We start from the raw sequence: 144,179 nt of genomic DNA on the forward strand, positions 1-144,179 counted from the left end.
AAAGATTTAAGCTTTATGCATTATGCATTATGCATTAATGATTTAATATATAAGCTTAATCGCATTAATGCATTGTGCATAATACATTAAGATTATCCATATATATAATACATAAGCTTATGTCTTATGCATTATGTTTAACGCATTATGCATAAGAACTCTTGGAGTTGCTCTTCTCCTCTTGGTGGACCAATTGATTGGTCGGGGGCTTCACTCTACTAATAGAGAATCAAGCCAAACTTGGAGGTAAAATCAAATTTTATGGTTTTTTCCAATTTATCTCAATGACTTTCTTCTTCTCAACCGCTCTCAAGCTTGAGAAGTTTTCTACATAATTATTTTAATTCAAATCAAGCTTTCCCGTAAAGTCTTAATGCTTAATTAAGAGAAAGTTAATCTTTATGCTTATTTGTAATGGTTTCTTTAAGTAAATCTCTCTCTCTAAAAGAATAGCCATCTTTATGGCTAAATCCCTTGAAAAAGGATGCTTCTCAATGATATTCTCTTAATTCAAAGCTAAACTCTAGGCTTGATAAGCTAGAGATTAAGAAAATGGCATTTTTATGATTTTATGTTAGCAAAATAATGGTTATTTCTTTTAGATTATTTATAAGTAGTTAAAAACTACTTTGATTGATTCTAAATGAGAAATAGATTATCCTATCAATTTGGGAAAAGAGAAATAATGGAATGAGCGTAATCTAGTGGGATAATCATAATTAAGTTTATGATTACGGTTAAAATTATGATTTAAATTCATAGTTTGATTTTAAGCATAAAAGAGGAACTACTATCATATTTTCATTACAAGCTTTTACTCTTTTAAGAAAAATTGGGAATTATCAGTAATAGTAGAGTGAAGCTATGGTAAATTTTTTATAAATAATACATATCTTATTTTTATACATAATGCTAAAAGAGGACTTCCTACCATATTCTAGGATTGAACATCCTATGCAAAAATAATGATTTTCATCATATTCATGAGAAATATTTTTTTTTGTAATTATGCATAATTAATTGATTATGAGAAAAGTGTAATTTTTGGTAAATTTATTGCAAAAAGAGGAATTCCCATGATATTTGAGATCCAGATAATTAAATGGTAAAAGAGAAATTTTTGGTAAATTTATTTTTATGCAAAAAGAGGAATTCCCATGATGATTGAGATCCAAGTAATTAAATGGTAAAAGAGGAATTTTTGGCATAATTCAAATTCTCGGTATTTATAAAAAGTGAAATTTTGAGCATTATTAATTTTATTGGAAAATATGGGTAGAATTGATTTTTGTAAATCCCATGAATCTTTTACTCGAAAAGAAGAATATTGAATATATTTTAATTGAGAAATTTGAGAAAGAATATGAAAATATCCATCGAGAAAACTTGGATAATTCTTATTTAGGAAAGGGAATCTAGAATCCCTACTAGGAGGATCGAGGATCTAATGAGTAAACGGAAGTTTAGAATTAGTTCTCATTAATGAAGCTGGTATGATGGGATGTGAATGGATGTGATGAGATGTAAGTGGATGTGATGAGATGTGAATGTGAAGTGATGATATCTAAATGGATGTGATGAGATGTGAATGGATGTGAATGTGATGTGATGATATCTGAATGGATGTGGTGAGATGCGATGAGATGTGAAGGTGACGTAATGAGATGGGAATGGATGTGACGTGATGTGAATGGATGTAATGTGGATCTAGGTGGATGTGAATGGATGTGATATGGATCTGGGTAGATGTGAATGGATGTGAATATGATATGATGAGATGTAAATGGATGTGAATGTGATGTGATGAGATGTGATGTGGATGGATGTGATGTGATGAGATGTGGATCTGAATGAATATGAATGGATGGATGTAATGTGAATGGATGGATGAGAGATGTAAGGTGGATAAAGGTGATGTGATGTGGATCTAGGTAGATGTGAATGGATGAGATGTGATGTGATGTGGATCTAGGTGGATGTGAATGGATGTGATGTGATGTGATGTGATGTGAATCGGGGTAGATGTGAATGGATGAGATGTGATGTGAATGGATGAGATGTGATGTGAATGGATGTGATGTGGATATGGGTAGATGTGAATGGATGAGATGTGATGAGATGTAATATGATGTAATTGGATGAGAATGGATGAAGACGATGGGAATACATATGACTGGATGTGGAATAAGAAATGTGAATTGATGTAGAAGAATGTGGAGTAGCAAGAAATGATGTGGAACAATGTGGAAAGATGAGAGTTTGTTAGAAACTGTATTTATGGCCTGTTTTCAAATGACTGTTTTATGTCACGAATGCTGGGGAAGCATTTTGACCATCTTGTGAATGAGGTCGTGGAGACCTAAGTGTTAAAGTTGCAACAGCTGAGACGACAGAGAGTCAACGGAGGACGTCTCACGTAGCAAGGTCGGCCGAGGTCTTGACCAGCCTCGGTTTGATTCAAATGGTGAGCTTCCGGTACGGTGGATGAGGGACCAAGGAAGCGGCCTATGAGTGAAGCGTTAGGTGACTTGCGAAGGAGCCTAGAGGGTGCTGACCATACGATGCTCGGGCTCTAGGTCACCAAAGATACCCACGCGTGCGTCAAGGAAGAAAATGGAAAAATGAATTGGAGTTGTTTTCTAAACTCAATCATGGATCTGGTTGATTGTCCTTGCTGGCCCCCTCAACAACGGATGAGTCCATGGCTCTTTTATATGGATCTGTTGGTTGATCTTGCAGATCTTCAATGGAGAGTCCATATGGATTTTCTTAAGTGAATATATTTTTGGGTACTATGAGCTAGGAACTATTGAAAAGGCCCCTGAGTGAGCAGGTGGTGAGCGTTCTGTGCCAATGATGCCATAGGTACACCGATGGAGGAATGTTGCAAAATCTCTAGGCCAAAATAGGTAGAAACAAGATCTTTTATTATTTTTAAAAGGGGATTGATTACAGGGGATACTTCTGCTATCGTAACTGCTCTGGCTGCTGCTGCAGATTGGGGCAAAATTCTTTCGCTTTGGTTACCCCAGTTCTGGGAGGGAGTTCTGAGATTACTCTAAACAGCGGCAGATGGTTGAGCTGGAGTCCTCCTGGGATTGCCCTGATTTTGGTGAGACGAAGGGGCTGGTCTCTGCACTCTGGGTCCTTGACTTCCCTGTCCTCTTGCCATGGCAAGAGTCGGGCAGTCTTTAAGTTGGTGACCGAAACTTTAACACCCAAAACACCTGTTCTCACTTCTAAGCTCATCCCTCTGAATCCTTGAAAGAGGTGGGGCTCCTGAGAAAGTGTTCTAAGGGAAGGGTCTTCCTTCACTTCTGAATCTCCTAGCATCTTGATTCTGATTAGGGCCTTGCTGCCTCTTTAGGGGTGGAAAGTTTGAAGCACTTCCCGGGATTTGGAACCTTTTAAAGTTTGAGGGTGCAGGCTTCGGCGAGATCTTAACAACAAATGTTTTGGCAAAGTCCTTTTCCATTCTGACAGCTTCTGCCAATTGAGACTGGTTTAGCATTTTTCACTAAAGTGTCCAATGGCTCATTCATCCCTCGAATGAATCTGGCCATCAGCTGCTCTTCATCCAAAAGTGGAGAATATTTGAGGAGAAGGGCAAATGCCTGATGGTATTCTTCAATCGTCTGGCTATTCTACTTCAATTCCAAGAGCTCATTCATAAAAATGATTAAAAGAGGATAAGACAATTATCAAGTACAAAAACTTACCACCATGACTATTTCAACTAGAAAAACTTACTAAGACTATTTCAAGCAGTATCTATTTGGCCAGTCTCATGAAGAGGATAATATCAAGAAAAAATCTATCAAAACTATCACAAGCAATAGCTATTAGACATCATAACTTTTCTAGGAAGCTCGGAGGACAGAACCTCTTCCTGCTGAGGTAAGCTTTAAGATTTGACCAAGTCTGGGTATTTCGGTCGAGACGGTTTGTCTCGCAATGGTTCCTCCATGCGACCCTGGCCGTTTCCACAATTTTCAATCTGGCAAGAGCCATCTTGCTCTTCTTGTTATAACCGATTACATAAAAATACTCTTCCATTGCCTCGATCCATTTTTCCATTACTTCTCCTAGCTGTTCCCCTTCACCCTTGAAGGGACCAGGTTGGGATCTATGCAAGGCTTTACGAACGTCCGGATCTAACTCTTCATCATCGATATAAGAGGATCCGACTGCCTACCACGGCCTGCGCGCCTCATGATTCTAACAAAACGATATTTTTGTCAACTTAACTTCGTCACATCAGTTAATTTTTGAGATTTATTTCTTAAATAAATAAATATTCCATCATAATTCCTGAAAACAAGATTCACTTTGATAATTTTATTAACCAATATTCACAACCATGAAAACAATTTGGAATCTTTTGCAAAACATCTTTTACTATCAAAAGTTTTTGATATATGCATAGAGCGTCTCGGCTCCAAAAGTCACCGCCTCAATCACGTACGCATAAAAAGGCGATAATGCGATGGAGCCATGCTATGATATACACGATTCATCACTGATAATGGCACTGTAATTCTTCTCCTAGAAATAAAGCAGCTAAGAAGTCTAAAAATACAACAAGAAATTCTAGAATTTTGAGGTGAGTGATTATAGAGTTGTACATAATGAATAACTCCTAGCCTTATCAAGATCATGGCTAGCGAGATATTTTGCCTGAGTCTCTGTCGTTGATTGGTATTGACACGATTACTTCGCCCTCCAGAGAACCACATATGCTGACGTCGCTCTACTGGATCAGGAAAGTATAGATCCTCAAAGTGACGAGCGAGTCTCACTCTGCTTCCTCAGGTTGTAGTGGAGTTGATAAGATTTTCGAAGGCAAAGGCGATCATATCCTGAATCTGGGAGAGTCCAGGAATGCTAGATAGATTTGGGGTATCCATCTAAAAATCCAGTTCAATTTATGAAGTTCATTTCAAACATAATCTTAACAAGTGAAAACATTATTTTCCATATTTACTTTAAAATTTTAGGCATTTTCTGCTGCTATTTTGTAAGTTTACAACAGCGCTGTGATACCAGCTGAGACCCCTCTGCCCCCTCCACGCACCGGATTCCCGGTTGCTAGCAGCGGAAGTAGCTTCCTCTTGCGCGGCAGGGTTTCCCACTCGGGGCCTCACCCTCGAATGTCTGGACACGAGACTAATCTGGTGGTAATTCCGAACCGAAACCGGGAAAATTTTCCTTTCCCGAAAAACGGGGACGATTCCACCTTTTTTATTTTCTTAAGGAATTTTCTAACGGGGTCAAGAGACTAAACTATCCTTCACCTGATTAAACCAGATAGAAGGAAAACTATCATTGACTTAGTTTGAAGAAATCAACGCCTTTTTCCTAACGGAAATCAGACACAACCGTTGATCTAATCATTTGAGGAAATCAACGCTTTTTTCCTAACCAAAGTCAAGCACAGCCATTGATCTACTCATTTGAGAAATTCTTCAGGTTTTTATTTTACTACTCGAATTCTAAGCGTATTCCTATTATTTCACTACTCGAATTCTAAGCATATTCCTATTATTTCAATTTGATTATTAAAACTCCACTGATTCCAGCCTAACCCCATCCGGCCCATGGGTTAACCCAGTGGAATCAGTAGAAAACCAGACAATTACTCACCCACCCATAATTGAATGCCTTTCTTAACTTTTGCTTTCGAATACAAATACGCACACACTCCTCTTTAAAACTTTAACATGTAAAATAATCCATTGACAAACAGTTATTGGTTACCGATGTCATAACTCAAAAATTCCATCCTGTCCCTTGTTTCTCAAAAAACAGTATCACTTTGGACTCTCTATTGAGACCAACTAGTCAGCAAACGAGATCCAGTAAAACAGATTGCAATAATGATTTTGTCCATCTACATATCTTCATGACATATGCATGGGTGTCATAGGCACCGCGAGCCTGTGCATCTCCTGGTGTCAGAACCCTCTAGGATCCCTTAGGTGTCATGGCACTTCACTCAGGGACCGCTACGTCAGCCCTCGCCCATCATATCGGAAGCGCACCATTTTTCAACCATACCGAGGCTGGTCAAGACGACCTGGGCAGGCTTTCCCACGTGAGCCATCCTTTGAACACTCCCCGCCAACTGTTGTAACCAAAATTCCCTTAGAAAAACATATACCAAATGCTCCCTCCAGCATTCTGGCGTAAGACAGTCCTTTAAGAAAACAAGGTTTCTATGCAAGTTTTTAGTTTGATTTTCTTTTAAATACAAGGAGTATTTCTTGAATCAGTATCCCCAAAACTTCTTGATTGGAATTCAGAACTTTATACCAGAATTCCTCGAATTCTATAACCTTGATCCACATATCAATTCGAAGGGCCTCAAACTTAGTTTCAGATTTGGTGGGAGTTTTGAGTGTATTTTTCTAAACTCGTCACACTTTCTTTCCTCGAAACTGACGAAAAAGTTTGGTTAGTCTGATTCAAGGTTCGAGTCGGATAAGATTTTTCCTAAACTATCTTTCTCGAAAAGGTTTGGTAATTTAGTTACTATTTTACAGAATTTCTTTCTTTGAATATTCACTTAACTGATTTCTAAATTAGTTACGAATTCCAATGAGGAATAAATTAATCATTTATCTGAATATTTTGATCTCGATAGATTTCTTGAATTTTCTTTTTTTACAATCCGTGTGAATATAAAACGATAGAAATTCCTCTCTTAGAGTATTTGATTATTCATTTATCAAATACTCATAGAATTTAAACATAGAATTTAAGAGAATTCTAATTTTGATATAAAAATTCTTTATGCATCTATTTATGCATAAAAATCAACTTCAATGGGAATAATAATTTTATTAAAAAAATCCTTTTATGCATCTATTTATGCATAAAATCAAATTTAATAGGAATAACACTTTTAAAATAAAAATAATTTCTTTATGCATCTATTTATACATAAAAATCAATTTTTTAAGAATAATGCTTTGTGATAAAAAAATTCCTTTATGCATCTTTCTATGTATAAAAATCAAATTTAATAAGAATAACACTTTTGTAATAAAACAAAATTTCTTTATGCATCTTTCTATGCATAGAAATCAATTTTAATAAGAATAACACTTTTGTAATAAAAATTTTTCCTTTATGCATCTTTCTATGTAAAAAAATAACACTTTGGTAATAAAAAAATTCCTTTATGTATCTTTCTATGCATAGAAATCAATTTTAATAAGAATAACACTTTTATAATTAAAAAAATTTATGCATCTTTCTATGCATAGAAATCAATTTTAATAAAAATAACACTTTTATAATAAAAGATTTCCTTTTTGCATCTTTCTATTCATAGAAACCAATTTTAATAAGAATAACACTTTTATAATTAAAAAAATCCTTTATGCATCTTTCTATATGCATAGAAATCAATTTTAATAAGAATAACACTTTTATAATTAAAAAAATCTTTTATGCATCTTTCTATGCATAGAAATCAATTTTAATAAGAATAACACTTTTATAATAAAAAATTTCCTTTATGCATCTTTCTATGCATAGAAATCAAATTTAATAATTAATATCAATGATATCCATGCATATTCATAGGTGAATATGTACATGGAGTAATTAGAATATTTCTTTTAGATGCAAAAATGGTGGGAATTACTCTTTTGGAATAGCATACAAATAAACTTTTTTTTTCACAAAATTCTGGAAAATTTTGCCATAACCTCCTTTGTATGGCTGACCATTTCTCATTTTTATCTTTCCTCACTTAACTTAATTAACCCAATTTAGAATTATAGAACTACAATCTACATAATTTTCTAAATTCAAGAGAGTAAACAATAAGAAGAGTTTAATTAATCACTTAGTTAATCTTTCTAGGATTAAGAAAGGTTGGAATGTAAAGAAAAGAATGGGGTGGCCTTTTCATCAAAGGCATAGCATTTGAATTTAATTCAATCATTTGCAAAACATAAAAATCAAGAAAACCATAGATTTTTCATTAAAATTTGTAAACAAAGTAAGAAAATTAGCTTACATGGAGCTTTTAAGCTCTCCTTTGGCTTGAGGGATTGAGGGTTCTACTCTTGTTTGAAGCAATAGTAGCCGCCAATTCACTTTGGAGAGGATAAGGCCAAAAATAGTTGAATTATTAAAAAAATTCAATGTAGATGGCTCGAGACAGGAGTAGAGTAGCAGTGCATAAACACCATTAAGCTTTCACAAAAGGGGGACGCTTCTATTTTAGGAAAAAGTGAGCCTCTAACCAAGCAAACAGGTTCTAGAATTTTACAGATCAATTTGGTCAATTTTTGACCAAATTGATTTTACAGATCAATTTTTGACCAATTTTTGACCATTTTTGGGTTAGTTCAGCTTACTTTTTGGATCTAGATTTGAAATAGGAGAGAGGAGAGATGAAAATATCTCATTTTATTGATTAAAAATTGGGGGTAATGATGAGAAAAAAGGCGCCTACTTCATGAGGGGAGATCCCCTACTTCATGAGGGGAGATCCCCACACTGAGGTGTCAAAATTCAGTTTTTTAATTCTTTTCTTTGGTCCTTAGTCCACTCTTCATCTTATGTGAGTATTTACTCATTTTTGGGGGGTTTTTCTTTTATTCTTCAATTTATCTCCTCCCTACATTTGGATTAATCTCATTGGCTTGTCAAACCTTTGTTTGGACCTTAATCTAAAATTTTCTAAAAACAGGGGCCCTTAGACTAAGGTCTTTTGTGCATATTATTATTTATTTCTAATGCACCTTAGGAATTTCTTTTTAAACTTCTATTTTGGGGAAATTTATTTTAATAAGAAGGGATATTTTTCCATCCAGAGATATCTAAAAACTCAATTACCTCTCTCTAGAACATTTTCTCTCTCTAGGCCAAAACAGGTAGACACAAGATCTTTTATTATTCTGAAAAGGGGATTGATTACAAGGGAAGAAACTGGACATCTTGAGGGGCTAGGTAGGAATCTTACAACATCATTTACAAAGTGCTTGCCTTAGTCACTAATTAGCTCAATCGGGCATCCAAACTGACTGATTATCATCTTATAGAGAAATATGGTAGTTGACTTGGTTGTGTTATCCTAGAGAGCACAAGCTTCTACCCACTTGGTGCTGTAATTTGTGGCTACTAGGATATACTTATTACCCATGAAGCGGGTTGGGGTGGCTTAAACGGGCCAACAAAGTTGAGGCCCCTTCTGGAAGAGTTCTAGTGGAAGGATCAAATTGTGTGGCATTCTGTCTCTATCCATCAGCCGACTGAGATGCTGGTATACGTCACACTACTTGGCCCATCTATAGCTGTCTCTGATTATAGTCGGTCCTCCAAAGACTTTCCTGGAGGATTTTCCTCCCGGTTTTTACTTCTCCAACGAAGTGTCCTCCACTAATTCCTTGATGAGCTTCTCTGAGGACAGCTTCCTATTCATGTGGCGAACTGCACCGCCAGAGGATTTGATCAATTCCCTTTTTGTATAACTGGTCAGCTATCACTTGGAAGGACCAGCTTGCGAATTTCAATCCACTTCTGCTAATCTCTAGGGAGGCTATCCTCCATCACACCTATGGCAATAAATGTTAGCATCTCATCATACCAAGTCTAGGGAATCGGGATGACTGTGTTAGCTATGAATAGCTTGGCATCGGGTAGGTCATCTACTACTCTAGTTGGGGCTTCTCTGGACTCCATCCGGGATAGGCAATCCACCCACTGTATGATTTGCACCCACAGTGTGCACTATTGTGGACTCGAATTCCTAAGTATTAGCATACACCTTGCCAGTTTGCCTACTACTAAACTCTTTTTATCCACCAGATACAGTAAGGCAAAGTGATCCACATGAAAGGTAAACTTATTACCCAACAAGGAGTGACAAATATTGGTGACTGAGTAGATCAGACCAAGGGCTTTCTTGTGTGTGGTTGAGTAGTTCCACTCATCATCGGCGGAGAGCCTTCGGCTGGCATAGTAGACTGGCTGAAACCAAGTTCACAAATTCCCCCTACCGTTGAGATAGACTGGCTGAATCCATCCAAGAAGGAGTACATCTCATGGCTGGCTACATCATCAAGTAAGGAATCTGTGAACGGTAGGGGGAAGGGATTAGAGATGATTACAGCATTCAGTTTCTAGTAATCCACACAAACCTGCAGCTTCTGGTTTTTCTTTGGAACAATCATAATCGGGGACAATCATGTCACCCGATCAATCGGATATATGAATTTGACTTGAAGCAGCTTGTTCAGTTCTTCTTCACCCTTTTTGGCATAGTTTGGATTCATCTGGTACCTCTATGTCAGATAGGGATGGCATCCTCCCTCAGATTAATCCTATGTTGGTAGAACCTTGGATCAATCTCTTTCATCTCGGTGTAGCTCCATCGAAACACATCTTTGAAGGACATGAGCAACACCCAGATTTCCTCCCGGAACTCAACATCCAACTTGGCACTGACCCGGACCATCTTTGGGTCATCAGTTCCTAGATTCATTTCCATCAACTCATCTTCCTTGACCCACTTGGAATGCTTGAGGTCCTTATCCAAAGCCTTTTCTGTTACAATGATCTATTATGTAGGCTCGGGTACTACCATCATTGGCCAGAGCCTCATAAAAATCTACAGCTTCATCCAGACTTTGCTTTGTGCTTTGCGGATCAGATTGATCCTTGGTGACTTTATTCTTGTGTGTGGAGGGCTTGGTTGGTATCTATCCATTATTCAGACTAGTCAACCTCAAATAGGCTGATCTAGTTTGCTTTTTGCTAGAGATACTCTTCCTCCTCATCGAGGTCCAAATGAGGAGGTCCAACCCTTCCAGCATGTTGACTCCCTCGGCTACTTTTGGCCGGAACGGTTTCTCCACCTTCCATCTACTGGCACGACAGAAATTCTTATTTTCTTCTTCCCACGCTAGATAGTAATCATATTCACATCCCAATCTTGCTTGATCCATGCTTGTCAGAGCCAGGGTCTACTGAGAAGCATCACATAAGCACCTTTGATATCCTCCATCCAAAGCACTATTACTACAATCTGGAAACTAAATTCGGATACTTCAAGTGTGAGCTCGCAAAATCAATCCGAGTGGCTGCACTCGCTGTTGATACACCATTTTGACAATGAATGTGCTCAACCTGAGCATTTGGCATGTTGCATCTGATAGGATGTTGACTCCGGAACCATCATCTAGCTGAACTTCTGCTATATTTTTAATCCTAACATACTACCTTGCACACAAGAGAGAGGGAGAGAAGAAGAGAAACAACATGCAAGGGTCGAGTTTGGAGATGGGCACTTAGCCAATCCTAATGAGGGTTAACTCCTTGATGTGAAGCCACTAGTTGCTCACTCCACCTCTACTTGTGTCACCTTAGTAGAGATTCAAGAGCTAGGTAGAGAGCAAGAAGGAGGGAGCTATGGAAATCTCAACCTTCACTCCATACCACATGCATGCAAGAGGGACATTGGTAGAGAGCAAAGAGAGTGGAGAAGAGAGGAGAGGCTAGATCATCACCATCCCTACAAGCACACACAACTAACAATCAAGCATGCAAGCAAGCATGCATCCTTGGAGCTATCGACCAAGCAAGATTTATATCACCTACTCAAACTCCGTTCTGTCAGGATGGTACCACCAGTTGAGTGGATTGAGTAGAGGGTTGACATCCTCGTGCTCAAGTGGTGGTGGTGGTGGTGGTGGTGGTGGAATTTTACCTTCTTCCAAGTGTGGGGGGAGGGGTGATGAGTCGGTGACAAGGGGGGAGGGGTAGTCGATGAAGAAGCTCCCATGGCGAGGTTGGCAACCAGTAGTGGTGGGGGCTTTGCTAAGGTTGAAGGGATATCTCAAAATGCGGTGTGCATTTCCAAATTCAAGGACAAAGAGGAAGGTGAGCTCAGGTGGGGTTAGTGAGGGAGGTGGGGTAGGAAAATGAATGGGGGAAGTTGTGAGTGGGGAGGGAATAGAGGCAGTGTTGAGGTACCAGATTAAGTTGGAGGTGGGGGTGGTGGCGGGACAGTTGGGTGCTAGTGCTTGGGTGAGAGGGGCTCGAGGGTAGAAGTTGATGTAGGGGAGATGAGGGTTGTGAGGGTGGAGGTGGCTGGGCTCCTTGGTTTTCATTTGCCTCCGTCACGTCTATCATTGTCATGGCCGTGAGCTTTGTCCTTTGAGTCTTCTGGGCCATGTGCTTTGAAAATTTCTTTTGCCTCTGTATCTTCCTCAATGGTGTGAAGTCCATCAAGAAGCCCACGTGTGAGTCATTGAATTGGATGATGCTCGTGGCTTCCATTACTTCCATCTATATATGGCACCGTTAGTAGAGGATAAGAAGCCTAGCTGTGGAGTAGGGGAAAGTTCGTCAAGAGAGAGAGTGGTATGCTACATCGACCATGTACCAACCCCTACTGTGGAGATGCTGAAGAGCATCAGTTGTCCTTTGTGAAGAGTAGGGGTATGGACACAAGCCTTCGGAGACTAAGAGGTTGATGAGATCATCTAGTTCTATTGGCTAGCCAAAGCATAGTAGGTGACACCAGCTGATCAGGGTGGCTTGGAGACAGTGAGTGGAGAGCTTGTGGAAAATTTGGGAGTGGGTAAAAGAGATGAGCCCTTGGAAGAAGAAGTGAGGTAGGAGGGCGATGCTGGAGAGGGGGAGCTTGGTGAGGATATAAGTATAGGTTGTACAGGATAGGGGCTCATCCAGAAAAATGTTGTGCTAGAGCAGGTTAAGTCGGACACTCCGGTAGTGGAGGTCAAGGAGCTAGAAGGGATTCTGTGGGGGGAGGGCAAGGAGGGCAAGCTCCTTGCTGTTTCCACATGAGCACATTCACCTTTCTTTATGTTGCACTAGAGGAAGGGGCAGATGGTGTCAGTGGTGGCTATGTTGCTCGTGCCTCAGCTGCATCTAGTTGGTCCTCCTTTTCACGGAGTGTCTCCTCCGAGACTTCTCGGTATCGTTGGAAGTCGAGCTGTGTTTTCCTAAGGGCTTCCTTCGTGGCATGAGCTCGATCCTGGGAGTCTCTGACAGTGATGGCCTGGCTAAAGAAAGGTCTTGGTGGGCCCTTTGTGCGGCTTCATGAGCTTGTTGGAGTTGATGCTAGAGCTCTATGGTGAGAGAGGAGAGTGCTTGCCTGAGCTGCTGCTCCTTCTCGTTGAGCATGTTCTGGAGCTAGAGGTTGTTGAGGTTCGTAGTGTATAAATCTTTTAAAATCTGCCTCTCTTGATCCTTTTCCAGTAACATGTCTCTTTGGGCCATGGCTGCCACCTCTTGTTATTAGCAATAAATGCAATCAATCATCTGTGTAATAAGCTCCAAGGCCATGTGAGATAATCCTAGTGCAAAGTTCGGTACTGCTCCATGGGCTACATGTACACTCTCAGCATATGCTTGACTTGATCTAAAGCTTCCTGACCTCACCCAAGCAAAGGGTCTCCAATGTGTTGACATGAGAAAAGTGAGGGGAGGAGGGACGCGAGGGGGGAAATCTGTGAAGCTATTTGGGGGCAGGGTTTCATAAAGATTTTGGTTAAAAAATTCTTATTTCTGTCTCTCCTCCTCTGTAGCCTTGCATCTGGCCTCTTCAACTTCCTGCTCCTCTTGTGTAGGGACTTGACTAGGCGGTGGGGGAACTAGTTGATGGTGCTTTGTAGGTGGTGGTTAGGGAGAGGATGGCGGCAGGGGCATGGAAATGGGCATTGCATCGAGCCCACTAAGATTTATGGCCTGGGGAAGATCCTCCTACCCGGCAACATGGTAAAGAACTTTAGTGAGGAGTGTGGCAGTAGCTGAAAGCTTTCCCTGTGGGTTGGAACAAACTACATGGAGCTCCTTGTGGAGGTATTCTACCCAATTCACAAGCTACCCTTGGTGTACCTTGGCCAATGTGGACATGTTGCATCTGCTAAACCTATATGTCCATCTTGTTGTCAAAAGAAACTGCATGGCATTACCAGCTCCGCCTATGTGATGTTGGCCCATTTGACCCCATCTTTGTTGGTTGCTCCCTCTATAGGTTCCCTTGGCCAACTTGGGGGCATTAGTTAGCCACACACTAGCCTGGTCTCCATATGCAGGGGAGCTAGAGGGTATCTATGATTAAATCCATGCTTAGTTGCACTCTCTGGGGCTGTCCCTCATTGTCGAGTACTTCACCTGTGTGTAGGTTTGCATCATATGTTTCTATAAAATATAGGCAGTTATATAGGTCCGGGAAGCCTGGCATTCCGAGCAAATAGGCATGGCAGTTTTAAGCAAATGATCATGACAGTGGGGTTTTGGTTTGGTACGGCCATGGCAGCAAGAGCTAGAACGGTCAAGGCACATTCAATACGTCCATAGAAGATTGGGTTTGTGTTTGGTATGATTGTGGCAACATAGAAGGGGAATGGTATGGACGTGGCACTTCCTTTGGGGGTTGGTATGGCTGGGGCAAGGTGAACAAAAGTTGGAATGGTTGTGGTAGTTGCAGCTAATGATGGAACAATCAGGGCATCTAGAATGTTGAATGGTGTGGCCATTGGCAAATCTGGTATGGTCATGGCAACATAGAAGGGGAATGGTACATTTGTGGCAAAGATGGAAAGGAATGGTATGGACATGGCATTTATGGTACGAGCGTGCCAATTAGATTATTGAAATGAACGACTGTGGGGCAGATGCAGGAGAGAATGGAACGACCATGGCAAATAGAGAGAATTTTTTTTTAAGGGCACCCTAAATCAGGTTTTGTACTAGCCTTAGGTCTTCGCCCAAGCCTGCCAAGTTAATTTATTTTACCTTGGTTGGACCATCATATTAGGTCCTTGGTTGTCCATTGTGGGACCTTTCGGCCGTCATATTGTACAAATCTGCAACCATCTGAAAGGTCTTGAAGTGTTGGGCACTTGTCTGGTCTCTTCAGCCCTAGCGGTTTCTTCTTCCACTAGCCTTTTGGATTTTTTTAATGCTAGCGCGCTAACTACTTATTGCATGCTCTAAATGCAGAGTGACAAATCTTCTCTAGTTCACGTTTGGGATCAATGGATTCTACTAGCTTTAGGTGTGGTCCTATGGACCAGAAGGGAGCTATTGGCAAACTCCTTTTTCCATATTTGGTTGAATTGGTCATGTGCTTCAACCGCCCTAACATATTTTAACCAATGAGTGTCAGAATTGCTAGGGAAAACATATCGTTTTGGCCCAAGGAATCCATCAGGCTCATGCATCTTGTGTGAGCGTATTTCCCATGATGGTTCCACTTTATGCTAAGCATGTATAGAGATGTGATCTCTTGCCCATCTATCATAGTAGCAAACCTTGTGCCGATGCACCTAGGAAGTATGTCTAGGGTGGCAAGGATATGCATCCAATTTTCAGAGTCTTCTGGCTCCAAAAGAGGTGCACATTCCTCACTATCCTTTTCATCACCTAGTGTCTTGTGGCACATTTGACACAGATGGACTATAGTGGATCTAGTTATTGTTATTGAGTCCTCTGAAAAAGGTCCGCCACTCATTGGATGTACCTTCCACATGTGTAGGTTGATATTTATTTTTTGATCTTTTCTTTGAATGTAGATTTGGTTGGTATCCCAATCGTAGATCATTTTGGATTCCCTCATAAATGGTCGACCAAGGATGCAGTCATAAGAAATGAGCTGATATCCAAAGTTTATCACCACAAAGGTGTGGTGGTAGGGTAGTTCCAAGGATCTTTATTTTCAAATCCTTTATTAGACCAATGGGTCTAGCTGTGGCTTCGTCAGTGAGTTTGACTAATAATGTGGTGTCATCCGTGGTGAGTGCTCCCCATTTTTCCCAACATTGTTTTGTAACAATGCTCACTTCTGCTCCTGTTGAAAAATAGGTAGAGGGAGAGGAGACACACACAGGTGCAAACCCTAATGTATATTGCAAACCCTAACCATAGAGGGAAGCCATCTCCCTTCTCACACAATGCATAAAGCCATAATCCATAATACACACAACACACTATGAGTTGTGTCCACACACATCTAACCCTAGCTAATGTCCACACACTATGACTAGCTGGACGCGGTCATTGATGTCTCACACATGTTCCTACCTAACATGCTAGCACATAGCATAGCTGGCACACAACACTGACATCGAGCTTGAATCTCAACAGCCCCTCTCAAGCTCATGATGTACTGCCATAGATGAAGATGTAGATGAGCTTGGGATATCAAAGCTCTCAACACTCCCCCTCAAGCTCATCCCATGTACTCCCAACATAGTACGGAAGTATTCAAACTTCTCCCTGCTAAGTGGCTTGGTAAAGATGTCATCCACCTGCTCATCAGTCTTCACATACTGTAGATCAATTGTACCATCTAGCACCTTCTCTGTGTGACAAAGTGATAATGGACCTCTATGTGTTTGGTCCGCGCATGAAACATTGGATTCTTTGCCAACTGTATACTGGTCATGTTGTCACAATGAATGATAACTTTGCCATCAATACGCTCACCCAAATCTACCAAGAGACTCTTTAACCATATTCCTTCACAAGTAGCAATGGATGCACCTCTATACTAGATAAAGCAACTGTAGGTTGCTTCTTGCTACTCCAACTCACCACGGCACTTCCAAGTGTAAAGGCATAACCACTAGTAGACCTCCTGTCATATGAGCTACCTGCCCAATCAGCATCTGTGTAGCCATGTATATCCAAGCCTTTACCACTCTCATAAAGAAGACCATAATGTGCAGTGGTCTTTACATATCGCATAATGCGTCTCACTGCATCCAAATGAGGTTTTCTAGGGCTCTGCATAAATTGGCTTACTAGCCCCACAACATAACTCAAATCCGGGCGTGTGATAGCCATGTAAATGAGACTACCAAACCATCTTTTTGTACATAGATGGATCATCCAACTCCTCACCAAAATCAGCCCGCAACTTCACATTCTGCTCCAAAGGTGTACTCATAGGCTTACACCCTATCATCCCATATTTTGCCAACATATCCAATGCATATTGGCGTTGCACTAACCATGTACCTGCATGGTCTTTGATCACTTCAATTCCAAGAAAGTATCTCAATTCACCCAAGTCTTTCATGTCAAACTGCCCACTCAATGCTTTCTTGACATGCATCACATCTGTACCATGATCACCTGTGATAATCAAGTCATCCACATAGATGACAAGTAAAACAATCCCATGATCTGTTTTCTTCACATAGAGTGAAGAATCTGCTGTAGAAACCTGAAATCCGAGGGAGATAAGATATCTGCTCTCATCTTATCACTCCAAGCACGAGGTGCTTGCTTCAAACCATATAATGCCTTTTTCAATCTGCATACATGAGTGGAATACTTTGGGTGTACATATCCTTCTAGCTGTGCCATATACACTTCTTCTTGTAGATCACCATTTAGGAATGCATTTTTCACATCCATTTGATGCATTTCCCAACCATTAGTTGTAGCCATAGCAATGACTGCTCTCACTGTTCCCATGTTTGCCACTGGACTAAATGTTTCATCATAGTCCAAGCCTTGGGTTTGTGCATAACCCTTAGCTACCAATCTTGCTTTATGTCGCTCAATGGAACCATCAGACTTGCATTTCACTTTGTAAACCCATTTACAACCAATGACATTTTTGTCTTATGGTGGTAATGCAACCAAATCCCATGTGTCATTATGAACCAATGCGTCCATCTCAACATCCATTGCTTTCTCCCATACATGCTTTCCAATAGCTTCTGTATAGCATGTAGGTTCCACATGCTTCACTAAAGACGTCATATATGCATAATGCATAGCAAAATCACGGTATGTCAACCTGTCAACTAGATATCTGACCCTTTGGGATCTTCGCAATGCATGCTGATCACTCTGAACACCTGTCACTCTAGCATGTGGTGGCACATATCTATCCTGCCTAGCACCAGGTGTGCGTAAAACAAGTATACCAAGTTCCTCATCCAAACTCTCTGAACTTGATGACTCATAACCTGTAATTCCAATTCCTTCAACCTTCTTCTTTTCTTTATCCACAACGTGATGCGAATCTCCCCCTGCCTCTAAATCCTCTTTGGGAATAGAAAGCCTGATTTTTGCCATTATCATCATGGCTAGTAGATGCATCCTGAAAAGAATCACTGAGTTTGATTTCCTCAACAAGCAAGAGTGAAACCAATTCATCAAAGTCTGGTAAACCTGTACTCCGAACCGAGATGGATGTATCAAAAGATTTATACTCCTTGACCACGCAAGGTAATGTCCACCAAATCATCATCAAGCATGGGGGCATTGATTGTTGCCAATGCATCTGCAAACTTCTTTATTTCTTGCACCACATAATCATGGATGCTCCTTCTATTCCACTTCACATTATGTATTTGTTATCGCAAAACAACTGAGACTTGCGAGCACTCGTGTCTGTATCAAACAACTTCACCAATGTATCCCATGCATCCTTGGGATTCTCAGCATCATGTATGTGTATGAGCATAGCATCTGAAATACATATAGACAGATAATGCAACACTTTGAATGCTCTTTCTGACCATTGCTTATGAGCTATAACCTGCTATTGTGTAGGTTGTCGGGGTAGTTCCGGCTCTGGCTCAACACCTGTAATGAGATTTCAAAAACCTTTTCCCTTCAGAAAACTTTTGATCCTGTACTTCCATGCCTGGAAGTTCTTCCTATCCAGCTTTTCACCAACAATCTATACTGGATTATCTGCCGACATATTGCTCAATGCAAATACACCTTCCGCACACGTCCAAATCTGTAAATGAGCCTTCCTCAGCTCAATCACACTCCAATGAGTGTTCCAGATACTCCAAAGTAGCCAACAAACTTCAACTTTGATGTAGAAAATCAACCTGTATGCATCCAAAAATGAATTGACTCACACAGTCCAAGATACCCTGATTTGATGCGCTTTCCAAGGCTCCAAATTACAATGTAGTGGTTCAATCAAGTGTGGGTAACTTGCATTGACACCTAAACAACCTCAATGTTGAGTATCAACACCATCCAACATGTGTACATATCAATTTTATCAAACCCCTTTCTCTGTTTTGGGAAAAACCAAAAAAACCAATAAAACCAGTAGTAATTTTGCTCTAATTTCTTCAATCTTTGTCCAAATTGAGCAACCAGACATTCATTAGTTTAGCAATGATGTCCACTAACTCCATGTAAAAGGAATTAGACCAGCGAGTAATTGATCGATTAATCACCCTCTGTTTCTCTGCAACCAGTAGATAGCCTGTTTAATCAGCTCATTTCCAGCTCCATAGATGATAATTGCTCAATCCAATCATATATCAACCTCCTTGGGTATGTGAATTACAAATTTGCAAAGCCAATTGTGGAATTAATCAAGTGAAAGAGTTGATTTGTGGCCTCCTCGCATCAAAAACCTGAAAATTCTGCCTTGTTTCTTTGTATGAGCTGCGCCGCCTACTCCTGAGGGCTTTTGAACTATTTGTAGTGCTAATTGATGATGTAAATAGGTACCCAACACACCTAGGCAAGTGTGAAATCCATAAATGCTTTGAATTTTGCCAAAAACTTGCTCCAAATGCATCAAAATTTGGCTTCCTTTTCTCTGTTTTGTGAGAGCTCAAAAACCAGTCAATTTCACACATTCAAATGCATCCAAATTGCTCCAAAATCAGTTTAGGGCTTGCATATGAGTTGCCAATACATTCCTCCTTGTCAAATACATGTGTCTTTACCAGATTTACATCTAAATCCACCATACATCACCGCTTCCAAGCTTTAATGGAAAGCTTTCAAAAACCAAAAATTTTCTTTGCTTTGGGCAACCCTAATTTGCTTTGTTGTTGCCTGAATCACCTGCAATCCGCTCAAGGATGTTTAGAATACCTTACCCGGTAGGCCAAGCTCTTAGATCTGATAGTAATCGGTGTGCTCCAAGCCTCACAGCATCAATGGCAAGCTTCACAGCTTCTTCTCCCTCTTCTCTCACTCACTCTCATAAACCCTAATAGGCAGCACAAGGCTCTGATACCATGTTGAAAAATAGGTAGAGGGAGAGGAGACACACACACAAGAGCAAACCCTAATGTATATTGCAAACCCTAACCATCGACGAGGGAAGCCATCTCCCTTCTCACACAATGCATAAAGCCATAATCCATAATACACACAACACACTATGAGTTGTGTCCACACACATCTAACCCTAGCTAATGTCCACACACTATGACCAGCTGGACGCGGTCATTTATGTCTCACACATGTTCCTACCTAACATGCCAGCACATAGCATAGCTGGCACACACTGACATCGAGCTTGAATCTCAACAGCTCCCCTGTCCAAGATTGCTGTGACCTAGAGGCCATCAAAGGTTATCGACAAAGCCACATTGAGTTAGTCACCTTCAAAGTATTTTCCAAGCTTATTTACTTGAAAAGTGGGGGTGCCAGTGATCTCGTGGGGTATAACCCACTTATCTTCCTCGGATTCATTAGAGATTATCTCCATGGTCTCTTGCATGCCTACCCCAAGACATCCCTCCATCCAATCCTTCATATCTTTCCATAAGCTTGGGATACCTTGAAGCAAGGTGCTAATAGGAATTTGGATCTGAGAAGAAAGGAAGGACAAGAGACTAGCAATATCTCTAGGAGCAAAGGCACTTCTATGAGGAAGATCACTTTGGCTTAATCTCAAGCTCTTATGTGTATACAAGATGTGGATGGCGATTTCTATGTTTGTTCTTTTAAGATGGTCATCCCCCAAATTTTTGAGATATTCGACTACCCTGTTTCCCTACTGGGGGTAGCTACTACAATGGGAGCTATCACTTTTGTTGGCCTATGTGGGGGTTACTAGGCTAGGAGCTCTTTACTAATATACCTGAGCCTCTTTAATGGATCTCATATTGGAGACAGAAGGGCATGGCTCAAGGTAGACGGTAGGAGGCTTATCTTCTATTTGTTCTTGGTAGTCCTAGATAATTCTAGGTGGTAGGAGGCTCATCTTCTATTTGTTCTTGGTAGTCCTAGACTAATTCTAGGTGGTAGGAGGCTCATCTTCTATTTTTTCTTGGTGTGGCAATCCTAGACTAATTCTTGAGCTGCCAAGAGTCTCTCCTTTTCCTCTATGGGGTTAGGGTATTTGGCAAGCTTTTTTGGGAGTTGGTTAGCGACAATCAATTCCTTGGCTCAGGCGCAGCATAGCAAATCTTCCTCTTCTAAATGTGGAAGTTGATGCATGTGTGGTCGTACCATTCTCTAAACCACTTTTGATAACTACCCGACTGTCTCCCTTGCTGATCTTCATGGTTTTCTTTCTTGAGCGTCTAGTTGCTCGTGCTTGTTCAAGGACATTTGCTTGACCCTAGTCTCATGAGGTGGATGCCTCTGCTGCAACATGAGGTGTGCCCCTTTGTGGTTATGGTGTTAAGAGGGACCATACGGATGAAGCTATCTCTCACACTGAGCAGGTTAAGGCTGGTGCTGAGATTAGCTTCACGAGCCTTCCTTGTTGATCGAGGTCTTAGCGGACAATCCTTATACATATGGTTGATTCCACAGGCAACACATAAAGGGGTTAAGGCGGGAGCCCCTACATAGGTACTTGTCATCCCTTTCTTGATAAGACACACAGCCACTTGGTGAGTTCCAACACAATGATAACATTGCATAGGTGATCATTTTGCCAATGTATTCATGTCTCGGCCCAGGGCATTGGGGTTGCTAAGTACAATGGGTACATTTGGTCACCCTCCATCACATAGTGGCTTAGAATTTGAGAGGGTGGACTCCTTGGCCCAAGGGGTTCATAGGTTAGAACTTCTAGAATTTCCCCCTCATCTCCTTCTTCAAAGATTTCTGCCAGGGTTAGCTGACGAACTGGTGTGATTTGTGGCAACAATGAGGGCTGAGGTGGGAGAACCGGGGGTGTGGTAAGGGTGTTTTAGGTACCCTAAGAATTCTTCTTTGAGTCACTTCTTGGCCTAGTTGAGGTGCATTGTGGAGAGCAGGTGTGTGCTGGCAAAGCCATCGGTTGCATGGGGTTTGCCAGCATGCAAGGCTTGAGGTAGAGCACGGGCTTGAGCAGCCCTTTTGCTGATAGCAGTTTGTGACTTCATGATTGCCTCGTCTTTGAACAGTGAGTCATGAAAACCGACAATGAGTCATGAGTTGTCGTTTGCAACAAGCTGTCTTGATTTTTCACTAGTCCTAAATATTGATTAATTTTACACTCTTTTAGAGATATTGAAGAGAAATGTTTTTAGAAATTTCACAAAATAAGCATGGTTTTAAACTTCTTTTGAAAAATGTTTTTAGAAAATTTACAAAATAAGCATGGTTTTAAACTTCTTTTGAAAAATGTTTTTAGAAATTTTACAAAATAAGCATGGTTTTAAACTTCTTAATTTAGAAAGGTGAAAAAAATTTCACTTTTCATGTCAAATAATAAAATGGAAAAAACAAGGTCAATACAAGATCTAATATTGTTTAAAACTACTAATAATTCACGCATGTCTATGTAATGTATAATACATTCTTAACTTAGAATTACAAAAATGTTCTTTTTTTCTCCAAAAAATTAACTAACTTCATCCCAATCATTGCACTTCATCTCATCATTGAATAAGAGCTTATATCTAATGATTGAATTAGAACTTATATTTGATGTTAAGTAGGTATATGGAATCCATGGCCATAGAAGAGGCTTATTGAAAGAAACGATTTCTCTAGATTCAGATAGAAAACCAACGATCCAAACCGTCAAATTTTAGACGGTAGTGAGTGCTAAAACTTATCAATTTACTTTATTTTGATCTAACAGTTCGATTTAGAGTTATCGTCTTTGCAAAAACACAGTTTTTAGTTTATAACAGTTAGATTTTGAGCCATGAAAATGACAACAGTTTGAAAAATTGATAAAAAATTGTATTCCAGAATCCACTTTGTTGACAAAATGAATTCTAGAATCCAAAATTTTGGACACACTAACGTTTCTATCATGAGAGTGAAATTTTCATCCGAGAAAAGAGAAATTTTGGTCCATAGTGAAAGAAATTTTCACTTTGATTGGACGAAAAATTTAGTCCATTGATGAAAACTTTCCGTCCAAAAATTCCGTTGATGAAAAATACCGTCGACGACAGGAAAAAAGTTCCATCGATGAAAATTTGGATTCTAGGATTTTGGAATCCAAATTTTCATTGACATATTGACTTTTCGTCGATGGAAAAAAAATTCCGTCGATGGAAATTTGGATTTCTTCGACGGAATTTTTTCCATTGATGAGTTTTTATTCGTTGACGTAATTTTTTAACGTAAATTTTTTCCATTGACAGACTAATTTTTCATCTAATAAAAGTAAAATTTTCGTTCATTATGGACCAAAATTTTTCTTTTTTTGGATGAAAATTTCGATGTCACGATAGAAACGTCAGTCGTCTCAATGGAATTTTGGATTTCAGTATTTACTTTGTCAACAAAGTAGATTTGGAATCAAAATTTCCACCACCAATTTTTTAAAATGACAACTCTTGTCATTTTCATGGCTCAAAATCTAACTGTTATAAACTGAAAACTGTGTTTTTACAAAGACTATAACTCTAAATTGAACTATTAGATCAAAATAAAGTAAACTGATAAATTATAGTCCTCACTACCATCTATTATATCATCAAAAAGAGAGTTGTTTTGCACCAATTTACAAAATATAGGTGCATGGAAGTGTGGAACTATTGTAAAAAACCCCTCTGAACATTTTGTTTCTTGTTTTTTGCTTTTTTTTTGGAATGGTACAACCGTACATTTGTGATGGTATGGGCGTACGCTTGAGAAGAGAACGGGCATATGTTTTAGAAGGGAATGGGTGTATGCTTCTCAGGGAGTAGATGGCACGGGCGTACGCTTCCTGAAGGACACGGGTGTGCACTTTTGGATGGAGAAGGTACGGGCATGGCAAGTTTGCCACACGGGCATGTTTCAGAAGGGAACAGGTGTATGCTTCTCAGGGAGTAGATGGCATGGGTGTACGCTTCCTAAAGGACATGGGAGTGCACTTTTGGATCGAGAAGGTATGGCCATGGCAAGTTTGCCACATGGACGTATGCTTTAGAGAAGTGAACTGGTACGGGCGTATGCTTTAGATAGGAGAACTGGTACGAACGTACGCTTTCTAAAGCAAAGGCAAAAGAGAAGGACACATGCATGTCATAACTGACACGGATGTGCTAAAAAAGATGAATACTTTGGAACGGGCATACGCTTTAGGAAGGAATGACCGTGGCACTATCATATTTCAAAGGATTTTCAAAGCATTTAAGGCTACAGCTCCGACTGTATTCCCTAACAGAGCAGTTTTACTACACCCACTTGGTCAAATGAAATTAAATGCAATTTATTCCTACTTAATTCAAATATTCCATTTTTAATGCTAACTACCACATTCAAGGCTCTATGTACAACTCTTTCCTTTGACCGACATTACACAAGTCATAAGCGCTCGGTCATCCTATGTCTCCTATATAATTAAGTACTTTGCGCGGTTACAAAAGATAACTTAGCATGAGCGTAGCCACGCTTGAAAAGTAATGTTAACCAGAGTGATTAACATATATCCACTCCGGCCAACTTGACCTGGATCATTGGGATGACTTCATCATAGATTGGGGCTTCCTTCGTCGTGGGGTGTTTGCCTTCTCGATATTTAGAACTTCCAGCAGCTTTGAGGGTTGCATCGTCTCTACCAGAGGCTTCTGGCACCCATTAGCTACTCCCTAAAACTTGGCACCAATGCGAAAAGTTGTTCCATCGACATGTGAATTGGCCACCACTTCAGATCTTTCCATAGATCTTACAACCGGTGTTTGGCTTCTATGAACCTACTCGGGGTGTCCACCCACTTCTGTGCTTCTGCACATCCTTTCGGCCTCAGTGTCTTCACACCTTGCATCGACCTCTACTTCTCCACTGGTGAGGACACTTTGCCTTCCTTCTTCGGGTTCATCTCTGGGAAACTAACTTGGGGTTCTAGCTGACAAATCGGCTTGAGCTTTTTTGGCTCCTTTTTTTGTGCGCCGCTCTGTCCTACTACTTTTCCACCCAATCGGACACTTCCATCCGGACTTTGTGTTGTTCCTGCCATAGGTGACCACTTTCTGCTTCCCCTTCTTATCCGAGGTCTGTTCTTGTCACCACACCATGGCTCATGATTCAGTCAATTTTGTGATTGACCGGACGACGTCTTACTCATCCAGGGCTTGGATCTCTACCTCATTCACTACTTTTGCCCTATGCTTCCTCTAGATTTCACACTTCTAGTGGCCTTGTTCATGGCAATAAAAGCATGTAAAGGCAGTCCTTTGAGCACCAACCACATCCATGGGAGGATAGTTCCCAAGCCATCGGGCTAGGCGGGCTGTACGACAACCACAACGGGAGCTTGGATCACTGGATGCAGAGGGGCTCTCCTACCCCCATTGTAGCAGCAAGCTTCAAGGTATGTGTGGCCGTTCTGCAAATGGTGCCCATTGTAGTAGCAAGCTTCAAGGTATGTGTGGCCGTTCTGCAAATGGTGCACCAGAGTTCATTCAAGCTGCACTCTTCAACTCCGTGTCCATGATTTCGACACCTCGCACACCAAGTGCCTGACCAGACGGTTGGAGTGGACTTTTAGTTGTCTTCCCTACCTTCTTACTCTTTGACCTAGCCTTGCAATCTTCCTCCTCCTCCTACAATTCTCACTTGCTCTGGAATCATCAGAATCATCCTCCTCGTCCAAAGATCTAGATGAGGACTTCTTGGACTTCCTTTTACTCTTGGACTTGCCTTTGCCTTTGCCTTTGAGGGAGCCTACCAGCACACACTCAGCTTTGAGAGCAGAATCAACTAGCTGCTCCAAAGTCATGGTGGCAAGATCAACACCAACTACTATCTGTTTGAGTTGCTTGCTGAGGCCCTTCATGAAATACGCATTGAGGATCTCCATCGCACAGGCCGATTGGATGCATCCAATCTATGGAGAAGCTTCCTAAATTTGGCGGCATAGTCCTCCACCATCAGGTTTTTCTGATTCATCCGGCATAGCTTATCAAGCACATGCACAAAAGTCTTGTCTTCCTTGAATCTTTGGAGGAAATCATCTCTGATGGAATCATAGGTGGGAAAGTGGGCGTACTCATTTTGAGCAACCCAGAGAGTGGCACTCTTCTGGAGTGTTGGGGAGGACGAAGGCTGCTTTTCTTTAGATTTTGATCAACTGGGCCTGGGACGTTCACGCGCCAAAGCACTATCAAACACAAGAATGTGAGCATCCACATCCTCCCCCAAGGATTTGCCTGAGAATTTAGGATACTTCATGGTTAGTCGTGCGCGACATGTTGTAGTTGAGTGGACAGGGCTGTGGGGATGGGGTGGTATGAACAGTGGTGGGGGTGGAGTGACCGGTTCTTTTTTTGATTGGGATTGGGATTCAAGTTCTTCATATTCAGCGTCGATGGGGTGTTCTTCAGGTCTGGCAAAAAGGAATTCCCGATCTTTGTCATGCGCCAAGTAGCGCCTTTCACGTGCTAACATGAAGGGGGCGGGTTTGACAACAAGGGAAATAGATTTAAACACCACGACGATCAGGCAATAAGCAAAATGGTACCAACAAGAAGTAGCAAAAAGCATCGTGGTCGCCAAAGTTTTGTCACATGGATTAATGCTTATCCCCGTGTAACCTGCTGAGAGTCTTTGCACGTAGCATAGGCAGATACGAACCCAACACAATACAAACACAGTCCACAACACAATCCACAGGCTACAAAAAACTACTTAATTGATTAACTAATGAGGGGTACGAAGACACCACAGACTTAACCGATAACTCTACTGTGACACGACTTTGGGGTTTGGACTTTGGTCACTTCTCAGAATCAAAACACACTTGTACGAAACCTCACAGCCTCCTCACCTCCCTTTCTCTCCCTAGATTAAGATAAAGATATACACATCAAAGGTGAGATCATAATTCATGGAAGGAAAGATGAAAGGCTCCGGAGAAGCAAGAATTTCTGCCAGTCTTGCAGCTCCAAACAAGAGGGCAATTCTTTGTTGGAAGAAAATCTTCCGACTCAGGATTATGTGAACGGAAACATACGGGGAATATTGGTAAGGTTCATTCGTTCGAATTGGGCGATTTGGACGGAACATATTAAAGAAAATGAATATAGCAATCACTTACAAAAGGATAAGACACATGGGGTTTGCCTTTTGATAAGAGATTAGGAGGAATTAATCATGATTAAGAAGAAATAATGGCCAAAACTCTATAAAAACAGAGATACACAGGGAATTACAGTTTTAAATCCATAAAGGCTGTATAAGAGAGGATTATATAGATGCGTAGATCTTGAAGAGAGCTTCGCGTCTATATAAAAACTTTCAAAAACGGGCAACCGAGTGAAAAGTTATGAGCATTTTACTACAAGACTATAAAACTACCAAAATTCTATAAAAACAGAGATACACAGAGAATTGCAGTTTTAAATCCATATAGGCTGTGCAAGAGAGGATTAGATATATGCGTAGAGCTTGAAGAGAGCTTCGCACCCATATAAAAACTTTCAAAAACGGACAACCGAGCAAAAAGTTATGAGCATTTTACTACAAGACTATAAAACTGCCAAAATTCGCCTAAAAATTAGCAACTTTGGGAGAAATTCTGATCATGAATGAAGTAAGGGATTAAGAAATTAGTTACATGAGTGGAAAGAGCATAGAAAGAGCTTCCTAGCCATATGATCAATTTAAGAAACCAACACCCGAGTGATGAGTAATTACCGATTGAAATTTGGGTATTGGACCACAAAAACTGCACTTCTCTCTCTTTGCATGAAACCTCAATTTTCACATAGCCTCTTGCCTTTCATCTCCTTCATGATTCAAGCTAGAGAGTAAGGATTAACATTGCTCAGCGGACAATCGTAAAGATTTACCTATGGTCCCCAAAGTCTTTCCACATGCTCATTACCACTAAAACCATTGGTACCTCCAAAGGAGGGCGGCAATAAGGCAAGGGCTACCTTGAGAAGTCACAGGCCCGCCAAGATAATAACTCCTTATCCCACTTATCATGAATCATCAAAAAGGTCCAAAATTGGGTTAAGCATGAGGAGCTAATGCTAAATGAGACATTCACATGTAAAGAGAGTGTTGAAATAAGGGTTTGAAAGATAAGAGAATGGCAATGACACAAAATGCTCAATTAAGGAGGCTCATTCCTTGATTTGAAAGGGAGAGGAGGACTCCTTTTATAGGTGGAGAATCACCCTCTCTTCCATTGTTACAAATTACAACATAAAAAACTTCAACCCTTCAGTGACATAAGGGTAGATGTCACCATCAATTGTCCTCTTAGGCTAAGTCTTCTATTATTGATTATTAAATTGAAGACTTTTTGACTTTGAGAGTGTGATGAGATAATAGCCAAGCCTAAGTGGCATGTAGGTGGAGATCCCACTTACACATGGTGGAATTCTCCTCTTCCATGTAGGCATTCTAGAAGAATCTTTCCCAATTATGCACCTACACACACTCCTCCACATGCCTTCCACACTCCCCAACTTGTAGCCTTATGGTGAATACCATATTAATAATACAATAAAAATCCATGTGAGCATGAAGGCCCACTTTTATTTTCCACATCACTAGCCTATCTACCACACCAAAGTATTTATCAAGCATACTTGTGGCATTTACAATGTGTGCACCCTAAATCAAGTAAAACCATTATATTTGAAGATACAATGCTGTTATCGGGGTAGCCACCAAGCCACCGTATCATTACGCCGTTATTCCATTGTGGGCGCCGCAATCTTCTTGGACAAGCTTCCAACTTATTACCATTGAGAAACCATCAAAATATGCTTAAAATTGACAATGAAAGATATCAATTTTTCACATCACATCTTTCTCCCCTAGCAGATCCTCCATGCTTGTCTGGGGGGTCTGCTGGCCATGGTGCTCGAGGGTAGAATATCTTTAGCTGGTACTCATTGGCAGGTCCGGGAACCTCTTGGCCACTTGCATCCTCTAGAAGATAGGTGTTATTTTTGAACTTTTGCTTTATCCTGAAGGGGCCTTCCCATCGTCGAAGAAGCTTCTTATCTAGCCGTTTCTCCACACGGCCATCATACCTCATGACTAAGCTTCCTTGCTTGAGTTCTGGTTTTTTCTTCTTCTTTGTGAGAGTGTCATGCCTTGCCTTGCGCCGTTGCTGTGCAGCCTCCAAATTTTGAAGTGCCTGAAGTCGCCTCTCATCCAAGATCTCCAGTTGTGCTAGGCGTGGGCATGTGTTTCTTCTTCATTATTCAAGCGTGCAAAAGATGTGCGAAGGCTTATGATTTCCAATTCTATTGGCAAAATAGCCACCACTCCATAAACTAACTGAAAAGGTGTGAAACCAAGAGAGAGTTTGTGAGTTGTCCTATAGGCCCATAGGACCTCTGGCAAATGCACATCCCACTTTCTCTTCATAGTATCCACCAGCTTAGACAAAGATCCACAAAGCAGCCCATTAGTTTTTTCTAAGTTAAACCATTACATTGGGGATAATAGGGAGTTGACATAGCATGCTTTATTTTTAATTTCTGCACCAAAGCTTCAATCAAGTCATTCCTGAAAGACCTCCCCCCATCCGTATGGATTTCTAATGGACACCCAAATCGGGCACATATGTATTCCTTGAGAAAAGATGCCACAGCCACTGCTTTATTATTGACCATTGCCTTTGCTTCTGCCCACCTTGTTGCATAATCTGTGGCCACCAATATGTAATACTTCCCATGTGAGGAACGAGGAAGTGGGCCCACAAAATCTAATCCCCACCTTTCAAATGGACCATATACTGGGATAGGGTTTAAGGGTCCGGGAACCAATTGCTTATGCCCATATGCCTGGCATACTTCACAGCTTCTGCACCACTCATGGACATCTTTGCTCAGTCGAGGCCAATAATACCCTGTGTTAAGGATCCTCCGAGTTGTGCTGGCTGAGGCAAAGTGACCTGAACATTCATGACATAATTCCATAATCCTTTTAGACTCCTCTAGGCTCACCACCCTCCTAAGAATCTTATCCTTACCTTGCTTGTAAAGAACATCCCCTAGAATTGTGTAAGGATGAGCTTTCCTGGTAAGCCTTTGCTTCTGATGAGGATTCAATCCAGGAGGGAAGTATCCTATATCTAAATAGTGTTGAACATCTTTTGCTTGGAGCTCAGGCCAACCTGTATCCATTAATGCAAGAGTAGCTATTTTGAAAGAAGCCAAGGTTTTAGTAGCCAATTCATCAGCCTTTTGATTATCCTTCCTGTTAACATGCACAAATTTACAAAACTCAAAAGCTTCTTTCAACTCCATTGCCCTTTAAGAGATTAGGACTCCTTGCCTTATACTCTCCTTTCATTTGTCGGATGACCAATTGTGAATCCCCTTTAACCTCTACCTCTTCAATTCCATCTTTTATGCAATCTTCTAATCCCCAAATTAATTCATTATACTCAGCCACATTATTTGATATAGCCTTTGGAAATTCCCTACCCTTGGCCCATACCTCTTTTCCTTCTGGATCGAATAAAACTATCCCCCCAGCCCCACATTGCCTGGAAGGGCTAAAGGCTCCATCAAAATGCATAGTGAAAGCAGTTGGTGGCGTTTCCAAATCTTCATATACCTCTTCCTTTGCTCCTGTTCCTTCTTCCTCTTCCTTCCTTGTAAGCAAGGTGAAGTGATTCCCGCTCACCCTCCTACACGTCAACCTTCTCGTCGTCCTCCTACCCAGCAAGAGCGTACTTGGTGTTTTCTGTAATAAAAGTGAAAGAGAATTCTTGAAGCTCGCAAATCCACTTTGCAAACTTCCCTCCTGCAGGATTGGGTTTGCGGACCAAGAATTGTAAAGAAGGTTGAGATGTGAGGAAGAAAAAAGGGCAAGGTAACAAGTATGACCTGAACTTCTTTACTGCAAAAACAAGAGACAAACCACCTTTCTCCATTTCACCATACCTCTCCTCGGCATCAGTGAGTTGTCGGCTTGCATAATACACTGGTTGCATACGCCCTTGCTCTCCCTTTTGCAAGAGTATAGCACCCACTAAATGTGATGAGGCACTTGGGTTCACATAAAAGTCCTCCCCCCACCTAGGAGGCTGCACACTTGGACTTTGACTCATGCATTCCTTGAGCAAACAAAAAGATTGAATTTGATCGAGCCCCCATTGGAAAGAAACATTCTTCTTTGTCAACAGATTTATAGGATACATCTTCTCAGAGAACATGTCAACAGATTTATAGGATACATCTTCTCAGAGAACATGTCAACAAAGCGTTGGTAGTACTTTGTTTTACCCAAAATCCTCCTTACCTCCCGTACATTGGTAGGTGGTGGGAGGGCCACAATTGCCTGCACCTTCTCAGGATCCATCTCTATGCCTTCTTCTGAGATAACATGTCCCAAGAGAACCACCTTCCTTCGTGCCAAGTGGTATTTTCCAGGATTAAGACACCCTTTTGCATCATCAATGCTTTTCAAGGCCAACCTCAACTTTTCCAAGTGATCCATGCGGCTTGAATAAATGCAAAAATCATCCAGAAAGACCCTTATAAACTTCCCCAAGTAAGGTGCAAATACCTGACTCATGAAGCGTTGAAAAGTTGTTGGTGCATTGGTCAAGCCAAATGGCATCACCCTATAGGCATACACTCCCCAAGGGGTGATAAATGAGGTTTTCCTTTGATCTTCTTCACAAGTCCAGATTTGGAAGTATCCAGAGTATCCATCACACACTAAATACAACTCATGACCTGCAACTCGATCCAAAATCTCATCCTGAAAGGGTAGAGGATAATAATCCCTGTTTGTGCATGCATTCAGAGGGCGAAAGTCCACACACACACGCCATTTTCCACCCTTTTTGGGAGTGACTACAACTGGGGAAATCCACTCTGAATTCTCTACTGGAAAAATAAATCCAGCTTCAAGCAAATTAGTTACCTCCTTCTTAAGCACCTCTGCTTGCACTACTCCCAAATGCCTTAGCCGCTATACCACTGGCTTACTTTGGGGCTTGAGATCAATCTTATGCTCTACTAGGGTAACTTGGCATACTTGTGAGTAGCTGTTTGCAAAAAGGTTAGGAAATCCATCCAACATTTTTAAGTAATTCTCCCTTTCAGTACCTGCTATGGACTCATCAAGAAGAAGTTCATTTTGTTGGTGAAGACTAGTGAGGTCCACATCTCCTTTCTTGCACATGGTTGAAGAAGCTTCCCCTTCCAAGGCTCCATTGTCTTCAGCATCCCCTCGATCCCTTCCTAGGGAAAGACCAAATGCAACTCCCTCCACCTCTCCTTCTAAGATGGAATCCTCGGAGCTACCACTTGTCTCTTCTTCATCGGATGACTCTGACTCTGAACTTTCGGAAGTTGAAGATTCACCTCTTACCACTTTCTTGCGATGACTCGTGATGTTGTAGTGGACCTTCTTATTCTCACCTTGTAGAATAAGATCACCTGTCTCCCACTTTTGAATCGCCTTCACTTGGTGAAGCCATGGCCTACCCAATATCAATGGGTAAGCCCTAGCATCACGCTTTGTAGGAATGACCTGAAAAGTTGTAGGCACAGAAATACCACATACATCCACTCCCAAATTCTTGACAATTCCTAAGGTTTTCACCCTAGTATTATCAGCAAGTTTGATGCGGTAGGGAGAGTTAGTAGAAGACAACTTTAAATCAGCATCTTTCATTGTTTTTTCACTCATGACATTGATTGATGCACCTCCATCAATGTATGCATTAGAGATTGTTTGCCCCTCAATGATGACATCAATCAACACAGGCACATCATCTCCTACATCAATATCCACCTTCTGAACCATAGGAGTCCCATTATCCCTCTTCTTCTTTTTCTTAGATTCCCTTGTGCTAGCCAGCTTACCCCATTCCTTTCTAAGCTTTGGAGAGAGTGCCAAAAGCTGCCCAAATATGATTTGTGCTGTTTTCTCCCTAAGATCTGTCAAGAGGTCATAACTAAGAGATCCTTGTCCAAGAGGAAAGTCAGATTGTCCAATTTTTCTCCTAGATGACGTCTTCTTCTTCTTATTTTTCTCCTCTTCTTCAGATTTATCTTCTTGTTCTTCTTCTTGACTCCTAGTTTTATGACCCCTTTTGCCATTAATGGCATCAATGTTTCCTCTTCTTCTTCTGAGCATGTTTCCTCTAAAAGTGCTAAACTTTTATCCTCACTTTTTCTCAACTTTGGACACTCAGTACGATAGTGCCCCTTCTCTTGACATTCATAGCATGTGACACTACTTCTATCCCTAGGTTTATCCTTAGCTCGTGGAACCCTAGGTGGCCTTGCATTGACTAAGTGTAACTTCAAATCAGCAAATTCTGCCATAAGTTGTGCAATGTTATGATCCAAGGATGGAGCTTGTACCTGAGATGTTGAGGCTATCTCTACTTGTGGTGGGGTTGGCACACTTGGAGAAGATTGGAATGTGGACTCAATATGAAGAGTGGCCTCCTTCTTCAAAGTAATACGAAGGGCCTCTTTAAAACTAGTGGGATCTTTGCTAAGAACTTTTCCATGCAAGCGGGGATCCAAAGCCCTGATAAACTTGCTCATCTTAAGGTGCTCCATTGCTAAAGAACTCTTTGAATCTTCCATAGAAGGTGAAGAAGAAGAAGCAACAACATGTAAAGCAACTTGTTGATATTTGATGAATAAGGCTTCATACCTCACTGAAAAGGCAGAAACTGACTCTCCTTCCTTTTAGAAAATTTGATCCGATTGCAATAGTAAAACGTTTGGCGACTCCACTATCCCAAATCTCTCCTTCATCAACCTTTCCCAATCATTCTTGGACTCCTCTGGCAAAGCCTCATGCCAAGTTAAGGCCACACCCTCCAAGAAATCTGGAAGTATTTCTGCCCTCTCCTTCATAGACCAACCCGTCAAGCGGCATGCTCGATTAAACTCTCGGAGATAACTCCCCGGGTCTTCTCCTTCCGATCCTCGGAACACCGGAATGTTGAACATCTTGCACCAAAAGATGAGTAGCAACAAGGAAAATTTACTTGTTTCAAAATAACTTTCCTTTAATCATGCAAGACCTTGAGGTTGAAATAGAATAATTCTAAGTAAAACCTGCCCGTCATCTCCACCAAAAGATGTGACACAACTTTGGGGTTTGGACTTTGGTCACTTCTCAGAATCAAAACACACTTGTATGAAACCTCACAGCCTCCTCACCTCCCTTTCTCTCCCTAGATTAAGATAAAGATATACACATCAAAGGTGAGATCATAATTCATGGAAGGAAAGATGAAAGGCTCCGGAGAAGCAAGAATTTCTGCCAGTCTTGCAGCTCCAAACAAGAGGGCAATTCTTTGTTGGAAGAAAATCTTCCGACTCAGGATTATGTGAACGAAAACATACGGGGAATATTGGTAAGGTTCATCCGTTCGAATTGGGTGATTTGGACGGAACATATTAAAGAAAATGAATATAGTAATCACTTACAAAAGGATAAGACACATGGGGTTTGCCTTTTGATAAGAGATTAGGAGAAATTAATCATGATTAAGAAGAAATAATGCCAAAACTCTATAAAAACAGAGATACACAGGGAATTGCAGTTTTAAATCCATAAAGGCTGTGCAAGAGAGGATTATATAGATGCGTAGAGCTTGAAGAGAGCTTCGCGTCTATATAAAAACTTTCAAAAACGGGCAACCGAGCGAAAAGTTATGAGCATTTTACTACAAGACTATAAAACTGCCAAAATTCTATAAAAATAGAGATACACAGAGAATTGCAGTTTTAAATCCATATAGGCTGTGCAAGAGAGGATTAGATATATGCGTAGATCTTGAAGAGAGCTTCGCACCCATATAAAAACTTTCAAAAACGGACAACCGAGCGCGGACAACCGAGCGAAAAGTTATGAGCATTTTACTACAAGACTATAAAACTGCTAAAAATTAGCAACTTTGGGAGAAATTCTGATCATCAATGAAGTAAGGGATTAAGAAATTAGTTACATGAGTGGAAAGAGCATAGAAAGAGCTTCCTAGCCATATGATCAATTTAAGAAACCAACACCCGAGTGATGAGTAATTACCGGTTGAAATTTGGTTATTGGACCACAAAAACTGCACTTCTCTCTCTTTGCATGAAACCTCAATTTTCACATAGCCTCTTGCCTTTCATCTCCTTCATGATTCAAGCTAGAGGGTAAGGGTTAACATTGCTCAGCGGACAATCGTAAAGATTTACCTATGGTCCCCAAAGTCTTTCCACATGCTCATTACCGCTAAAACCATTGGTACCTCCAAAGGAGGGCGGCAATAAGGCAAGGGCTACCTTGAGAAGTCACAGGCCCGCCAAGATAATAACTCCTTATCCCACTTATCATGAATCATCAAAGAGGTCCAAAATTGGGTTAAGCATGAGGAGCTAATGCTAAATGAGACATTCACATGTAAAGAGAGTGTTGAAATAAGGGTTTGAAAGATAAGAGAATGGCAATGACACAAAATGCTCAATTGAGGAGGCTCATTCCTTGATTTGAAAGGGAGAGGAGGGCTCCTTTTATAGGTGGAGAATCACCCTCTCTTCCATTGTTACAAATTACAACATAAAAAACTTCAACCCTTCAGTGACATAAGGGTAGATGTCACCATCAATTGTCCTCTTAGGCTAAGTCTTCTATTATTGATTATTAAATTGAAGACTTTTTGACTTTGAGAGTGTGATGAGATAATAGCCAAGCCTAAGTGGCATGTAGGTGGAGATCCCACTTACACATGGTGGAATTCTCCTCTTCCATGTAGGCATTCTAGAAGAATCTTTCCCAATTATGCACCTACACACACTCCTCCACATGCCTTCCACACTCCCCAACTTGTAGCCTTATGGTGAATACCATATTAATAATACAATAAAAATCCATGTGAGCATGAAGGCCCATTTTTATTTTCCACATCACTAGCCTATCTACCACACCAAAGTATTTATCAAGCATACTTGTGGCATTTACAATGTGTGCACCCTAAATCAAGTAAAACCATTATATTTGAAGATACAATGCTGTTATCGGGGTAGCCGCCAAGCCGCCGTATCATTACGCCGTTATTCCATTGTGGACACCGCAATCTTCTTGGACAAGCTTCCAACTTATTACCATTGAGAAACCATCAAAATATGCACAAAATTGACAATGAAAGATATCAATTTTTCACGTCACACTACTTCTGGACAACATAGATGAATGAAAATGAATATACAGAGACACAACTAGGAAGACACATATACAAAGAGAGAACAGAAGAACAGCATTGCTTTATTCCAAGCAGAAAATATGATACAAATGGCGGCCATTGTTGCATGACAAATTAAGATCAATGCAAGGATGCAACAAAAAAGACACTTAGGGCTCTTGTAAAGAATTCCAAGTTGTAGATGAATGTGGGAGAGGGCTTGACAATAATCCCACATGGGAACTTTTGGGAGTTCTAGAGTTTTTGTATAAAAGGTGGCCCATTTGAGAGCTAGAACACTCTTTGGTCATTTGGTTAAGAGACTCATAGAGAGAGCTTGCTCCATAGCTCCTTCTCATGTGCTCTCCCAAGGCTCTCCATCTCCATTCTTGCTTCAATCTTGTACTCTCTATTCTCTACATTTTAAATGATATGAGGTTATGGTCTACACACTTGCTAATCTAGATTTCTTAATGATGTTTTGATGCTAAAATCTGATTTGTGAATTGTAGAGTGCATGTGATGAAGCTTGTGCATGAAATGATGTGTAGTTGAGGCTTGTGTGATAGCTCTTTGCATGTTAGATTCTTTGCATAAGTTGCATTTTTGTGCTTAAGTGTAGCCTAATCTTGATGCTTTGATTATGTTAGATTGATTGCTTGAGTGTTGAAGAAGGATTGAGTAGGACTAGAAGTCATTAGTGTGTGGTTAACTAATCTTCTCCCATTCAGGATAGCCTCTATGCGCGAACCGGGTTACATTCATGGATTGACAAAGTGTGTGGGTTGGAGTGTAGCCTCCGCTATGCTATGATGTCCCAAACAGCCATCCTTGCAAAGTTTGGGATACATCCTTTTATCGTGCTTTGCTAGCAGTGTCTGTTGTACTGTGATACCCCGGTGATAAAGTGCATCGCCTGGGTGTTAATGAAGCACTGTTTCTTTAATAAAGTGCTCCATCTAAGATTCGCTCCATCTAAGATTCAGCTAGCCCTAACAATTGGCAGTGCTGACTTGCGGTTCTATAGCAAGGTGATTGTTGGCTACTACAACTTTGGCCCGCGGCATAGGCTGGGTGGCCTACGGCCAACACCTTTAGTAATCAATTTACACCCCTTCTTGAAATCCTCCACAAAATAGCCATGTCCATTAAACCTAACTTGCAACCCTTGTTCTACCATTTGTCCAACCAATGCTAGATTCTTTGTGATAGAGGGCACATACAACACTTCAAACATGCTCTTGACTTTGCCAACCATCATGCATCCTCAAAGGAACACTACCAACATTTGTCACCACATGACCTTGTACATCCATTGGCTTCATCTTCTTGAACCATTCACCATGATAGGCCGGCCATATGGTTAGATGCACCTAATTCATGTACCATGTTTCATCATTCTCAACATGAGAAGTCATTGTGCCCACTTCATGCTTCATTACAAATAAATGATTTGCACTCCCTTCATTGCTAGCAGACGTAAAGTTGCCATGTTGTGTTCTTCCTCCTCTCGAATCATTTTGTTTCTTGTGACAATGTCTCACGATATGTATAATCTTTCCACAATAATGACATTTAATCCCATTCATTTGTTGTTGTTAGCCTTGCCATAGTGACCTCTTCCTTGAGTATTTCCTCTCCCCCTTTGGGAATGAAGTCCATGACCACCTCATGCACCATACGAGGATTGAAAATTCTATTGTTGATGATGTTGTTATGGTGACCTATCTTGCCAACCACATCCACCACAACCTCTAGAAGCAAATCTCACCCTACCTTTAGAACCTCTGCAAGTAAAATGCTTGGTTCCTTGCAAGCTCATTATTTCTTGTTGATGCAACATTGATATTACCAAGACCCAACTTAATCTCTTCCACAATGAGCAAGGATACCAATTCATCAAAATCTATCATTCCTCCTCTCTGTACCAAAATAGAAGTATTAAAGGGCTTATATTGTTTGCCCAAACCACACAATGTAAGTGATACCAAATCATCACCAAAATGCCAAATACATGCCATGTTGTATAATGTTGCTCTAGCTCTACTAGCTCGATTTCACTAATTTTGGACAAATGAGTGAGAAATTAAGTGATTAGTGGCTCTATTTTGCTAATCACAATTAATAACTTGTTAATCCTCTATTAATCAGCTCATTTTTGCTTGCTGTAAGTTGTGTGAGGTTAATCAGTACAAGGATGCCCAAATGCTTCAAATGCACCTAGTACATGGTTTTCCAAGCATCAAACATGAGATTTTTTTGAGATATATAGCTTAATAGACTGTTTTAACCAATTTTCTATCCAAGGATTTTCACCGCCTACCTATAGGGTTTTTTGAAGTGTGGCATAGCTTAATAGTTCATCAAAAGGATTTTAGAGTTTGTGAACTTGATTGTAGATAGTACAAATGCTAGGTTTTGGTTGTAGAACCTCTCGAATGAGTTCCTCTTTTACAGTGAGTACTTCACTCAAGTGGGTTCAACCTTATTGGGAAAACACATAAATCTTTTCAAATCTTGAACAAAGTTGCTCATACATTTGCTAATATATCTCCAATGCTAGATACATCCCCATATCTGCTAATACATGTACTTCTCTTGCTTCACAGCTTCTATGGGGAAAGCTTGCAAAAACCTATTTTTCACTTGCTTTGGGCGGCCCACTCTTTGCCCAAACTATGTCAAATCACCTGCAATCTGCTCAAGGGTGTTTAGCTATTCTTACCCAATAGGCCAAGCTCTCAGATCTATTGGTTTAGTGTGCTCCAGAGCTTCTTCTTGCTCCACACAGCTTCAATGGAAACCTTCATAGCTTTTTTCTTCTTTCACTTCTCTTCACACACAAAACCCTAATAAGAGCATTCCCAGGCTGTGATATGACTATTGCTTTTATAATCAAGGAGTAAGATGTCGATTAAGCCTCAAGAAAACACCAATCACCTCTTAATGATGAGAATTATAGAGGGGACATATACTGGAGGAATCATACCCATTATCTAATGTAAGGACTATTCTAGAGCTACTAGATGGAGGAATCTAATGGAGATCCAAGCATTAGGATATTGATGTATGAGGCCCCAAGTAAGTCGCTCTACCCTCGGTTGATTCTTTCACTATGTAGTTGTATATAGAGGGTAGGGGTCTTATAGTATCACAATTTTTTCACTTCTCGTATCTTAAAGCACCCATAAACACAAACACTTGTAGCTAACCTTGTCTATGCCAACCCTCTATGTATGTTTCTAAATGGAGGGGCATGGCAAGGCACAAGCCTAGCCTATGGTACAACCCATTGCTAGACCTTTTAGGTACCTCCCTCAAGCTTTCATGCCTATATCCTCTACTTTAACTCTAATTCAACTCTAACAAAACTTCACCTAGAATAATGTATTCGTCAAGCAAAAGCCCCATCTCTAGGCATCATGCTATGAGATCCAGGCATAACACTATTGTGCCAAGATGCTCTAGACCTCTCCATCTACCCATGCCAATCATAGGGTGTGAACTGTGAAATCCCTTGCACCATAAAAGAGTGCAATTGTGGGGCTTTGCCCAGCCACACTTGGGAGCATAAAACAGCTCAACCAAGAAGCCAATATCCCATGACCTAGCTCACAATTGCATGGGCAAGGTGTCACACTCACCTTGTGAATACTTATGCTCGTGATTCTTGTAGGAGACGCTCTTGCCATGTAGCCGCACTCCAAAGCTCTTGCCATGTAGCCGCACTCCAAAGCTCCACTCCATTGCTGCCGCCATTGCCGTTGCACTCCAAAGGAAGCTTGACCCTCCTCATAGCTTACTTTCTCACACTCACTCTCTCACATGAAAGTAGGTAAGCACACATAAGAGCTCACATAAGCAAGCAAGCAATAGTATAAGATAGTAGATAGAGAAGAAGAGCACTCTACTAAATTAGCATAAAAGAATGAGTCATGAGGGTTACATTTTAGGTTTTGTAGGTGATCTCTAGGGTTCACACTCTTGGGCGCCCAAAGTTAAAAGTCTAGTCCTTGGGCTCATTTGGCCACTCTAGCTAGTGTAAACACCTACTATAAAGCTAGCACTCTCCACCTAAAATCTCGTGGTGTGCCTTTAATATAAAAGCAGCAAGCACACATGTAAAATATACAAAACATGGTTTTCAAGTGAATTCCACACATTTCAATGTCTGTGGCCCAAAGGTGGTGAAAATGATGTGGTGGTTGGCATCGACACCATAGAGGTCTCCAGCAAGGGTTAATATACCCCCTTCCTAATGTAGATTCCATCCTTGGAATATGTTGATGAAGATGTGAACTCCACACATTTCGGCGCCTGTGGCCCAAAGGTGGTGAAAATGATGTGGTGGTTGGCATCGACACCATAAAGGTCTCCGAAAAGGGTTAATATACCCCCCTTCTTGATGCAGGTTCCATCCTCATATGTGAGGTTGATGCTAGATGCATGTTGGTGTTGGAAATGTTGGAGGTCTTGGAAGGTTTGCAAGGTAGGATACAATGAGTAAGGTGATCTTGTAGAAAATAATTAAAATTTAAGCATAATACAAACACCTATCAAGCACAGTGAGGAAAGATTTTTGCAACTGGTCAATTTTTTCTAGTCAAGACAAGGGTAATATTAAGGTTGGTCCAATTTTGATCTAAACTAAGATGGAGCAAAAAGCATGCCTTGGGTTATGACCCTACTCTCTACACACTGTCACTTTAGGGAAACCATCTCTAGCTATTATCTAACCATCTCTAGCTATTATCTATTGATTATTACATGCGTTCGGCTTGATTCTTTTATTTTTTATTTTTTATTTAATAAGAAAATTAAAATATAAAAGTAGGACACCACCCTGCAAAGACATAAGAACCTTATATAAGAGTATCTAAGAACCGCTAAGTACCTCTACAGTGATGGTTTTTAAAAGCCCTTTATTGATAGGTTTTTAGCCACAAAGTCTCATCCCATGGAGATCAAGGCTAGAGTCCTAAGGCTCCATCATTAAGAGGCAAAAGTCCTACTGCACATGGTGATAGTATCTTCTTGGGATTTTTTGTGTTCTTGGGTTGTTTTTGTTTTTGGATTTTTATAAACTCTTTTACTTTCACAATTCATGTAAAATGCTCTATTCTAACTAAAGAGGGCACATCGAGTACTTAGCATACTTTAAAGTTAATCTTAGAAAGGATTGAACTAAGACCAAATCCTAAATGGTTATCCAAGTAATAAATAGAAAAGTGATAGACTAGTCATAAACGATACAAGCAAGCACTCAAACAAACACTAAATGGAGAATCATAAAAAATATTGAAATTGAAAACAATAGCAATAATTGAGGATGGGTACACCTCGATAAGTGGAAAAATTTGGTCCATATTGAGGTTGCACGTCCCCTATAAGTTATAAATCTGGATCTGGTCTACACGACTACACCTGAATAACCTATAAATCAAACTCATCAAGCAAGCTCATTATCAGATAACCATAGGTCGTAAGCATGCTCCGATTCAACATCAGTAGGTTGATTTTCCTCCCCTCACTTGGGTTTACCTTTAATATATATGTCTCCTCTAGTAGTCAAGGCAATGTTCTGAGTGCATCCTCACTATGATATGGCATGGGTGCTATAGGTAAGTGAGCCAAGTAGCTACCTCAAGTTAAGTTGTCTAGGAAATCACCCACCATGCTCTAGAAGGGACAAGGAGTCGGCAACATTATTTTATAGAATGATGGTGTAAGTCCATAAGTTCTTGCCCTCCTCCCCTACTCTACAAGATCTTCTTGTGCATTTCTTTCTTGATAGGGTCCTCCCAATGGGTAAAGTACGCTCACATCATTATCACATTGTGATGTCTCTCCCACCATGGACTACAAGAGTCCTATCCCATAGCACCTAAAACAAGTTCTATAATGCCAACATAAGTAGGACGTTGCATACAACATGCGACGCTCAACACACATAAAACATGGTCCAAGGGGATGAAACTATAGGTAGAATAGGTCCACAAAGGTGCCTCCACAACATCGCTCCCCTAGTGGTGCATAAAAATAGTGTGAGTGGGCTTGGAAAGGAGAAATACTTAGCTGCCCTTAATAGTACCATTCCAGACAATCCAGGTCCAGGATAGGGCCACTCATATTAATCCAAGTCCAGGATAGGGCCACTCATATCAATCCACAAAAAGTCCATGCTCACGGCCTGTAGTCACGATAGAGTCATACTTCATTCTCTTATTTGGACATGTGCTCTTTCTCATCATCTTTTTTTTAATAATTAGTCGGATTTTTGGTATGTGTATAAGTGCTATATTGTTGTACATGTTGGTGCAAGCTATATTGTCATGGGTTAGCTTTTTCCAACAAGGTCCCTCTTGATATTTACATGCACTTTGTTAGGGAGAAAAATGTGGAGGGTAAAAGTAATGATAGCATAAGTGCCCCCTTCTTGCTTTCTATTATGTGAGACCCCTCTGCCCCTCCACGCACCGGATTCCCGATTGCTAGCAGCAACGGAAGTAGCTTTCTCTTACGCGGGGGGCAGGGTTTCCCACTCGGGGCCTCGCCCTCGAATGTCTGGGCACGAGACTAATCTGTGGTCATTCCAAAACCAAAACCGAGAAAATTTCTCTTGCCCGAAAAACGGGGACGATTCCACCTTTTTGAATTTCTTAACAAATTTTCTAACGGGGTCAAGAGACTAAACTATCCTTCACCTAATTAAACCAGATAGAAGGAAAACTCACTAACTTAGTTTGAAAAAATCAACGCTTTTTCCTAACTAAAATCATGCACAGCCGTTGATCTAATCATCTGAGGAAATCAACGTTTTTTTCCTAACCGAAATCAGGCACAGCCGTTGATCTACTCATTTGAGAAATTCTTTAGGGTTTTATTTAACTACTCGAATTCTAAGCGTATTCCTATTATTTCAATTAATTTAATTATTAAAACTCCACTGATTCGAGCCTACCGGCCCATGGGTTAGCCACCACCCAACCACTAGAATCGATAGAACCAGACAATTACTCACCCACCCATAATTGAATGCCTTTCTTTAACTTTTGCTTTCGAATACAGATATGCACACACTCCTCTTTAAAACTTTAACATATAAAATAATCCATTGACAAAAACAGTTATTGGTTACAGATATCATAACTCAAAATTTCCATCCGGTCCCTTGTTTCTCAAAAAACAGTATCACTCTAGACTCTTTGTTGAGACCAGTTGGTCAGCACAACGAGATCCAGTAATAACAGGTTACAATAATCATTTCATCCATCATACATATCCTCCACGACATACGCATGGGTTTCCTAGGTACCGTGATCCCATGCATCGCCTGGTCAGAACCCTCTAGGATCCTCCTTAGGTGTCCTGGCACTTCACTCAAGGACCGCTTCGTTGGCCCTTGTCCATCGTACCGGAAGAGCACCATTTTAACCATACCGAGGTAGGCTTTGCCGCGTGTGAGCTGTCCTTTGAACACTTCCCGCCGCTGCCAGTTGCTGTTGCAACCGAACTTCCATTAGAAAAACATATACCAAATGCTCCCTCCACCATTATGGCATAAGACAGTCCTTAACAGGGTTTCTATGCAAGTTTTCAGTTTGATTTTATTTTGAATACAAGGAGTATTTCTTGAATCAGTATCCCCAAAACTTCTTGATCGATTCTGAATTTCATACTACGAGAATTCCTCAAATTCTATAATCTTGATCCACATACCAATTCGGAGGGTCTCAAACTTAGTTTCAGATTTGGCGGGAGTTTTGAGTGTACTTTTCTAAACTGGTCACATCTTCTTTCCTCGAAACTGATGAAAGAGTTTGGTCTTGGTCATAGTCTGATTCAAGGTTCGAGTCGGATAAGATTTTTCTTGAACTATCTTTCTCGAAAAGGTTTGATAATTCAGTTACTATTTTGCCGAATTTATTTCTTTGAATATACACTTAACTGATTTCTAAATTAGTTACGAATTCCAATGAGGAATAAATTAATCATTTATCTGAATATTTCAATCTTGATAGATTTCCTGAATTTTCTTTTTACAAACCGTGTGAATATAAGACGATAGAAATTTCTCTCTTAGAGTATGAATAAATTAATCATTTATCTGAATATTTTGATCTTGATAGATTTCTTGAATTTTATTTTTACAAACCGTGTGAATATAAGACGATAGAAATTTCTCTCTTAGAGTATTTAATTATTCATTTATCAAATATTCATAGAATTTAAACATAGAATTTAAGAGAATTCTAATTTTGACATAAAAATTCTTTATGCATCTATTTATGCATAAAAATCAACTTCAATGGGAATAACACTTTTATTAAAAAAATCCTTTTATGCATCTATTTATGCATAAAATCAAATTAAATAGGAATAACACTTTTAAAATAAAAAGAATTTCTTTATGCATCTATTTATGCATAAAAATCAATTTTTATAAGAATAATGCTTTTTTAATTTAAAAAATTCCTTTATGCATCTTTCTATGCATAAAAATTTAAATTTAATAGGAATAAGACTTTTATAATAAAAAATATCATTTATGCATCTTTTTGTGCATAAAAATTAATTTTAATAAGAATAACACTTTTGTAATAAAACAAATTCCTTTATGCATCTTTCTATGCATAAAAATCAATTTTAATAATAATAACACTTTTATAATAAAAAAATTTTCTTTATGCATCTTTCTATACATAAAAATCAAATTTAATAAGAATAACATTTTTGAAATTAAAAAAATTTCTTTATGCATCTTTCTATGCATAAAAATCAAATTTAATAAGAATAACACTTTTATAATTTAAAAAATTCCTTTATGCATCTTTCTATACATAGAAATAAAATTTAATAAGAATAACACTTGTATAATTAAAAAAATTCCTTTATGCATCTTTCTATGCATAAAAATCAAATTTAATGAGAATAACACTTTTATAATAAAAAAATTCCATTATGCATCTTTCTATGCATAGAAATTAAATTTAATAATTTATATCAGTGATATCCATGCATATTCATAGGTGAATATGTACATGGAGTAATTAGAATATTTCTTTTAGATGCAAAAATGCTGGGAATTACTCTTTTGGAATAACATAAAAAAAACTTTCTTTTCCATAAAATTCTCCTCCTTTGTATGGCTGACCATTTCTCATTTTTATCATTCTTTATTTAACTTAAATTAACCCAAATTAGATTCATAGAACTCTAATCTACATAATTTTCTAAATTCAAGAGAGTAAACAATAAGAAGAGTTTAATTAATCCCTTAGTTAATCTTTCTAAGCTATTAAGAAAGGCTGGAATGTAAAGAAGAGAAGGGGGTGGCCTTTTCCTCAAAGGCATAGCATTTGAATTTAATTCAAATTCAATCAACTGTAAACATAAAAATCAAGAAAACCATAGATTTAAAATTTATAAATAAGTAAGAAAATTAGCTTACATGGAGCTTGTAAGCTCTCCTTTGTCTTGAGGGATTGAGAGTTCTACTCTTGTTTAAAGCAAGAGTGGCCACCAATTCACTTTGGAGAGGATTAGGCCAAAAACAATTGAATTATTAAGAAATTCAATATAGATGGCTGAGGACAGAGGAGTAGAGTAACAGTGCATAAACACCATTAAGCTTTTACAAAGGGGGAGGCTTCTATTTATAGAAAAAAGTGAGCCTCTAACCAAGCAAATTGATTCTAGAATTTTTCAAATCAGTTTGGGTCAGTTCAACTTACTTTTTGGATCTAGTTTTGAACAGGAGAGAAGAGAGATGAAAATATCTCATTTTATTAATTAAAAATTGGGGGTAATGATGAGAAAAAAGGTGCCTACTTCATGAGGGGAGATCCCCACTACTCTGAGGTGTCAAAATTCAATTTTTTAATTTTTTTCTTTGGTCCTTAGTCCACTCTTCATCTTATGTGAGCATTTACTCATTTTGGGGAGGGGGGTTTCTTTTATTCTTCAATTTATCTCCTCCCTCCCTACATTTGGATTAATCTTATTAGTCCATAAGAACCTTAGTCCAAAATTTTCAAAAGGCTAAGGTCTTTTGTGCACATTATAATTTATTTCTAATGCACCTTAGGAATTTCTTTTTAAGCTTTTGTTTTGAGGGAATTTATTTTAATAAGAAGGGATATTTTCCATCCAAAGATATCTAAAAATGCTCACCATTTAAATCGAACCGAGGCTGGTCAAGACCTCGGCCGACCTTGCTATGCGAGACATCCTCCGTTGACTCTCCGTCAGCTGTTGCAACTTTATCAGCTAGGTCTCACGACCTCATTCACAAGACGGTCAAAATGCTTCCCTAGCATTCTTGACATAAAACATTCATTTAAAAATAGGTCATAAATACAATTTCTATAACGAACTCTCGTCTTTCCACATTAAACAACATTACTTAATCCACATTCATTTCATATAAATTCCCATTCTCATCCAATCACATTCATTTCATATAAATTCCCATTCTCATCCAATCACATTCATTTCATATAAATTCCCATTCTCATCCAATCACATCATTTTTCATCTCATCACTTCTTTCCTCAAATATTCTCATCAAATCTCATCCACTCGCATTTACCCATATCCACATCTCATCACATCACATTCATTCACATCTCATCCATTCAGACCACATCACATTCACTCATGTCACATCTCATTCAGACCACATCTTATTCAGACCACATCTTATTCAGACCACATCACATTCACTCACATCACATCTCATTCAGACCACATCACATTCATTCACAACACATCTCATTCAGACCACATCACATTCATTCACAACACATCTTATTCAGACCACATCACATTCATTCACATCTATCCCGATTCACATCCCATATCATTCATTCACATGACATCACATCCATTTACATCCCATACCATTCATTCTCATCCCAATTCACATGCCATCACATTCATTCACATCCCATATCATTCATTCACATCCTGATTCACAGGCTATCACATTCATTCACATCCCTTATCATTCATTCACATCCTGATTCAGAGGCTATCACATTCATTCACATCCCTTATCATTCATTTACATCCTGACTCACATGCCATCATATTCATTCACATCGCATATCATTCATTCACATCCCTTATCATTCATATCTATCCAATTTACCTCACATCTCATCGCCTCTATTCTCGTTCATTTTCATCACATTCACATCCACATATATTCTTCTACATACATATACACCCATACTTATCACATATACATCCACATCTATCCTTTCACCTACATCTACATCCATCCTTTCACATACATACATCCACATCCATTCTTTCACATACATCCACATCCATTCTTTCACATACATCCATTCTTTCACATACATACATCCACATCCATTCTTTCACATACATCCACATCCATCCTTTCACATACATCCACATCCATCCTTCACATACATCCACATCCATCCCATATCATTCACATACATCTTCATCCATCCCATATCATATCATTTACATCCTGATTCACATGACATCTCATCATTTCTATTCACATCACATCTATCCATCCATTCATTCACATTTATCTGATTCACATCACATCTATCCATCCATTCATTCTTTTGTAAAAATCAACTTCAGTGGGAATAACGCTTTTATAAAAATCCTCTATTTATGCATAAACTCAATTTTAAGGAAAATAAAACTTTCGAAATCAAAATAAATCCTTTATGCATCTTTCTATGCATAAAATAAAATTTAATGAGAATAACTCTTTTGAAATAAAAATAAATTCCTTTATGCATCTTTCTATGCATAAAATCAAAATTAATGAGAATAACTCTTTTGAAATAAAAATAAATTCCTTTATACATCTTTCTATGCATAAAATCAAAATTAATGAGAATAACTCCTTTGAAATAAAAATAAATTTCTTTAAGCATCTTTCTATGCATAAATCAAAATTAATGAGAATAACTCTTTTGAAATAAAAATAAAATCCTTTATGCATCTTTCTATGCATAGAAATTAATTCTAATGAAAATAACGCTTTTACAATAAAAATATTTCCAATATGCATCTTTCTATGCATAGAATGAAAATAACACTTTTGGAATACACAAACGGAGGGGATTACTCTTTTTGAATAACATAAAGGTAACTTATTTCCACAAAATTTAAGAAAATTTTACCATAACCTCCTTTGTATGGCTGTTTTTCAATTTTTACACTCTAAATCTACTTAGAATTTACCCCAAGATGAATTTAGCACGCTAATTTAATCAATTCCCATTTTTAAAGAGAAAACAATACGAAAATTTTAACTCTATTTATTTGATTACACATCTTGGAGGATAAAGAAGGGCTGAATTTAATGAAGAGAAGGGGGAAGCCTTTCCATCAAGGCATAACATCCAATTTCAATTTAAAAGAAGCAAGAAATCATAAAACCATAGAATAGAATTAGAAAAAAGTAGAATTTCTAACTTACATGGAGTTTTGTGAGCTATCCTTTGGCTTGAGGGATTGAGGGTTCTACTCTTGTTTGGATCAAGAGTGGCCACCAATTCTTTGTAGAGGAAATAGTCAAAAACAAGTGAATTATCAATGAATTGTATGGTGGATGAGGGACCAAGGAAGCAGCCTATGAGTGAAGCGCTAGGTGACCTACGAAGGATCCTAGAGGGTGCTGATCCTCAACGGATGAGTCCATGGCTCTTTTATATGGATCTGTTGGTTGATCTTGCTGATCTTCAATGGAGATTCCATTTTTATATGTGAATATATTGTCGGTTACTATGAGCTAGGAACTATCGAAAAGGCACTTGAGTGGACAGGTGGTGAGCATTCTGGTTGCCAATGATGCCATAGGTATACCGATGAAAAAATGATTTGGAAATAAGGATTTAACCAGAGATTTTGAGGATTATGATCAGTGACACCATGGTTTCATTAAATAATTATTTTTAAAGATAGTTGATTCTGTGAAAAAGGCAATTTCATATTGGGTGTGTAAGTAGTGTGACTAGTTTAAGTTTGCATGAATATCCGGCTAGGGGGCCTGGGAACTCTTTTCCCTGGTACCCGGGACAAAACCTAACCAAATTCCTAATTGGATCCCATCACTATAGTGGTTGGGCAGTTGGCTAACCCATGGGACTGGATGGGGCTAGGCTGGACTGATGGATCCCTAAATTGAGACTCAATTCTAATATGGTACGATAGATGAAGTAAATCCCAGACAAAAATTGTTCTATGGAAAAGAATCAACGGCTATGCCTCTCAATGAGGAAAAAAGCTTTGGTCTCTATAATCCAAGTGCAATCTTTTCCCTGATCTGACTATGGGACTTATGGGTTTGGTCAGATCAGTTCTGTTAGATAAGGCTTTTGACTACGTTAGAGAAAAGTTATCCTGGAGGAATCGCCCGTGCTTTCCGAGCAAGGGAAGTTTTTTCGGGTTTGGTTTTGGAAGAACCGATGGATTAGTCTCTTGTCCGGATATCCGTTGGTGGGTGAGGCCCCAAGTGTGGGACCCTGCCCCGCACAAGAAGTGCTACTTCCGTTGCTAGCACCCCTGAATTCGTTGCACGGTGGGGACAAGGATCTTACAGAATAGATGTGATGAGATGTGATGTCATGTGAATCAGGATGTAAATGAATGATATGGGATGTGAGTGGATGTATGTGCAAGAATGGATGTGATGTCATGTGAATCAGGATGTAAATGAATGATATGGCATGTGAGTGGATGTATGTGCAAGAATGGATGTGAGTATGTAAAAGAATGTGATGTGGATGTGTATGCAAAGGATGTGATATGATGAAAAATGATTTGATGTGACATGAACATATGTGGATGTGAAGTGATAGATATGAATGTATGAATAGATGTGACATGAATATATGTGGATGTGAAGTGATAGATATGAATGTATGAATAGATGTGGGTAGTCGTACAGGTGAATGATTGGATGGATGTTTATGAATGAGATATAGTGTGGATAGAAGTGATGTGATATAATGTGGATAGAATGTGATGTGATGAAAAATGATTTGATGTGACATGAATATATGTGGATGTGAAGTGATAGATATGAATGTATGAATAGATGTGGGTAGTCGGACAGGTGAACGATTGGATGGATGTGTATGAATGAGATATAGTGTGGATAGAAGTGATGTGATATAATGTGGATACAATGTATGTGATGGGATGGTTATGAGAATGTATGTGGTGGTATGAATGAACGAATGTGATGGTTATGAATGAATGAGATGTGATGGGTGTAAATGGATGTGATGTAATTGAATGTGATGGACGAGAATTGATGTGGTGTCATGTGAATTGTGATGTGCATGATTATGATGTGATGAGAAAGGGAATACAGATGAAATAAATGAGGAATGATGTGGAACAATGTGGAAAGACGAGAGTTCATTATAGAAATTGTATTTATGACATGTTTTTAAATGACTGTTTTATGTCAAGAATGCTAGGGAAGCATATTGACCGTCTTGTGATTGAGGTCATGGAGACCTAATTTGATAAAGTTACAACAGCTGACGGAGAGTCAATGGAGGACGTCTCGCTGATTGAGGTCATGGAGACCTAATTTGATAAAGTTACAACAGCTGACGGAGGACGTCTCGCGTAGCAAGGTCGGCTGTGGTCTTGACCAGCCTCGGTTCGATTAAAATGGTGAGCTTCCGGTACGGTGGATGAGGGACCAAGGAAGCGGCCTATGAGTGAAGCGCTAGGTCACCTGCGAAGAATCCTAGAGGGTGCTCACCATCATACGATGGTCGAGCTCTAGGGGTCGCCAAGACGATACCCACACATGCATCGAGGAAGATATTGGAACAAGGAGTAAGAGTTGTTTTTTGAATTCAGGCATGGGTCTAGTTGATTGACCTTGGTGGTCCTCAACGGATGATTCCATGGCTCTTTTATATGGATCCATTGGTTGATCTTACTGATCTTCAACGGAGATTCCATTTTGATATGTGAATATATTCTCAAGTACTATGAGCTAGGAACCATCGAAAAGGCCCCTAAGTGGACAGGTGGTGAGTGTTCTGGTTGATTCAGGCATGGGTCTAGTTGATTGACCTTGGTGGTCCTCAACGGATGATTCCATGGCTCTTTTATATAGATCCATTGGTTGATTTTGCTGATCTTCAACGGAGATTCCATTTTGATATGTGAATATATTCTCGAGTACTATGAGCTAGGAACCATCGAAAAGGCCCCTAAGTGGACAGGTGGTGAGTGTTCTGGTTGCCAATGATGCCATAGATACACCGATGAAAGAATGTTTGGAAATAAGGATTCAACCAGAGATTTTAAGGATTATGATCAGTGACACTATGATTTCATTAAATGAGTGTTTTCAAGACAGTTGAATCTGTGAAAAAGGCAATTTCATATTGGGTGTGTAAGTGGTGTGACTAGTTTTAAGTTTGCATGAATATCTGGCTAGGGGGCCTGGGAACTCTTTTCCTTGGTACTACCCAATACAAAACCTTACCAAATTCCTAATTGGATCCCATCACTACAGTGATTGGGCGGTTGGCTAACCAATGGGATTGGATGGGGCTCGATTGGACTGATGGATCCCTAATTTGAGACTCAATTCTGTTATGGTACGATAGATGAAGTAAATCCGGGACAAAATTTGTTCTATGGAAAAGAATCAACAGCTGTTTCTCTCAATGAGGAAAAAAGCATTGGTCTCTATGATCCAAGTGCAATCATTTTCCTAATCTGACTATGGGACTTACGTGTTTGGTCAGATCAGTTCAGTGAGTTAAGACTTTTGACTACGTTAGAGAAAAATTATCTTGGTGGCATCGCCCGTACTTTCCGGGCAAGGGAAGTTTTTTTCGGGTTCGGTTTTGGAAGAACCGATGGATTAGCCTCTTGTCCGGATATCCGTGTGGTGGTGGGCAAGGCCCCGAGTGTGGGACCCTGCCCCGCGTAAGAAGTGCTACTTCCACTACTAGCACCCTTGAATTCGTTGTGCGATGGGGACAGGGATCTTACAGCAGCAGCTGGTGTTAGAGCCAAATTGGCTAAAGTGGATCAACTGATGAGCCAAAAATGTCAAAAATTGATGAAGTAGCAGAAAAAGGTTAAAATTGTGTGATAAATTCCTGATTTGCTTGAGGCCTAGACATGAAGATATTTACCTTATAATTCCAAGGACCATGACTACTCGTATATACAGAGAGTATAACTCTGCAGCTCTTTACTGGCAGTATATACGAGTAAATCTAAGATCTTGAAATTATAAGCATAAATGCTATCCAGATGATGAATTCAAATGTGGTTGATATGATTTTAAAATTCTGGTTGAGAACTGATGAGTTGATTTGGATTCTGATTGAAAAATGATGATTCCTGAATTTTGGTTGAAATGTAATAAGCTGAACAAAAACCTCAGTGAGGATGAATGGGAAGAGTTCCTGTGATGATGTTCATAACTGGAATGACGTTAATGACTTCAGCAAATCACTATAAGATTAGTGGATTGTGCTGACAAATTGCTACTATTAACACTTGACCCAGTGGATCAAGTTAAGGGATGACAAATTAAAAATCTGTATAATTGAAATTCCCATAGAGGACTGTTCAGATGAACATTTTTGGTCTAATGGACCATTCTTGTGTTAAAGATATGAATGAGATGTTCTGAATGAATTGTTATCTGATAATGAGTTCTATATGAATATCTTTATCCCATGATTCTGTGAGGAACTGACCAATCTAAAGAACCCCAGAATTAGTTGAATCTAAAATCGGATTTGAATCATAAATAAAGGGACTTAACAAGAATTTTTGTATTGAGAGTATGGATCGAGGTCGACGTGGTAGAAATGATAACTCCCAACTCGATGAGGAAGAGCTCGACTTGGATGTTCGTAAAACTCTTCATAGATCGCAGCCTAGACCTTTCAAGGGTGAAGGGGAAAACTTGGGTGAGGCTGTGGAAAAGTGGATCGAAGCAATGGAAGAGTAATTCGATGTCACCGGGTACAATGAGGAGCAAAATGGCTCTTGCAAGACTGAAGATAGTAGAAACAGCCAGAGTGGCATGGAGAAACCACTGCGAGACAAAATGTCTGGAGCAGAATACTCAGACATGGAATGATCTCAAAATTTACCTAAGAATGAGGTTCTGTCCTCCCGGCTTTTTGGAAACAAAGATGAACGAATTCTTAGAGTTAACCCAGGGGAGCAGAACTATTGAATTATATCACCAAGCGTTCGCTCTCCTCCTCAAATTCTTGCCACCACTGGATGAAGAACAGCTGATGGCCAGGTTCATTTGGGGACTAAACAAACCTTTGAATATCTTGGTGAAGAATACCAAGCTAGTTTCCATGGCTGAAGCAGTGCAGATGGTGAAGGATTTCACCAAGGCCTTTGATGTCAAAGTCCCGCCGAAGCCAACACCATCACCTTTCAAAAGGTTTTTAATTCTAGAAGGTGATTCCAACCTTCCGCTGCCTAAAAGATATCAGGGCCAAGCCCAGGATATGGGAAGTTCCAGAATGGAAGAAATGTCCTTTTCCCAAAACTCAATCCCCTGGAATTCAATTTCAGAAGTTCCACCCTTGAACAAGGGAGTGAAATGCTATAACTGTCAAGGATTTGGACATCATAGTATGGATTGCCCAACACCTTTTGGATCAAGGTTTTTGGGGCAGGGAAATCAAGGATCAAGATTCCAGACTCCAGCTCCTTTCTTTCAAAGTAATCAGGTTTCTTTCTGCTAAAATCAAGAAAATCCCAAAGGTTGACCCTCTCACCAACCGTAGTCTCAATCCAAAGTAATGCAAGACCTTTGCCTCAGAATAGGGGAAGGCAAAGAGAGATATTTCCAAATCGATTGTCCACTTCTCCAAGGCAGTAACACAAAGTAATTGAAGAAGAAGATGATGATGAAAGAGATCATTCTTCACCTGCGAGATGAGGACATCTCGCATTTTTCAAGTGGGAGAGAATGTAAGATTCATCCCCAGCCCCTCAAGATGTCCAGTTTCTTCCCCTGTAATCAATCCCCTTTTTCATAATAATAAAAGATCTTGTTTCTACCTGTTTTGGCCTAGAGAGAGAAAATTTTCTAGAGAGAGATAGCTCAGTTTTTAGATATCTTTGGATGGAAAAATATCCCTTCTTATTAAACTAAACTCCACCCAAACAAAAGTTTAAAAAGAAGTTCCTAAGGTGCATTAGAAATAAATTATAATCTCCTCAAAAGGCCTTAGCCTAAGGGTCCAGATTTTCTAAAAATTTTAGATTAAGGTTCTGAGGGACCAATAAGATTAATCCAAATGTAGGGAGGAGATAAATTGAAGAAATAAAGAAAAACCCCCCAAAAATGAGTAAATACTCACATAAGATGAAGAGTGGACTAAGGACCAAGGAAAATAGTTAAAAATTTGATTTTTGACACCTCAAAATGGGGATTTTCCCTCATGAAAGAGGTGCCTTTTTTCTCATCATTCCTTTCCATTTTAAATCAATAAAATGAGATATTTCATCTCTCCTCTCTCCTAATTCAAGTCTAGTTCCAAAAAGTAAGCTGAACTGACCCAAAAATGGTCAAAAATTGACCAAACTGATCTAGAAAATTCTACAATCAGTTTGCTTGGTTTGAGGCTCACTTTTTCCTATAAATAGAAGCCTCCCCCTTTGTAAAAGCTTAATAGTGTTTATGCACTGTTACTCTACTCCTCCCCAGATTCAATTATAAAAGTGTTATTTTCATCAGATTCAATTTCCATGCATAAAAAGATGCATAATAGAAATATTTTTATTATAAAAGTGGTATTTTCATTAGATTCAATTTCTATGCATAGAAAGATGCATATTGGATATTTTTTATTATAAAAGTGTTATTTTCATTAGCTTCAATTTCTATGCATAGAAAGATGCATATTAATGACTAGAAGTTAAACATTGAAGCTCGATACTCATAAAACGTTGAATACTTATAGTTAGGCCTATTAAATGGTACACCTGCACAAGGCGTTCTTCTAAAACAAGTTCTTTGTGCATGGACACATATTGAACTAAGACTTCCTTTATTGTTCTCTTGTTCTTGCAATCTTTAACACATCCTTCCAAGAAGAAATGAACTCATTTCTTGAAGATGGCAACTTCATTTTCCTTCGTTTAAAGTAGAACCCAACTATCATAGTTTATTGTAATAGGTATCCAACAATAGGGTGCCCAAAGCATTCTTGCATAGACATGGTTAAAACAAAGAGAAAAACCCTAATGGTGTACATGAAAATACATTTGGGTTCTTATTTTCCTTTTTTGTCCATATGTTTAGTTTGGAGGGAAATCTAAAACATGATAACATGGAGAATCATTGCAGAAGCAGTTTTTGGATCGTGGGTGTATTTCCTATTGTTTATTTTTTATAGAGAATGCATTTTTATTATGTATGTAGTGAGGTGAAGTAGTGGTAATCGAGTAGCTTTTCAAAGCTGCATTCCTCACCCACTCTTGGTGTTCATTTTTCCTCATGTCGGGAATGCAAAGGCTTTTCTCTAGCCTCTTGTCTAGCCTTAGACTCTTGTTGACCTTCGGCATGGCTTTGTCTTTTGAGAGAGCATTGTGAGTTGGTGAGAGAGCTATGTGCAAGAAAGCAGTTGAGAGTATGCGCATTTTGGTTTCTTGTACTCTTTTTTGCGATGCTTTTTTTCCCTTCCTTTCTTGGGGCATTGTCATTTTCACTCACCCGCTTCTCAATGTAATTTGACTCCTGATTCTCATGTTATCCCTGCTGTCCTAGCATAAAGGCATTAAAGTTTGCTTGCCGTCTCCCCATCTTACCATTTCATGAGTCACATTCCTAGAAGAGCTTGTATTTTATATTTTGGTCTACCCATGCTTTCCTTCTCTTATACATAGCTTCTACAAAGCTTCTCCTAGTATCTTCTGCCATTATGGCACTTTTTGGTCTGTCCACCAATTGGTCTAGTCTATGTTTGCATAGATTAATTTGGGGAAAGCCTTTCTTGTACTATCACTCTCATGCTTGGTGTTGTACAAGGAACTCCATGGGAAGAACCATTGCTCTTCTAGCCCATAAACCAATTTATAAAATGGTGTCTACTCCTAATTCCAACCTTGTATGCTATTCATAACACTTATAGCATGGATTATAGATTCTAATATCAAATTTTACGATTCTCATTGATCTTTTTTAAAATTTTCAGGAGCATTGGATATTCTACTTGCCTATATTGTCCATTGGGTAGTATATTGTGGATTTATTTTATAAATGACTAATTGTCTAGTCATGAGCTCAAATGCCATTTAGATACCATGTAATTAAGAAAATTGGCCCCTTGATCACTTACCAGCTATACTAGACATCCAAACCTTGTTATGGTATTATTTTCATGTAAACCTTTTGTCATTGAATTGGCTAAATTATCTCTGACATCCTTTGCTTTCCACCCATTTTGTGCATTAGTCTATTGCAACCAAGACGTAGCAATTTCTTGTCCTTTAAGTAGCAAGATAGATTTTACTAATGAAATCTAATCCCCACTTCATGATGCTTCTTCATGATGCTTTAAGTGGTGGAATCAGATTGCATATTTTAGTATGGTTGGCCACTATAGGCCTGCTTACATTATCTTTTTGCATGTGATATCACCTCTAAAGTGATCGCCTACCTTCATGAGAATTAGAATCGCTTGTTGTGCTCATGATTAGGCACACATCTATAGGATTATTTGATCTATTCACATTTTATATAAAGATTCTGGTTTTTGTTGGCATTTTATTACATTTCTCGCTTCTCATCATGCTTTTAGGAAACATTTCGTGGTGCAAAAAGGTCAACATATTATAATAGCAATTTCCTTCATATTGTTTGATTGTTGCTATGATCTGATATACCAAATTATGTGTTCTCTAACTTCACAATCTAGATAGGAAGTCTACCATTGCATGTTTGCTTCTTGGGGTGTGTAGTAATGTGAAGTCAAACTCCATTAATCCAAGTGTTGGGATGAGATAAATCCAATGAATAAAAGAAAATACCCAAAAATGAGTAAATGCTCACATAAGATGAAGAGTTGACTGAGTACAAGGTTTATTAGTTAAAAATTATGAGATATTACTAAAAAAATGAGATATTTTGATGATGAATTTTTGACACCTTGGTAAGGAGGGGGAGACTTTTGAGCTAGGCGCCTATTTCACACGTGGATGAGTTTTTAATCCAAAAAAATGTGATATTTTTATCTCTCCTCTCTCTTGAATCAAACTAGATCAAAATGGGAGCTAAACTGGTCCAAATCTTGTCCAAATTGAGCCAAACTGAAGCTGGAAAATTCCTTCTCATTGATAAATTCGCAATTCAAAAATCAAACTCTATGCTAGTTAAGATAGAGGTTAAAGAAATGGCTTTTTAATGCTTATATGCTAATAAAATTATGATAAACTTATGATTTAATTCCATAACTTGGATTTAGGTCTAAATGATAGTTATTCTATCATAATAGTATTACAAAGTCTTATTCTTTCAAAATTTATTGAAAATTTATCAGTAATAGCAGAGCGGAGCTATGGCAAAATTTTTAGAAATTAATACATAAATCATTTTTATGCATATTGTGAAAAGAGGACTTCCTACCATATTCTAGGATTAGTCATCCTATGCTAAAAGAATAATTTTCATTACATTCATGGAAAACTAATTTTTAGTATTTATGCATAAATAATTAATTAGAGAAATGAGAAAATTTTGGTATTTCTATTTTTATACAAAAAGAGGAATTCCCATGATAATGGAGATCCATGTAATTAAATGGAAATAGAGAAAAATTGATATATTAAAATAATAAATATTTTTAAAAGAATTTTAGATAAATTTATTTCATGCATGAGAAAATTTAAATGATGAAAGAGGAATCCCCATGACATTTGGAATTCAATCATTTAAAAAGTAAAAGTGAAATTCTTGGCATATTTGAATTAATGGATATTTTTATTTAAATTTGAAGAGGAATTTAGATAAATTTAATTTATGCATGAGAAAAATTTAAATGATAAAAGAGGAATTCCCATGACATTTGGAATTCAATCATTTAAATGTAAAAAGAGGAATTCCCATGATGATTGAGATCCAAGAAGTTAAATGGAAAAAAGAGAAATTTTTAGCATAATTCAAATTATGAGTAGTTATCAAAAGTGGAATTTTGAGCATTATTGGGAAATATGGGTAGAATTGATTTTTGTAAAGCCCATGAATATTTTACTCAAAAGAAGAATATTGAATATATTTCACTTAAGAAATTTGAGAAAGAAAATGAGAATATCTGTTGAGAAAAAGTACCTTTAACTAGGCCAAGCAATTGGCAGAAATTTAAAAAAGTCCCATCGGTATCAAAAATAGAAAATGTTACTAAATGTGAATAGATGTGAATAAAGAGATGAGAATGAGATGTGAGGATATGTGAGGTGATGTAAATGGATGTGGATGTGAATAAAGAGATGAGAATGAGATGTGAGGATACGTGATAGGATGTGAGGTGATGTAAATGGATGTGAATGTGAATAAAGAGATGAGAATGAGATGTGAGGATACGTGAAAGGATGTGATGTGATGTAAATGGATGTGGATGTGAATAAAGAGATGAGAATGAGATGTGACGATATGTGATAGGATGTGATGTGATGTAAATGGATGTAGATATGGATGTGATAAGATGTGGTGTGATGCAAATGAATGTGGATGTGAATTTGATTAGATGTGATGTGATGTAAATGGATGTGGATGTGGATGAGATGTGATGTGATTTAAAGGGATGTGGATGTGATGAGATGTGGATAAAATGTGATGTGATGTGATGTGAATATATGTGGATGTGAATGTGAATGAATGGATGGATGTGGATAGACGTGCATGTGAATGACTAGATGGATGTGGATGAATGAGATGGAATGTGTATGGATGTGATGAGATATGGATGGATGTGGATGTGATGTAATGCGGATAGAATGTATATGATGGGATGGACAATGAATGTGATGGATGTGAATGAATGAGATGTGATGTGAATGGATGATATGTGATGTGAATCGGGATAGATGTGATGTGAATGGATGTGATGTGGATCGGGGTAGTTGTGAATGAATGGATGAGATGTGATGTGAATGGATGTGATGTGATGTGATGTGGATATGGGTAGATGAGAATGGATGAAGGATGATGGGAATACATATAATTGGTTGTGGATTAAGCAATGTGAATTGACGTAGAAGAAAGTGGAATAACGAGAAATGATGTGGAACAATGTGGAAAGATGAGAGTTCATTAGAAACTATCATAACCTATTTTTTAAATGACTGTAAGTTTATGTCAAGAATGCTGGGGAAGCATTTTGACCATCTTGTGAATAAGGTCATAGAGACCTAAGTGATAAAGTTGCAACAGCTGACGAAGAGTCAACAGAGGATGTCTCGCATAGCAAGTTCGGCCGAGGTCTTGACCAGCCTCGATTCGATTTAAATGGCGAGCTTACAGTACGATGGATGAGGGACCAAGGAAGTGGCCTATGAGTGAAGCGCTAGGTGACTTGCGAAGGATCTTAGAGGGTGCTGACCATACGGTGCTACGTCGAAGATACCCACATGTGCGTCGAGGAAGAAAATGGAACAAGGTGTTAGAGTTGTTTTCTGAACTCGGGCATGGATCTAGTTGATTGACCTTGCTGGTCCTCAACGGATGAGTCCATGGCTCTTTTATATGGATCTGTTGGTTGATCTTGCTGATCTTCAATGGAGAGTCCATATGGATTTTTATAAGTGAATATATTTTTGGGTACTATGAGCTAGAAATTATTGAAAAGACCCCTGAGTGGTGGTGCGTTCTGGTTGCCAATGATGCCATAGGTACACCGATGAAAGAATGATTGGAAATTAGAATTCAACCGGATATTTTGGAGGATTATGATTAGTGATACTATGGTTTCATTAAAAGATTGTTTTAAAGACAACTGAATATGTGAAATAGGCAATTTCATATTGGGTGTGTAAGTGGTGTGACTATCTTGAAGTTTGCATGAAGCGTCGGCTAGGGGGCCTGGGAGCCAAATTCCTAAATAGATCCTATCACTATAGTGGTTGGCTAACCCATGGGATCGAGGCTAGACTGATGGATCCCTAAAATGAGAATCAATTCTGTTATGTTACGATAGATGAAGTAAATCCCGGATAGTCCTTGTTCTATGGAAAAGAATCAACGGTTGTGCCTCTTGATGAGGAAAAAAGCGTTGGTCTCTATGATCCAAGTGCAAGTCTCTTCCTTGATCTGACTATGTGACTTACTAGTTCAGTTAGATCAGTTTGGTTAGTTAAGGCTCTTGACTACGTTAGAATAAAAATATCCTGGAGGAATTGCCCGTGCTTTCTAGGCAAGGGAAGTTTTTTTCCGGGTTCGGTTTTGGAACAAGCCGAGGGATTAGTCTCTTGTCCGGATATCCGTGGGCGAGGCCCCAAGTGAGAGGCTCTGCCCTGAGCAAGAAGTGCTACTTCCACTGCTAGCACCCCCGAATTCGTTGCGCGGAGGGTGTAGGGATCTTTCACAACATTCGTTTCTTGTAGCTCACACAAACTCTTATCTTCAAATTTTTCTTTGAAACTATTACTATTGGTGATATCCATGTGGCTTTATCAATTTGATAGATGAATTAGACCTTACGTAGTTTTTCAAATTCCTTCTTTACTTGCTTTTACATAGTTGGGGTTCATTATGTAACTGTCGGTGTCTAGACTAGACCTAGCACTTGCATGGTTCCACACCACCTAGTCAGCTCCGAAGGAGATGCAGCTAATACAATTGTGCCCAACACGACGATAAGTTAACGCTAACGTGCTACGCCACTGATCCTACATGGAGTTAGTTATGATAGTGCCAAGGTGAGATCTTACATCTACTGAGATCATGTGCTTAGCTCCTGACTCTGTTTCTAGATAGGAGTCACTTCTGAACAGAAATGACCTTAGACCTGGACTCTAGTTTAGGAGACATGTTTAAACAAAAAACATTGATGCAATGTAGAAACCATATAGAATTACACATTATGAAGAACTACACCAATAATCAGTGTATATTAGAGTCAAGACTTAACTCAAAGTACAATGCACTAGTCCACAGTTGACACTCCCTATAGTGTTTCTTTTTCCTTTCATCTTGGGGACGACCTCATCGGCAAGATTTGGTTACAAGGTTGTTACAAGAAAGTTGTTGCTCAATGGATACACAATGGATACACAAGACGATAAGGCTGGGTACCAGCTGGTGTTTGGATAACCCCCAACACTTTGCGATCATGGTTGTACCTGGGCACTAAATGCCTGATACTTGGTAATGGAAATCTCATACAAGAACAAACACTAACACAAAGACATTCCCTTTAGCAGAAAATCATAACAGTAAAACGGAATACAAAACATCATATACAAATCCGCTAACACACAATAACCCTGAACAGATGATCAGAATTTTTTTCATGTCATAATCATGTAAGAGATTACATTCCGCTTCTTCATCTTCTGCAATTCTCAATATCCGTTCTGCGCCTTCCCCTGATCAACTAACTACATCCCTTCATATCTATCACTTCTCATGAATTCCTAAGCAACTACCCAAAAGGATCATTCACATACATAGAATTCGGATATTCCAACTTAGGTAAAGTTAACCCCTAACACATGGCACAGCCCGGTGGTTGGGTTTTCGAGAAAACCCGACTCGGACCCATAAATCCCTGATCAAACCATCCATTGTCTTTACATTGCTTCAAAAAGAAAACACAACTGCAAACTGAAAGCAAAATCCTACTAAACTGGAAATCCTAAAACACTAGAAAAGCACATAAATTACTGAGGTAACACCACCGGCTCCAACAGCTTCAGCGGATCATCTTTAGGCTTTGAATCTTCCACCGGCTCCAGATTGACTACTGGAACAGCAATCTGATCAGGCAGTATATCCTGTGACACCATCTGAATGACTTCAGCCTGGCCAACTGCTTCCTTTTCAACCTCCGACATAATCTCCACAGTTTGTCCATGATCCCCCACAGTAACCTGCTCTGTATCCAACTGTCCCTCATTAGGCAACTCCATAAAACACATGGATTGAACTTGCTTCTCAATCTCCAACAATTTCAACATCAAAGCATCCTTTTCAGACTGTAAACCTGCTACTTGATCCAACAATATCTGTTCAGATTCAGAAATGAAAGCTCCACTTAAAGTATTAAATGGCTTCATCACCCAGGCTTCAATCCGATCGCGGATACCTTGCCACAGCTTGACTCCCACCTCAGTTAAGCTCCGCCTAATCACTGCTAAATCAGACTCTGAAACTAACACTCCCTCCACATCTTCATTACTCTGAGATAACATCTGTCTTTCAATAGCCAACAATGGTTGAATACGTTGGGCTAACATCTGATTCTCCACCTGCAAACCCACATTTTGCTCAGACAATACAGCCAACTCCATATGCATCTTCTCCTGCAATTGAGATGTCCATTCTTTAAACAATCCCAACGACATCTTTGTCTTCACCAAATTTCTCTGACACTCTGCTACCTGGTCTTTCTCTTTAACCACTGCCTCCTGAGCCTGAACTAACAACATCTTAGTTTTCACTAACTCTTCCTCCTGATGCTTGACTTTAAGCTGATAAGTAGCTTCCGATCTCGACTGCTCCTGGATTACCCGAACCTGGTGTTTCCAATCTGCAATACTACTCTCCTGCTTCCGAACATACTCTTGGACCTTAGTCAAAGACCAGAGCACATCCTGCAACTCTCCCCCACAAATAGATCCACTCAAAACACTCTGTTCTGCTTCCTTGGCTACGACTAAAACGGAGTCCCACTGATTTGACTTAACAGGAGTAAAATCCATCGTCTGAACCGCAGATTTGATCGCAGATGAATCCACATCCAATTTTCTTTTCTTGCTAAAAGTGAATTTCTTACCCACTGAAACTAGTGATGGATCAGTACCAACAGACTCTGTGGCCTGATGCAACAAATCCAGCCCTTTCGGAACATCTGGGGAAACCAACACCTCCTTGGCTTCGGAGCGAGTATAGCCTGCTTCCACCAAATCCCGAAACACATGCATCTTGTCAGGCTGATGCTCAAACCCCAATGGAGAATCCACTGCCCCCTCCGGGACAACGTCAACTTGACCCGGTCCTTCATGACCACCATGCACACCCCCAGAAAAACCTGGTTGAGGCGGCAAAAGAGGCAATTTGCTGGCAGACATAATAGGAGCCTTCTCAAACAAAGGTGCTAAGAACGCCGACAGCCGAGAAGTCACTTGAGACTTCCTCTTATCAGTGATTTCCACCTCCTGCAGGATCCTAGTGTACACCAAAGAAGCCCAACTAACTTTCCCCCCCTTCTCAGCATACAGCAAAGGTGCAAAATTGTCTTTTGACATGTATTCCAATTTAATTACCTGACAAATTCGCTCAAGGTACCATCTTAAGTGTTGACGATGGGGTTCAGCGACATTCTTCACCATGTAATAGGCTCGAGACCCCTGTGGAAGCCCAAATTCCTTCCTCATGGCCACATCCGAACACTTTGCCACAGCCACAGTTTCTTCATAATGGAGATGAAACACTTCTGCTATCAATTGAGGAGTCAAACCCACAGTCGCAGAGAGGTAACCATTCCTCTTACGAATCACCTCCTGCATCTTGGCATAAACATTTTCCCGCCATCTGTCCCACGGCAAAGATGCAAACTCCCATAACCCAATGGTCTGCAACCACTGAGTAGTCACCTCCTCTGACAGATCCAGATGAACAGAAAAATCCAAGAAAGGATCCATTAACGCCTGCAAAGTAGTAGCTTCCAACCCCCCTACCTCAGCAGACAGCGCATCCTCAGGCTCGAAATCTTCATCAGCCTCTACAGACGCACGGACAGAAAGCTCCTTACTGGCGGGTTACTGACGCAGTCGCCGGGGAGAAGAGCGCTCCACAGGAACCACCTTAAGCGGCATCGAACGCCCCATCTCAGCCCCAGCGCTTGACGCAGGGAATTCAGCTTTGCTAAGCACTCTGCGTTATTCATGCAAAAAGACTCCTCAAAGCATGCCAAAATTGAAATGTGCATGAAAAGACCCCCACACGTGGTGATATAAAACACAACGTCACCCAGTCGGCCAAATCTACCACACATGCCCGACTTTCCATCAGTATCCTCCACTTGTACACTAGCGGACATTCCCAAATTTTCGAACACAGCCCCACTTACACCTTCGCCTGATTTGCCCACTGGTGCGGATATTCCTCCGTCTGCTAAAACTCCGACCTCTGCGGATACTCCGACCCCACTGGTGGCTGACCCACAAACTTCTTCAGTCGGAATCCATTAATCGGTTTCTCGACCAGAGTCCCAAACATATCAGCAAGTCGGAAAGTACCCTGACCACAATCCTCCATGATTTTGTACGGCCCTATGTACCTCAGCTTTAATTTACCCGGATGAGGACCAAGCTTCGAATTATACAACAAAACCCAATCCCCAACCTGAAAAAATTTGAATTTGATCTGCCTACTTACCCAAGCCTTCCTCCTTTGCTGAATCACCTCTGTGATATACCCACTAACAATCCGATCCTCTTCGAGCTGATACAGCATCCGCTGTCGGAACTGAACAGATTCTTCCGGTGATAACCGATCAGCAATAGCCACCCGCAAACTAGGAACTACATATTCCATCGGAACCACCGCCTCCAAGCCATACACCAGCTTGAAGGGTGTCAGACCTGTAGTGACTTTAAAAGCTGTACGGAATGACCATAGAGCAGAATCAAGCTTCACATCCCAGTCATCCCTATTCTCTGCTCTACTGTCTTCTTCAAAATCTTCACCAAGATCTTGTTGGAACTCTCTGCTTGACCATTGGCTTGAGGATGATAGGCAGTAGACTTTTTATGCATAATCAAATGAGTCTTGGTCAACTCCGCAATGACAGCATTGAGAAAATGAGTACCCCGATCACTAACCAATTCCACTGGGCACCCAAACCTGGTCATAATGTTGTGATACAGAAACCTAGCCACACTCTTAGCGGTATTATCTTTCAAGGCAACAGCTTCCACCCACTTCGTACAATAATCAGTAGCCACCAAAATATAACGACAACCTGTCCGCTTGGACTTAGGCTTGATTGGCCCAACAAAATCCAAACCCCACTTCTGAAAAGGATCTAAGGGCAGAATCGGATTATCCGCCATGCGGTCTGAAGCTCCAGGCTGCCCCAACTGTTGACATACCAAGCAACTCCGAGCATGATTGTGCGCATCCTTCAGCACGGTAGGCCACCAAAGCCCAGATTGAAGAATCTTCTTACCTGTAATGTCTCCAGAAAAATGCCCACCTGCAATTCCACCATGAGCCTCTTGCAGAACTGCTGATTGCTCAAATTCTGGGACACAGCGACGGATAATCTGATCTATCCCTCTCTTGTACAGAGCACCTGCAATTACTAAAAAAGGTTTACTCCTGAGTGCCAGCTTTCTCCGTTGATCAGTGGAAAATTCCACTGGCATGGTGCCATCTGTCAAGAAACTCAACATCTGATCACACCAAGAATCCAATATCGCCACAGTAGCTGAAAACAAAACCGAATCAGGGAAGTGATCATCCACCCCTACAGCTACTTCCCCAATCTCCAACCTACTCAGATAATCCGCTATAGCATGCTCCTTTCCCGGGGTATGTATGATCAGAAAGTCAAACTCCTGGAGTAGAAGCATCCACCTAGCTAACCTACCCGTCAAGTGTGGTTTCTTTACCAAATACAATAAGGCCTGATGATCTACATGGAAAACCACCTTATTGCTCAACAGATAGTGCCGGAACTTGTGAAGAGAATACACCATCGCCAAAGCTTCCCTCTCCGTGTGACGGTATAATTCCTTTCAGCACTTGTCAACATCCTGCTAGCATAGTACATTGGTCGAAACCAGCCCTTAATCTTCTCCTGCATGAGGATAGCCCCTATGGCAATGTCCGAAGCATCTACAAAAACATGAAACGGTAACCCCCAATCAGGAGGTTGCACTATCGGTGCCACCACCAACATCTTCTTCAGAATTTGAAATGCCTTTTCTTGAACTGGAGACCACACAAAATCCACTCCCTTCTTGGTCAAATGAGTAAGGGGTGCACACACATCTGAAAGATATCTCAAAAACCTACTATGCCACTTAACCTGCCCCAAAAACCTGCTGGTCTCCTTGAGAGTACTTGGTGCGGAAGCCTTCTGAATGGCCTCAATCTTCTTAGCATCAATCAAGATGCCTTCCCGGGACACCACATGGCCCAAGAGAATCCCACGCCTTACTGCAATAGCACATTTGAAGGGATTAAGAGTAATGCGGAACATCCGACAGCGCTCCAAACAGAGCCTCAGGTGCTGTAAGTGCAAAGCCATTTTACCAAAGACACTAAAATCATCAAGAAAGGCTCGCATAAAATCCAACAAATATGGCTCAAATGCCTTCTGAGCCACAAATGAAAATGATGGTGGGCCATTCTTTAATCCAAAGCTCATCACCGTGTAAGCAAATGCTCCCCACTCAGTGATAAAGGCCGTCTTATCCACATCCTCTGGTGCCATCCTTATCTGATTATACCCTGAGAAACCATCCAAAAAACTATACATCTCATGACCAGCCACAGCATCAAGGAGGGTATCACAGAACGGTAACGGTAACGGAAACGGGTCAGTAATTGTGGCAGCATTCAACTTCTTGTAGTCCACACACACCCTGATCTTGCCATTCTTCTTTGGCACGACCACAATGGGAGACAGCCAAGTCACCTCATTGACCTGCTTGATAAACCCTACCCGTAATAGCTTATCCAGCTCCTCCTTGACCTCCTTGGCAAAATTAGGATTCATTCGATACCGCTGTTGGATGACAGGAACAGCATCATTCTTCAAATTGATGCGGTGCTGATGTAAAGCTGGATCAATGCCCTTCATATCAGAATACTCCCAGGCAAATACATCTCGAAACTCCACTAACAGCTGCTGCAAGTCCTCCTTAAATTGACCTTCAACATACATACTGACTCGGACCACCTTGGGATCGGATGCAATACCTAAATTCATGTCCTGTAATTCATCTTCCTCCACCCTGATGGACTTCTGTAAACGCCGTTCATACTGCTGTTCAGCTGCTATAATGGCTTCCTGCTCGGTTATTACAGAATGCACCTGCTGAGCCTTGGCAGCTAAAGCTTCTTCCACAGCCCGCTGAAAAGTCTGGCCTTCCATGACCTGGCCTGGTACCACCTGGATCTCCTGCTCGGGCACCACACTGTCTTCAGTCGGAACATCCGATGATTGTTCCAAACCCTCGACACTCTGCGGAACTGCCGATACAGGGTGTCCAGTATGCTGATATCTGGTGACAATAGCTTCCACATCTACATCAAAGACCGGTACTACCGTTGGATTTGCTTGCATGTATGCCTCCTCCTCATCTTCACCTACATCACTTGCCAAATGAATGCCCTGAGCACATAAAGGCTTCTGCCCCTGCTTCAAGAGAACTTTGGATAACATGGACAAGCGAGTTGTCTTCTTGCCCTGCCTGATCACCACAGTATTATCCTCCCAATCCTGCTTGACTCGGGCAATTTTAAACCAGGGGCGGCCTAGCAACATGGCATAGGCAGACCCGCTATCCTGCATCCGGAGCACCACAAAATTCACAAGAAACGACAGACCACCCACCTTAATAGATTGATTCTTGAGAATCCCCAAAGGTTGAAGTCGCCTCTGATCTGCCATCCTCACTTGAAAAGGTGTTGGTGCTAACGCTCCCAACTTCATACGGAGGTAAACGGTCTCCGATAGAATATTGACTCCGGAACCCCCATCCAGTAAAACCTCTTCAAAATTGTGCCCGTGGAATACCACTTTAATCACTGGGACTTTAAAATCCACATCTGCGGACTCAGCTTGAGAAACTCCCACAAACGGGGCTTGATCCTCCACCATCTTTGCTGGAACTGGCTCCTGCAGCTTCCCCAACAGCTGTTCCCGAAAAGCCGGTACCATGCTTAACAGCTGATCCAAGGAAATCTGAATAGGCGCATGCATTAGTGCATCAAAAAGATCCCCAGAACCTGGTACTGTTTCAGTTACCTTAGGGACTGGATCCGAATGGACCACCTCAGTCTTTCCTGGAAGGGAATCACAAGGTGGCTGGACTGGAATCGGTTCCTCCGACAACTGTGCCTTTAGCAGTGGCTCCATCGGTTCCACCGGGAGCTGCTTCTGCTGGAGTTTCTGAACCTGACTGGAAACTTTTCTACAAACCACCTCCTGGTCCTCCCAACTGATAGGTCCCTTACCCTTTGCACGGGTAACAGCCAAAGTATCCACTAAATCTTGCCCCTTACAATCCCCAACGAGCATACCCGTGGAGCAGTCACCGAGCCAGCAAGAAGCCCGAGGGTTAGTGCTAACACACTGCGCATCAACAGAGCTAGAAGCTGTCAGCACTTGGAACTGCTGCGGCACACCCTGAAGATGTGAAACCCCCGTGCTAGCCCCCGCTGCTTTAGCTCCCACCATCTCTATCAGGATGGCATTTGCTTGAGCTGGAGGTCTCTGCTGCTGCTGCTGGTCCTGGGGAGGTCCCTGACCCCGATTCCCCTCATTGAATCAAATGACAGGTCTCCCTCTTTCCTCCCTATGCTTACACCATAATTCACAGGCCGGACCAATTCGATGCCCGTCTTTTCCACAGTAATCACACAGTGGCACACCCTGAGGTCCCTTATGAAACCCTTGCTGCCCCTGCCAATTAGGTCTTGGAGCATATGGTCTTAGAGGCCTATTATAGGGAACATGCGAAACGGTCGGAACCACCGGATTAGCCTGCAACTTGCTGAGGTGGTGCTCTCTGAACCACATTGGGTGGCACCTTGCCTCTGTAGTTGGGGTTGTACCAACAGGCACCCGTAAGATGGCCTTCCTTCTCACAGATATGGCAGTACTGTTTCTCCTTGGGCAAGACTGCTGCATACCCTAAGGCTTTAAGTTTGTGAAGAAGCTTTTTCTCCTTCTCCGCCCTAACCTATTTCTCTTTATCTTTTTTCTGCTTAGCCTTCCGTGAGGCCTTTTTCTTCTCACTATGCTTCTCATCCTCTGATTCATCAGATGAGCATGCCGACTCGGCCTCACTATCCGAGCCTGACTCAGTCGAACTATCCGACTCTGAGTCATCCTGCTTCCTGCCCTTCCGTTTGCCCGTCTGAATGCCCAGTCGCTTTTCCACCCGAGAAGCAGCTGTCACGAGGTTGTCAAAGCCGCCGGCAATATCCACATTTGCGACAGCACTCTTCAAGTTCCGCCGCAATCCTTTGACAAAATAACTGGCAAGCATTTCATCCGAGGGTCTTTCATTACCCTGCAGTCTGGCAGCCAATCCCCGAAACTTCTGAGCATAATCTTCCACTAACAGATGCTTCTGTTCCATGGCCTTGATCTTTTTGACGATATCAGTAGGAGTTTTCTCCTTCCGAAACCGGGCCAAAAACGCATCCTTCAAAGCATTGAAATCTGCAAAGTGGGCCAAGCCATATTGGCTAAACTAACTCATTGCTACCCCCTCCAGGGTTGCGGCAAACTGCTGCAATTTCACCGGATCTCCAAAATGGGCAGGGTACCCACTGGCTTGCCATCGGGTCTCGAATTGAGCCACGTGACAGTCTGGGTCTTCCTTAGGCTTTGCCTTAAATTTGGCAGCCTTAACCGTTGGATTGGGTGGTGGTGCAGCCATGTTCACAACTCCTGGTAGTGGATTAGCTGGTGGCGGATTTTTCAATGGATCAAATTGCAACCGTCTCTGACTCCGAACAGGCGGTCTGGACAGAAATAGGGCACCAACAAATTGATGCAAATGCCGCCGGGCTTGTTCCGGGCTAACGACATTCTGCCCCGGCCTTTCTGCAAGTGGTGTTGTATGCTCGACAGCGTCAGCCTCGTCCACGCCGGCCTGCGCCGATTGGCCCTCAATTACGCCAGCAGAAACCGACGTAACTGCCCCACAGGTAGCACTTCCGCAGCATCACTGCTTCCACTGCTAGAAGCGTCCGACCTGTCATATCTGCGCTTCCTGGCGTGTGCCCTCGTGAAATGAATGGGACTAGTGTGCCCCTCCCTATCTGACATTCATGCGAGACACAAACAGCACAGCACAACACAATCCCATACCCAACAAATACAAGACAATGCTGAGTATGCGAACACCGGAGGATCGCCAATGTGTACCTGGGCACTAAATGCCTGATACTTGGTAATGGAAATCTCATACAAGAACAAACACTAACACAAAGACATTCCCTTTAGCAGAAAATCATAACAGTAAAACGGAATACAAAACATCATATAGCAAATCCGCTAACACACAATAACCCTGAACAGATGATCAGAATTTTTTTCATGTCATAATCATGTAAGGGATTACATTCCGCTTCTTCATCTTCTGCAATTCTCAATATCCGTTCTGCGCCTTCCCCTGATCAACTAACTACATCCCTTCATATCTATCACTTCTCATGAATTTCTAAGCAACTACCCAAAAGGATCATTCACATACATAGAATTCGGATATTCCAACTTAGGTAAAGTTAACCCCTAACAATGGTGGTGGACGATGTGTTAGTAGCGAAGCCCACATGACTTCCTATCATTGTCCTCTAGGCTGCCTCCCTCTTTTGAAAATTCAAAACTTCATTTCTGGAATTCGGATCTGATTCCTAAGGCCTATTCCAGCCCCCTTCTTCCGATCCTTCTTTTGTGGGGCAAGGCCCCCACCAGAGACAAATTTAATTGGTTTATCCTCGGCATACCTGGGCTCGTAAGCCCTCTTCCTATTGCTTACTCCTGCATGGCCAACTCTCGTCCTTTCATCTTGCCTTTGAAACTATACTTCAACGGGCTTGGAGTAGGGGTACTTTTTCCTGGCCCTTTCCATTACCTTGATGGCCATCTCCACAGAAAAAGCATGTGGCTCAGTGAGCTCTAGGAGGATGGCGGAGTTCTCGTATACTGTCTGCTTAGGCTCTCTTGAACTGCTTCTTCCCCCTTGACTCCACTTCCACCCATAGGGTGGTCTGCCTGTTCGTTTTTAGACTGGGTCTTATTCTTTCTCTTTCTGCTAGGAGACTCCATTGGCAAGGGGCATTGTCAGTCCTTGATGCATGAGTGGTTGCCTCCTCACCTGGGTTCGCCGAGTCATGAGATCCCACCGCTTCCTCAAACAGCCCACGATCCGGATGAGGGGATTCTCCTATGTGCTGACTCCCCTGCCTACTGTGCGAGCTGCACTGGCCTTGTTTCTCCATACTCTCATTCAATTGGTTCATGAAATGTGTGATTTCATTCCAGTTGGATGGTTGTATGGCTCTCATTTATTTAGCTACCTGAATTAAACTCCTCGTGTGTTTGAGGGTTGTCTCCTTACAGAATTCCTTGCTTCTTTTCCCCTTCTCTTCTTGAAGCCTTTGCTACATCTCTTCCTTCTCCATCTTCTCTCTTTTCGCCCACTTCGGGTTCAAGTCTTCGATCATCTTTTCTTTATTTCGCACTTCTGTGGCATGAGCCTTCCTCATGGCTTCTACTTTCTCATTTCTTCTCTTGAGCTTGACCTTGGATGACTTTAATTCTTCTGTGTGTGCTCTTTTCAAGTCATCCAAATGCTCTAGTCTCTTCTTTAGATCGGCATGAGCTTTGTCAGAGTGACATTCAACTCATTAACCATCATTTTTCCCCTTTTTCTCTTGTCACCCTTGATGTAGCTATTCCGGCTTCCTTCTTGAGGGCTTTGATTGTCTCCCCATCTTGTCTTTGCTGCTCCTTATATTCCTCCACTAGCCCTTTGTATTCCTCAATCTAGGCCCTTAGGATGGCTTCATCGCTGGCCCTTTCTTCTAACTTTTTAGTGGCCACCCATGCATGCTCTTGCAACTCATCATTGGGGATTATGTCCATAGACGTTCCTTTGCAGATCACCAGCTCCTTCCCTTTCCCCTCCGAGTGCTTTGTTGGTCTCTTACTGCTCCCCTTTAAGAGTGTGAAAGCGATTTTTCCATGCCTCCACCTCCTCTACTTTCAGCTACTCAATTTGTGATTGCAACTCTTTTTCCTTAGCGACCATGTCCCCTTTTCTTTTCACTTCCAGGTCTTTTTGGCTGTCTTTAGCGGTTGCCACTGCTCCTATTAGTTGCATTCTTGTTGGCTCTTTATAATCCAGATTTTCGATCCCTCCGTCCAAATTCCTATCTAGAGGGGAGCTATTTGTTTGTAGGTCAATGTGGGGGCTTGCATGGCCATTGTTAACTTTCTCAAATATTCCCGCCACACCTCCATTAAGTCTTTTATGGCATGGTTCTCCCATTCCTCCATTTTCTCTGCCTCCCAGCTCATAGACCTCGAGGAACTCTTTGGCACCTAGAACCGCCAGTCAGGCTTCATCCTAGACCAACTCCATTTTATCCTTATCCACCCTGGCCTGCACTCCTCTTATGATCCTTAAGTGCTCTTCTCTGATTGCATTCACCTAGCCTTCAGCCCTTGCTTGGCTTGCAATAGCCTTCAGCCCTTGCTTGGCTTTCAATAGCCCTGTCCACCTCCTCTTGTAGCTGCCTGTTTTGTTTGTTCTTTCCAGGGCTTCCCTCAGTATGGCCATTCCCTATTTTGTTTCTTCATCTGCCCTCTAGAGCCTTGTTGTCTTTGCATTTCCTCCATATACGGCGTGCTTTCATTGTTCTTCTTCTTAGCTCATGCGGTGCTTGTTGACTTCTCAATTCTTGGATAGTGGCCTCCTTTTGCATGACTTCCTCTTGTAGCGTAGTTATCTCCTTGGCCCCATTCATCATACACCTTTGCAGATAATTGAGTCTCCCCTATACCCATCCTGCGTTTATTTTTTTGGGAAAAATGGCAAGAAAGGGTTTAGAGGGCTCTGCTTGTGATTGCTTGAGGTGGATGGGCTTTGTCACCATGATCCCCTTTTGTTCTTGTCCCAGGTGTAGAGGTCTTGTGGTGGTAGGGTGGTACTTTCCTGTTGTATATCTGAAGGCATTGATTTGAGGGGGCTTCCTACTGTTGTTCCTTGAGCTTGTGTGAGAGGATGGACTTTCCAATTCCGATGAAGTCCTCCTTGAGTTCTTGCTGCTCTTCTCTTCTGCTCTCGTCTTTCCTTTCTTCCTCTTCTTCTTTTCTCCATCTTTTTTCCAAACTCAAATGCCCTCTTCCTTCTGGACAGTGTCTTTCCTGAGATCCCCTCTTCCTAGGCACTTTCAGCAGTTTCTTCTTTGTTCTCTATGCTCTTTTTCTGGCATGCTTTCTCCTTCTTTGAATTTTCTTCTTGTCCAGCTCCTGCCTATGTCTTAAACAATGTTGTTATTTAGGGGCCAATTTCCATCCTAGTGTTCGGGCAACTGACTTTTCCAATCTAATCCTTGATATTATTGTACAAGACCTTTGCCCATGCCACTTTTTTTGTGCTTCTGCTTCTTTCACCAGTCCGTATGCCTTCCTAGACATGCAGTACGACTTATGGGTGAGATTGATAATCTCCACCACCACGAAGCGCATACGCTTCTGTCGTTCCTAGTCTGGTGTCCCTGTGATTTTGAGTTTCTTTGCCTTGCCTTCTAGAGGGCCGAAATCCTTTATGAGGTCCTCATCCTTTGTTGCCTTGCCTTTGCCTTTGCCTTGCCTTCTACAGGGCCGAAATCCTTTATGAGGTCCTCATCCTTTGTTGCCTTGACTTCACCCTCACCTTCTACCAAAAGCCACATAGAGGGGATTAAAGGCCTTCTTCTCACCCAACAGGAGTCTGATGGTATCTATTTTTTGCAGTTGCTCTATCTACTCTGCTACCTTGTAATTCAACTGCTTGGAGATCCTCCCAGGGTAGCTCCACAAACTCCTTGAGTCCCATCCTTTCCATCCACCATTGTGTATGCTTGTTGACCTCCTTGTACAGTGTGGATGACAAGGGCTCAAACTCCAGCACCATGTCTTCTTCTTCTTTAATAAAGCTGGGGATGCTTATAAGAAAGCGGAAAAGCAAGTAGGGTTTAGCGATTGTACCCACTAAATCCATCCAAGAAAGAATACGTTTCATGCCCCACTACTGCATTCAGCAAAGAATCAATGAAAGGCAATGGGAATGGGTTGGATATAGTGGAAGCATTCAGCTTGCGGTAGTCAATGCACACCCTAAGATTCCCATTCTTTTTTGGAACAATGACGACAACCATTTTGACCGATCCACAAGATAGATGAACCCCACCTTTAATAATTTGTTAATCTCTTATTTCACCTATTTGGCATAGTTTGGGTTCATCATGTATCTACTCTGCTTGATTGGGGTTGCATCTTCTTTCAGGTTAATTCTATGCTGGTAGAAACTAGGATCAATCCCCTTCATGTTAGAATAGTTCCAAAGCAAAGACATCATCCTTGTAGGAATTAAGCAATTTGAGGAGCCTCCCTCTGAGTTCCTAATTTAGTTTAGCACTAATCCTGACTATTTTGTGTTTCTAATCATCCCCTAGGTTCACCTCCTCAAGCTCATCTTCTCGCACTTTGATATTCCTTTCGTGAGCTCGGATTCCTTGTATTTTAGAGCCACCATGGATTTTTCATGTTCTTCCTATAGCTTTTCCACATTTTCCTGAGTGTCTTTTTTCTCTTTACTCATTGACTATCACCTCAAGATGAGCTACCAAGACCTCTGGGTCATACCTTTGCACAATCTGTTCTATGTCTACTTCAAACAAGGAAAATAGATCTGGATTCTCTTTCAATATCTTCTCTTCTTCATCATCTTCTACCCCTTCTAGGTAGTTAAGGCCTTCTGCATGCATTTGTCAGTTTCACGGGCTTAGCCTATCTCTTCCTACCACTGAGATGTAGACCTTCTTTTTGCCTCTTCTGATCGTGATCTTATCTGTCTCCCAGTTATGATTTATTCTTCCACTTCGAAGCCAAGGCCTTCCTAGGAGCATGGGATATGCACCTGCTATCTTGGTCATCTTGAGAATAATGAACACAAAAGTGAAGCTACATCCTGCCACCTCTATCTATTCTCCCCTGATTATCCCAGCAGGTCAGCAGACCCTAGCCATGTGAATCTGGAACAAAGCAGGCTCCTACATGTCAGTGATCTGTAGCTTTTTGGTCAAGCTTTTTAATATTATGTTTACCCCTAACCCTCCATCCAGAATGAATCTTGTCACTGTCTCACCTAACCCTCCATCCAGAATGAATCTTGTCACTGTCTCACCTTGGATTTTGATGTGGTTACTTCCGGAATATTATGTTTACCCCTAACCCTCCATCCAGAATGAATCTTGTCACTGTCTCACCTTGGATTTTGATGTGGTTACTTCCGGAATAGAGGTATCATAGTCCTAAACAGTTTTCACATTTTTGCATTTTGCCGTTGGGTTTTTCGGTCCTGTAAAGGCATGTGCGCCAGTTTTTCATTTGGTATTATGGCGTGTAGCAAATTCTATCTATAGTTGGGAATGAGGTTTAGCATTTGATCCAAAGTGATATTCAATTTCATCTTGCTGAGATCCTCCTGTAAGTCATATTCTTTACTATTTTTCTTATCATCTGTTGGCATGCCTTGAATTCTATGCATCCTTCTTTCTCTCTCCTTTTCTTCTCCTTCATGTCCCTGAATTCCTCTTGTCAGTATTCCTCTCTAGATTCCTTCCAGATGTCCTTCCCTTTCTTCTCCTTCATGTCCCTGAATTCCTCTTGTCAGTATTCCTCTCTAGATTCCTTCCAGATGTCCTTCCCTTTCTTCTTCTGTCAAGACGCTTATGTTGTTCTGGGTTGTGTCCTTGGCCCCAGTTGTCACTTCAGCACATGGCCTCCAGTTGCCCTCTTGTTTGCAAACCAGCTTCTTTCTTGCTTCAATCTCTTCTCCCTTCTTGATTAGGTTTATCTTGTTCATATTTCCTTTAGAATTTCCGAGGCGTGGGCTTTCCTATATGTTCCTTACCATTCCTTGTGCACTTTGCCACTAGTTTGGTGATCACAGATTGTCTACTGTGTTGCCCACTGCTCTGGCTTCTGTCTCTGTTCTAGTTCATCATTCCTACCTATCGGCAACTTGACAAGTCCATGTGATCTTGTCATAGCCATCACTTCTAGTGGATTTTCCTTTCCTACCCCATGGTCTATTTTTACCATATTCATGGCCACATCATTTCCTGTTGTGTTTGCCTCCCTTGGTGTCCTTGTCTCTCCTGCAATTCGACTGGTGGTGCTGAAATATAGGGTAGTCATTCTTCTTGTGCCCTAGAACAGTGCAATAGAAGCAAGCTCCCCTTGGATTGAATCTTCCACCTCCTCTTCTATATGGTATGTTGATTTGAGGTCCTGTGGGCAACTTGGTTAACACCAAGAGCTTGTTGCTGCTGCTTTTCCACTATCCTTGGGTTTGTATTCCGTAAGTTATAGTAACATGTCTCTGCTGAGTGATTGTCTCTTCCACAAATGGTGCAAACTTGTTGTGTGCCTCTTAACTGCTATTGGCACTCCTCTTTCGAGTGTTCTTGATTGTTTCACCTCGTGCACCAGACATTTGGTCTAAGTCCGGATCCTATGTGTCCTCCTTGGCTGGCCCTTGGTTCTTCCTGAACTTTCTCTGCTTGCTTCTTGACTTTCTTTTTCTAGGGCTTCCGCTCTTTGGCACATCCGACTCCTAACTAGATTTTGACTCTGAAGTATCTTCTCAGGAATTAGATTCTGAGGTTCTTCCTCTTGTCCTTCTTTTTCTTCTTGGAGTCTTTGTTTGTTTGCTTGAGGACTCCTTCAACTCTGGCGGCTCCTGCCAGCCTCTTGTTTGAAGATCATGGTTTCCAAGTTGTATGAGGGCTACTACCATCTAGAGCTTCTCCCTCAGTCCTCTCACAAACCAGTGGCTCAGTGTGGCTGGAGTAGGACGGTCGAGCTGGTCCAGGTGCATCAACGTTGCTTTGAATTCGACCGCGTATTCTACTGTTGGCCTCTTTTTCTGTGTCATCCTCTATAGCTTTTCTAGCACTTCTATTATGGTCTTGTCATTCTTAAATCTTCTCAAGAAATCCTTATTCAGCTCCTCAAATGTTTGGAAGTGCTCTAGTTTGTACTGGGCATACTAGTTGGTGGCTTTGCTATACCCAATGTTGTAGCAAAATACTCTATCTTTTGCCCCAATGGAGCTTTGTTTGCCTGGAACATGGTTTCAAAGGCAAAAATGTGGGCGTTCGGGTACTTAAGAGCCCACAGCTACTAGTTCTTCCCCTTCCTGAGCTTCCTGCCTCTTGTTTGGTGGTTCTTGACGGTCTTTTTATTGATTCCTTGGTGGTTTCAGAATCAATCTCTCATGTTACTATGGAATCCTATCTGGTTCCTGATGATCTTTTTCTTGATTCCTTAGTTGTTCCAGAATTAGTCTTTCTAGCTGTTGTTGAATCCCATTAGCTAATCTTCTTGGTTAGCGTAGTTGACGGTGCGAAGGTGCATCTTGTTCTATGGCTTCCACGTGTCTATGGCGGTACCGCCTTTCCCTATTGGAGCTTCCTTCGTTCTCCATTGCTCTTATGATTCTCTATTTAGCATTCCTAACACTAGTGTGTGCTTTCTTTTTAGGCCTCTTTTGACTACTTTATTCTTGTCACTATGCAGGGCTTAACCTATACTAGCCCCTATATCTCTAATCCCCTTCTTGGCATACCGTTCCCGAGAGCCGGATCGCCATAAGTGTCGATGTCTGGTTTAGACCGACACTTTCATGGTTCCACACCACCACCTAAGACAAATTTAGGAATTTTGGGAATTATTCAAGTCCCATTTCTTATAGGATTGGTTGGAAACTTGGTATTTTTGTGTAGTTTGAGCTAACATCTATTTGTTGGTGCACTCTTTGTGCCAATAGATTATATCTTGACACAACTATTTGGCGTATTTGTTTGTAGTTGTATAGATACATACGTGACACTAAACTTAATTGAGATTATACAACACCTTTCATATGAAGAAGATAATGTTAAATACTATCTCCACTTTGAGACATTGAAGTAAAAACATGGGGTTTATTTAATTTTGCCAAAAGAATTCTAAATATCATTATAAAAAGGAACCTTAGAAAGGAGAGATCTCTAAAGGGTGTGGTGTTAGAAACAACAAAAAAAGTAAATCTCAATGACAGTAATAATATGCTAAGTTTACGATTGATCCACAGATAAAAACCCATCTTAGACACTATATCAAGATTATAAATCATGATATATATGCTCAAATTTGAGAGACATTGAAGTAAAAAAATGGGATGATAATGCCAAAGAACACTTGTTACATTCAATGAGATTGTTACATTCAAGTTTACAATTTATCCGAAGACAAAAACCCTTCGTCAAGATAATAATTGAGTACAAATTGTATCTCAAACATAGTGTTTTCTCATGTATTGCTCCAATACATACAAAGTTTCTCTATCATAAGCTGCTTCATTTACTAAAGTGTTGCAAGTATACTCCCGTTTGTTCTTTGCATAAATCCAACCAAGTAACCATGCGCTGATTGTTGTCTCCAAAAAACTTTGAAGCTCCTCTATATTTTGATTCCACATCTTTGGAAAAATCAAGTAGGTTCCGGGCATATTCCACATTACATTGTAGAGGGTATCATCAAAAATTAGTGTGTTATTTCCATCCAGGTCATGAAAAATTCTCCATGCTACATCTAAGTTTTTGTGGTATACAAATCGATATCCAATAAGAAGATCCGTCTTTTGACATGCTGCATGCCCTGCTATACGACCTTAAACTTTTGATGGTGCCGAGGAAAGCACAACTCAAGAATGCATCGAGTCCTTTGTAGTCTATTAGTACTCCAGATCCATACCTCAAACCATTGCATACAAAAATCAAGGAAAGTGAATGCATCTTTGTGAATCAAATGCCAAACACTTGTATTCTCTTCCACAAGATGCATATGTTTGGCCCAGTCTGGACATACATCACCATGTTGCATCTCAATGGTCTTAAGTAAAACACCATTGAGTTCAAGTATCAATATTCTTCTTTGTTTCCTTATTGTATCTGGGAGTGGTGGAACTCTTTTTCCTCTAGGTACATAAGTCACCAATGATTGGTGCCACCTCAATAGTAAGTTTTCTGTACACTTGAAATCAAAGCTATATGCTTCAACATATCCTGTTGAAAACAAAATGTTTGGTTAATGTACATTCAAAATTTTGAATAAATATATTATGTGCCAACAACATAAATTCATCCATGATATGGATGGTCTTAAACCTTCATAGACAAATGCTCCAATACCTCATTAGTTCAACCAAAAAAATAAAAGAGCAAGTATATTGTCAATGCTAAATTTCATCAAATTTATTGAATATGATGTATAAAAGATTTTCACTATTGAGATAATTGAGTCTATCCAAATTAAATTATTATGATATTCATAGCCTTACACCTTGACAAGGCAATATATTCAATAAAAAACAAACACATCTTTATTACAATCGAATTGCAAATATTGACAAAAGAGATAATCAAATGACAGTAAGTTTGAAGGCATTTGATTTCTTGATACAATAGTGTAAAGATTTGGCTCGTACAATCCAAAAATTAAACCCATCTAAGCACATTGTTTTGGCCAAAGCCTAAGTCTATCTTATGGGCTTTTAGGTACAAAATGGCTCCAAACATTCTGCACCCAACAAGTCTTGATATTTGTGCAGATCCCATACTTCAAACTGCACGTTTAGACCTCAGAAATGGTTTCCTTCGACCTGCAGCAACAACTAGTTTGGGTTAGGTTGGAATCTGATTATACTATCACTCAATGTTTAATGAAACCAGACATTATCCTACCCATAAGCTCAAGTAAGCCTTTTGTAGCCTTGATATGTATGCTTTTGCTGCAACTCCACTTATGAGATGACCACGATCATATCCCAAGCGAGTAGCATAAGCAATAGCGTGTTGATCACTCAAAATCCTTCTTTTGTAACACACTTTTAACAAGCTTAGCTGGTCTTTGGATAGTAATGGTACTCCAGCTTTGGATGCCAACATTGCTAGATCCTTGCTTATAGATTCTACTTCTCTTTTTTTCCATCTTGATTGGACATACTTTAGCTTATCACCATATAATGGTAAGTGTGAAGATGCAGAAGATGAGTTTTCCACTTCTTCTCGCAAAAATAGGGAGGTGAATTGGAGCCATTCTTCCAGTACATCTTGAAAATCGATAAATAAATTATGGCCATGTGTGATAGGAGATTGACCTAGCCGATTAAGCAAAATAATAGACCTAATGTCATTTGTATTATTTAGATTTAAAAGGTAGGGTAGAAGGTCATTGCACAGTACGTAGTCGTGCCCTCCTTGAAAACTTTCAGGGAAGAGACAGTTGTCTTTTGGATTAACACATCCCTTGAAAGGGCTATCATCAATAAGCAATGTATTCTTCTTATTGTAAATATCTTGGAACTGATTCCAAACCTTGAGTAAAGGTTTAAAATAGCCTCAACAGTAGGCTTATCTGGCCTATACACTTTTCGAAGATTATGGATATAACATTCTTCTTGTCCCCACACCATAAAGAAATGATATTTCTTATGTGCATACTGTTCAAGAGTGTTTACATAGGCACAAACATTCTTGTGTAGCATGGTGGACCAAATACCAACATGAAAGTACTGGCAAATCTCATCCAAAAATTCAAAACACCCGGGGCGAATAACAACTGTGGTGCGACCAATATCAATTCGAATACAATTTGTTTGTGGATGCCTCTTCTCTTCCTTGTTGAGTAAAACTCCATTAAGATCAAGTATAAGTGCATGTTTCTTTATGGTGATTGCACGAGGAATATTTTCTGCATACAATACAGAAGAATGATAACACTTTAATGTGTTTACATACTTAACAATATTAAAACAAGTGATCCTATATTATCAATGAGAGCTAATTACAACAAAACATCCACAAGTTTACTTTTGTTTCATGCTCCCATACTCATCTATGACGATGGCTCCTAGACTTGATTGCATTTCCCTATTGATTGGTGAAGATTGAAATACTAATCTATCTCCATCTCTCTCAAAAGAATATAAACTTCCTAGAGGCCTACTCTTTTGTGTATCGGAACGTAGCTCCTCAACACGTTGCTCTATTTCTTGCGTACTTAACTTGTGATTGTTAGAAGTAGCTATACCTGCAAAAACAACTCTCGCTGAGAAACATACTTTTTAACACACAAAATTGCTGAATAAATCATCTTAAATAACATCCTATTGAAAAAGATATACCTTTAGGTTTCTTGGCACCCTCTGCCACCACAGAGTCCTTGATTTCAACTATTCTCTCTTTATTCGTAGCATATGTAGCCTCATCAATTTCTTCAACACCCTCTGCCCCACAGAGTCCTTGATTTCAACTATTTTTCCTTTATTTGTAGCATATGTAGCCTCATCCATTTGCTCAACAATCTCTTCTTGTCTCTCCTTGGTTGCAGAAGTCTCTTGAAGCTCTTCATTAACTTTATCTTTATTCTCACTAACCTCAACATTAACTTGCAAATTAGGAATGTCCTTAGTCTCTTTAGTCCTATCACTTGAAGGCCTTGAAGATGTTTGCAAAGCTGAATCATCGATGTGATCTACCTCCACCATGTTGTCTTCATTATTTCTAGCATTTAAATCATGAGAGTTGATCTCTCTAGTAGGGCTTTCATGATGATGTTCTAGTTGAGCAATGTTATCTTCGTCTTTCCCTTCTTTGTATATATCTGTAATGTTAAAATAAAATGCTATTACTTTTAGGATTTAAATAATACACCAAGGCTAATACAATACTAGTCATTTTTATATCTACACATATACTTTGTATCCAAACTTAGATTACTAAACTTCGACTGATGTACCATAATGAATTAGGAACCATAACATAAGAGTCAAACTTGAGTTTGAGCCTCACTTACAAGGGCAACGTAAAGATCTCTTAACTTGAGATTGTGCCTTGTGTTAGAAGACATCCCCAAGGTTGGACATAAGTGGAGGTACGGTTGAAACTTAAGTTTGAGCCTCACCGCTACACTAGGATATGGAGTAAGTGTAATTTCTTAATAGTAAGTGTGCGTCATCATTTGTATTAGGCTCAAACTTAATTTTGAGCCTCACTGCTACACTAGGATATGGAGTAATTTCTTAATAGTAAGTGTGCATCATCATTTGTACTAGACGTTGGCATGAAATAAAGGATAAAAAGCCAATGTATTAATCAAAAGACAAATAATTATTTCAACAAATCCACACTATGAACAAAACCTATGCTAATATTAGTTGTTGATAAGCTCCTTTCAATGATCACCATTCGTTGTACATTCATAATAAGCACTATCAATGCACTTTTCTACCTTTCTTTGGTTGAGAGCTTGATGGGCTATGAGCATGGAAAGCCTTGTTGACATCTGTATCCCCAATCTTCTCAACGGCCATAGCAACCCCAACATTTGTAGCTTCCATGGCTTTTGCAGAATCCAATATATCATCACCATTCCCACCTTCATCATCATTTTCATGCCTTCCAATATCTTCAAAATTGTCTTCGGCATCCTCATTGAATAGAGAATCATTCCCTTGGTCCTCTTCATTCCTTTGCCCTGCATCTTCAAAGTCTGTAGCATCCCCAACTTCTTTATCATCATCTGTGTCATTTTTGTTGTCAATATCATCACCTTCCTCTTCGTCCTCTGTACTTGGTGGGTCATCAATGTGAAGATTTTGAAGGTTCTCTTTTTCTGCATCATCTAGTGTTTGCTTTTTTGTGCCGCCACTTGCACCACACCACTCTTGCAAGGACGGGTGACCATCTAAAAGAGCAGAGCACTTTGATTCTAATGCCATCGCTTCCAAATCATCTTTGCATAAAGCAATACATCGTCTCTTCTTTAGCAAGCTCTCCTCTAGCACAACTCCACCACAATATATCTCTACAACATAGCTCTGTTCAGGACAAAACCCTGTGATTGTTGGAATTAGGGTTGCAGGAATGCACACACAACTTCAAGAAGATGAGGAAGCTTGAGCACAACACAGTAGTGTATTATGAGTGCCAAAAATGAAAGATAACAAGCCCTAGAAGATAATGGGCGTATATACAATGCACGGGGGAAAAAACCTCCTAGTGAGGGAAAAAGTGCCCCGGCGGTCCTAAGTGTGTTCACACACATCACTACTATAATATGGTAACAAATCCCCCCTGGAGTGATGCGGTGAACAAGAGCTAGCACTCATGTATAGGGAAGTGTCTAGCTATGTGGACGAATCCACAAAAGGGAGTAAGCCCAAAGCTTTGCGAAAAGCTTCGAACTTCTCACGAGGCAGAGCCTTTGTGAAAAGGTCTGCAAGGTTATCCTGTGTTGGCACATAAGCCAAACTGATCTCTCCTGCAGAGAGTCTCTCCCTGACATAATGGTAGTGCACCTCAATGTGCTTCGTACGAGCATGGAACACTGGGTTCCGCGCAACTGCCAATGCGCTCTGACTGTCAGTGAAGATGGTGGTGGCAGATGGCTGCCCAACACCCAAATCAGCCATAAGGCGTCTGAGCCACACACACTCAACCGTAGCTGTGAAAGCTGCCCTGTACTCAGCTTCACAACTAGAAGTGGCCACAGTAGGCTGCTTCTTGCTCAACCATGATATGCATGAGCTTCCAAGCATGAAGCAAAAACCACTCGTGGACACGCGTGTGTCATAACAACCAGCCCAGTCAGAATCTGAAAAAACATGTAAATCTGGCGGCAATGATCCCCCCTTGGGATAAAACAACCCAAGATGCCGAGTACCACTCAAATAGCGAAAGATACGCTTCACTGCCTGCCAATGCTTAATGCCTGGGCTATGCATAAATCTGCTCACCTGTGAGACTGCAAACTGAATGTCTGGCCTCGTAATGCATACATAAATGAGGCAACCAACAGCTGTCTGATAGAGTGTGACATCAAAGTGATCTCCAGCATCATGAAGACTCAACTTCAAACCTGTCTCCATTGGAGTAGCAATAGGCTTGCAGTCTTCAAGGCCAAATCTCCGCAACAATGTTTCAATATACTTTGTCTGACACAAAGCAATACCTCCATCACACTGCTTAAATTGTATCCCCAAATAATGATGCAAATGCCCCAAATCTGACATCTCAAAAGAGGCATTCAAATCAGCCTTAAAATCAGCAATATGACTCTCATTTGGTCCTGTGAGCAGCATGTCATCGACATAGAGAGCAATGATTAGATGTACACCATCCACACGTTTAACATACAAAGTGCTTTCTGTTGGACTATTCTGAAACCCATGTGCAGTCAAATATGCATGTATTTTTTCATACCAAGCTCATGGAGCTTGCTTTAAACCATATAAAGCCTTTTTTAACCTGCACACTTTGTTTTCCTGCCCTCTTTGAACAAAACCACGAGGCTGCGATACATACACCTCCTCATGCAAATCTCCATTTAAGAACGCAGTCTTTATGTCCAGCTGATGTACATTCCAACCATTATGAGCTGCTAATGCACAGATGCTACGAACAGTGGTCATACGACATGTGGGAGCAAAAGTCTCATCAAAATCAATGCCCTTCTCTTGAGCATAACCTTTTGCAACAAGCCTAGCCTTATGGCGATCCACTGTGCCATCAGGCTTACGCTTCAATTTGTATACCCACTTAGTGCCAATGGCCTTCTTGCCAGGGGGCAAGTCACATAAAGACCATGTACTATTCTTCATAATAGCATCGTATTCTGCTTGCATAGCAGCCATCCAATTTTCTGAACTTTGTGCCTCATCAAATGAAACAGGCTCACTTTCATCGCACATACTAGAAACAGCCAATGCATAACAATCTGACGCATAAGAGGCACCATGAGAGCCAGAACGAGTGCGACTAGACAAAGGGGCATCCAACTTGCTGTCACGCAAAGTCTGCACCAGCCATCTAGGCATGTTCCTAGAGCCCTCAATCTCTTGTCTCTCATCCTCAAGTGCATCATGCACATCTGCATCAGATATAGGCTGATCTGTGCCATCATTTAAAACCTGCATAGGCTGAAAAACTGCCTCATGAGGTATTGCACTTGACTGTGCACCACTGAAAAGAGGCAACAATGTATCATAGACATCACGTGAGCTGATATCTGTCTTCTTAGTACATGAAACCAAGGGCTGAACTGCATCTTCCACAAATACAACATCACGGCTAACCAAAATGCGCTTTGTCTGTGGATGATACAAACGATAGCCTTTGCTCTCAGCACTATATCCAACAAAAATACATTTGACAGCTTTGTCATCCAATTTTCTGCGATGTTGCACAGGCACTAATGCATATGCCAGGCAACCAAAAACACGTAAATGGCCAACAGATGGCTTGCGGCTATGCCAAGCCTCATATGGAGTGACAACCTGTAATGCTTTGGTGGGACACCTGTTTAGTACATAAGTGGCACACATGACAGCCTCAAGCCAAAAACCATGTGGTAGACTTTGACTCTTAACCATACATCTTGCCATTTCCATGAGAGACCTGTTTTTTCTCTCAGCCACACCATTTTGCTGTGGTGTATACGGCACTGTACATTGGTGTTTTATCCCACGCTCAGCCAGAAATGCATTAAATTCTGAAGACATATACTCCCCCCCTCGATCTGAACGGAGGGTGCCCATCTTACTTTGTGACACATTTTCAGCCATAACCAAAAACTGTTTGAAGCACAAAAACACTTCGGACTTTGCCTTCAAAGGATATACCCATGCATGCCTGGTAAAATCATCAATGAAAGTCACGAAGTAAAGGTAGTTTCCAAATGATGGAGTTTGCATGGGACCACAAACATCACTGTGAACAAGCTGCAATCTGCGTTCAGCTCTCACTGATCCATCTTTGGGAAAGGAAGCACGCTGCATTTTACCCAATATGCAGCCCTCACAAACATGCTTGACAGGTGCCTCAAGCTTAGGCAAAGAAGACACCATTTCAGATTTCTGCAGGCGCAGCAAACTTGCAAAATTCAGATGACCAAAACGTGCATGCCACAGTTTTGCATTTGAAATAGCCTGCGTATCCATAATAGCACATGCTGAATCCTCTACACATTTGCCATCCATATTGAGCTTATACAGCCCTCGACATAGTGAACCAGATGCTACAATGATGTCACCACAAGAGAGATCATGAACAGTACATCTGTCATCCACAAATTTTACAACCAAACCTGTTTTGGCAAATGCGGAGACTGACAGCAGATTCTTTTTGATCCCTGGCACATACAATGCATCAAAAAGTGTAAAGGTGTTGCAATTTGCAACATTCAGCACAATCTGTCCAACTCCTTTAACGGGATAAGAGGAGTTATTGGCACAAGTGACAGTATTCCCTGTGGGAGCAGACTCAAGGAAAGTGAATAAACTGCGCTGCGAGGTGATATGCTTAGTGGCACCACTGTCAAAGTACCATACATCTGAATCTACTGCAGACATACATGTGTCATGCAAAGATGGGTCATAACTGCACTGCGCATTGAATGCCCATTCTGTATCTTGAACAACATTAGCAGATTCATTGTTAGAAGGAGAGGCATCTGCAACAGCCATACCAGCCTCTTTCTTCTTAGCCTCTTTCGCAGCCAGCTTAGGACACGCTTTGATGACATGATCATTTCCCTTACAGTACTTGCAAAATGTCTTCTGTTTGTCACCCTTCTTCTCATCTTTGTCTTCCTTCTTTGGTTGCGCAGCATTTGCAGATTTCTGCTTACTAGAAGAAAAGCCAGCTTTACCTTTCCCGCTTCTCTGACTAGCAACGAAAGCTTGATCTGCGACACGCATAATATTCCTGTTTTGCCTTGACTGGTCTTCTTGCAGCAAAACAGAAACTAACTCCTCAAATGATAAGGCATTGGGATTGCCTTTCATCATCAAGCGAAGAGTGGAAGCAAAACCCTGATAAGAATCTGGTAGACCATTCAAAACAGTCTGCACAAGTGAACTGTCTGACAGGATTTCATCTGCAGAAATGAGCTGCTCTTTGAAATCCTTGATCTTTGTCAAAAAGCTATCCATAGAATCACCTTCGTTCATATGCTCACTCTCCAACTGTTTTCGGAGGTAAGCAACACGAGCCTCATTTCTTGCCTGATACAATGTGGCAAGTACATCCCAAGCATCCTTAGAAGTCGTGCAGGAGCGAATATGTGGGATAATGGTACGTTTGACAGACAGCGCAATCAAGGCATGAGCCTGCGCATCTCTACCATCCCAACGAATGTGCTCTGCTGAAAGTGGTGGTTCTCGAACAGCTGCTACAGCACTTGTGCCTGCACCATCATCAACAGTACCTGTTTCTGATGTGTTTGCAGCATTCCCAGCCACAATAGGACGTGCATCAATACCCTGCACAATGTTCCATAACCCCTTTGCTACCAATACATGTCGCATCATATATGCCCACAATGGATAGTTGGTGCCATCCAACTTATCCTCAGCAGCCAACATGCGGAATACATCATTGTTGTCAGCCATGGCCAATGACTGTACTACTAGATGTAAATGCTGTCTGTAAGAGGTAAACCTGTATAAAATCGACCTGTGCTATGTAGCACAGCCCAAAACAGACGAATGGGCACCTGTCCTGCAGATTTTAATCTTGACAGAAAATCTGCACAGTAGGACGATTTTGCCTGCGCAGTACTTGGAATGCAAAAACGGAGGGCGAAATGACTTCAGATCAAAATTCTGAAACGAACAAGCCCTATGGGCTCTCCCACGGCATATACTAACCTGCAGACGCTCGTGAAACCTCGTCGCAATCGGAGGAGATGAAGCGGCAGGTTCCGGTGATGCTGCCCGGGAGGAGGAAGCCTGCTCTGATACCAATTGTTGGAATTAGGGTTGCAGGAATGCACACACAACTTCAAGAAGATGAGGAAGCTTGAGCACAACACAGTAGTGTATTATGAGTGCCAAAAATGAAAGATAACAAGCCCTAGAAGATAATGGGCGTATATACAATGCACGGGGGAAAAAACCTCCTAGTGAGGGAAAAAGTGCCCCGGCGGTCCTAAGTGTGTTCACACACATCACTACTATAATATGGTAACAGTGATGAGACCATCAATAAAGCCTTTGTCGATGAATTCTCTATTTTGGCCACTAGATCCTGAGATGAATACATTTTTTGTGAGAACCTTATCAATGGCCTCAAACTTGTCAACCTTGCTGAGATGAAAAGAATAACAGTTGCAATCTCAACTGTTCCAGATGTCCAGGCATCATCTTTTTGTGTGTGGATCACACCAAATTCATAGTGCACCTTTGTTGACTGGCTAGAAATCCCTTCGATAAGCATTCCAATGGTGATGAAATCAACAAAACACACAAGAATATATTCATATTGTGAGTTTAGTGTGTTCAAAGCAAGTGCCAACTTGGAGAAAAATTCTGACGAGAGCTGCTCCTTTGTACCATGTAGGTCCATGATTGCCAGCTGAAATGGTACATGCTCTTCACTACAAAAGGCTATAATCTTTGTCATATCAAAACCCACCCCCCTAATTTTCCAAGGAATAGACTCTTGTTGAGATACAATACCCATAGATGCTCTATATAGGTGATTCAGTAAAGTTACTACACTTTTTGGAAGTGAAGGATTTTTTTTTGAACGATTGAGAGCATCCCTAACAAAGGACTGGCTGTAACTCCTCAATTGATTATACTCATACTCCCCTAGCTTATATGTCTCACACACCTGTTCCCAAGTCATCTTTTCCCTTGTCAGATCAAAATAGAAGGCGGTTATTGCATCTTTGAGAACTCGATCTGTTTTTAGCTTCCAAGCCATCTCCTCCATATCCATTCTTTGATGGGTTTGCTTTCCCTTTTTAAGCAATATTCTCTTGTCAAGAAGTGATGTTTGAATGTCCAAAACTTCACTCTTCTGAAGGCCTAAAATGCACCTAAACAACGTTGGGCCTAGTTGGACTGTTCCTGGTGCCTGCTGAATTTGCCCACTCTTTGCCCACTCTTCAAAGTTGGAAGTCTGGGATTTTGATCAAGACCTTTAGTTTGGGTTTCTCCCTTTGTATTTGGTAGCAAGCCTTTTGCATAAAGCCTCATGATCTTAACCCAGTTCTGCCATACATCATCATCACATAGAAGCAAGTGTAAATCATTTTTGACAAAGTTCTTATGTAATGTGTGCTCCGTGGTCTCCACAAAGGCCTGCAAAGTTGCAAAGTAAGAAGTTATCCCCCTCACTATAGATATCACAAAATATTAGGAGGAATTATGCATCTATGGGTTTTCAATCATTTGGAGCTTATGCTCAAACTTGAGTTTGAGCCTCACTTGCAGCGCTAAACTAGTATATAATGGTGATGCTCGATCTTAGGTTTGAGCATCACCTCCGTATGCAAATCTAGCACTTGCAAGTGAGGCTCCAACTTAAGTTCGAGCCATAATTAGATATGCAAGTGCTACACCATCACAGAGAGGTGAGGCTTGAAGTTCAATTTCAAACCAAACTATTAAGTTTATGTAGTTTGAGAAGAAGCCTTACATGCATCTTTCTTATGCTACTGCTATACTTAAAACTATAGATCTATGAAGAAGTAAAGAAGAAGTAATGTAGGTCTATGATTTACCAAGATATAGCAAAGAATCAAAAGAGTACCTTCCAAGACTCGTCCATCTTGGGTTGATTGACACCAGGCAAAGGTTTACTAGGACGACCGTTTGCATGCCATTGTGCTCGAGCTTGTAGAAGTTGATCGAGGAATGGCTCCTTTTGCATTGACTTTGCAACAGATAAATTCGCATCCTTGGAAATGTCACGAGAAATCTTGGGCGGGCAATTTACAATTATCTTAGATCTCCTGAACCTGAATTGCTGACGCAGTGGAGGGGTCACTTTAGCCATATTTAGAGCTTGCAAGCTTTTTGCAGCACTAATGGAGTGTTGACCAGAGATAATCCAATATTCAACTTTATGAATATCTTCTTTTGCGAGTTTATCAAGGGGTTGTTTTGTAGCACGATTACAGGGCATCAAAATTGCAAGTATCTCCTCTTGCTTTGGGTCCTCAATAAAGTCTTGGGTCAAAATACGAACCCAATCCTTATTTAACCTTCTATACACATAGTTTGAAGGAGCAGGATAACATTTCATCACATCAATGCTGAAGACCTCATTTAGACCAAAGGGATAATATCCCTTCTTTATTTCTAATGAGATAATTGCTTTGCTGCCCTTGTTTAGAGTCTCAACCTCCATTAGCTCGTCATCGGACGCATCTATCTCCTTTGAACCACTTGCTGGTTTTGTCCTTTGCCTCTTTAAAGAGATTTCTTGAACCTTTGTAGAGTGCTTTGCCTTTCTCTTCTTTTCAAGTGCTTGCTCCTCTTCTTGCACCTGAGAGCCTGCCATGTCTTCAGCTGCTATTGTGCTTGCATCAAGGGCTTTTATTTTGTCACCCTCCTTTTTAAGTTTTGAAGAAGTTGCACCAGCATTTGTAGATGCTTCAAGTGCACTCTTCACTATGGCCCTGCCTTTTTTCTCCACAATTTTCCTAACTTGAGTGTTTGTCTCCTTTTCAGGTATGGACTTTTTTTGTGAATCCAAAGCCTTCTTTGCATGCCTCACTGCTTTCACCAGGTCCTCCACATTATCCACCCCTGAGTCTTCTTGATTGGAAAAGTCAATGATCTTCAATCCTAACTTTACAATACAATTGTCCTTTCCTAGTTTACTGCCAGTCATGTCTACTGGGGGTGAAAAGTTTCCAATGATAAGCAAAACTTATTTGCATTTATAGTTTCTCCTTCTGGCAATACAGTGCATGTGAAGCATGGGTTTGCTCTTGCATCCACATCATCCTTAGTGCCTACCACAATCCCCATATCTCCATATGATGTATCACCTTGAGACAAAAACAAATGGAGGACTCCTTTGAAGTTTGCACTAGCATCGTAGCTATCCACAAACCATTTTACTCCTTCTTTGTTACTCAATTCGAAGGTTTTATCCACCTTAATTCTAGGAGTGACACTTTTAGCTTGAGTTGTTGTTTCGAGAGCATCCAGAGTAAAGATTGGTGCACCATGTGGTTGCGAGGTAGCGGGCGCTCTGCTAGCTTCCATTCCTGTGAAGCAAAAAAAAGTTTTAAAACCTTAGAAAAAAATGGATTTAAATGCTACATATCAAATCAAAACCTATCAAACTTAAGAAACTTAATGCATGCTACAAAAAGTTTTCTTGAATAGCAAGAGCCTCACTTGCATTTACTTAATCTATACAGAAGCTCGACTTAAGGTGGAGCCTAGATCCAAGTTGTGCACTCATATGCTAGGGGTACGCTAGCATAGAGAGACAAGGCTCAAACTCAAGTTTGAGCCTTAAGGCGAAGTTCCATGTATGGGAGGCTTGAACTTAAGTTGGAGTCTTAAGAGGCCAGAGTACACTAGCATGGAGAACAAAGGCTCAATCTGAAGTTCGAGCCTTAAGGCTAGTGTACACTAGCATTGAGAGCCAAGGCTCCAACTCTAGTTCGAGCCTTAAGGCTAGAGCATGGGGAACAAAGGCTCCAACTCAAGTTCGAGCCTTAAGGCCGAGGTGCACTAGCATGGAGAGCAAAGGCTCAAACTTAAGTTCAAGCCTTAAGGGACCGGGGTGCATTAGCATGGAGAGCAAAGGCTCAATCTAAAGTTCGAGCCTTAAGGGACCGAGATGCACTAGCATGGAGAGCAAAGGCTCAAACTGGAGTTCGAGCCTTAAGGAGCCGGGGTGCACTAGCATGGAGATCAAAGGCTCAATCTGAAGTTCGAGCCTTAAGGGACCGGGATGCACTATCATGGAGAGCAAAGGCTCAAACTGGAGTTCGAGCCTTAAGGGACCGGGATACACTAGCATGGAGAGCAAAGGCTCAAACTGGAGTTCGAGCCTTAAGGGACCGGGATGCACTAGCATGGAGAGCAAAGGCTCAATCTGAAGTTCGAGTCTTAAGGGGCCGGGGTGCACTAGCATGGAGAGCAAAGGCTCAAACTCAAGTTCGAGCCTTAAAGCCAGAGTACACTTGCATGGAGAACAAAGGCTCAATCTGAAGTTCGAGCCTTAAGGCCCAGTGTACACTAGCATCGAGAGCCAAGGCTCCAACTCAAGTTCGGGCCTTAAGTCCCGTGTACACTAGCATTGAGAGCCAAGGCTCCAACTCAAGTTCGAGCCTTAAGACCGGTGTACACTAGCATGGAGAACAAAGGCTCAACCTCAAGTTCGAGCCTTAAGGGGCCAGGGTGCACTAGCATGGAGAGCAAAGGCTCAATCTGAAGTTCGAGCCTTAAAGGACCGGGATGCACTAGCATGGAGAGCAAAGGCTCAAACTGGAGTTCGAGCCTTAAGGAGCCGGGGTGCACTAGCATGGAGATCAAAGGCTCAATCTAAAGTTCGAGCCTTAAGGGACCGGGATGCACTAGCATGGAGAGCAAAGGCTCAAACTGGAGTTCGAGCCTTAAGGAGCCGGGGTGCACTAGCATGGAGATCAAAGGCTCAATCTGAAGTTCGAGCCTTAAGGGACCGGGATGCACTAGCATGGAGAGCAAAGGCTCAAACTGGAGTTCGAGCCTTAAGGGACCGGGATGCACTAGCATGGAGAGCAAAGGCTCAATCTGAAGTTCGAGCCTTAAAGGACCGGGATGCACTAGCATGGAGAGCAAAGGCTCAAACTGGAGTTCGAGCCTTAAGGAGCCGGGGTGCACTAGCATGGAGATCAAAGGCTCAATCTGAAGTTCGAGCCTTAAGGGACCGGGATGCACTAGCATGGAGAGCAAAGGCTCAAACTGGAGTTCAAGCCTTAAGGGACCGAGCATGGAGAGCAAAGGCTCAATCTGAAGTTCGAGCCTTAAGGGGCCGGGGTGCACTAGCATGGAGAGCAAAGACTCAAACTCAAGTTCAAGCCTTAAAGCCAGAGTACACTAGCATGGAGAACAAAGGCTTAATCTGAAGTTCGAGCCTTAAGGCCACCAGTGTACACTAGCATCGAGAGCCAAGGCTCCAACTCAAGTTCGAGCCTTAAGGCCGGTGTACACTAGCTAGATTGGAGAACAAAGGCTCCAACTCAAGTTCGAGCCTTAAGGCCGGTGTACACTAGCATCGAGAGCCAAGGCTCCAACTCAAGTTCAAGCCATAAGGCCCCGCCGGTGTACACTAGATTGGAGAACAAAGGCTCCAACTCAAGTTCGAGCCTTAAGGCCGCCGGTGTACACTAGATTGGAGAACAAAGGCTCCAACTCAAGTTCGAGCCTTAAGGCCCCGGTGTACACTAGATTGGAGAACAAAGGCTCCAACTCAAGTTCGAGCCTTAAGGCCGGTGTACACTAGCATCGAGAGCCAAGGCTCCAACTCAAGTTCGAGCCTTAAGGTGGAGTCTATATCCAAGTTGTGGAGTCTATCTTGGATCAGTTTTACAGGTTCTCGACATATGTGAAGATACAAAAGAGAGCAGCAAGTGGTGCAAATAATCTACGACGAGCAACGATCGACAAATGACACACTTAGCGTGCAATCAAGTAAGCGTTTATATTAGTGTAGACAATCAATTAAAGAAGGACTTACTTTCTGAAGTCTCCGATGTTGCACAGTCTTGATCTTGACGGATGCTTGAGGTATCCGAGGAAAAGAAACCGCTAGAAACGCAGGGCTGCAGGGAGATCTGCTCCAGCGTGCGCTTGAAACGTAGGGCTTGATCTGCTCCAAGGTGCGCTTGAAACACAAGGCTGGATCTTCTCCAAGGTGCGCTTGAAACGAAGCTCTGTAGAGGGCGCGCTGGAAACGCAGGGAGCGGAGAGTTTTTGCTACGAGAGATCTGCTCCAGGGCGCGCAGTTTTTTGTATGGATGAAACGCGAGGTCGGCCGTTTCTTTTTTTTGCGAGGGAAGGCGAAGGCGGGTGCGCAGGTTTTTTTTGGCGAGGTCGGACGATTCTGTTTTTTTTGGCAAGGTCGGACGATCCTGCTTGTTTGCGAGGGAAGGGGAAGGCGAAGGCGATTTTTTTTTCGAGAGAGAGAAGGCGAAAAATTTTAGGGGTCGGCGGGGAATTTCGGGGTGCGGGCGGAATTCCGTTGGGGGGGAATTCGAATTTTTGAATTTTCGTTGGGGGGGGAATTTCGAATTCAAATTTGGGGGGGGCGGCCGTTGGGGGGAATTTTTGAATTTGAATTTTGGGGGGGGGGGCGGCCGTCAGGGGACGGGGGGAGGCTGGCTACGCCGGGAGAGGGGGGGTTTTGCACGCCGCGCGAGGAGGAAGGGGGCAGAGAGGGTGGCTGCGAGACGGAGGAAGGGAGGGGGAGCTGGCTGCGCCGAGAGGGGGGGGTTCTGCTCGCCCCGTCGACGGAGGAGGAAGGGGGAGCTGCTCGCCGCGCCGAGAGGAGGAAGGGGGGGGGGTTTTGCTCGCCGTCGACGGAGGAAGGGGAGCTGGCTGTGCCGAGAGGGGGGGGGGTTTTGCTCGCCGCCGGACGGAGGAAGGGAGGGGGAGCTGGCTGCACCGAGAGGGAGGGGTTCTGCTCGCCCGCATACGGAGGAGGAAGGGGGAGCTGCTCGCCGCCGAGAGGAGGAAGGGGCTGGCTGGCCGGGAGAGGGAGGATTCGATTTGCGCGGACGGACTCGGTTCCGGATGCGAGAGGAGGATTCGACTCGATTTCCCGGGAGAGGAGGACGGAGGGGCGCCGAGTCGGCCCGGCAGAAAGCTGGGTTTCGTTTTTGGTTTCATTCCCCAAGCCCAAGCCCAGCCTAGGCCCAGGCCCCAAGTCTTTTGATAATAGTTACTTTCACTTTTGGTTATATACTCATCTTCATCCACACCCCACTTGTTCTATGGGATTAGGCTAGTTTCCCCACTTATGTAATAGACAAGACTCAAACTCAAGTTCGAGCCTTGAGCTTGAGATTTCTTGTTTTCTTCCCTATTTTTCCCATACACCCAATATACTTATATACTCATCTTCATCCACACCCCACTTGTTCTATGGGATTAGGCTAGTTTTCCCACTTGTGTAATAGACAAGGCTCAAACTCAAGTTCGAGCCTTGAGCTTGAGATTTCTTGTTTTCTTCCCTATTTTTCCCATACACCCAATATACTTATATACTCATCTTCATCCACACCCCACTTGTTCTATGGGATTAGGCTAGTTTCCCCACTTGTGTAATAGACAAGGCTCAAACTCAAGTTCGAGCCTTGAGCTTGACCTTGAACTTGAGATTTCTTGTTTTCTTTCCTATTTTTCTCATACACCCAAATATACTTATAAACTATGCGATTAAAAATTCAACTAAAATCTATATAATGCACAATGGCTCATTCCCCAAGCCCAAGCCCAAGCCCAGGCCCAGGTCCCAGGTCTTTTGATTATAGTTACTTTCACTTTTGGTTATATACCCATCTTCACCCACACCCCACTTGTTCTATTGGATTATCCTAGCTTCCCTCTCTATTCCTACTTACTTGTGTAATAGACAAGGCTCAAACTCAAGTTCGAGCCCCTTGAGCTTGAGATTTCTTATTTTCTTCCCTCTTTCCCCATACACCTAAATATACTTATGAACTATGCGATTAAAAATTCAACTAAAATCTATATAATGCACAATGGCTCAAACTTGAGTTTGAGTCTCACGAAGGAGAAGAGTCTCAAATCCAATGTCCATTTGCTCATTTCCATGTCACATTCTCTTCACTAGCATATCGTTTCTCTCTATTGCTTTCTCTTTGCCTTTGCTGCTGTTGTAACCACTCACCTTTGCCTTTTGTAGCTATGAAACATTGATAGCTAATTGACACCATATCTTGACTCAATATCCCAAAATGAAATGGTGTGGCCAGATGCAGAGGGTGATGAAGCCTACCTCTTGGGAAACTAGCATATACATGAGGTGAGGATTATCACTTCAATTGGGACCTCTTAATAGCAAACTAGCATATGAAGGTGAGGCTCAAACTTTGGTTGGAGCCTCCAAGCAAACTAGCATCTGTGGGTCAGGTTCAAACTTTACTTGCAGCTTCCTAGAAGCGAACTAGCATCCACAGGTGAGGCTTTAACTTTTGTTGGAGGAGCCTACCATTCTAGCTAACATATGCAAACTAATATATGATGCAAGTGAGGATGATAACTTTAACTGGAGCCTCCTAGTAGCAAACTAACATATGATGGTGAGCCTCATGGAGCCTCCTACTAAGTATATGCAGGCAAAGGCTCAAGCTTTAGATGGAGCCTAGCCTCTTAGCAAATTAGCATTGATAGGTGAGATTCAAACTTTGGTTGGAGCCTGAACTCATGTTGAGATTGAATTACATTTATAGTTTTGTGTACTACCGCAAAAACATTGCTTCAGTCTTTCTTATTGAGATTTTGATTTTTTCAGGGATTGGAGGGTCTAAAACAAGGTGCTTCAGTGTTTCTCATTGATGGTTCTGCAAGGAAGGCACGCGGGGTTATTCATTCCATTGATGCATCTCAAACATGTGGTTTTCAATTCATTGGTGAGACATGTGCAGCAATACATGTTCAACAAAGCTTTGATGACACATTTCTCATTCCATTTGCCACAATGGATGCAAGAACAATGTCTCAAGCAGTTGGAAGCATCATCAAATGGCCATTGGTCAACCTTGTTATGGACAGAGACATTACTAATACCAAAGAGGATAATTTTGCAAAACTTCTTGTTGATCAAGAAGATCACTTTATAGATAGGGAGAGCTGGAAAGAGAAAAGTGTCATCCTCTGGGATGACAACAGATCTACAAAACTTGGCAATGGAGTAGTATTGCTGGTCCACCCATATGAGGCTATAAATTGTAGAGAACTAGGGGAGAGTAGCTTGGGTGTCATTATAGAAGGATCTTTGCATCCAAGTTCAACTTGTGTTTTAGGTTTGAATTTGGTTAGTTGGCCGATCAGGCAACTCACATTTGAGAATGGTGAACCATTAGTGAAGGGACACAGAATCTTCTTCTATTGATGAGGGTATTCAAGATCACTTCATGCAAAAAAATATTGACAGCCTAAACACTTCAAGTGATGAAAAAGAGGATGATGATGTAGAGGGCAATGATGGCGATAGTTCTGATGACAAACACCATGATGCCATGATCACTGACTATGATATCATTGAAGGGACAAATAAGAAAAGGAGCTATGTCCATAGGGTAAGGGTAATGAAAAATTACGATAAAACCCATGGAGCTGGCAAAAAACGTGATGTTGCAAACATTCACAACGTCGCAACCATTGATTGTTGTGAGAACCGATGGTGTCAAATTGGAGATAGATCCAAAATCATGCAAGCTAGGGTACACTTTTGGGGACAGAGCTATAGTACACGATACACATTTGTACTAGATTGCATGGGCATGGCCTATAGACAAGGTCAAGATGACGAGTGCTTTGAGTTCACATTTGATGGGAAGAAGGTTTGTAGTAAAGCATGGTATGTAATGCATGGCATCGGTAAGTCAACGTTCTATAGGCTCAGAAAGAAGTTCTTGAATGGTGCATGTAATGTCAGTCATGGCAACAGTGGGATAATACGGAAGGGCATGACACATGTTGAGATGGCAAAATCAATCATACAGGGCTTCATAGATAATAATGCCGATCAAATGCCACATAGGTCAAGGACAACTATGCATGGAGCTCGCGAGACCCAACGTGTTCTACCAACAATGTACAAACAGGTGGACATATTGCGTGAAGTGAATGACACACTTGTCTCGTTCGGCCACTGTCACAACCATCATTCTCAAGATTGTGGAACACAGAGTTCAAGACAGTTAGTTTATCAAAAACCAGCACCTTCTCAAAATGCAACATTTGTACGGCAATCAAGGTCAAGTTGGAATCAACAAAAAATCAAGAGGAGCGTGCCAGATACATGGCACAAAGAAGGGCACACATGTTGAAACAAATGAGTTGTAGAAATCTATACTATGCTTGGAGGAGCTCTTTCGAAATGAACCCAAACAGGTATTTGTGTATTATACATGATAAGATGGACCAGAGCAAGACTGCCATACCACAAATTAAACCAATTCCTAAATCTCTCAATGGGGTTGAGAGGCTTCCAGTATCCTTAACAGGAATGCTCACTCATGGACATGGACAAACAGCTTATGGTCACTTTGCCTTGGGGTTATGGCCAAGTGATCCCAACTTCACAATTTCATCTCTCTCAAAATGTTTAAGAAACTTAGAAAGAGGAGAGCAACACATGTATGGTGACTTGAGCTCACAAAACTCAGATGCTGAACCACGAACAGATCTTTTTTATTGTGTTTTGTCTACTATGGCCCTGTATCAGCATATGGAAGTACTGAAGGAGAGAAATGCATATTGCAAGCAGAGCATTGAGGATGCAGATGCAGAGACAAAAACAAATGTGGATATAGAGGGAAATTGTTCTTCACATATGCAGTCAGTCTTTCATACTAACACACATGTGCAAGATAGGGGCAATGGAAATGCGTCAAGTTTAATGCCATCAAATTCAAGGACATTTTTTAAGAGATTGCCAAGGACGTTATTGTTGCAACTTGACAATTGTGGTCTGAAAATAAGAACCGTTATGTATTTGCCTATCTATCCCTATTGGTTGCACGAGGAGTGTTTGACATGGTGCAGCTTGGTTTTCTTATGGTTGGTCATACTCATGAAGATATTGATGCATTGTTCAGTCACTTCTCTGAGAAGTTAAGGAAACAAACCATTTTCACATTTCCACATTTGATGAAGATCTTTAATGAGTGTGTTAGCATGCATCCAGTACCCTTTCTCCTACAAAAGGTGGCAGACTTCAAAGGCTTTGTCAAGGGATGCTTACATGATGGAGCCGATAGCTTGATTGGACATTCAAAGCCATTGCAATTCAGGTTTTATATGAGTGATGGAATACCTTTGATGCAATACAAAGCACACCCCAAAAATGTTGATTGGTTACCAGAAAGTGGTATAGAGTTATGGAAGAGAAATGACCAGGGAGGACCCAAGCTTCCTGAAGGTTTTCCAAAAGTATTGCCACCCTTTGAGTATGTTAAGGAAAATGAGAAGGTTGTGGAGGGCTTAAAAAAACATGTCAATTGGTGGAAAGAGCACTTGCAAGAGAAAGGAGACCAAAGTGATTATGCTAAGTGGATCAATCCAGTCCTTGCCTATTGGGAGAATCTTATGCTAAACATGCAAACCCCTAGTGCAAGGGAAGACATTGGATTTTATGACTTTTGGCCAAGGAGTGTATGCAAAAAAGCTGAGCCTCTTAACCTTCAAGTGGAGGATAATGTAGATGAAGGGTTTGATGTAAATGAGGACCATTATTGTGGTCCAATGTGCAACAAACCTGCTGAAGAGTTCAACCCAACTCTTGATGTGTCTAAAGGAGATTTTGCGCTTGTACAACCTTGTGATGCAAATTACCCAATATGGTTGGGAGTGACAACAAGTGATGTTGATCAAAACAACAACTCGATAAACTACCTACAAGTTCAGATACAATATTGGGCACCAATTTCAAAGAAGAAGAATGCAAGTGATGTGGAGGTTTATAAGGATTGCTGGAACAAGTATTGACGAGAGAACAGAAATGATCCTCAGCGCTGGGAAGATACTAGCTGCATCATTTGGGCATGGAAGCCCAAGGGTGGACGACTTCCAGAGAAAATCAAGATTCTAAAGGCTATAATACTGAAGGCCAAACAGAATCAATTGAATCAACATGTCAGTGCAGTTGAGCAAGAATAATTTGTTAGCATATGGGCAACTAGCTTCGTAATCTTTTAGCAATGTTGTATGAAGCTACCAAACTCATAGTTCGATCATTATTCAGATTGTAAGGCTTTCTTAAGCTTTTAGATTTATGGTTCACCCATTGTTCAAGAATTTTGATTCAATACAGATGGTGATCTTTTTAATTCTATCACCTAGACTTTCTTACAACTTAAAGTTACATTGAATATCCTTTCTTTGTTAAAATTTCTGTATTTGATGGTCAACTGGAGGCTATGTGATATAAAACTGGTGTGCAGGCAAATTTACATCCCACCACCAACATCATATACACTTGTTACAAATGTACAATAGTATATAAATCATATCGCATTATTCAAATGCTTGTTGAGAACATCCAATAATAAATCTTGCAGATCGTACAGTAAACATTGTATTGGATCTAACAACAAAGAATGCTTGTTGAGAACATCCAATAATAAATCTTGCATATCGCACAGTAAACATTGTATTGGATCTAACAAAGAATTGTCCCAAAATTGTGCATATTTCCCAAAATTCCTAAATTTGAGTTACCTAGTCAGCTCTCCGGAGGAGACATGATTAATACAACTATGCCCAACACGATAAGTTAATGCTAGTGCATTGCACCACCAATCTATCTACGCCAAGGGAGTTAGTTATGATAGTGCCAAGGTTGGCTCCTGCATCTACTAAGATCCTGGGTTTAGCTCTTGATTCTATTTCCAGATAGGAGTCACTTTAGGACAGGAATTCCCTTAGACATGGACTCTAGTTAGAAGACATGTTTAAATAGAAAACACTGATGCAAATGTAGAAACTAGATAGAATTACACAGTATGAAGAACTACACCAATAATCACTATGTATCAGAGTTAAGACTTAACTCAAAGTACAAAGCACTAGTCCACAGTTGACACTCCCTATTCTTCTCCCTCCCGATAGTGTTTCCTTTTCCTTGTACATTATCTTGGGTACTAGCCATTGGCAAGATTTGGTTACAAGGTTGTTACAAGAAAGTTGTTGCTCAACGGATACACAAGACAGCAAGGCTGGGCGCTGGCCAGTGGTTGGATGACCCCCGATAGTAACTTTGCTGTTAGATTGGTGCTACTACATATTCCTTTGAGATTGATATGATGCTTGTAAAAATCGAGATTGATGCCTTACATGTTAGTCCATGTTTGTGTAACTCCATGCAAAGACATCCTTATACTTGATCATACTCATATTGAATGATCTTTCTTGCCAATTCATCAAACCCATCTCTCTTTGGCTTTCCATTCTAAGATTATGTATACTTTGGATTCTCCATCTAGTAGGCTTCAAGAACTTGATATCCTTGAAGCTTAACTCTCTCTCACTTTGGATTCTCCATCTTCAAGAACTTGATATCCTTGAAGCTTAACTCTCTCTCACTTATGGGACTATGTTGAACCTGTTGTCCTTGAAGCATAACTCTCACTTATGGGACCATGATATCTACCTCTCGGACAATTTCTTCTTCTCTTCAACTATGATCTACCATCCTTGTACTACTGAATGATATTGCTACCAATTCATTAGTCTCCTAGATCTTTGGATTTCTATTTCTATATAATGTTTACTACACTGAATCCTCCATCCATAGACTCCAGGATATTGTGCCTCTCGTAATAATTAACACTCGTGGGACCATGTTATCTCATAAGGTTTGGTAGTGCACTCCTAATAAAGTTGGATCCCATGGATCAACACTAGTAGAGAAAGTAGGATCACCACCATCCTTTCTCTTTGGATGTATCTCCTCCTTCAAAAGCATGGCAATATAAACTCTTCAAAGAGGAGGATTCCTTACTCAAGTACTCAATGAGGTGAATGATCTAATACTTTGGGGGAAAAGACTTACTAATGCACCTTCATGGGGTAGATCTTCACTTGACTTATTGATCGCCCTGATCCCATATACCCTCATAGATCCTTGATCTATGAGACCTTATCTTTAAATTCTAGATGGTATACTTGGTTCTATCCAACCTCCCATCACCAAATGGTGGTGGTTGACCTCTTGCAGTAGCTATAGGTTGTGCCATTTCTCCAAATATGCTCCTGAAGGACCACTTAGCCCCAAGCTTTGTCTAGAGTGTGAGCTCTAATACCATGTAAAAAAATAAACTTTATGGAACTTGATCTTAAGATAAAATAACTTAATGTGATAGGGATGGATAATAATACTAAATTACTATTGTAAACCAAAGTTGCAAACTAATGGCATCTACACACTTGTGTACTCTAGAAAGGAGCTTTGATCCAGGTAGACTAGGTAGACTTTGGATAGAACATGTTATATGCACATACAAGGGTGCACAATGTAGATATAAACTCAATGATTATGATATGATACAAAGGTTGCCAAACTATCTATATATATAGTATCCAAGTGTATCAAATGTTAGCCTATGTTAGGTCTATATGGACCAAACCAACTACATCACTCGACTTGCATAGCTTTTAGACCCATATGAGGTCATTTAGCTTCCTATTTAGGCTCTAAAAATAACCTAAGGATAATATATCCCAAGCTCATTCTACCCAAGCATCCTACTTGGCATGGTGCCAAGTCTACATAGGTTGTCTCCCAACCATCTGTTATGGCCAATGTCTAAATTGGGACTGATGGATGCGCGGATACTCAACACAACATATACTCCCCATATAGGGAGACTTACAAAATAGGGAAAATTGCAGTGATAGTGACAAGGGGGAGCATTAATTTCTAATAGCTACATGTACACTATATGCAAATCTATGTACTAGAGGAGGCTAGATTGAGTCGTCAGAGAGATCCACTCCCATTGCTTTTGAGTGTGTTGCCTTGGTCCTACACAAAGGAAAAATACGTATTATTATTTAGAGTGAGGTATAAAAGAGAATTACTTTAACATGCAAGATTCACAAGCAATATTGAGAATACTTCCATCAAATAGATTCACAATTCTAAAGTTATGATGTGATGTGTGCCTTAAGAAAATCACACAATGCTTGCATTCCTTTGTGAAGGGAGATTTCATATTCATCTAGAGTTGGTTTATGACCAATAATACATTACATAAGAAATCATAAAATTATAGAGACTCCCAAAAACTAAGTATATGCTATTTCTAAGTAAATCCATACAATAGTTACTTATAAGAGCCTGTAATTAAAATACCTTGACTACCACCTAAGATTATTAGCCCCAACCTTTGGGTTGTGCCTCTCTATTACTCTATTGCTTGAATTGATCTGGATCTTCTTTCTTTACTATTTATCAATTCCTTCTGAGATCATGAGAGTAGAGTGGCCCGTCTTAGTATTCCCTTCTTTGAAAGCCTCTTTTGGATGAGAGACCTTCACTATCTCCTCATCCCTTTAGAAGAACTATTCTAAATTAGCAATCTGTTATTTGAAATCCACTTAGATAAGAGACCTTGAAAAAGGCGCATAGTTACATCAACTTTCTATTGAATTTCTAGCCTTCGAGACTAGAAAACTCTAAGTAGAGTTGATCAACTACATAATTTTCTTGCATTAGGGTTGAATTCTCTAATGCATAATTGCATCCTTAAATGTCATGTAGTAAAGGGCCTTAATGCAGGCTAACAATTCAGAATCATGCCTATAATCAACAATAATCAGACCCCCTATATTGTTGTAGAGGCAATATGCATGCTTGGGAGTTCCATGCTTAAAGCCTGAAAGCTCACCTCGGGATGTAGCTAGGGCAGATGGAGTAGGTAAGTGAGAGGAACTTGGATGGAAAAGTTCTAAGAGGTGTGGCTTTTATAGTGTGAGATGCTCCTTGTGAAGCATAGGCTCTAAGAGGGGCCCATACTCTAGGTCCTCATCTCCACCATCCAATAACTTCTCTATCAATCAAAGTGCCATGAGCTTAATTCTCTATAAATATCAGAACTAAAGAGATCCAAATGATTGTGTTGGACTCATTATGGCAAGCGTTAACCCATGGGATGAGTCTTCCTTATTTTTAAGTGTATTTCAAGGGATTGGTTAGTATTGTGTATTCAGTGTAATTGGTTTTTGAATTATAACCAGGAAATAAGCCCAAAGCTTTGCAAAAAGCTTCAAACTTCTCTCGGTGAGAGAGACTTCATAAACATATTTACCACATTGTCATGTGTAAAGGCTGTTGAGATTACAAGCTCGCCAGGCACACGATATGTGCTGGCATGGTAGATAGCAGCATTGTGAGACCCCTGCTCCCTCCTGCACATCGAATTCAGGGTTGCTAGCAGCAAAAGTAACACTTCTTGCGCAGGGGCAGAGCCTCTCACTCGGGGCCTCGCCCATGGATGTCCGGACAAGAGACTAATCCCTCGGTTCTTCGAAAGCTGAACCAGGGAAAAACTTCCCTCGCACCCAAAAAGCATAGGCGATTCCTCCAGGAGAATTATTCTAACGTAGTCAAGGCCTTAACTTCCCTTTTTCATTTCGACCGAACCCGTGGATCACATGGCCGGATCAAGGAAAGAACTTGCACTTGGATCATAGAGATCAACACTTTTTCCCTCGTTAAATGAGGCACAATCGTTGATTCTTTTACATAGAACAAGGATTATCCGTGATTTACTTCAACTATTGTAACTTGAATAGAATTGAATTTTAATTATAGGGATCCATCCATCCAGCCTACCCCATCCAGTCCCATGGGTTAGCCAACCGCCAACCACTGTATTGATAGGATCCATTTAGAAATTTGGTTATGTTTTGTTTCGGGTACCAGGGAAAAGAGTTCCCAGGCCCCCTAGCCCGCACTCATGCAAAATACAATTTAGACACACCACTTACGCACCCAATATGAAATTACCTTTTTCAGATTCAGCTGTCTTTAAAGCAAACTTGAAATGAAACCATAGTATTACTGATCATAATCCTCCAAAATATCCAGATCCAATTTCCAACTTTTCCACTTTCCAACCATAAAATCCAATTTCAGTCATTTCTTCCTCAGCATACCTATGGCATCATCGGCAACCAGAACGCTCACCACCTGCTCACTTATTAGGGGTCTTTTCAATAGCTCCTAGCCCATAGTACCTAGGAGTTTAATCACATAAAAACCACATGGACTCTCAGTTGGGGATCAACAAGATCAACCAACAAGATCCATGTAAAAGAGCCATAAACTCATCCGTGTTGAAGACCAGCAAGGTCAATCAACCAGATCTATGCCTGTGTTTAGAAAACAGCTCCAACTCATTTTCTTCCCCGATGCATGCGTGGGTATCTTCGGCGACCCAGAGCTTGAGCACCGTATGGTCAGCACCCTCTAGGTTCCTTAGCAGCAGGTGACCTAGCGCTTCACTCATAGGCCGCTTCCTTGGTCCCTCATCCACCGTAGAGCGGAAGCTCACCATTTTAATCGAATCGAGGCTGGTCAAGACCTCGGTCGACCTTGCCACGCGAGACGTCCTTCATTGACTCTCCATCAGCTGTTGCAACTTTTTCATTTAGGTCCACACGACCTCATTCACAAGATGGTCAAAAATGCTTCCCCAGCATTCTTGACATAAAACAATCTTTAAAAAGCAGGTTTCACATACAAATACAGTTCCAAATAAAATTCCCATCTTTTATCATCATCCACATCCTTTCACATTATTCTTCATCATCTCTTCCACATCATTTCTCATCGTCCCATTCCAAGTCATTTCTCATTATTCCACGTCATTTCTAATTATCCCATTCCACGTCATTTCTCATTATTCCACATCATTCCTCATTATCCCATTCCACGTTATTTCTCGTTATCCCATATTTTCTACATTAAGTCACATCCAATCACATCATTCCTATATCAACTCACATCTAATCACATCAACTCACATCCAATCATATCATCCCACATCAACTCACATCCAATCATATCATCCCACATCAACTCACATCCAATCACATCCTTTCCACATCAACTCACATCCAATCACATTATTCCTATATCCATTTACTTCATTCCTACATCCATTCACATCATTCCTACATCTATTCACATCCATTCACTTCATTCCTACATCCATTCACATCATTCCTACATCCATTCACATCCATTCTCATCATTCCTACACCCATTCACACCCATTCACATCATTCCTACATCCATTCATATCATTCCTACATCCAGTCACTTCATTCCTATATCCATTCACATCCATTCAGATCATTCCTACATCCATTCACATCCATTCACATCATTCTTACATCCATTCACATTCATTTACATCTATTCACATCATATTACATCCATTCGCATCATTCTTACATCCATTCACATCATTTCACATTACTGATCTCTTTCTCTAGTTTGTCAAGCATACAGTTTGGCTTAAGATAAAGAGATTACGAATAAGAATCATCCTTCTACCAAGGATTTAGCCATAGGAGTAACTAATCTTTTCAAGAGAGAGATTTCCTTAAAGAAAAACATTAAGATTAAGCATAAAAACTAACATTAATCTAAATAGACATTATGAATCTTTGGGAAATCTTGATTTGAAGAAAAACCATTGCTTAGAAAGCGTCTCAAGATTTAGAGGGGTTGAGAAGAAGAAAATCATTGAGAGAATTGAAAAAAAAGCATTAAAATAGGTTTACCTTTGATTTGGGCTTGATTCTTTGGCTAGAAGTGAAGCCCCCAAGCAAGTCCTTTGCCACCGAGAGAGAGAGAGAGAGAGAGAGAGAGAGAGAGAGAGAGAGAGAGAGAGAGTAATCTCCAAGAGAGGTTGGAGGAGAGAGAAGCTCCAAAGCTCTCAAGAGAAGAGAAAAATTAGAGAGATAATAAAAATAAGCTAATTTAGAGACAATACTAGCATGGTAATTCTCCAATATGAAAATACAAAGGAATGAGATCCATTTATAGGTGAGGGAGGCCACTAACCAAGTCCAACCGGGTTCTAGAGCCTTCCAACTTTAGTTTGACCCAATTTGGATAAGATTTGTATTAGTTTGGCTCCCTTTTTGATCCAGTTTGCGCACGAGAGAGGAGAGATAAAAATATCACATTTTTTTGAATTAAAAAACCCAAGCAATGATGATAAAGAAGGTGCCTAGCTCAAGTGGGTTTCCCACCATACTGAGGTGTCAAAAATGCATCGTTTCACCTAAATATCTCATTTTTTTTAACTAATATACCTTAGTTTTTCACTAATAAACCTTGTACTTAGTCAACTCTTCATCTTATGTGAGCATTTACTCATTTTTGGGCTATTTTCTTTTATTCATTGTATATATCTGATCCCAACACTTAGATTAATCCTATTGGCCCTTTGGAACCTTATTTGGACCTTAATCTAAAAATTTCTAAAAATGTGGACCCTTAGGCTAAGGTATCTTATACACATTCAATTAATTCCTAGTGCACATTGGAAAGTTCATTTTGAACTTCTGTTTCAGGGGAATTCATCTTAGACATTAGGAGAATTTTTGCATCCAAAAATATCTCAATTTTGAATTACCTCTCTCTAGACATTCTCTCTCTCAAGGCCCAAACAGGGTAAAGCAAGATCTTTTTCCATTTTTGAGGGGGGATGATTACAAGAGACTGAAGGGGCGGTTCTTACACCTGTACATCTCAAAAGTTGGGGGGGAGGAATCTTACATCCTACCCCACTTAAAAAATACGAGATGTCCTCATCTCGCAGCTGGAGGATAATCTCTTAGTTCTCTTTCTTCTTCTATTACTTCCAGCGGTACTGCCTTAGATTTAGATGGCCGATTTGGGAATATCTCTCTTTGACTTCCCCTATTCTGAGGTAGAGGTCTTGCATTACTTTGCATTGAAGCTGAGGGGGTTGGTTAGGGGGTCTATCTTTGGGGTTTCCCTTTGGTTAGGGGGTCTACCTTTGGGGTTTCGCTGATTTTGATGGGAAGGACCTTGATTACTCTGGAAGGAAGGAGGTGGCATCTGGAATCTTGTCCTTGACTTCCTTGTCTTGAAAACCTTGATCCAAAAGGAGTTGGGCAATCCATACTATGATGACCATATCCTTGGCCAGTTAAAGCATTTAACTTCTTTGTTCAAGGGTGGGACTTCTGAAGTTGAATTCCAGGGGATTGTGTTCCGAGAAAAAGACATTTCTTCCATTCTAGAACTTCCCATATCCTGAGTTTGACCTGGTTGTCTCTTAGGAGGCGGAAAGTTGGAATCACCTTTCGGAGCTAGGAATCTTTTGAAAGATGATAGCGTTGGCTTCGATGGGACCTTGACACATTTAAAGCCTTGGCAAAATCCTTCGCCATCCGCATTGCTTCAGCCATAGAAACTGGCTTTGCATTCTTTACTAGGGTATCCAAGGGTTCGTTCATTCCCCCAAATGAACCTGGTCATCAGCTGCTCTTCATCTAGCAGAGGCAAGTATTTGAGGAGGAGAGCGAACGCCTGGTGATATTCCTTCGTGGTTCAACTTCCCTGGGTTAGCTCCAGGAACTCGTTCTTTGTTTCTAGGAAGCCGGGAGGACAGAATCTCTTCCTTAGGTAAGCTTTGAGATCATTCCATGTTTGGGTAGGGTTGTTGCAAGATCAGGGTGTCCAGTTTTATCCAGTTTATACTGGACTGGGACAATGCTTGGAGAGAAAATTTTGGGGGACAAGGTACTTAAAATGAGATCAAGCAAATAATAGAAAATACACTTACCCTTAAATTAACCCAATATAAGTTAAATTAATATAAATTAGTCTAATTAATCAAAATTAATTAAAAATATGATGAAATGATAAACAAATGATCTTTCCATACTTAGAGTGATCCAATTTATTTTTCCATAGATGCACCATTACAAGTACACTAGTCCCTATAGGTTTTAGATGATTCACATAAAAAATGTAATTTTACTAATTAGATTATTAATATTTGCAGGCCTTCTGATAGTCTGGAAGAATTTTGAAAAAGAGATCATTAAAAATCCAACCATTGGATTTGAAATTTTTACTAACCACCACATTCTACTAATGTCTCAGTATCTACCCACTCTTTTGATCTACAAGATTGAGGATTTTAAGTCGTAGCTATTGTGGGTACAAAAAGTGGCGTATATTATAGCACTTTAAAGACCTTGAAATATTTAAAGAAAATAGACAAATATCTTAAAATTTTCTCGAAAAATCAAGTTAAGCTCCATATTATGTGAAGATCTAAGGTACAAAGTGGGAATCTCATATGAGTTTATATGTAAAAGATATTAGCATTTTATGGAATCAGTTCAAATTTGGGACAGGGTGTATACATTGACTTCGTACCTAAGAAAATGAGGACTTTTGACTATCTAATGCTTAATCAAATTATGCAACTATATTTCTAACTTTGAATATGATGTTCCAACAAAAGAACTTGAAACGAAATTCCTTCATTTACTAGGAGAGATTAGCCACTAAAGGTAAACAAATGCCTGTTTTTTTACTGTTTACAGAGTACCTGAGTGGACAAAACTGGGCACCCTGATCTTGCAACCACCCGGTATTCCGATCCAAATGGTTTGTCTCACAGTGGTTTCTCCATGCCACTCTGGCTGTTTCTACGATCTTCATCCTGGCAAGATATGCCTTACTTTTTTCATTGTAGCCAGTGACATAGAAGTACTCTTCCATAGCTTCGATCCACTTCTCTATTGTTTCTCCCAAGTGCTCCCCTTCACCTTTGAAAGGTCTAGGCTGAGATTTATGAAGAGCTTTACGAACATCCGGGTCGAGCTCTTCCTCATCGCATTGGCGGGGGCTAACATTTCTACCACGACGACCTTGATCCATGATCCTATTAATACAAAAATTCCCTGTTAAGTCTCTTTTTCCAACTAAACCAAGATGCTCAGGTGAAAAGATTACTTCAAATATGAAAGGAATTAAACTTTTAGATCCAACTGATTCTGGGGGGTTCCTTATAGTTTGGTCAACCCTCATAGAATCCTAGGATAAAGATCCCTTCTATAAGAAGAACATATAGAACTCATCATCAAAAAATAGTTCATTCATATCCTTAACACAACAATGTTCCATTAGACCAGTAAATAGTTCATTCATATCCTTAACACAACAATGTTCCATTAGACCAGTAAATTCCAATTATCATCTGAACATCCCCCACGGGAATCTCAATTATACAGGTTCTTAATTTGTCATTCCTTAATTGGGTCTACTGGGTCAAAGGTCAAACTGCGAACAATCTATCAACACAATCCACTAATCTCATAGTGATCTGCTGAAAGTCATAATTGTCTTCCAAGTTACCAACATCATCACTCGGATTCTCTCCATTCATCCTCATTGTGGCTTTATTCAACTTATCTTCTTTCAACTAGAATTCAGAAATCATCATCTTTCAACAATGAGAATTTGAATCAATTTATCAATTCTCAACCAGAATTCTAAAATCATATCAACCAGCATTCGAATTCATTATCTGGGATAGCATTTTTGCTTATAACTTCAAGGTCTTAGATTCACTCGTATATATTGTCAGTAAAGAGCTGAAGTTATACCCACGATATATACGGGCAATCACAGTCCTTGGAGCTATAAGGTAAATACCATCATATTTAGGCCTCAAGCAAGTCAAGCATTCCACACAATTGCGGTACTTCCATCTGAAAACCCAATTCATCAATTAAAAGTCTTCATTAATGAAGCTTAAGGAATGAGAATACAATATGTAAATGCTCTTTCTGAGTTTATAAATTTCTAATAAAATTCATTTTTCCTTCTTAAGCTTTCAACAAAGCTCTGACATACCAGCTGTGAGATCCCTGCCCCCTCTTGCACATTGAATTCAGGGGTGCTAGTAGCGGAAGTAGCACTTCTTGCGCAGGGTAGAGCCTATCCATTCACATCATTCCTACATCAATTCACATCCATTCACTTCATTCCTATATCCATTCACATCCATTGAGATCATTCCTACATCCATTCACATCCATTCACATCATATCACATCCATTCACATCATTCTTACATCCATTCACATCTATTCACATCATATTATATCCATTCGCATCATTCTTACATCCATTCACATCCATTCACATTCATTCACATTTATTCACATCCATTCACATCATTTCACATCCTTTTACATCATTTCACATTATTCCTATATCAACTCACATCCAATCACATCCTTTCCACATCAACTCACATCCAATCACATCATTCCACATCAAGTCACCTTCAATCACATCTTTTCCACATCAACTCACATCCAATCACATCATTCCTACATCCATTCAATATTTTAACATTCTTTCTAAAACTTCTCAAAATAAACTACACTCAATATTCTTCTTTTTGAATAAAAGATTCATGGGATTTACAAAATCAATTATACCCATATTTCCTCTTTTAGTATAAAAACTAATCCATTTATCTAAATGAATCATTTTCATAATTCTAAGGATAGAACTTTCATTTGACTAATAATTCTCTCAGAATTCTGTTACTAAGAACCTTCTCTCGAATATCAAGGATTTCTTCAGGTTGGAGTTCCATCTGCCTTTGGGTTTGAAGAAATTAAGAGTTCATCTCATTAAGCACATGATTCGGGCTCAGTAGTACATACTTCTTAAGTAGGCTGACATGAAATACATTATGTACTTTGAGATGAGGAGACAGAAATACATTATGTACTTTGAGATGAGGAGGTAGAAGAAGTTTATAGGCTAAGTCACCTACTTTCTTTGTAATCAGATATAGCCCACAGTATCTGGGGGGGATAACTTCTTGTACTTCCCAAGAGATAGAGAACTTCTTTTGGGGCCGGCGTACTTGAATGAAGACCATATCTCCTTCTTCAAATTTTCTTCCTGACCTCTTCTTATCTACATACTGCTTCTGTCTATCCTGGGTAGGTTTTATATCCTTGCGGATTGACTGCATCTACTGCTGCATGTCATCAAGACATCTCGACCCTAATCAATGGGTCAGACCAAGTTAATGGTGTTAGGCAGTCTTGTCCATACAGAGCTTTGAAAGGGCTCATCCCGATACTTCGGTGATAAGAAGCATTGTAGGCGAATTTGACTAGGTGCAGATAGCTGAGCCACTTCTTGGGCTCCCTCTGCCATAGCATGACCAGAGTATATCTTTGATTACTTGGTTCACTCTTTTTGATTGACCATCGGTCTCGGGGTGGTAAGCTGTGCTGAGATCCAAGAAAGTTCCTACTGCTTCAAAGAATGCAGTCCAAAATCTTGACATGAATTTGGAATCTCGATCACTTACTATTCTCCTGGGGGTAGGCCATACAATCTGAAGATTTCCTTGAGGAACACTCTGGCCACATCTGCTACTGCAGTGTAGGTTTCTTTTGGCAACTTTGGTTAGTGTGTCAACTACCATGAAGATGGAGTTGTAACCTAATTGCACTGAAGGTAGTCCAGTAATAAAATCCATACTGATAAATTCCCACGTCATCTGGGGGATGTCTAATGGATGTAGCTTCCCAGGCATTTTTACTCTCTTGGCTTTGACTTTCTGACATATCAGGCATTGACGTACATTTTTACTCTCTTGGCTTTGACTTTCTGACATATCAGGCATTGACGTACATGATTAAGTACATCCTTTTTTACTCCAGGCCAAAAGAAGCTTTTCTTTACAGACATGTAGGTCTTGATGAAACTTGGATGTCCTGCTATAAGGCTATCATGGGCTTCATTCAGAATTTGACCCTTAGTTTCCTCATCATTGGGAATGAATAGCCTGCTATTATAATACATAATTCCTTCATCCAGGCTGTACCCTTGAACTCGGTTCAACTCCTGAGGAGTTTTGCTTTCCTGCATAAGTAGGGTAGCATGAACTTGCATAGGTTTCCCTAATTTCTGTTCTAAAACTAGCTTACGCAAGCATCCTGGGGAAATAAATGAATGAGTACTGCTTGAATCAATCAACAGCTTAAATGGCTTACCCTTATACTCAGCTGGAGTATGGATGACAGAGAATTGATGATTTGGCCCTTGGTTTTCAATCGCGACATAAATCTGACCTCTTTCCTCTTCCACTACTACTGCGATCGTAACTGCTCTGGCTGCTGCAAATTGGGATGGAATTCTTTCACTTTGGTTACCCCAGTTCTGGGAGGGAGTTCTGAGATTACTCTAAACAGAGGCAGATGGTTGAGAGCTGGAGTCCTCCGGGGATTGCCCTAATTTTGGCGAGACGGCGGGCCTTGATTTGATTGATACTATACGAAGGGGCTGGTCTCTCCACTCTGGGTCCTTGACTTCCCTGTCCTCTTGACATGGCAGGAGTCGGGTAGTATTTAAGCTGATGACCAAAACCCTGACACCCAAAACACCTGTTCTCACTTCTAAGCTCATCCCTCTGAATCCTTGAAAGAGCTAGGGCTCTTGAGAAAGTGTTCTGAGGGAAGGGTCTCCCTTCACTTCTGAATCTCCCGGCATCTTGATTCTGATTAGGGCCTTGCTGCCTCTTTGGGGGTAGAAAGTTTGAAGCACTTCCCAGGATTTGGAACCTTTTAAAGTTTGAGGGTGCAGACTTCGGCGAGATCTTAACAACAAATGCTTTGGCAAAGTCCTTTGCCATTCTGACAACTTCTGCCATTGAGACTGGTTTAGCATTTTTCACTAAAGTGTCCAATGGCTCGTTCATCCCTCGAATGAATCTGGCCATCAGCTGCCTTCATCCAAAAGTGGAGAATATTTGAGGAGAAGGGCAAATGCCTGATGGTATTCTTCAATCGTCTAGCTATCCTGCTTCAGTTCCAAGAACTCATTCATTTTGGTTTCTAGGAAGCTCAGAGGATAGAACCTCTTCCTAAGGTAAGCTTTAAGATCTGACCAGGTCTGGGTATTTCGGCGAGAGCAATGGTTCCTCCATGAGACCCTGGCCGTTTCCACAATTTTCAATCTGGCGAGAGTCATCTTGCTCTTCTCGTTATAACCGATTACATCAAAATACTCTTCCATTGCCTCGATCCATTTTTCCATTACTTCTCCTAACTGTTCCCCTTCACCCTTGAAGGGACTAGGTTGGGATCTGTGTAGGGCTTTACGAACGTCCGGATCTAACTCTTCATCATCGATAAGAGGATCCGGCTGCCTACCACGGCCTGCGCGCCTCATAATTATTACAAAACGATATTTTTGTCAACTTAACTTTGTCATCAAATTTATGACTATTTAATTTTTGAGATTTATTTCTTAAACAAATAAATATTCCATCATAATTCTTGAAAACAAGATTCACTCTGATAATTTTATTAACCAGTATTCACAACCATGAAAACAAATTGGAATCTTTTACAAAACATCTTTTATTATCAAAAGTTTTTGATATATACATAGAGCGTCTCGGCTCCAAAAAACACCGCCTCAATCGCGTACGCATAAAAAGGCGATAATGCGATGGAGACATGCTATGATATACACAATTCATCACTGATAATGGTGCTGTAATTCTTCTCCTAGGAATAAAGCGGCTAAGAAGTCTAAAAATACGACAAGAAATTTTAAAATTCTGGGCTGAGTGATTATAGAGTTGTACATAATGAATAACTCCTAGCCTTATATCAAGATCATGGCTAGTGAGATATTCTGCCTGAGTCTCTGTTGTTGATTGGTATTGACGCGAATAATTTTCCCTCCAGAGAACCACATATGCTGACGTCGCTCTCCTGGATCAGGAAAGTATAGATCCTCAAAGTGACGAGCGAGTCTCACTCTGCTTCCTCAGGTTGTAGCGGAGTTGATGAGATTCTCGAAGGCAAAAGTGATCATATCCTCACTCTGGGAGAGTCCAGGAATGCTAGACAGACTTGGGGTATCCATCTAAAAATCTAGTTCAATTTATGAGTTTTCAATTTATGTTCATTTCAAACATAATCTTAACAAGTGAAAACATTATTTCCCATATTTACTTTAAAATTTTAGGTAATTTTTGATGCTATTTCCTAAGTTTACAACAACGCTCTGATACCAGCTGCTGTGAGACCCCTCTGTCCCCTCCGTGCACCAGATTCCTGTCTGGACACGAGACTAATCTGGTGGTCATTCCGAAACCAAAATTGGGAAAATTTTCCTTGCCCGAAAAATGGGGACGATTCCACCTTTTTTATTTTCTTAACGAATTTTCTAACGGGGTCAAGAGACTAAACTATCCTTCACCTGATTAAACCAGATAGAAGGAAAACTATCACTAGTTTGAAGAAATCAATGTGCTTTTTCTAACCGAAATCAGGCACATCCGTTGATCTAATCATTTGAGGAAATCAACGCTTTGTTCCTAACCGAAGTTAGGCACAGCCATTGATCTACTCATTTGAGAAATTCTTCAGGTTTTTATTTAACTACTCTAATTCTAAGCGTATTCCTATTATTTCAATTTAATTACTAAAACTCCACTAATTCCAGCTTAACCCCATCCGGCCCATGGGTTAGCCACCACCCAACCACTAGAATCAGTAGAACCAAACAATTACTCACCCACCCATAATTGAATACCTTTCTTAACTTTTACTTTCGAATACAAATACGCACACACTCCTCTTTAAAACTTTAACATATAAAATAATCCATTGACAAATACGCACACACTCCTCTTTAAAACTTTAACATATAAAATAATCCATTGACAAATAGTTATTGGTTACCGATGTCATAACTCAAAAATTCCATCGAGTCCCTTGTTTCTCAAAAAACAGTATCACTCTGGACTCTCTGTTGAGACCAACTGGTCAGCAAACGAGAATACAATAATCATTTCGTCCATCATACATATCTTCCATGACATACGCATGGGTGTCATAGGCAATGCAAGCCCGTGCATCTCCTGGTCAGAACCCTCTAGGATCCTCCTTAGGTGTCCTGGCACTTCACTCAGGGACCACTTCGTCGGCCCTCGCCCATCGTACCGGCGGAAGCGCACCATTTTTCAACCATACCAATGCTGGTCAAGACCTAGGCAGGCTTTGCTGCGTGAGCCGTCCTTTGAACACTCCTTGCCAGCTGTTGTAACCAAACTTCCCGTAGAAAAACATATACCAAATGCTCCCTCTAGCATTTGGGCATAAGATAGTCCTTTAAGAAAACAAGGTTTCTATGCAAGTTTTCAGTTTGATTTTCTTTTGAATAAATACAAGGAGTATTTCTTGAATCAATATCCCCAAAACTTCTTGATCAGAATTTAGAATTTCATACCAGAATTCCTCGGATTCTATAACCTTGATCCTCCACAAATCAATTCGAAGGGCCTCAAACTTAGTTTCAAATTTGGCGAGAGTTTTGAGTGTATTTTTCTAAACTGGTCACACTTTCTTTCCTCTCGAAACTGACGAAAGAGTTTGGTCTTGGTCATAGTTTGATTCAAGGTTCGAGTCAGATAAGATTTTTCTTGAACTATCTTTCTCGAAAAGGTTTGGTAATTCAGTTACTATTTTACTGAATTTCTTTCTTTGAATATTCACTTAACTGATGTCTAAATTAGTTACGAATTCCAATGAGGAATAAATAAATCATTTATCTGAATATTTTGATCTCGATAGATTTCTTGAATTTTCTTTTTTTACAATCCGTGTGAATATAAAACGATAGAAATTCCTCTCTTAGAGTATTTAATTATTCATTTATCAAATACTCATAGAATTTAAACATAGAATTTAGGAGAATTCTAATTTTGATATAAAAATTCTTTATGCATAAAAATCAACTTCAATGGGAATAATACTTTTATTTAAAAAAAATCCTTTTATGCATCTATAAAATCAAATTTAATAGGAAAAACACTTTTAAAATAAAAAGAATTTCTTTATACATCTATTTATGCATAAAAATCAATTTTTATAAGAATAACGCTTTTATAATAAAAAAATTTCTTTATGCATCTTTCTATGTATAAAAATCAAATTTAATAAGAATAACACTTTTGTAATAAAACAAAATTCCTTTATGCATCTTTCTATGCATAGAAATCAATTTTAATAAGAATAACACTTTTGTAATAAAAAGATTTCCTTATGCATCTTTCTATGTATAAAAATCAAATTTAATAAGAATAACACTTTGGTAATAAAAAAATTCCTTTATGTATCTTTCTATGCATAGAAATCAATTTTAATAAGAATAACACTTTTATAATTAAAAAAAATCTTTTATGCGTCTTTCTATGCATAGAAATCAATTTTAATAAGAATAACACTTTTATAATTAAAAAAATTCCTTTATGCATCTTTCTATGCATAGAAATCAATTTTAATAAGAATAACACTTTTATAATAAAAAAATTTTCTTTATGCATCTTTCTATGCATAGAAATCAATTTTAATAAGAATAACACTTTTATAATTAAAACATTTCCTTTATGCATCTTTCTATGCATAGAAATCAAATTTAATAAGAATAACACTTTTATAATAAAAAAATTCCTTTATGCATCTTTCTATGGATAGAAATCAAATTTAATAAGAATAACACTTTTATAATAAAAAATTTCCTTTATGCATCTTTCTATGCATAGAAATCAAATTTAATAATTAATATCAGTGATATCCATGTATATTCATAGGTGAATATCTACATGGAGTAATTAGAATATTTCTTTTAGATGCAAAAATGGTGGGAATTACTCTTTTGGAATAACATAAAAACAAACTTTCTTTTTCACAAAATTCTAGAAAATTTTGCCATAACCTCCTTTGTATGGCTGACCATTTCTCATTTTTATCTTTCCTCACTTAACTTAATTAACCCAATTTAGAATTTTAGAACTCTAATCTACATAATTTTTTAAATTCAAGAGAGTAAACAATAAAAAGAGTTTAATTAATCACTTAGTTAATATTTCTAGGATTAAGAAAGGTTGGAATATAAAGAAGAGAATGGGGTGGCCTTTTCATCAAAGGCATAGCATTTGAATTTAATTCAATTATTTTCAAAACATAAAAATCAAGAAACCATAGATTTTTCATTAAAATTTGTAAACAAAGTAAGAAAATTAGCTTACATGGAGCTTGTAAACTCTCCTTTGGCTTGAGGGATTGAGGGTTCTACTCTTGTTTGAAGTAATAGTGGCCGCCAATTCACTTTGGAAAGGATTAGGCAAAAAATTTTGAATTATTAAAAAAAATCAATGTAGATGGCTCAGAAAGGAATAGAGTAGCAGTGCATAAACACCATTAAGCTTTTACAAAAGGGGGAGGCTTCTATTTAAGGAAAAAGTGAGCCTCTAACCAAGGAAACTGATTCTAGAATTTTCCAGATCAGTTTGGTCAGTTCAGCTTACTTTTTGGATCTAGATTTGAAACAGGAGAGAGGAGAGTTGAAAATATCTCATTTTATTGATTGGGGGTAGTGATGAGAAAAAAAGGCACCTACTTCATGAGGGGAGATCCCCACACTGAGGTATCAAAATTCAGTTTTTTAATTCTTTTCTTTGGTCCTTAGTCCACTCTTCATCTTATGTGAGTATTTACTCATTTTTGGGGGGGTTTTTCTTTTATTCTTCAATTTATCTCCTCCCTACATTTGGATTAATCTCATTGTCTTGTCAAACCTTTGTTTTGACCTTAATCCAAAATTTTTTAAAAACAGGGACCCTCAGACTAAGGTCTTTTTTGCACATTATAATTTATTTCTAATGCACCTTAGGAATTTCTTTTTAAACTTCTATTTCGGGAGAATTTATTTTAATAAGAAGGGATATTTTTCCATCCAAATATGTCTAAAAACTAAATTACCTCTCTCTAGAACATTTTCTCTCTCCAGGTAGAAACAAGATCTTTTATTATTTGGAAAAGGGGATTGATTACAAGGGAAGAAACTAGATATCTTGAGGGGCTAGGTAAGAATCTTACAAAGTGCTTGCCTTAGTCACTAATTAGCTCAATCAGGCATCCAAACTGACTGATTATCATCTTATAGAGAAATATGGTAGTTGACTTGGTTGTGTTATCCTAGAGAGCACAGGCTTCTACCCACTTGGTGCTGTAATTTGTGGCTACTAGGATATACTTATTACCCGTGAAGCGGGTTGGAGGCTTAAACACGGGCCAACAAAGTTGAGGCCCCTTCTGGAAGGGTTCCAGTGGAAGGATCAAATTGTGTGGCATTCTGTCTCTATCCATCGGCTGGCCAAGATGCTGGTATACATCACACTGCTTGGCCCATCTATAGTTGTCTTTGATTATAGTCGGCGGTCCTCCAGAGACTTGCTTGGAGGATTTTCCTCCCGGTTACTTCTCCAGCGAAGTGTCCTCCACTAATTCCTTGATGAGTTTCTCTAAGGATAGCTTCCTACACTTATGTTGATCTCTGGGGAGGCTATCCTCCATCCTCATAAAAATCTTGAGCTTCATCCGGACTTTGCTCTGTGCTTTGCGGATCAGATTGATCCTTGGTGACTTTATTCTTGTGTGTGGAGGGCTTGGTTGGTATCTATCCATTTATTCGGACTAGTCAACCTCAAATAGGCTGATCTAGTTTGCTTTTTGCTAGAGATACTCTTCCTCCTCATCGAGGTCCAACCCTTCCAGCATGTTTACTCCCTCGGGTACTTTTTGCTGGAACGGTGTCTCCACCTTCCATCTACTGGCACGATAGAAATCCTTATTTTCTTCTTCCCACACTAGATAGTAATCATATTCACATCCCAATCTTGCTTGATCCATGCTTGTCGGAGCCAGGGTCTACCGAGAAGCAGCACGTAAGCACCTTTGATATCCTCCATCCACCAAAGCACTATTACTGTAATCTAGAAACTAAATACGGATACTTCAAGTGTGAGCTCGCAAATCAATCTAAGTGGCTGCACTCGCTGTTGATCCGCCATTTTGACAATGAATGGAGCAGGCTCCCATCTGCTCAACCTGAGCATTCGACATGTTGCATCTGATAGGATGTTGACTCCGAAACTCCCATCTGCTCAACCTGAGCATTCGACATGTTGCATCTGATAGGATGTTGACTCCGAAACAACCATCTAGCAGAACTTCTGCTATATTTTTAATCCTGACATACTACCTTGCACATAAGAGAGAGGGAGAGAAGAAGAGAAACAACATGCAAGGGTCGAGTTCGGAGATGGGCATTTAGCCAATCCTAATGAGGGTTAACTCCTCGCACTAGGGGCTCACTCCACCTCTACTTGTGTCACCCAAGTAGAGATTCAAGAGCTAGGTAGAGAGCAAGAAGGAGGGAGCTATGGAAATCTCAACCTTCACTCCATACCACATGCATGCAAGAGGGACATTAGTAGAGAGCAAAGAGAGTGCAGAAGAGAGGAGAGGCTAGATCATCACCATCCCTACAAGCACGGAAGCAAGCATGCATCCACAAGCTCATAAGAGTGAGAGAGAGAGAGAGGCAAAACTCAAATGAGACTAATGGGATTATCCCTTTTCATATTTCATAAAATGTATTATATACAAGAGCTCATAGTTTATAATGGCCGGCTACCCATTTACAATTAGGGGCCCAAAACTAGTCTTCCTAGCTTCTGTACAACTCTTTCCTATGACCGGCATTACACAAGTTGTAAGCTCACTCATCCCATGTATCTTATATCATTAATCACCTTGCACGGTTACAAAAGATGAGTTAGAATGAGCATAGCAATGCTTGAAAAGTAATGTTAACCAGAGTGGTTAACATACCTCCCTCCCTAATTTAGGTCCGTCCTCAGAGCTAGCTGGATTTAGCGATAGTAGATTGAATAAGTGCAAATAAAGTCACAGTGTGAGGTAGGAGTAGGGGATGCTCAATGGAAGACTCGATAGCTCATCCAAAATGTAGTCTCCATCATATCCTTGAACGTCTAGAGGCGTCAAGCGGGCATCCACATGATCCTCTCATAGTAGCCAAAAATCTGTTTGAGCGTTGGCCCTTTGTTAATGTCAAAGACCAAGCTCTGCATACCTTTGTGGTAGTGTTCCTAGTCAGGGAAGGCCTCTAACAACGTGATGATCAAGTTGAAGAATCAGATCGTTGTTATCACGACTGGGTCTAGAACCTGATCATATCTTTATATGAACTCGTGCAAGTGCTTGATCATGGATTCTTCAATGCAAGGTTGTTGCACCGTCGGAGGAGGGAACCATGAAAGGTTAAACTGCAACTTTGGGTTCTTTCGTTGCTCTTTGTGGAAGAGGTTCCAAGCCCACTGTCTTCTAATTGGTAGGTACTCTGGGTTTATATGGAGGGGTCGCGGCGCCTATGTCTCCCAAATGAATGGCTTGTGTAGAAAAGGGTGCCTCCAGGCTAACTGCTCGCCCATGAGATCAAAAGTTATGGGGTGAGCAGTGGTGGGTGGCCGATGATAGCCTCCTCACTGTCTGGGTGGATGATCTTGTCACCGAGTTTGATGCTTGGCCTCAATGAATGAACATAGGACATTGATGTCCATGCGATATGCGATGCGGGTGATCGGCACCACTTGGAGCTATCGACCAAGCAGGATTTATATCACCTGCTCAAACTCCGTTCTGTCAGGAGGGTACCACCAATTGAGTGGATTGAGTAGAGGGTTGACATCCTTGTGCTGCTCAAGTGGTGGTGGTGGTGGAACATAGGACATTGATGTCCATGCGATATGAAGCAGGATTTATATCACCTGCTCAAACTTCGTTCTGTCAGGAGGGTACCGCCAATTGAGTAGATTGAGTAGAGGGTTGACATCCTTGTGCTCAAGTGGTGGTGGTGGTGGTGGTGGTGGTGGAATTTTACCTTCTTCCAAGTGTGCGGGGAGGGGTGATGAGTCGGTGACAAGGATGGAGGGGTAGTCGATGAAGAAGCTCCCATGGTGAGCTTGGCAGCCAGTAGTGGTGGGAGCTTTGCTAAGGTTGAAGGGATATCTCAAAATGCAGTGTGAATTTCCAAATTCAAGGACAAAGAGGAAGGTGAGGGTGGGGTTAGTGAGGGAGGTGGGGTAGGAAAATGAATGGGGGAAGTTGAGTGGGGAGGGAATAGGGGCAGTGTTGAGGTACCAGATGGGGTTGGAGGTGGGGGTGGTGGCGGTTGTGGGTGCTAGTGCTTGGGTGAGAGGGGCTGGGGGGTAGAAGTTGATGTAGGGGAGATGAGGGTTGTGAGGGTGGAGGTGGCTGGGCTCCTTGGTTTTCGTTGCCTCTGTCACGTCCGTCATTGTCATGGCCGTGAGCTTTGTCCTCTGAGTCTTCTGGGCCATGTGCTCTAAAAAATTCTTTTGCCTCTGTATCTTCCTCAGGTGTGAAGTCCATCGAGAAGCCCATGTGTGAGTCATTGAATTGGATGATGCTCGTGGCTTCCATTACTTCCATCTATACATGGCACTGCTAGTAGAGGATAAGAAGCCTAGCTGTGGAGTAGGGGAAAGTTTGTCTCAGAGTAGAGGGAGTGGTATGCTGCATTGACCATGTACCAACCCCTACTACTGTGGAGATGCTGAAGAGCATCAATTGTCCTTTGTGAAGAGTAGGGATATGGACACAAGCCTTCGGAGACTAAGAGGTGGATGAGATCATCTGGTTCTATTGGCTAGCCAAAGCATAGTAGGTGACACCAGAGCTGATCAGGGTGGCTTGGAGACAGTGAGTGGAGAGCTTGTGGAAAATTTGGGAGTGGGTGAAAGAGATGAGCCCTTGGAAGAAGTGAGGTAGGAGGGCGATGCTGGAGAGGGGGAGCTTGGTGAGGATATAAGTATAGGTTGTGCAGGACACGAGCTCATCCAAAAAAATGTTGTGCTGGAGTAGGTTAAGCTGGACACTTCGGTAGTGGAGGTCAAGGAGCTAGAAGGGATTCTGTGGGGGGAGGGCAAGATCCTTGCTGTTTCTATGAGCACATCCACCTTTCTTTATGTTGCACTAGAGGAAGGGGCAGATGGTGTCGGTGGTGGCTATGCTCCTCGTGCCTCAGTTGCATCTAGTTGGTCCTCCTTTTCACAGAGTGTCTCCTCCGAGACTTCCCGGTATCGTTGGAAGTCGAGCTGTGTTTTCCTAAGGGCTTCCTTCGTGGCATGAGCTCAATGGGAGTCTTCGACGGTGATGGCAGAAAGGTCTTGGTGCGGCTTCATGAGCTTGTTGGAGCTGATGCTAGAGCTTTGTGAGAGGGGAGAGTGCCTGCCTGAGTTGCTGCTCCTTCTCATTGAGCATGTTCTGGAGCTAGAGGTTGTTGAGGTTCGTATTGTATAAATCTTTTGAAATCTGCCTCTCTTGATCCTTTTCTAGTAACATGTCTCTTTGGGTCATGGCTGCCACCTCTTGTTAGTAATAAATGCAATCAATCATCTGTGTAATAAGCTCCAAGGCCATGTGAGATAATCCTAGTGCAAAGTTCGGTACTGCTCCATGGGCTGCATGTACACTCTCAGCATATGCTTGACTTGATCTAAAGCTTCCTGACCTCACCCAGCAAAGGGTATCCAATGTGTTGACATGAGAAAAGTGAGGGGAGGAGGGACTTGCTTCTATCAAGCGAGGGGGGGAATCTGTGAAGCTATCCGAGGGTAGGGTTTCATAAAGATTTTGGTTAAAAATTTCTTGTTTCTGTCTCTCCTCCTCTATAGGTTTGCGTCTGGCCTCTTCAACTTCCTGCTCCTCTTGTGTAGGGACTTGACTAGGCGGTGGGGGAGCTAGCTCCTTGCCTTTAGGTTCTAGTTGATGGTGCTTTGTAGGTGGTGGTTAGGGAGAGGATGGCGGCAGGGGCATGGAAATGGGCACTGCATCGAGCCCACTAAGATGGATGGCCTAGGGAAGCTCCTCCCACTTGGCAGCATGGTAAAGAACTTTAGTGAGGAGTGTGGCAGTAGCTGCAAGCTTTCCCTGTGGGTTGGAACAAACTGCATGGAGCTCCTTGTGGAGGTATTCTACCCAATTCACGGGCTACCCTTGCCTGGCCAATTGGACATGTTGCATCTGCTGAACCTATATGTCCATCTTGTTCTCAAAAGAAACTGCATGGACCTTGCTGACATTACCAGCTCCTCCTCTGTGATGTCGGCCCATTTGACCCCATCTTTGTTGGTTGCACCCTCTATAGGTTCCCTTGGCCAACTTGGGGGCATTAGTTAGCCACACGCAAGCCTGGTCCATATGCGGGGGAGCTAGAGGGTATCTTTATTAAATCCATGCTTAGTTGCACTCTCTGGGGCTATCCCTCATTGTCGAGTACTTCACTTGTGTGTAGGTTTGCATCATATGTTTTTGTAAAATATAGGCAGTTATATAGGTCCGGCCCCCACAGCTCCATTGTTGGCAAGCCTCACTCTAGACGTGTTACCCACTGCAGGGTCGACAGCATGGCCCTGTAAAATAAAGGAGCTTGTGCTCAACTTTATGGTTGTTCTTCATTAGAGAGTGCACGGTATGGCAATTGGCTTTCTTCATGAGTGGCTCCCCCAAGTGTGAAAGCTATGTGGGGTGGCGGGCATATTCCTCAATGTGTCCCCCCACAGGGTGCTTCCTCCTGAGGGTGGGGTGGTGCTGGACCTCCATGGAGGAGTCTAAGGTGTCAGCCATGGGTGATAGAGGATGGGAGTACAAGTAGGCTTGAGAGAAAAATTGGGAAGAGTATGGTTACACTGAAAGCAAAAAGTGAGGAAATGAGGGGGTGGGGCAACTCGAATGGTACAAGATTGGCATTCCCAGCAGCAAACAGGCATGGCAGTTTTAAGCAAATGATCATGACAGTGGGGTTTTGGTTTGGTACGGCCATGGCAGCAAGAGTTGGAACGGTCGAGGCACATTCAATACGTCCATAGAAGATTGGGTTTGTGTTTGGTATGATCGTGGCAACAGAAGGGGAATGGTATGGCCGTGGCACTTCCTTTGGGGGCAGGGCATCTAGAATGTTGAATGGTGTGGCCATTGGCGAATCTGGTACGGTCATGGCAACATAGAAGGGGAATGGTACGTTTGTGGCAAAGATGGAGAGGAATGGTATGGACATGGCATTTATGGTACGAGCGTGCCAATTAGATTATTGAAATGAATGACTGTGGGGCAGATGCAAGAGAGAATGGAACGGCCATGGCAAATAGAGAGATTTTTTTTTTTAAGGCCACCCTAAATCAGGTTTTGTACCCTTGGGCTGTACTACCAGCACCCCATTGCGGGTTTTGTACTGAATGCATGCCCATTTCGCCAAAGTGAGAAGTCAGTTCCAATTTGGTGATGGTGAGGTGGGGGGTTCCAATGCCTTGGGGGGTATCAAAGACTGGTGATAACGGAATACTAAAACTAGAGAGGTTGATGGTTTCTTTGGAGTACTATGAGGCAGCCTGAGAATAATGGGTGGAGGAGTTGCCGATGTCGAGGGTATATCATTGATAAGGGTAGTTGGCTATAGAATGGGGGTCAGAGTGTCATCTCGTGAAGCTTTTGCTTCCCTTCTTCCTGGGGTAGTCCTAGTGGGTTTTCATTGAAAGGTAGGAGACTCCAAAGTGACACAAGGTGGGAGTTGGAGTTGTGATGATTTGGGGATCCACATGTTGTGATGTCCCTCATAAAAATGTTGGGCTTGTAATAGAGAGTTTGGGATCCACCTAAGGGTTGTTGGTAGGCAAGGCCGGGGTTGTGATTGAGCATAGTGGGGTGTTAGAGAGAGTTTTGGCCGGCATTTGTTCGGTACCTTGTGGGCTTGTGGCTGTCTAATGGGTTGCCGATGAGGTGGACGAGGAGCTCAGGGTGCATGTGTATGAGGGTGAGGTGGAATATTTCTCGTGCATAAAATAAATTTATCTAAAATAAAATATCCATTAATTCAATATGCCAAGAATTTCACTTTTACTATTTAAATGATTAAATTTCAAATGTCATGGAAATTTCTCTTTTATCATTTAAATATTTCTCATGCATAAAATAAATTTATCTAAATTAAAATATCTATTAATTTCAATATGCTAAGAATTTTACTTTTCCCATTTAAATGATTGAATTCCAAATGTCATGGAAATTCCTCTTTTATTATTTAAATATTTCTTATACATAAAATAAATCTATCAATATGCCAAGAATTTCACTTTTACTATTTAAATGATTAAATTTCAAATGTCATGGGAATTCCTCTTTTATCATTCAAATATTTCTCATGCATAAAATAAATTTATCTAAATTAAAATATCCATTAATTCTAATATGCTAAGAATTTTACTTTTTCCATTTAAATGATTGAATTCCAAATGTCATGGTTGGGAATTCCTCTTTTATCATTTAAATAAAATTACCACAATGTTCTCTTTTCTTAATTATTTAATTATGCATAAGCCTTAAAAAATTAGTTTTCCATTGAATGTGATGAAAATCATTCTTTTAGCATAGGATGACCAATCCTAGAATATGATAGGAAGTCCTCTTTTCACGTTATGCATAAGAATGAATTATGTATCAATTTCTAAAAAAATTTACCATAGCTCCGTTACTATTACACTGATAATTTTTAATATTTTTTAAAATAATAAACTTAGTGATACAATTATGATAGTATAACTATCTTCTAAACTTAAATCCAATTTATGGATTTAAATCATAAGATTATCATAATTTTAGAAGCATAAAAGTATAAAAGCCACTCACTTTCTTAATCTCTAGCTTCACAAGCCTGGAGTTTGATTTGTGAATTGAGAATTTATTAATGAGAAGCATCATTTGAATAGATAATTGGTCATAGGAATGACCATTCTTTTGGGGAGAGAGAGATATACATAAAAAACATCCTAAATTAAGCATAAATGTAAAAAAAATAATTATTCATTACAACTCTTAAGAAAAGCTTAATTTGCATTATAAACACTTAATTTAGAAACTTCTCAAGCTTGAGACGGGTTGAGAAGTGAAAACATTGAGAATAGTAGAGAAAAATCATAAAATTACACTTTACCTCTTGTTTTTGCATGCTTCTCTATCTTAGAAGAAGAAGCCCCCAACCAATCAATTGGTTAGTGTGTTGAGAGGAAAGCTCCAAGGAAGGTTGAAGAGAGAGAGAAGCTCTAATCTCTCCAAAATATAGAAAGAATAATAGAAAATATCATTATTTTAATGTAATACTGACATGGTATAGTTCACAATTTTTTTTACAAAAGACTGAGGATCTATTTATAGGTGAGGGAGGCCTCTAACCAAGTCCAACTGGGTTCTAGAATTTCCTAGGTTTAGTTTGGTTAAATTTAGACAAGATTTGGACCTAGTTTGGATCCCTTTTGATTTGGTTTGATCCAGGAGAGAGGAGAGATAAAAATATCATAATTTTATTGAATTAAAAACTCCACCACATGTGTGAAATAGGTGCCTCCTTGAAGTCTCCCCCCTCCTTACCAAGGTGTCAAAAATGTATCATTATTCTAAAATATCTCATTTTTTTAGTAATATCTCATAGTTTTTAACTAATAAATCTTGTACTTATTTAACTAATAAACCTTTTATTAGTTTTTAACTAATAAACCTTGTGCTCATTTAACTCTTCATCTTATGTTCGAATTTACTCATTTTGAGATATTTTCTTTTATTCTTTGAATTTATCTCCTCCCCACACTTGTATAAATCCTATTGGTCCATAGGAGCCTCAATTGAACCATAATCCAAAAATTTTTGAAAATCTGGACCCTTAGCCTAAGGTACTTTATACACATTTTCAATGAATTCCAAATGCAGATTGGAAAGTTCTTTTTGAAATTTTATTTCAGGGGAAACCATTTTAGACACTGGTCCAAAAATATCTCAATTTTGGATTACCTCTCTCTAGACAGTTTCTCTCTCCAGGTCAAAACAGGGTAAAATAAGATCTTTCTTTTATTCTAGAGAGGGGAATAATTTCAAGAACAGAAGGGGAGGTTCTTACTCCTTTACACCTCAAAAGCTGGAGGGAGGAATCTTTCAAGGACCATGGCCAATGAGATATTCTCCCTCAGCATCATACGCTGGTTTACAAGAGGTGTGGGCATATTGCCCCGCGTGCCACTTATGTTGTCGTCTCTCCGCTAGGTCTAGGAAATATAAATCCTTGAAATGGTTCACGAGTCTGGCTTGGCTCGTTCGAGTCGTAGTAGCGGAAGAGACGATATGCTCGAAGGCGAAGGCAATCGTATCATGTGACTGGGTGAGATCAGGAATACCGGATATGCATGGAACTTCCATCTATAAAACCAAATTCTTTGATTAAAAATCTTCATTAATGAAGCTTAAGGAATGAAAAACAATACATAAATACTCTTTCTGAGTTTTTATTATAAAGTTTCTGATAAGAATTTGTTTTTCCTTATTAGCTTTTCACAAAGCTCTGATACGCCCCCTCCGAAGGCGCTGGCCGTGAAAGCGACGTCAACCTCTCGTGCGGGGCAAGGATCCATACTCGGGGCCTCGCCCCACGGATGTCCGAACAAGAGACTAGCCCGACGGTTCCTTTGAAACCAAACCCGAAAAAACTTTTCTCGCCCGGAAGGCACATGCGATTCTGTCAGGAAAAATTATCTAACGGGAGAATTGATCTAACGAGCTAAAGTCTTAGCTAACCAAACTGATCCGACCGAACCCAAAAGTCACATGGTCAGATTAAGGAAGAGACTTGCACTTGGTCCATAGAATCACTACTTTTTTTCCCCTTTTGTGAGGCACAACCGCTAATTCCCTCCCACAGAACAATGGTCTTCCTAGGACCTAATCTAACTAACGTAATTTAATCGTAACTATTTGTATCACAGGAATCCCCCCGATCCAGCCTAGCCGATGGGTTAGCCAACCACCCAACCACTATATTGGTGGGATTCTTTTATACAAATCTGGTTATGTTTTGCCCGAGTACCGAGGAAAAGAGTTCCCAGGTCCCCTAGCCAGTGCTTCAAGCAAAATTTAAAGTAGTCATACCACTTACACACCCAATAAGAAATTACCATTTTAACAGATTCGGCTGTCTTTAAAACAATCTTTCAATGAAACCATAGTATTACTGATCATAATCCTCCAAAATATTGAGTCCATTGATTTACAAAAATATATCATCCGGACTCTCCACTAAAGACCAGCTGGTCAACCAACGAGATCCAATATCAAAATTCAGTTCACAAAAATAATTCCTTCCAGTTCATCTATATCTTCCTCGACGTACGCATGGGTGTCCTAGTAACCGCCCACGATGAAAAGATGCAGGAGAGAAGAGAGCTTGAGCTCTTGCAAGCACACACACACACTTACAAAACCCTAAAAGAGAGCACACAAGGTAAGAGGCTGAAAATATTCTTCTTCTTCACTCAACACTCAACACACCATATACAAAGATAAGAGTACACACTTATGAAAAGGTACTCAACCAAATACATACTAGGGTTCTCTATAGTGTGAACCCCAACTAAATGAGCTGGCGCTATAACTATGCCAGTCTCTAGAATGGCTGTCACACAGCCTATCATCCCGCTGGCCACATATCACCCATGATCTCACCAACCATGCCAATGGTGTAAGTGTGGGGCCTATCCCCCAGGTGGGTCATCAGTGTCCACCGCCTCACTAGATGAGCTCAATATCTCAACACCCCCCCTCGAGCTCAACTCCATCTCATGTACACCAAGCGAAGCCCTAAATCTATGGAGCTTCTCTGTACCCAATGCTTTGGTGAAGATGTCAGCGACTTGATCCTATGTGCTGATATAAACAAGGTCAACATCTCCTGCCAAAACCTTCTCTCTGACAAAATGGTAGTGGACCTCTATATGCTTCATGCGAGCATGAAAAACTGGGTTCCTGGCCAACTCTATTTTGCTAATATTGTCACAGAAAATGACAACTTGTCTATCCAATGATAGACCCAAATCTGTAAGTAGCTTTCTCAACCAAGCTACCTCACATGCTGCCATAGCATGTGAGGTAGTACTGGATAGAGCAAGGTTGCTTCTTGCTGCTCCACGTCACAGCAGCACTCTCCAAAGAAAACATGAAGCCACTAGTAGATCTTCTATCTGAGATACTACCAGCCCAATCAGCATCTATGTACCCATGTGTACACATATCTCTGTCCCCAGTTTCATAAAATAGTCCATAATGCAAAGTAGACCTCACATATCTTAGTATGCATCTTAATGCATTCAAATGCGGCTTCCGTGGAACGTGCATAAACTGACTCACCAACCCAACAGCATAGCTCAAATCTGGCCTAGTGATCGTCATATAGATCAAGCTTCCTACTATGTGCCTATACATAGTAGGATCCTCCAAAATCTCTCCTGAATCTGCACTCAACTTGCCATTCTGATCCAATGGCACTGAGATAGGCTTACAGCCTATCATACCATACTTGGACAACACATGTCCAAGCCATACTGTCTCTACAGTAATCTAATACCATGTGGTGACCTAATCACCTCAATGCCCAAGAAATATCTGAGCTCCCCCAGATCCTTCATCTCAAACTTCTGTCTAAGCAAGATCTTTACATCAAAGATCTCTGCATCATGGTCCCCCGTAATGATCAGGTCATTTACATAGATGACAACAAGCACAACCCCTCTATTACTGTGTCTCACATACAGCGAGAAATCTGTATTGGCTACATGAAAGCCAATAGTGACAGATATTCAAAAATCTTGTCAGACCATGCTCTTGGTGCTTGTTTTAAGCCATACAAGGCTTTCTTCAACTTGCAAACATGCTTGGGGTGACTCACATCCTCATAACCAGGTGGCTGCAACATATACACCTCTTCCTACAAATCCCCATGCAAGAATGTATTCTTTACATCCATCTGATGTAAAGACCATTGCTTTGACGCAGCCACTACTATCACAACTCTCACTGTTGCCATCTTGGCAACTGGGCTGAAAGTTTCCTCATAATCAATGCCATATGTCTGTGCATATCCTTTGGCTACCAATCTAGCCTTGTACCTGCTTATGCTTCCATCACTGTTATGTTTTACTTTGTACACCCACTTGCATCCAATGGCTTTCTTGCCTTCAGGAAATTGCACTAAATCCCAAGTCTCATTTCCATATAGTGCATCCATCTCCTCATCCATAGCTTTCTCCCAACACACATTTCCAACAGCCTCATCAATGCATGTGGGCTCTACAACCTATACAACTTTTGCCATGTATGCCTAGTGATGTGCCACATAATCATCATAGATAAACCTCTACACAGGATTCTTGACTCTCCCAGATCTTCACAGCTTTGCACTCATGGCTTCCATAGCCTTCTTTACACCAGGTGTTCTCATAGCTGGTATCCCAAGATCCTCATCAAGGCTCATCTCTGAGCCACTAGACTCTCCATCAACATGAGAATGCCCTACAAAAATGTCAGGCATACTAAGGGGCTCAACCACTTTCTCTTTGCCTTTATGTGATGTACTAATCACATTTGCAGGACTGGTATTATGATGCAGCCTGCCACTCCATGGTCTATCAAAACTGGACCACTAGATAAGGACTCTCTTGGTCCACTCAAAGACTGTGATTGCTGACTTACATTCTATGCAACCACATTTCCACTCACATCAGCCCCAATAGCTTCTTTTTTAGCAGCATACCAACTGCTCATCTCATCAAAAACAACATCCTTGCTTACCCTCAACTCACGTGTAGCAGGGTTATAACACCTGTATCCCTTTTGCTCAAGGGAATATCCAATAAACACACATTTTTAAGCTTTTGGATCCAGCTTAGTTCTCAGCTCATCTGGCACATGCACATATGCAATGCATCCAAAGACTTTCAAATGAGACAAATCAGGTTTTCTGCCAGTATACCTCTCCTCTGGAGTTACATCATGTATGGCTGCAGTTGGAGTCCTGTTCACGATGTAAACTGCTGTAAAAACAGCATCAGCCCAAAAGCTATGTGGCATATTCTTCTCTTCCATCAATGCTCGTGCAATCTCAGCAAGTGCCTGTTTTTTTGCTCAACAACTCCATTTTGCTGCGGAGTGTATCTGCATATAAACTGTCTCCGAATACCATTCTTCTTCAAAAATTCAGAGAACTCATTGGAGAAGTACTCTCCCCCTCCATCTGACCTTAGGCACTTTACATATTTCTTTGTTTGCTTTTCAACCATAACTCTGAAATTCTAAAAATGAGTGAACACCTCACCCTTCTCCTTCATGAAGTATACCCACACTTTCCTTGTGTGGTCATCAATAAATGTCACATAATACCTACAGCCTCCCATAGACATGGTCTTCGTAGGACCCCATACATCTGAATGCACAGCATCTAGTGCATTTCTGCTCACAATTTTGTAACGTGGAAATACATGCTTTGTTTGCTTTCCAAATTGGCATGCTTCACATATTTTCTGCATGTCTTCAACTTTAAACTTTGGCAGCCCTATCACAATTCCTTTAGTCTCCATAGACTTCATTCTCTGCACATTCACATGTCCAATTCTTTTATGCCAAATGTCTGTGTCTGCAACAATTCCTGAACCATTTGCAAACATCGCAGCACTCACTTCAGGCATGTTTACAGTCAATGTAAACAGTCTGCCCACTCTATTGCCTTTTGCAACCAACCTGCACTTGTCTTTAAAGTCTTCAACATAACAACCATCAAGGTTAAACCGAACCTGCAAACCTTGCTCAATCATCTAGCCAATAGAAACCAGATTCTTTATTATGTTTGGAATATGAAGTACATCTGCAAGGTACTTCACTTTGCCATCCTGCATAGACAATGGCACATCTCCAACATGGGCAATTGGATGAGCAGTGTCATCCCCTGTTTCCACAAAACCTAGTCTTTCAAGGTTTTTCATCTCCTTGAACCACTCCCCATGACTTGTCATGTGGTTCGAAGCACCTGAATCAACGTACCATACATCATCTTTATGTGTTGCTTCAACATTTTCAGACATGGCATTGATGACATGCTGCATAACAAACAACCTTTCATTATCCTCATTGTTTCTGCTCGAGGGTGCATAGTTGTTTTGCTACAATTTTCCATTTTGCATATCAACTTGCTTCTTATAACAATCTACCTGCACATGTCCAGGCTTACCACCACAATAAAAGCATCCACGTGTATCATTATACTGACTTTGCCAATTTTCACGACCTCTTTGACTCCCCCTGCCTCTGAATTGGCCTCTTCCACTTGCATGTTGTTGTTGTTGTGAATTTTGGGATTGTTGTTGTTGTTGTTGCTAGCCATAATTCTGATTACCTATTAGGCCACCTCCGTAGAGCTGCGTCCACGGCCTCCTCTACCTCGTTCTCCTGAACTTGTGTAGAAGGCTTGTTGCTCTGAACTGTTTTTGTTTTGTGAAGGCTGTTGGTCTTTACCCAAGCTCTTCTCTTATATAATCAACATAGACACCAAATCTGTGAAATTGAGAATGTTTTTCCAAGTCTGAATAGACATCTTGAACACCTTGTATTGTGGCTCGAGACCACATAGACAGACTTCCACCTTATCATCATCATCTACTGAAACGCCAATAGATGCAAGGGATTCCACAATACCCTTGATCTTCAATGCATAGTCATTCACAGACATACTCTTTTTCTCCACAGTATGAAGTTCATTCTTCAACTGTATCTTTTGTGCCTTGGTATTCATTTCATAGAGTTTTACCAAGGTGTCCCACGGATCCTTGGGGGACTTGGCATCCTGTATGTGCCCAATCATGGTGTCCTATGTAGAGAGCCAATACATAACTTTTTTGGCTCTTTGGTTCCAATCCTTGAACTCTTTCACATCTGTAGCAGTCAGATTGATCTCTGGTATCTCTGGTACCTCTTCATGCTCACATTCTATATAGTCCTAGTAACTCTTTCCCACCTGCAGAGTAGTCAGATTGATCTCTGGTATCTCTGGTACCTCTTCATGCTCACATTCATATAGTCCTAGTAACCCTTTTCCACCATCAAGAAATTTGTCAGCCTGAACCTCCAAGCATGGAAGTTGTTCTTATCAAGCTTCTCAGCAACAACAATCTAGTTTATGCCATCATTTGACATCTTGCCAGACACACAAATTTACCAGAAACAACACTCTGGTTTGTCCTGCACAAGTTACTGTATTTTCTGCAACGGTACTGTACTACACTCAAATGTCACAACCAATGACCTCAATGTGCATACATACACCCAATGGCAACTGTTGACCTCCTTGGAGCACACACAATGTATACACAACCAATCTTTCTTCCTGCAGTTCTTAAAACAGAGTTCTGCAGAGAATCGAGATGACTTACCCGCAGTGCTCGAAATCGCCTGCTCTCTGAAAAACGGAGCTCCTAACGCGCCTGAAACGTGTTTTTAGTTCAAAAAATGGCGTCCGATAGGACAATTTGATAGGACAGTATAATTACTCTATAGCTTTACTCCCGCGAAGAAAGCTCCTCAATCAGAGATCGTTTGCCTATGCCTCCCATAGAGCTCCCAACAAGGGTGTAGTCGCCAACACAAATAGGGAAGAGTAGATGAAGCTCTTACTCTCATACCGCTTCCTGTGCTTCTCTTGCTTGCAGCTCAGCCCCCTTAGCATGAACCAGGCTCTGATACCATGAAAATATGTAGGGGAGAAGAGAGCTTAAGCTCTTGCAAGCACACACACACACTCACAAAACCCTAAAAGAGAGCACACAAGGTGAGAGGAAGAGAATCTTCTTCTTCTTCACTCAACACTCAACACACCATACACAAAGATAAGAGTACACACATATGAAAAGGTACTCAACCAAATACATACTAGGGTTCTCTATAGTGTGAACCCCAACTAAATGACCCGCCGAGCATATCACCCATGATCTCACCAACCATGCCAGTGGTATAAGTGTGGGGCCTATCCCCCAGTGTTCACCGCCTCATTATCGGTCCTCGTCCATTATACCGAAAGCGCACCATTTTAACTATACCGAGGCTAGTCAAGACCTCGGCACGCTTTGCCGTGAGCGACGTCCCTCCATGACTCCCCTCCAGCTGTTGCAACAACGAGTCTCTCCTTAGTTAATCACATACCAAATGCTTCCTCCAGCATTCTGGCGTAGAACAGTCCTTTAAAAGAAAAGAGAGGTTCTATGCAAGTAGAATTTCCAATTTGAGTTTGATTCCACCAAAACCTTTTCTCATAATCTAGATTTTCTTAATGAGAATCATTGATCCCTCATCAGGGTAATCTACCCATCATTTGACTGAATTTTCAACTTGATTCTTGGTGATTTCGGTTAAGGAAAAACTACGCTAATTCAATGGTAGTCTTTTCTTTGTGTCAACATTTGGAATTGGTCTTGCGGTTTTTGCTTGATTCGGATTCGAGAGATGGGCAAGTAGTTTACTGGCCGCCATTCTCATAGTTGTGGTCTAACCAAAATTATTCGGTTTACTTCTAACTTTGATTCCTAAGGACTTTCTTCAGATAAGAATCTACTAAACTTCTAACCGTAAGGAAAACTCTAACTTTATAAATTTCATTCCTTCTTAACCACAATTGGATATATAACAAATTGTTAATTTATCCACATAAAAATATCTAAGAATATTCTTTCCACCAATTTAGTCATTAATATACCTTAATTTTATAGGTGGAATTATGGTGAAAATTTCTCTTTTCTCATCAAAATTCATCTAAACATTTTCTACTTAAAATGTCATGAAAATTTCTCTTTTTAATTAAATACAAATATCTATTTTTTTAATATGCCAAAAAATTCTCTTTTTGCATTTAAATGATTGAATTCCAAATGTCATGAGAATTACTTTTTTATCATTTAAAAATTATTATGCATATAATAAATTTATCATAATTTTCTCTTTTTTCTTAATCAAATAATTATGCATAAATACAAAAAGTATTCGTTCATGAATATGGTCAAAATCATTCTTTTTACTTAAAATTTATAAACCTACAATATGATAGGAGTTCCTCTTTTAGTATTATGCATAAAAATAAGATATGTATTTTTTTAAAAAAAATTTGCCATAGCTTCGCTCTGTGCTATTATTGTTAATTTTTAAATTTTCTAAAAGAATAAAAGCTTGTAATGAAAATATGATAGGAGTTCTACTTTTAAGCTTAAATTTAAATCATAATTTTAACCATAATTATAAATATAATTATGATTATCTCACTAGATTAAGCTAATTTCAATATTCCTCTTATTCCAATTTGTTAGGATAATCCATTTCTCATTTAGAATGAGTTAAAGTAGTTTTTTAACTACTCAAAAATAATCTAAAACAATTGACCATTATTTTAATAGTATAAAATCATGAAAATATCATTTTCTTAATCTCTAGCTCATATAGCCTAAAGTTTAGTTTTGAAATAAGAGATTATCTTTGAGAAACATTCTTATTTTTTTAGTAATATCTCATAGTTTTTAAATAATAAACCTTGTACTCAATCAACTCTTCATCTTATGTGGAAGATTATCCTTTGAGAAACATTCTTTGTTAAAGAATTAGCCATAGAGATGACTTTTCTTTTTTAGGATTTTTACTTAAAGAAAGCATTACAAATAAGCATAAAGATTAACTTTCTCTTAATTAAACATTAAGACTCTTAAGAAAAGCTTGATTTGAATTAAAACAATCATTTAGAAAGCTTCTCAAGCTTAAGAGGGGTTGAGAAGAAGAAGTCATTTGAGAAAATTAAAAAAAAACCATAAAATCCATCTTACCTCTAAGATTGGCTTGATTCTTTCTTTAGTAGTGAAGCCCCCAACCAATCAATTGATTAGCAAGATGAGAAGAGAACTCCAAGAGTTGTTGAAGTAGAGAAAAATTAAGGGATAATAGAAAATATGATTATTTTAATGTAATACTAACATGGTATAGCTCAAAGATGAGAATACAAAGGAATGATGTTTTATTTATAGGTGATGGAGGCCTCTAACTAAGTCCAACTGGGTTCTAGAGCTTTCCAGCTTCAGTTTGACTCAATTTGGACAAGATTTGGACCAATTTGGCTCCCTTTTTGATCTAGTTTGTTCCAGGAGAGAGAAGAAATAAAAATATCACATTTTTGGATTAAAAAACTCAAGTAATCGTGAAGAAAAAGTCACCTCCTTGATGTGGCATTCTCTCCTTACTGAGGTGTCAAAAATGCATCATTTCCTTTAAATATCTCATCTTTTTACTAATATCTCTTAATTTTTAACTAATAAACCTTGTACTCAATCAACACTTCATCTTATGTGAGCATTTACTCTTTTATGGGTATTTTCTTTTATTCTTTGGATTTATCTCATCCCAACACTTGGATTAATCCTATTGGCCCATGGAAACCTTAATTGGACCATAATCCAAAAATTTTAAAAATCTGGACCCTTGGGCTAACTAAAGTCTTTAATACATATTTTTCATTGATTCCTAATGCACATTAGAGAATTTATTTTCAATTTTTGTTTCAAGGAATTATATTTTAAACATTAGGAGAATTTTTTTATCCAAAAATATCTCAATATTGAATTACCTCTCATTGGGTTTAATCTTCCCTCTACCCAGCCATTGATATCTTCCCATAGTGCCGGCATATTGCGTAACAATGGTCCCAGCGGCATTTTGACAGTGGTGGACAATATGGCTGCAAGATTGCCTATGTTCCTTCTATGTGTTTGTTCCTTCTATGTGTTTGTCGCATATTCAACCCTAGGGAATTAATGGATGGAAAAATCTTACTCTGCTTCCTCAAACATTCTTGCCATGAGGTCATTGTGTGAGTCCCTTCCTCAGACCCTTCTAGAATTGGAGTAAGCACATCTAATTTCCTTTCCTTTATTAACTCGTTTCTTGGATACACTGTATCTCTAGCCCTGTTAGCCCTTAATTTAGCTTCATGATTTTGTTGGAACTCCTCAACTAGGGCCTTAGCTTCTTCAAGCTTCCTTATTTATTTGCTAGTGTTTGGATATTCTCCAATCCCCTTAGGGGTTGCTGGTCTCTCCTTTGCAATTTTTGGGCGTGCCCATCTTATTTCGGCACTTGGTCATCTCCTTCCATTGATTGGGTTGATCTGGTGTCAATGGTATCTTCTTCAGATCCATCCTGAATTGTGACCATGGTATCACCTTTGCCCACTTTCTTCAATCTTTACCTTCTCCCAGCTTTAGAGGTTTTAACACCTACTAGATTTTTCCCTTTGTCCACTTGTTTTATTTGCACTCTAGTCATGACATTCAGCGGCGTGATATTCCCAAGTTGCACCTTTATAATCCTAATAGTGGAATGGTTAGAAGTGGAAGTAGAACCACTAGCGCAATATGGACAGTCTTTGATCAAATGATCAACCCCACACTGAACACAGAAAAGTGTTGGTATGATGTTGGTCGGTGTTATCAAGGGCTGGGCTTGGCCCGCATTAGCCACATTCTTATGAGGACACTCCACTATTTGATGAGGACACTCCACTATTTAATCAAAGAACAAGGGTAGAACAGAGGAAAATGGGGAATGTAAATCCATTTCGATCACGTGGCAAAGAACCAAAAACTATTTGATGAGGTCCATTACAGAGGAAAATGGGGAATGTAAATCCATTTCGATCACGTGGCAGCTCTTGTTTTCTTAAGCTTACTAACTGCAATTGTCACTCTATCTCAACCCTCTTCAAGTCTATTTCTATTTTCTCAAATGTGGGAAAGAAGACTTGACCTGTCCTAGTGGCACTCTCCTTATCCCTTCTAACCCTTGGGGTTGTTTTATTGATCCTCATTGTGTTAGTATGCCTGGAGCCACAAGGTTGGGATGGTAGTTCTGGTCTTAAACCGTGTCCTATGTTGGTTGATGGGCCCATGTCCGCAGATTGCATGTCATCTTCCATGCCGTATTGGAGACCGAAAAATCCCCTAGCCATATCAAAGATTCCACTGGATATTGTAGAAGAAGCCGGTTTTTCTTGCTCTCCAAGGCCAAATAATCTTAGCCCTTCTTCAATGGACTCTTCGCTACTTGTATCAATAGAGATCAGATTCCTCCAAGCTGAAACACTCAATTGAGTGCTCGCTGGGCGGACTGAACCAATACTCCTTTAGTAGGAAGAACCTGGGTGGTTTGATGCACTGTTGTTGGGGGTAAGGTCATCTCCAATGCGTTTACCAGACCTCAAGTGCATGAGAGCGTATTTCGACAGGTGAAATCACTACTCTAACCTTTTTACCTATTTTTTGCCAAATTGTCTTGCCTAGTCATGAAATAGAAAATATCCCTGAAACCGTCGAGAATAGTTCATGTCGTGAAGTAGCAAGGAGCAGTTCATGCCATTAAGTAGGAGGGAGCAGTTCACACAGTGAAGTAGCAGGCAATGGTTCACGTCGTCGCTCGTGAACTATTTCTCACACTGCTGCAGCAACTGATGTTTCACATTTTGATTTTTTTAGCTCATAATCACTCAATTTAACTTGGATAGACCTAAATGGTGCAATTAGGGTACCTCTCTTACCCGTGGTCTGACAACCCTTAATTTGTGAACTAGCAATCCATGAGAGCTTAACTCGTGAACTACTAACACGTGAAGTGATAAGGCGTGAAGGCTTAACCCGTGAAGTAGTAGGCAATGGTTCACGCCGTGAAATAGGAAATTGTTCATGTTGTGAAACACTTCACTGGCTATTTTACGTGATAAGATTTTTCAGTTTCATTGTGTCAGATATGTCAAGATAAGGCACCCTATTTTTAGCAAGGTAATCCCGAGAATCTCAGCGCTAATTAGCGGAAGTGTTTCACTTCTAGGAAATGTTTCACGTCATGAATTGTTTTCTGCACTTTCACGTGTTTAGCTACCGTGTAAATAAAATGATGTTTGGAGTGTAATTTCCCTATCCAAATGATCCAGAATGGTTGTGCTGAGGATTAGAAATGAAATGCAAGTTATGAACACAACCAATGGCTCTTTATTTTTATAATTTTTGTGAGTTTCTGGAAGCTCCAGTCCTCCGAACTCCACCTCCATGATGACACTGCGAAGTCGCTCGCACCACAAATACAAGGCAATCAACCTCTCACTCTCTCACACACATGCATGCATGAAAGAGGCACATGTACTAGAGCACACTTCACTCTCTCTCTCTCTCTCTCTCTCTCTCTCTCTCTCTCAATCAAGACAAAGCACAAGAGTTATCATAGAACAAAGGGGGATTGTATCATTTTATTATGAGAATTGTCTTTCATACAACTGGCCTTTATTCACACTTGGGCGCCCAAAACTTACTAACTAAGGCCTTGGGTGGCCAATTTCTCAATATAACTTTTATAGTTCCTTTACATGACACTTATGAATATCCTCAATTGGAGGAACATCTTTGTTAATCCAAAATAAGATTAACACCGGGTGGGCAAGCAGAGGATGTATCCGCTTTCTAGGTTTATCAAGCGGAGTGCCGGGCTAGCAAGTCAAGCGTGGAAGGAGTATGGGGATGCAGAGTGAGGGTGGCGGAGAAGTGTGAAATCAAGAAACCGAGTGGCGTGCCGAAGCTAAAAATTAGTTACGGGCATAAACAGGGTCCGCAATCCGGGTGGCGGAGTCAGCGGTCCAGGTGTGTTTTGCAGAGTGATCACCAGGGCGGCGGATGCAAGGTGCGGGTGTGTCCCCCCGGACTACAGTAGTGGGTGGCCCGGAATGATTACCCGCTGCACCACATCTCTAGACGTGCGAAATTCCACTCCCAAAAAATATAGACCCTGCTGGAGGCCGAGTCCAAGAGCGATTAAGCCAACGCTAAAATCAGAAAAGACCTTAGAAACTCTCTCAGAGTTTTGATGGGCAAACGTCCAAAAATCTGCTACCTCTGTGTGGGTCTGTAGTAGTGCAGCTGTGACTATCTCTTGAAGATGGATGGAGGTGTCCCTTTCACCATTGGCTTGCTCCATGTTTGCGTCATTGTGTTGAAGACATGGTTGTCGTTTGTTTGGTGATTGTCTTTGCCGTAGCCACCGTCCCAAAAACGGTGCTTCTCAACAAAACAAGGGCACTCTGCAGAGTCAGATCAGCATCTAGATCACTCTGCAAGCTTGATAAAGCTACTGTCAATACCAACACCCCATAAGGCCCTTCATTCCCTTCAGTGCTCGTTGATCCATGAGGAGACATCAACAGTAGCAAAAAAACATAGCGAGACATCCCTCATTAAGAAAGGTGCAGGTAAGAGAGTCAAGGACTCTTAGATCGTGGTCGCCAAAGTGTTAGCAGCCTTCTTGCCCTAACAGAAAAACAACGAAAAGAGAAGGGAAAACACAAAGAAAACAAAAGAAGTGAGAAGAGGTATCCATTGCGGCTCTCAGAAATCCCTTGGTTGTGAATCCCCTCAATGAATGCCCATACACAAGGCATGAGGTAGATGAACACCAACTAACCCTGGTGCGCCTGGCGGCTCTATAATAAAGTGCACTGACTCACCGGCTCTAACATTCGGCTTGGCGGTCGCCAACACTCAACTCCACATACTATATTCCAAGTAAGCTTTTAAACATGTGGAGCTTCTTTGTACTAAGTGCCTTCAGGAAGATTTCAACCACCTCATCCTCTCTACTAATATATACTATATCTACATCACTTACTAGAACTTTCTCCTTTGCAAAGTGATAATGCACCTTAATGTGCTTCATCCTAGTATAATAGACTAGGTTACTAGCCCCACGCTGTATACTCCTCATGTTGTCATACTAAATGATAACAACCTTGTCCATAGGCTCACACATATCACCAAGTAGCTTTTGAAAGCAATCTACCTCACAAGCTCTTATAGCAGCACACAATTGTTTCTTGCTACTCAAACTCAATAGCACTCCCAAAAGAAAATATAAAGCCACTGATAGATTGCCTGTCTATGACATTATCAGTCCAATCATTAGGTAAAATTTGGACTTTAAAAAGGACCCTCAGAGAAATACCATGTCAACATTTTTAGAAAAATGGGTTGATGGCTAAATTTTTACAAATCAAAACAAATTTTTTTAGAGATTGTGGATCAGAAATCTACTATTCGAGATCTTTCCAATGATATGTAGCATGATGGGCAATTTTTCATATTTAAGAAGGTAACAACACGCCACATCATCACCAATTTGGGAACTTCTTGAATATGAAACATTTCCCATCATGTTATATATCATTGGAAAGATCTCAAAGAGTAGATTCCTGATCTACAATCCCCAAAAAAAATTTATTTGATTTGTAAAAATTTAGCCATCATCCCATTTTTCTAGAAAAAGCTGACATGGCATTTCTTAGAGGGCCCTTTTTTTAGTCCAAATTTTTCCTAATGCAACATCTGTGTACCCATGTAGCTGTATCACTATGCTAGCCTCATAAAAAAGTCCATATTTAACTATAGAGAATACATCTAACCACATCCAATTGTGGTTTCCTAGGGGCTTATATAAATTGACTCACAAGCCCAACAATATAGCTCAAATCTAGCCTAGTAATGGTCGTGTAGATCAAGCTACCCACTATGGGGTTCTCCAAAAGCGCACCTGTATCTACACAAAAAGATTTGTGTTTTTCTCTAATGGCACTGAAATAGAGGATCCTCCAAAAGCTCACTTGTATCTACAGAAAGCTTTGTGTTTTACTCTAATGTGGCACTATAATTAGCTACAGCCTGGCCATACCATATTTGGATAAACGTCCAATCCATACTGCCTCTATAACAATAAAATTCCATGAGGTGATCTCATCACCTCCTCTATGCCCAATAAATATTGTAGCCACCCAAATCCTTCATCTCAAACTTCTACTTCAAAAGCTTCTTGACATCATGTATATCAGCGTCACTATCACTGATAATTAAGTAATCCACATAAATAACTAATAGCATGATCCCTCTATCGGTATTTTTCACATAAAGTGATAAATCTACATTGGATATCTAAAATCCAATGGGAAAGTTACTCCTTGATTTTGTTTCACCATACTCTAGGTGTGTGCTTTAAGCCATACAAGGCTTTATGTAACCTGCATACAAAATCTGGGTATGCATCATTTTCATAGCCTAGTGGCTACATCATGTATACTTCTTTTTGTAAATTACTATGCAAGAAAGAATTCTTTACATCCATCTAATATAAAGACCAACCCTTTGCTTACAGCTACTAGAGTACATTGTTATACTTTACATTCTCACAACTGGGCTGAATGTCTCCTCATAGTCAATGCCATAAGCCTATGCATAACCCTTGGCAAACCAATCTTACCTTATATCTGATCACTGATCCATTTGAGTTATGCTTGACCTTATACACCCACTTACATCTAATTTTCTTCTTTTCCTCTTAAGCAAAGACACTAATTCTCATGTTAAATTTGTATCTAATGCTACTATCTTCTTATCCATGGTAATTTTTTATTTCCAAGTGCCTACTCAAAAAAAGTAGGCTCCAATTCCTGTATTTCTTTACCCATGTAAACCATAATCATGGGTTGTATATCCATCATATCTCAACTTGTCAATAGGGTATTTAACCCTTGTAGACTTGTGTACACTTGGATCACTGTAAGGTGTCCTTAAAACATCCCTAGTTCTCCTTGCACTAGGAGGAACTACTAATGAGATGCCAAGCTTCTCATTAAGGCTCTACTCAGAGCCACTAGAGTCACCATCCACATATGAGTGACTTCTCGTTGATAGACCAAGTACAAAATGTTTCTAGCTTTGGGTGAATATCTCTCAAAAGTCGAACCCTTCGACTTGTGCAAAACCCTTTTCCCCCATAAGCCTTGCCTCATACTTATCCAATGTACCATCAAACTTGTACTTGGCCTTTCAAGCCCACTTGTACCAATAACCTTCCGTTTTGCAAGACGATCCAAAAGTGTGGTTTCTCAAAATTGAGTCAAACTCTAACTCCATGGTTCCCCTCTGATTTGAATCTACTAATGCTTCCTCTAAGCTATAGCTAGCTCTTGTACTTTTATTATCTCAGCCATCAAGGCCATATTGACAATGTGAGTGAAGGCTCATTTCTACTCCTCTATTCTCTTGGATTTGCAAACAAAACTAGATCTTATGTGATTGTCAATGGAGTTTTCCTATCCAAGATTTGTTTTACCCATTTATTATTAGTATATG

Source organism: Cibotium barometz, chromosome 33 (assembly GCF_041138505.1).
Source record: "Cibotium barometz isolate CiBa-2024 chromosome 33, ASM4113850v1, whole genome shotgun sequence".
Lineage (NCBI taxonomy): Eukaryota > Viridiplantae > Streptophyta > Polypodiopsida > Cyatheales > Cibotiaceae > Cibotium > Cibotium barometz.